Source organism: Stenella coeruleoalba (assembly GCF_951394435.1).
Source record: "Stenella coeruleoalba genome assembly, chromosome: 2".
In the NCBI taxonomy this organism is placed as follows: Eukaryota; Metazoa; Chordata; class Mammalia; order Artiodactyla; family Delphinidae; genus Stenella; species Stenella coeruleoalba.
Window position 1 is genome coordinate 47053446 of NC_137147.1, and position 130068 is coordinate 47183513.

A 130068-nucleotide genomic window follows, 5' to 3' on the forward strand; every position below is an offset into this window, starting at 1 on the left:
TTCTGTCCTGGCAAGGGCTGCTCCTATTCCCCCTGAATCTTTGGCATGATCCCAGATAATCCTGGAGGGAATCCCGGTTTCAGTGTTAAGCAACAATTTCCCCCTTATATCTTCCATAGTCTTTACGAATGCTTAGGTCTCCTTTGTTTCAAAAAAGCGTCTTTGCTCCTGTGGCACCTCCAAATCACCATCCTATTTCTTGCTTTCCTTTCATTGATAAACTTCCCTTTTCTTTAGCTCTTTGAACTCTGTCTTTTGTCGGTCAGCTATAAAGTGCTCTCTGCAAGGTGAACAATGATTTTCACCAGCCTCGTGTTCTTAAGCACTTCTATTCTCCTGGACTTCTCGGCATCGTTTGATACTACTGACCACCTTTCCTTCTTGAAATGGTTTTTCTTTGTTTTGGCTTGTCTGACACTGTACTTACCTGATTGTTTTCCCACCTCTGATCCTTTCTTTTCTGTTGCCTTAGATGCCTCTTCTTCCAGCTTCTGCCTTTGGGGAGCAGTTCCCCAAGGGTCAGTCTCATTTGGGGGGTTGAGCCATCCATGAAGGCTCACCTCTTTGTTAATGATTTTTCTCTGTGTGATCTGATCCTCTCACAAGATTGCCAGGCTTATTTATCTAAATGTTTCCACTGCGATATACAGCTTTCACCCCAAGTTCAATATTTCTTTTTTTAAAAGCCTCATCTTTCCCTTGGTCCCTGAAATCAGCTCCTCCCAATTTCCCTTTCCCAGTTCAGTAACTCCACTGTTTTTCCTGGTCACCCAAACGTGAAAACTTTGAAGGATTTATGACCTTCTGTTTTCAGACCTCGGTTTTAATTCCACTTCTTCCACGTACCAACTGTGTGGTTTAGAACAAGTTATACAACCAGATAATCACTCTGCCTATCAGTTAACTCACACTAAATAAAGATAATAATAAAAACTCAAGGTTGTTGTGAGGAACAAGTAAAGTGCCCTGCATAGTACTTAGAACGTCAAAAATGCACAAAAGCTTTTGATAATAGTAATTTTTTTGAAATTTCCTCCATCTCCCACCCCCTATTACTTACCTCATCAGCCAAAGGCTTTTTCTTACATCTAAGTTATGAACACATTCCAAGCCTACCTTCTGAATTCTAGTCCCTTGCTCTTCCAATCCATCATGCATATTTTCTTGGATTAATCTTATTTGAACATTGCTTTCGTGATGCTATTACTATATGCCAACTTTTTAATGGCTCCCCATTTTCTATCTCAGACTCTAAATTTCTGTCCTCCCTCGTCAGCTTCACTCCATGCTCACTCTTCCTCAGAGCATCTCCTTGACGTTTCTTCCTTTCTTCTCCCTGGCTGGTGATCATGCCATGCTCACTTCTGCCTCCTGATTTCACATATCACTCCCCTGGAAAGGCCAAACTCCATCTACTTCATATCTGCTTAGATTTATCTTCTTCATAAAACGTTCCATGACTGCACTGATGACTTTCTTTCAGAGGCTAGGTTATCACAGTCTTCAAAGTGGGTCTGTACTTCACAATTTAGTCCTTAGAGTAACAGAGTTTTTCTCCCTTCTGATTTTTTAATGAATCGCTAAAAAAATACCTCTATATGAATATTAATAATAGTCAAAAGATGGAAATAACCCAAATGTCTTTCATTCATCTCTTGAAATACACTTGGGTGTTTCCACCTTTTGGCTATTATTAATATTTGCATATAAGTATTTGTGTGGACATATGTTTCCAATTCTCCTGGGTGTATACCGAGGAGTAGGATTGCTAGGTTACATGGTAACTCTATGTTTAGTGTTCTAAGGAGCTGCCAAATTGTTTCTTGAAGACAGCTGACCATTTTGCATTCCCATCAGCAATGTATGAGGGTTGTAATTTCTCTACATCCCAGCCAATATTTGTTACTGTCATCTTTTTTTTTATCATATCATTTTAGTGGGTGTGAAGTGTTAGTTCATTGCAGTTTTGATTTGCATTTCCCTGACGCCTAATGACGTTGAGCATCTTATTATGTGCTTATTGGCCTCTTGCACATCTTCTTTGGAGAACTGCCTATTCAGATCATTTGCCCATTTTTAATCAGCTTGTTTTTCTTCTTGTTGTTGAGTTGTAATAGCTCTTTATATAGTCTAGATATAAGTCCCTTAAAAGATAAATGAATTGCAAATATTTTTTCCTATTCTGTGGGTCTTTTCACATTTTTTTTTTTTTTCCACACTACTTGACTTATGGGATCTTAGTTCCCCGACCAGGGAATCAAACCTGGGGCCCCCTGAAGTGGAAGTGTGGAGTCCTAATCACTGGACTGCTAGGGAATTCCCTCCTTCTTTTCACATTTTTGATGCTGTCCTTTGAAATACAGGCATTTTTGACTTTGATAAAATCCAACTTAGTTTTTCTTTCATCATTTTGGCTTTGATGTCCTATCTAAGAAGCCATTGTTTAATCCAAGGTCACAAAGATTTACTTCTATGTTTTCTTCTAAGAATTTTATAGTTTAGATCTTACATTTAGGTCTACAATCCGTTTTGAGTTGATTTTTGTATATGGTGTAAGGCAGCGGTGTAATTTAACTCTTTTTGCATATGGACATCGTTTCTGGTGTTTTAAATATGTCTCCTGTATTAGATAGATGTTCCTTAAGCACTTGTGGCGTGTGCTATATACATCGACACGTGTGTCTCAGCGCCCTGCACTGTGCTACACAACACAGTGAGCTGCCTTGTTTGTGTGAATCGTTCATATTTTTGTCAGAGGCAGAACATTTCACAAGATGACGTGGTGCTCAAAAATTGTTTTCTAAGTATCACCCAGCATGGTTTTCTATGAAAAGCTTTCTATAATCTAGACCAGTAAATGCAAGCAGTGCGTTTCTTTCCCCTTGAAGCAGAGATTTCATTGTTATCTGAGAGGCTTTCTTTAGATCTGTGTCAAAACAGCCCCACTCCGAAGCAAGTCTTCCTTGCTGCTCAGTTTGCCAGGCCTTTTCTTGTTGTTTACCGTGAGTATCCACTTCTATCAGAAAAGTGGCTCCTGCAACCTTCCTTCCCATTCTTAGTTCACACTCCATGCTCCTTGATTTCTACCCCCTTAGTAGCCTTACCAGTGGGCTCCATTTTTGGTAATCCCTGAGACAAACAGGAATCCTGCTCACCTGGTATTTGACAGGAATAATTCATTACATTTCATCTTGCTGGCCTCATATGGCATTTTTACGTGCATTTTAAACTACCCTTACACATTCACACTCACACAAACCTTCCCTTATGTTCTCCTCTCCCCCAACCTCTCTTTCTTTCAAACTCAGTGGTTATATTTTGTATTAACCTTTTAAGAATATAAAGCACAGTTTAAGTAGGCTGAGAGAAAAAGCTGAAGTCAACCTGTGGATAACCAAGCCAGAGGGAGGGCTGCATTAGACGGCCGATCTGTGAGGTATCATTTGGTCTAAACCTAAGCCCAGTGCTTGGTACCTTATTTGGATATTGCTGCTTTCAACGCTTGAGCTGTTCTTCCAAACACTGGAGTTCTCGGCTACTTTTCAGTATGATGTAAGTACCAGAAGTATTGCATTGTCTTAGAGGTTCTAGTGGGGGATTTCAGATAAGATTCCACATCTGAACATACTGGGAAACGTTAGGTGGAAGTAAACATCTAAGAAATGCACTTGAAGGTCTCACTCGATAATCTAGAAAAAAATCCCCAATTTCAGAGATTCAAGTCTGACTCTTCTTTAATCTTCAAAGCAATCAATAGGTTGAAATACTCAAAAAAGAAGGCCTAAAGGGACCAGCTGCACCCATCTCAGCCTAACTATTCCTCCAGTGGTTCCTTCAGAGGGTCACTGCCTTCCTGTGCTTTATACTGCTCAAACACAAACTGCTGACTTTCTAAAGCTAGTAAAGTCTCTTATAAAGATATAATCAAGCTGTTTCCAATGCTAAGAAATGGGGCTGGTAATTTGCAATATTAACATCTCCCCTTCCAGCTCCCCGTCCCTTATATAGGGATCATTCACAGAAGTGGGCAGCAGTCAGAGTAGTGGGCACTGTGGTGGGAGGTTGTTCAGAAAGTAACTCACTGGAGAGTGAGAAAACAAGAACTAGAATGTGGGTTTCTGAGACACGACAGTTGGCTTCGACAAAAGGGAATACTCAGACAGGACATGGATATTTTTGGTTCTATAAAGGCATGTTTGAGAAGCCATAGTCATTCAGAGCTTACTGGAGTACTTGCGAAGGTTGTTAAGGTACAGTTCTTAGCTCATTCCTGGCTCTATTTGAAATTTCTAACCCTCCACTTCCCACCTGTTTTCCTGTTGTTTTGTGCCTTTTATAATGTATGCTATCTCACAGTTTATGCATCTTATACGTTGCCATAAGTCTTTAGAGGATAAGGTGTGGAAATAAACCACATAGATTTAAAAGCCAGGATTTCCCCCAAAATGAAATCTCTCCCTGGGGCAGACCTAGTGTTTCCTTGACATTTGTGTTGATTTGGTACCAGCACGTTTTCCGTTTTCTTTGTGCCAAGCTATTTGTGAATCTGTGGGCAACGCAAAGAATTTGAAGTCCCTGCTCTCAAAGTACTCGTTTTATTTGGGAATATTAAAAAACACAAAAGGAAACCTCTGAAAGTCCTGTCCAGGTGTCCAGCAGCTGCTCTATCAGTTGTGTCTATCATTGTGAAGGTAATGGCATGCCCAGAGAAATCGAGATGCTGGATGCAATTAAAGCCGGCAACAGACAAGTCCTGAATGCAAAGCTTTGGAGCTTTTGGAAAATAAAGAATAGAGGGGAAAAAAAAAAAAAATCTCCTGATCTCAACACCCAGAGAGCTTCTTAACATTTTGGTGTATTTCCTTTCAGTATTTTTTCTCTAAATATTTAGGACTAGATACGCTTGTTATTTTACAGCTGCATGTACAGTTCTGTACAGTTTTTTTTTTTACCATAACAAGCTATTCTCTATTTTATTAAAAACATTTTCCTATATATTTCCAACACCATAATTTACAAAAACATTCCCTCCTCTCAGGAAGTTCATACTGCTTCCAAGTGCACTATTTAGACCCTTCATGAGTAGAAATGATTGGAGAGTGGAGAGACTGCAGACTCGAGGCATCAATTTCTCCATGATGACTAGCTGAAAATACTGTAGTGGTTTTCCCTATTTTTGGTGCCAAACCTCTGGCATCTGACTAAATTTCGCTGCTTTTCTTTCACTCCTTTATGGGTCCCACCCCTTACATGAGGCCTCTAACCTCGTTTCCCAATTGTGTTGCTGAACACAGGGTTATTTGCGGGGTGGGGGGTGGTGGTGGTGAGGTTCGTCTTTTTGACACAGTTCAAGAAGACTTTGAGACTTTTAAAACTGGGGTCTTTTGTGGGATCTGGGATATCTTATCTGCATCTTCCTGACCTAAATTCGTCGAGCCATGCATTTGCCAGCGAGGCAATTTCCCCGGCTAGCTGTTTCTGACCGGAGCCCTCTCCACAGAGTACGCCAGTAAAAGGGGGAAGTGGAAGTAAAGTGGGAAGCTGGAGGACCGTTCTCCATCACTGGTCAGTCTCCACAGGTAACATTCTTTAGTTCTTCCCGTACCTGCTGGCACCGGTCCAGAGCTATTAAAATTCCTTCAAGGTGTGGCTCAGGGTGCGGTTGAGGATGTATATCCATCTAAATGCCTTAGTAGGCTGTTAGTGCTAAATTGCACATAAAAATACACAAATACGTACAAAGAGTTGAAAAGGCTGGAAAAAACAGTTTCCGAGTAAAACTCACTGCCCTGATTTTTTTTCCCTCTAACAAGCGCATCGTAAGACCTAAATGACTCACTTCTGGTTGGAGCTTCCGAATGGGTTAAGAGCGCAAGCAAACTCTTGGGAGTCCAGTAGGAGTTGCTGATTGTGCCGGACATTGCTTGCAAAGCAATTTTTGTGGTTCACCTCCCTCCGGGTTTTCTCATTCTTTTGTTGGAGGTTCACGGAGCTGGCCTGGGCATTTACTTTTTAAAGTTTTTACGTCCCCAACCTTCTGTCTCCAGCTCCCAGAGTGCGGCCCCTCTCACCGCCCTGAGACTTTTGGGCTCACTCCAGGCACGGGAAGGGGGCGGGGGACTTTGTTCCCTGCAAACGACATTGCCCTGGGAATTTCCTGTGGCCGTTTCTCACGGACGAGCCCCCTCCGCCGGCTGGAGGCGCCGACACCCACCGTCGCGGGCCCTCGCTGAGCCAGAGAAGCGAGCGCGGAACGCAGCGCCGGGCGCCCAGCAGCGCCCCGGTGCGAGGCAGCTGCGCTCCCGTGGCTCCCCCTCCTCAGGTCCCGCCGCCGAGAGCCCGGATGTTGGATTCAATCCCTACGCCGGGTCCTTCATTTCCATAAAAGGGCAGCGGCACGGCGGGGCAGAGATTACTGCAGCCGAGGGCGCCCCCGCCTCCCCCGCACTGCTCGCTCCCCCGCCGCGCGCCGCCCCGCCCCCAGCCCGGGAGTCGGCGCGGCCTCGGCCCCGAGTGCGGCCGCAGGGGACGCGGGGGGAGGGGCGAGGCGGCTAGACCCGCTGCGTGCGCCTTAGCGGGGCGAGGAGGAGGGAGCCGGACTCGGACTGAGGGGGCGGGGAGAGAGGGGTGGAGCGCGGAGGGAGAGGCGAGGGGCCGCGACGACCGGACTCCATTAGTCGCTCCGGCCGGGACGCAGCGTTTCGCCCGCGGAGGAGGGTACCCGCAGCCACAGCCGCCGCCGCCGCCGGGCGAGCCTTCGCCCCGCGCCTGTTGCCGCGGGAGCCCCGGGCCGGGAGCGCGAGAAGCGCGCGGTGAGGGGCCGGGCCCGGAGGGGACCGAGGGGTAGCGTGGGCGGGGAGGAGGACTGTGGAGCCCGCAGGCGGCGTCTCCCGAGCCTGGGTGCGGCCAGCAGGCGGGCAGGTGAAGCCCGCCGCGGTCCGCTAGGCGAGGGCCGCTAGGCTGGGGCCGCGCGGGGCGGGCGGCGCCGTGTCCGCCGAGGGCCGCCGCGGGGCGGGAGCGCGGGGCAGCCGCTGGGAAGGGGCGCAGGACCCTGCCTGCAGCTGGTCTCGCCGCGTCTCTCCCGAACTTGGGTTCATGCGGAAACCCTCGCGTTCTCCACCTTCTCTCACCTCGCGGCCGACTCTGCGAGTTCAGTGGGATTTGCCTGCCTTTGGGGGAGTGACGCTGACGAGAGCCATTTCCTCCGTGCTTGCAGGAAGGAGCCATGGCTCTAGACGGGATAAGGATGCCAGATGGCTGCTATGCGGATGGGACGTGGGAATTGAGCGTTCATGTGACGGACCTGAACCGCGATGTCACCCTAAGAGTGACCGGGGAGGTGCACATTGGAGGGGTGATGCTCAAGTTGGTGGAAAAACTCGGTGAGTAGCATCCCGGCCGCGTCAAAGTAACGACTACCCAGGCTGGGCGCGGGGTTGGGGGGGTGACTTAAGGCGGGAGGACGGGTGGATTTTGGAAATCTTGCTTGGCATCCCGCAAATACTTTTAAAAAATGTAAGCTCTCTCAGTATTTAAGCAAATAGACCTTTTTCCCTTTGAATCTTGTTTTGTATTGTTACTCTGAAATTTTCATAATTTGGTGATTCCAGCCTCCCGATTAATACGCTCAACTGCGTAGTAAACGGAGAAGATTCCTTAATTTTTTACACTTAGCGATTTCACATTAAAAGAAATGAAAGAGTGCGCAAGTGAATGTTGAGAGGGTTATATTACAGGGTTTGTGGTTATCAATTACTTATCTTCAGTGTACCTGGTCGTTGGTGACGTTTGGTATTGAGGATGATGCAAAATCTATTTAAGAATAAATTCTACTGGAAATTGTTCAACTTCTGGCGCTGATGTGAAGGTCTTGTAGCTGTACTACTACGTGATGGAGTATGTCAAAATGTTGCAGTCATCCACTCTTATAAGGGGTAGGGCAGTGTTTGACTACCTATAGTAGTCTGTGCTTTAAGTTATTTCCCGCGTTCGATTTTATACGAATAACAAGCTGGTGAAAGAATTTTGTATTAAAAAGCAGACATTATTGAACTTGAGATTGACATATTTGCTTAGGTACAAATATATTGATTTTAAAATGTTGATTGATTTAAAACTGACTCAGTCTTAAATAATAGGGTATCCAACAATGTGAAGTGTAAGAAAATTTTTCAGTACACATTTGTGATGGATGAAACCATTTTCAGCTGGAAGAATCAACTAAAATGATTCAATAGATGCTTTTATTACAAGAGAAATGCTTGAAGGACTGTTCCTGAGCTTTAATGTGCCATTTGTTTGTAATACAGGTTCTGAAAAGTGGAAATGCATGGCATTATCTTTTTAGGCTTTGTGTGTGTGTGTCTTTAAAACACAGCATTCCTTCTTCTGGCCATTCTGGAAAAGTAGAGAAGTGGTTATTTATCAGGAAATGTATTTCTTACCAAGGGATTAGTGTATACCTACCACATAAACTTACCAAAATAGTGCTCCAGTGTAATTTGCAGTGTAAGACAGCATTCATTTAGATGGATCTTCTTTGGATTCCTGCAGGAAGTTTAATTATTGAAGGACCATAAAGAAGCTCCTTGCAGGGTAGCCTCCTCCTTAGGACTGTGCATTGTTTGGTTCTCTGAGACAAAACGCAGGACAGAGGGCCCCCCCCCCCCCCCCCCCGTGGCCCTTTGAAAATGAGATTTTGCTGTGTGTTTATCCACTTAACTGTTCGTTAGCATTGTTCTTATCTGATTAATCAATCACTGTGCAGAATATTTCTGAACCTTTTTTGTTCAGCACTAGTGAGGGGTTGCGTTTTAGGAAGAAAATTTCAAATATAATTGTTTGTATTTCCTTTGTTTTCAAAGGAAGCAAGCATTTTCTTCAGATATTGCTTTATATATGATAAATGGACCTTATTAATACTCCGGTTTCAATAAGAGATATTCCTTATTGTGAAAAAGGACCTGTTGAAGGTGACTGAGATAACTTGTAGTTCTTGAAAGCCAGGCTTTATCTAATGAATAAATAATGACTTCTATATTTATATTGCATTGATTAGAGCTGTTTATTACAGAATCACAGGCATAAATAGAAATACAGAGAAGAAACTATTTTTAGACAGAACTGATGTTAATTTGCAGTGATTATAATTTAATCTTTTAATGTTGATGCATTTTAAATATTTTATGCAGTGAAAAGAAGCCCAACAAGGTAGGAGATGTTGTGTACGTGAAAGCCTTACATCTTTCTTGAACTGAGCCAATACTGATCCTCTTAGGTTTTGACTTTCAAATAGAAAGTGTTTTTCAGCTTAATTCTGACTCTCCTGTTTGGGAAAAAGTAAGGCTAAATGATTTTTTGCTCCTGGTTTTAGGATTAGATACTTTGGATGGCAAGCTATTTTGTTACCTATTGGCAAATAAATAGAGGAGAAATTCAGGACAGCATTTAAAATTTACAAACCAGTCTAATCAGGTTAGAAAAGAACTTTATAATGCTTCAGAGTTGCCTAAAACTGGAATGGCCTGCCTTCTGAAGCCCTAAGTTGTGTTACTGAAGGTATTAAAGGGCAGACTGGATGGTTACTTGTCAACGAAGTAGATCAGAGCAGCTTGCCGAGTGTAGATAAGAGGTGGAGGTCATGGTAGGGATGAGACAGGGTGTCATGTTGGAGGGGATTGCAGAGCAGGGATGGACAGTTAGCAGACCAGGGTGCTCTGGTCTCAGAACACTTACGGTGCCGCAGAACAGCCTTCACCTACGTTTTCAAACTCCGGATGCGTGTTTGATACCCTTCTTATTCTCATCACAGTGTGTATGAATACCAAAGCATTATGTTTTAAGGCTGTCTTCCATATAATCAGCGATAGCAATTATTTCTCTGGGATGGATAGAGTCCATGATGACTCCTTCCCTCAACATTGTGTTAAAATTTTGTGTGTATGTGCACATGTGAAATTTTCTGGGAAGAGGCTTTTTAGCTTTCATTAGATTCACAAAGAGGTCTGTGATCAAGAAAAGGGTTATGATACAACACTAAGGTTTGGCCCTTGAAGGTCAGCCTTATTTTGAAGGTACAGTGTTCATCCCAGACTTAGGCACTTTAATTAAGCAAGCTGTAAAAGTAAGTAATGGTTCCTTAGAATGTCGACAACATCTTTGTATTTAGTTAGAATTTTATAAAGAACTTGTGTGCTTCTTCAGCTAAGGTCATTCAACCATGATTCTTAGATTTATGACTTTCATTCAAAGATCTGAACGATCCCTTTTAAATTTTAGTACACAACACATTTGTCATTCTGCACTAACCTTTTACAAGAAAATAAAGAGTGTGTACCATGAAAAGGTGGGCTTTAGGGAATTATATCCTGATGTCACAGAAACTTTTTGCATCTATGACTTTAGGTTGCTACTAGACAAATAATTTCGACCTCATTCTGAAAACGAAAAGTTACTTCACTTTATTTTTTTAAAAATCCAGATTAGAAGCTTTAAATAGAATTTTTAAAATTTATTGTACTTCTTGTTAAAAAGTTTTGAAAGCTTATAGTTGTTTTTTTTTGGGGGGGGGGGGCCGCACCAGGCGGGATGTGGGATCTAGTTCCCTGACCAGGGATGGAACCTGAGCCCCCTACAGTGGAAGCACGGCATCTTAACCACTGGATCTCCAGGGAAGTCCCTAGTTTTTTTCTTTTTTAAGAAAAGAGTTAAAATATAAGACATCAGGGTTAAGGATTATAAAAATAAGACATCAGAGGATAAAATTATAAAATAATTGTATTCAAAAACAAATGTTATAAGGAAGAGGCCCAGGTTTATGGGATTCCCTGACGTTCCTCTGGAGATCATTGAGAATTATTAAAACTGTTCTACTCCATAGGATTCAGAGGTTAGTACGTGTTGAGGATTCAAGATGCCAGAGAGATGCTTTGTTTCACTGCATTTTAGTATCACTTTATAAAAATTGTCTTTTTAGAATTGTGTACAATTAGATCTTTAATTTTCTAGAAAAATTTATGGTAGTTAGAGAGTAAGGAATTTATTATAACATGGAACTTAGTGAATGGAAATCTCCAGCCAACAGCTCTATGAGGTTGGAGGGAGGAATAGGCTGTGTGATTTCTAAGTTTCTTCTAACTCTGATTCTATGGGTAGGAAGAATGTAGAAGTTGGGTTAAATCAGATTAAATGATAATCCAGAGGAAAAAATGTAAATTGGCAAACTCAGGAGCACCTAAAAAAATATATGGAGTTGACTTAGAAAATTTGAGGAATATGTTTCTGGATGTAGCCTTTGGAAAGAAGTCATCCTTGCTTTAAAGTGTGTCATGTTCTTGCTATAATAATGAAATAGAGTACATTTGCGTTGGAGTTGCATGTTAGGATTGAGTTAAACTGTGAATTTAGCACACGTGATGACTGCCCCCCCCCCAAAAAAAAAGATTTTGGTTCAGATGACCTTAAAAATCCCTTAAAGTCATCATGAAGTATGGTTTCCATACATTCATTTCACAGGAGTGCAAAATAGCTAGTTTTTCCTTCAGAAACTCCAAAGATAAATTTCTTTAGTTGAGCCCCAGATGAAGCAATTGGCTTGCATTAGGGGCTTTGTTACACAAAAATGCTTTGAATACTAGGATCAGAGCTTGGCAAGATGCACACAGGGAGAGACACATATGTTACTGGACAGCTCCCTTATACTCCTGCTTAGTGCTCCTTGGGGAAGGTATGCTTATTTCGTGGAATGGTGCTGTGCTGTTGAAATCCTCAGTTTTTCCCCCTGAGAGCTTATGGTTGAATTCATGGAAGTAAAATGTCTACATGATGCAGCCTCACTGCATTTGTAGTGAAATATATTAAGATAAAAATAAATTTGAAAATCTTTTGGAGTGGGGTGGGAGAAACACCTAATGGTGAAATCACATATATTAGAGTGAGGAAAATTTTAGTTAAATATGTACTGTCTTATAAGTGTTTAGAGTACTGTTAATGATCCACAGGAGCTGGACATTGAATTTTATGTTTCTCAGCACATCTTAAGCTCCTTAAAATAAAGGGCAGTTTGTAAATTTTACTGAAATTCTCATAGCACCTAATAAAGTATAAGCTATTCCTTGGATACATTATGTGTGGTTTGCTCCCGTGTTTTATACACAGTTTTTAAAAGATCAACAAATACTGTTTGATTCCAACTAGAGTTAACTTATTTAGGAAGGATATATCTTTTTTATTCAGTTTCTTAGAAAAGATCTTGTCGGAAACGTCTGTTAGCTATTGAAGAAAATTGAAAGAAAATTTAAAGTTTTGCTTTTTACCTTCAACTAATTATTTTTTGAAATTTCAAACTTATAAGTTCAAGAATAATAACTGTGAACACTATAATCTTCATCTAGACCATCAGTTAACATTTTGTCATTTGATTTCTCTGTACACGTAAACACATACACATTTTTTGGGAACCATTTGAGGTATTTGCACACATCATAACCCTTCATCCCTAAGTACTTAAAATATGTATCACCTAAGAACAAGGACTTCTCTTAGGTATTACATTACAGTTATCAAATTCAGGAAATGTAACATTGATTCAGTACTAACATGTCTAACGTGTTCAATACTAATTGTCTGACATGTATCCGTATTTCAGATTTGCCAGTTGTTCCAGTATTGGCCTTTGTCTTTTCCATCCAGGATTTCATTCTACATTTAACTATCACTAAATTGACCTCTTTACTTAGTTTCTTTTAATATACACAATGGCTACCAAGTTTGGAACCATAGGAGAATATGTAGTATGTGGCCTATTAATATTACATTAAGATACGTGTAAAGCAATTGTACCTGTTTTCAGACTTCATAGCCACCCTATGGAACAGTTCCTTAGCTTTTTTTTTTTTTCCGGTACGCGGGCCTTTCACTGTTGTGACCTCTCCTGTTGTGGCGCACAGGCTCCAGACGCGCAGGCTCAGCGGCCATGGCTCACGGGCCCAGCCGCTCCGCGGCATGTGGGATCTTCCCGGACCGGGGCACGAACCCGCATCCCCTGCAAAGCCAGGCGGACTCTCAACCACTACGCCACCAGGGAAGCCCTAGAATGATATGTTTATAGGTTCTTTTTCATACACTTTTATCTTTAAAGTTCAGTTTTCTTCTTAGCTTTCTATCGGATAAGGTATAGATAATAGTTTTAGACATCATTGGGTATAGATTTCCCATAGTGTTGGTTGTCTTTAGACTGTAGTAAATGTTAATGCATCCATAGAATAATAAACAATATTCTGGCTCTGCCACGTATTGGTTTGTGTGATCACTGGACAGCTAATCCAGTCTGCTGAGTGGGTTTTGACATCTGTAAAATGCAAATTTAAGAAAACTTTCTTACAGGTCTTGGTGGGAAAAGAGATACTACATGTGAAAATGCATTACATGGACTCTTTGTGCTATACAAATGAGAGTGGCATTGAAAGTCCCTGAATACCCTGAACTGGGAATGGGGATCAGGGAGGGACTCCTTTTGAAAGGAGTTAAGATATAATCTAGACTGTTTAATAGGTTCTAGCTTTAATCGTGGAGAACTGTACTCCTCAGAAGGAGCCTAGTTTGGGACTGCTTTGTGCTCTCACCCCCTAAACAACAAGGAAAATAGCTATCATTCCGCTCTTTCGCTCACTTCCAAACACACCTGCCCCTGTAATGTAGCAAAGAGCTATTTAACTACTGTTTGCATGATATTTCTGAAATGGAATGGACCAACAAGTGGACGATGGTATTCCAGAGATTTGAAAAATTTATAACCACGAAGGCCTCAGTAGTATGTTTTTTATTCACTTATAACAAAGGAATGATACAAAATTGTGTCTTGGCATATGAAAACATTAAGCCCATTTAGAAACTAATGAAAGTGGTTTAAGAAAAAAGCTAACATAGTCAGTTTTTTTTGTTTTTTTTTTTTTTGCGGTACGCGGGCCTCTCACTGTTGTGGCTTCTCCCGTTGCGGAGCACAGGCTGTGGACGCGCAGGCTCAGTGGCCATGGCTCATGGGCCCAGCCGCTCCGCGGCATGTGGTATCTTCCTGGACCGGGGCACAAACCCGTGTCCCCTGCATCAGCAGGCAGACTCTCAACCACTGCGCCACCAGGGAAGCCCCATATTCAGTATTTTTATTTAAATAATTATATTACTGAAATAAAAATTAATAATGCTGATGCCACTGTACATTACAAAATGGTATATGCCCAGTGTGAGGTAAACAAATACTCTAAAAGAATATTATAAAATAATTTTTTAAATGAGATGTGACATTCTACACTTGGGTTTGTGGTTACAAATTCATATCCAGTATAATTCATTTGTAACAAATTTTTGCATAATTATTGCATTTTTTGCTTGTTAATTTTTTCTTAATGTCAAGCTTACGAGGTATAATTTATGTATAGTAAAATTCATACTTTTTAGTATAATGTGCTGAGTTTTGACAAACCCATGCAGTCATGTAAAACAATCACAATCAAGATATAGAACTTTCCCAACACTACAAAAAATGTCTTTGTGTTCCTTTATAATCAGCCCATCCCCTCAACCCCAGCTTCTAAAAACCACTGAATGCCTTTTCTAGAATGTCATATAAATGGAACCACGTAGCTTTGAGGGTGGTTTCTTTTGCTTAGTATAATACATTTTATTTTATTTAAAAAATATTTTTAGCATAATACATTTTAGATTTGTGTGTATCAGTAGTTTTTTGTTGTTGTTGTTGAGTTGTAGTTCATTGTATGGATGTGTGCCACAGTTTATCCATCTACCACTTGTTTCCAGTGTTTCCAGTCTACCAGTGTTGTTTCCAGTTTGGGGAGATTATGAATTGGGCTGTTGTAAACATTTCCATGAATGTGTATTTTCATTTCTCTTGGATAACTACCAAGGAGAGGGATTGGTGGGTAGTATCCTAAGTATATGCTTAAATTTATTTTTTGAATTTTATTTTATTTTATTTTTTATGCAGCAGGTTCTCATTAGTTATCTATTTTATGCATGTTAGCGTATACATGTCAATCCCAATCTCCCAGTTCATCCCACCACCCCCACCCCCACCATCCCCCATGCTTAAATTTTTTAGGAAACTGCCCAGTTTTTCCAAAGTGACCACATCATTTTGCATGCCTATCAGCATGGTATAAGAATTGAAAAAAATTTTTTTGAGAGTTCCAGTTGCTCTCAGTCCTCCCATAGCACTTGGTATTGTCAGGTGTTTTTGTTTTTATTTTTGTTTAGTCAGTCTAATAAAGTATGTAGTGGTATCTCATTATGATTTTAATTCACATTTCCCTAATGACTAACGATGGGAAGCTTTTCACATGCTTATATGTCATCTGTATATCTTAGTGAACAGTCTTCATATCTTTTGCCTATTTTTTTAAATTGTGGTGTTTGTTTTCTTACTGAGTTTTAAGAGTTCTTTATTCTAGATACAAGTACTTTATCAGATATGTGTTTTGCAGTATTTCCTCCCAGTCTATGGCTTGTCTTTTTATTTTCTTAACCGTATCTTTCAAAGAGCAAAATTTAGAGGAAGTCCATTTTATCAAGATTTTTCTTTTCTGGATTGAACTTTTAAAAAATTGTCTCATGCAAGGAAATTGGCCTAGGCAAGGTCTCAAAGATTTTGTCCTGGAAGTTGTATAGCTTCTGCCTATTTGTATGTTAATAAGGAGGAATATGTGAGGTAAAGTAGTGATAATGTATTAGAAAGGAAATAATTGCATCATATCAATTTAAAATAATGTAATTACAACTTTAATTTGGTAGAATCTGAGGTGTAAAATAATAGTCCAATGAAAACTGATTTACCATCGATCTACTAGAAAAGTTAGATTTTTTAGAACTTTAGTCATAAAAATAGATCTCTAGTAAAGCATCATTGAATAATAAACGTTTCAGGGTTTAATGTTATAGAAAGAATTAAGTCTGGATTCCAATCCTGACCATCCCACTTAATAGCTGTGTGATTTAAAAAATTTTTTAAGTCAGGGTTTTCACGTTAAGGATCTCAGTTTCCTTATTTGTACAATATAGATAAACACAGAATACGCCTTCATTTATGTTTGTTCCCTTACCTTTGTAATGTTATTAGAATTCTTTGAAAATTTTTCAAATATGATCTCTCTCTAAACTAGAAGATAAGCTAAAACAGTACTGTTGTGTATAAAGGGTCATTATTCGAATCCTGGTCTACCTTCCTTCATTGAGAATACTACACTATTTATTCATAGTGACTCAGAGTTACGTGGTAAAATGTCTTGAAAATTTATTTTCTGATATTTTCTCTCAGTTTCAATAATTTTGCTTCTAAGTGAATCAGTGTTAAGAGAAGAAGATAAGCAATAAATCATTGAAATGTGGAGTTTACATTTCAGTTTCCTTTCCTTTCACGATTCAGTTTTCAGACTCGATTATCTACTATTTAGTTGTATAAGGACCATCCAGTTTCAGTGTATCCTTGGGCAACCCTTATACAGTTTTCAAGGTTATGGAGCCGATAACCTTCGGCCCAGAGGAGGTGACATTTGCTTTGGAATCGGTAGTGAATCTTTTCTGAGATATTTACCTATCTTATATTATGCTGTAACTAAAAACTACATTAAGTATTTTAAAGATCAATTGTGATGTTAAAGCATCAGTGTGTTGATGGTTTTGATATCTTTTCTTAATGGAACGCTCAAGGTTATGAATAAAACACCAATCAAGTGCCAGCATTATTTATTGTAGATGAAGATGTCTGTTGGATAAGTGCCTCCAGGCTTATTGTTCCTTAATGCAGCTCCTGAATTTCATAACCTTTGAAATTAAAAATAACTTGAAGAAAGCAAACAACTGCTGTATCATTTTAAGGTTTTATGCAAGGTGTTGATGAAATCTGTTGCTGTGATAGAATGCCCTTGTTGTGGACCACAGACTGTGGGAGGGCCTCCTGACTGTGTCACAGTCCTGACTTTACCATATGCTAGCTGTGCAGCTCTGTGACCTACCTGTCTGTGCCTCTGCTTGCTCATCTGTAAAATGGGAATAATAATAGTATCTTTATCCTAGGATTAGTATAAGGATTCAGTTAGTTAATATATATGAAGTGCTTTAGAATAGCCTTTGTCAGTGTAGCTATGTTGATGATGAAATGTAGCTGTGTAAAATGTTCCCTTTTACTGAGCTAGAGAAATAATATTTTATAAAAGATTGAGAAAGTGTCATTTATAAAGGTAAGCCAAATAGTACTGATTTATCCTCTACCATATTAGGAATGCATTTTAACTTTATTATGCTAACTTGCATCACTATGGGTAATATTTTTAAAAAGTATAACATGTTTTAGAAGCAGTAGATTTTATGCTTCAATATGTACAAAATTATAGATAAACTATGCTTAAATGGAGGGTATTTCCAATAAATTTAATGTTCTTGTTTAGGCAAGTGCCTTCTTTAAAAGGTGAACTTCGTTAGTGTTTAAGAACTTAAGTCTAAGACATGCCACTTCGAGTTATATATGACCTTGGCATGTTATTTTAACCTCTCCTGATTATTAGTCTCATTTAACCTTAACCTTAGTTTACTTCCCTGTTTCTTGGAGTTACTCAGTTAACCAACTGAGTATGGTGTTAAAAGTATTAACAGAATCCCTGGTAATAAGTAGACTGCCTATATTAAGAGCTCAAAAAAATGTTATCCTCAGTTGTCCTTCAAATACTATGTAAACCTAAAACATAAATTTGAACTGTGGATTGAAGTAGGCTAATTCATTTTCATTGTATTTATGTAGTACTTAACCAGAAACCTCTTCTTATTTTCTTGCTGTTGGAAGTTTTGTTTAATGGTTCTGAACTCTGAATATATTCCCCGAAGCCACACTGCCTTGGGTTTAAATACTGGCTTCACTCCCTATAAGCTTTGTGACCTTGTGTCAAGTTATTTAGCATTGCTGTGACTTAGTTTCCTTACAAGTAAAATGGAGATAATGGTATACTTACCTCATAGGGTTGTTGTGAGGATTAAATGAATACCTATGTGTAAAGCACACAGTGGCACGTAGTAAGTTCTGTTAGAGTAACTGGTGTTATTTTATTGAGGGTCCTAATGGACCTCTGGGATATCTCACTATTAAATATCTCACCTTATGAGTTGGGGGAATAAATGCCTTAAAGAACTTAGACTAGGAAGGAGGGGCTTTAGAGCAAGAGGAGACATTCGCATATAAATATTCCTACCTAAAGTCTGTACACTCATATTCTGTTTTCAATAGGTTAGAGAGGTTTATAACATGAGACTTTTGTGGGGATTAAAGAGGTACATGAACTTGACCTCATCAGTAGTAGCAGCAAGCAAAACATTTATGGAGGGCCAACCATTATATTAGGTAATGGGACATAGTCCCCACTCAAAACGTGAGCAGCTTTCTAGTACCAAAATGGAAACGGAAGATTGCTTTGAGTTGACAGTCTGGTTGTGAAGTGCCAAATAAGTGGTACAGGAAGGTGGTGGAGATTTAGAAGCATGAACAGAGACTGGCTTTATTTAAAGAGGGCCAGGGTGAAAAGTTAGGAAGAAAGGCATTCTGGATTGAGGATTGCGGTGTTTATGGTGTTCTGGAGACTAGCTTAGAGAAGTAGAAGATAATAATTATAGAGAGGAAAGATATAGTTAAGTAAGTGAGGAAATGATATTCTGTTCTATTATTCCTTCACGCACCCACTTAATGTTTTAAATGAGAACCTGCTGAATGCTAGATGCCATACTATGAATGAGAGAGACAAGAAGTGAACAAAATTAGCTTATTCCTTACACTCATTCAACTTGTAGTCTTAGGGGCAAGACAGTCTTTAAATAAGTAATTGCTATAATGTGATGAGTGTTAGGATAATTGAAATAGTTTTGAGAGTATGTACTGGGGAATCTGACCTAGTCAATGGGGAAGGGTTTCTGGAGGAAATTACTTTTAAAACGAGGGCTGACGGTGGAGTAGGAATTAGCCAGAAGAGTGACAAAGGATCTTAGCATGGGGGCATGGGATAAAAGAACAACAGGTTGGGAGAAGATGAGAAGTCCCAGCATGAGAGCATGGGAACAAGGGAAGGCTGCCATTTGAGGAACTGAAAGAAGTCTAATGATGATGGAGGAATGGTCCTGGGGAACCCGTGACTTGACAGGCTTAAGAAATAAGCAAGTGCTTGAAGTGCGTTGTAAACCAGGTTTAAAACACTTGTACTAAGAGCTGTGAGGTACCAATAATAGATTTTAAATTGGAAGAGACATTAGGTCTTTACAAATTTGGAGTTCATCATGTACATATGTGTCAGTAACATAAGATACAAGCAGTAGTAAGCCTCTTGGATTCCAAGAAATATCTTTTCAGTAGTTTGCACTCCAGTCCTGTATTAGAATTTGTTTCTGAGATAAATTTTAAATGTCAAAGCCAATAAAATATTCTTAAGTTACTTCTTTTTTGAACTATAGAATAGCTAGTGCCTTGGACCAACTTTAAAAGACAAATCCAGTTATATTACCTCTGTGAGTCAAATACTAACTGATACATTCAGCCTTGATGTTAACTCTCTTAGAATTTGTTACATGTTGACATTGCATGGACTCTGAGTCCAGTCTTCTAGGAACTAAGTCAAGTTGAACCAAATTAGTAGTAAGCCGTTGGATTGGATAGAAAGTTACCCACCCTCTGGAAATGAATAATTGACATGACTTCTGTTTGTGCGCACTCTGTAATTGCATGCATGTATGTCATCTGGTAAAGCTCCTCAACTACTTTGAGTTAGTATATTTTATAATAGGAAATAATTGATATTGAAATTGATAAACATTATTTTGGGTTTGTGAGTAACTTCAGAAGGCCATTTGTAAACTTAGTTGATTTTGTTTTGTTTTGATGAGTGAATTCCTAATTTTCAATCAAGTTAGCTATGTCAAAGAAACATCAGTGAGTCACTTTTTAATCAGGAGTTTAGTTTCTAAATGTTTTTGAAAACTGGGTGATGCATCTGCTTTAGCCAGTCATTGAAGTCTTAATGTAAACCAATAGTTTTCTTAAGCTAAAATTGAATGGGGTACTTTAATTGAAATAATTCGGCAACTTGAATGATATGTAAAGTTTGAAGCAGTTTACTGCTTATGCTAACAGATGAAAAACATTTTTTTTAAGAAAAGGACATATCATATTTTTGGAAACCATCAGTATTTTGCACAGTTTCAGTATGCACATGTTTCAGTTATCATGGTTTAGTTAACACCAGTTATCCAACAACATGGTTCACATTTTAGTTACCACCATACTTTGAGTAACTGCATAAAGTACCAACTTTGCTTCTAGCTCTTCAGTCTACAATTCACTGTGTCAGTAACATGTGAATCATGATCGGTGACCAGTCATATCACATATTTCAGTCTGTCCATGATTGGTTACTGTATATTTGTGTTCATGCATAAGCCAGCATATGTAGTTAGTTGTGTTGCTTCTTTTTCTCCCACTGATAAACTCATGAGATTTTTTTTAAATGGATAACTGAAAGAGGGAATTGGCCAACAAAGATAAATGTGCAGCAGAAAAATCCAAAAAGTGGTGATGCCAGAACTGAAATTTGAATCAAGACTAAACGGAGTTATAGAAGAAACAGCTCACCGTGGGAATGCGGGTGCTGTTGCCATCTGAGAGACTCTAGATACACAGCCAGAGGAATTTAGTGAAGGCAGACTTATTGACATAAATGAGATTAAGTGGTATGACAAAAAAGACAAAGATGTCTCAGAGGAAGCGACACCAGCAAAAAACTGCATATTAAAAGAACTCTCGGAGATATAGCATGGCATTGAAAGTACGCAGGATAAAATGTTGGAAATTGATCCAGACCTAGAAAGGAGTATGATAATTTTCCAGGGCATAGACAAGTAGTATTTAAACTATTCTTGGGGACTTCCCTGGTGGTCCAGTGGGTAAGACTCCACGCTCCCAATGCAGGGGGCCCGGGTTCGATCCCTGGTCGGGGAACTAGATCCTACATGCATGCCTCAACTAAGAGTCCACATGCCGCAACTAAGAAGTCTACATGCTGCAACTAAAGATCCCTCATGCAGCAAGACCTGGTGCAGCGAAAATAAATAAATGAATAAAACTACTCTTGGTAAGTTTTTACAAAGAAGTGTAACACTTCTCAATATTTCTAATGTTTTAAATTACAGTACAGTAAATACCAGTTTTATTATTTTTTCATTTGCCTGTATACACTTAAGAGTTTACACATTGCCTGCATATTACAAATATTTATTGGTTTAATTCCATGTGCCAGGCCCTGGGCTCTGCCTTTTAAAAAATTTATTTATTTTACTTATTTATTTTCGGCTATGTTGGGTCTTCATTGCTGCACGCGGGCTTTCTCTAGTTGCGGCGAACGGGGCCTACTCTTCCTTGCGGTGCACGTGTTTCTCATTGCGGTGGCTTCTCTTGTTGTGGAGCATGGGCTCTAGGCACACATGGGCTTCAGTAGTTGTGGCATGAGGGCTCAGTAGTTGTGGCTTGCGAGCTCTAGAGTGCAGGCTCAGTAGTTGTGGCGCACGGGCTTAGTTGCTCTGCGGCATGTGGGATCTTCCTGGACCAGGGATCAAACCCGTGTCTCCTGCATTGGCAGGTGGATTCTTAACCACTGCACCACCAGGAAAGTCCCTGGGCTCTGCCTTTGAGGTACAAGATAAATAAGATCAAAGACCCATAATCTAGTGGAAGAAGGTGGTTACATAAAATCAATTATAATGAAGTGTGGTATATATTCAGAGTGCTAAGATGTACGTAACGGCTTTAACAGGAGGGTCAGTGAAGGCTTGGAGATGGTAATATTTGGTTTTTGCGTAGGATTTTGTCAGCTTGATGAGGGGAGGAAGAGAAAGGTATCCAATCAAGGACGCACAAAACATCAAGTTGTTTCACAAACTGGGCCAGAGCCTGAGCTGTACCTGGGGATAGCCAAGCAGTGTGGGGCACAGATGGTTAAGGTTTGTGTAACCTGCTAAGAGGTGATAAAACACTTCAGCAACAGAAGGACCTGTAAAGTTACGTAGAGAAGTAAAATGATCAAATTTGCATTTTAAAAGATAACTCAGATAGTTTTGTAAAAAATGGGATCATAGTAGTTCAGACAAGAGATGCTGAGGACTTAAGCTAAAGCAGTGTAATAAAAAGAAAGGAAGGGACAAATTTAACAGCTGTTTGAGAGGTAAATTCCATAGTACTTGGATAGAAAGAAAAACCGAGGAAGAAACTAGACCTTGGAGAGAGATATTCAATTTTAAAGATATTCAATTTTAAAGATTAGGTTAATATAATTACTATTTATATGATCTTGGTGTAGTCTCCCTTAATTTGTTGAATGGACGGGGTGAGTGGGGGACAGTTACTGAATTATGGAATATTTACATGCTTCATTGCTAGTGTTTCCTTTTTTCATTTTATTGATTAACAAAAGTATATGTCAGCTGAGTTAGCTCTGGGACTTTTTTTAAAGCAGTCTGTTTCTGCTTTTCATAGCTGTGGAAAATCAGGAATATACTTCTTTCTAGTATACTAATAATCCTATTACAGTAACTTTGATTCAGTCATAGATAGCCTTGTAGTAATGTAGTATAGAATACACTGCTGAGAATCTGTTGGGGATTATTCCTCTAGAATGAAGCGTAGTCTGGAAGGGAGGGTTACTCTTCTACAATAAGATTAAAAATAATTGAGGAATTTACTTCTGGTCTCTGTAGAACAGTCTTAAAGAAGAGAGGAATGACTTGGAAGTTATTACAATTATTTTTAGATGATAGAGTATTCATTTTATAATATAATTCTAGTTTCTAATGTAAAATCAAAAGTGGTTAATTACATTATTTTTCTAAATTGTGTCTTTACAGTTGATACCTGTTTGTGTTCTTCACTTATTTTGAACTCAGTTTAATTTTGCATAGTACTATACTCATTCTTCAAATAGTAAAATAGCTACTAACCATAACCTTTTTGAGTTTTATTGTCTGTAGCTGCCATTGTTAAATCAGTTAAAGACATGCATAATATAAATATTCCTTCACACTTGGTGTTTTTGAGAGTGAACTGATGAGTCACTTTGTAGCGTTGGCCGGTTCTAGGATGGACCTCTTGAAACCAACCCTCACTTGAATCACAGTTTCCATGGTCTAGTCCTTAATTATCTGGTGTAATCCATATCTTTCTTAGGATATATCTTGAATTGACTAGCTTCTTGGTGTATGGAGGGGACTGGGGTCCATTATATATAAATAAATTGACATTCCAAAGTATGGATAGTATTGGAACAGAGAAATGGAGTGGTTTGAGTGACTATTTCCCTGTAGCTCTTTGAGACCCTAATGAACTAGCAGTCTTATAGGAAATAGGTATTTAGGAGTGAGGAAGAGGACAGATTGGACATCTGTAGGGAGGTAAAGAAATTATTAAATAAAGTGGAAATACCAGGTCTCTGTGTGCCTGGGAGACAGAGTTTGTTAACCTTGGGCAGAGCTGAGTGAACATAAATTTAGTCTGTGAGCCCATTTTCTCATGCTGACTCTTCAGTTGAGATATCAGTTAGATACCTATTAGAACTGGATTCTGATCTTTCTGCCACTGTCCGCGTCCCTCACTTGGACTGTAAGTGACTCTTTGATGGGAATTCTTACGAAACTAGTTATGTATTCCCATGGCCTAGTTTAGTGTCTGGCATATGGTAGGTCCTTGGAAAATGTTTATTGATTCATTTATTGGTTGTGTACCTGAAGAGCAACACTTCGTCCATTTTGCCTATTTCCTTTTTTGAAGGTCTGAGTGATTAAAAACAAGAACACGAGGGCACATCCTAAAAACAAGGGAGCAGTATCCTCAGCTGCCTCACCTCTGAAATTAAAAGGAGTTTGGGAGGAGAGAGACCTAAAAGAGTGAGAGTGAGGCATTCTTAAGAACAAAAGATGATGTGATCGAAAAGCGAAATTAATATTTAATGTCCTTTACATTTCAATAAACATTAGGGATAACATTATAGAGATAATTTTTTAAACTTATTTAAGCATTAATTTTACTTGTAGACCTTGTCTTTACACATTATTGGCAATAACATTTCATTAGAAACATCAGAATAGTTCCTATGTTTCAGGAATTAGAGAGGAAAGCAGAAGGTAAAGCTCTTCTGTTTTTAGGAGCTTTAGTAGAGGAAAGAAGCCTTGGCTTAAGACAACAAATTGTAGCTGGGAAAGAGGAAGGAGGCCAGTTAATTCCTGGAGTTTATGGAAGGATGACGAGGGAGTAGCCAAGTGCCCTACTTTAGCAGGAAGCCCTTGTCTCCCTCACAACTTAACAGCAACATTGTCTTTCTTCCTCTCCATCCAATCCACAGTCTTCAGGTGCAACTTAGCAGTTTTCCTTGCATCTCTAGTTGAACATCAGCCATATATTCTGCAAAAGCCTTATGATATCAGTTTAGTGTAATATTGCTAGTAGTATACTTTGGGCTATTTTAGATTTGAGTAACAGTCTGATTTGGAACCTATTTATAATGTTTCTTTGTGGCAAATCTAAATTCTAAGACTTAAAGGAACTTTGGAACATAATCATTTCATATAGGAGGGATTGTCTTGAGCAAAGGAAGATGTGAGAGAGAAGAGGAAAAAAATCACTCCCCTGCTTAAAATCGATTTCTAGACCCACACCCAGAGTGGTTTGGGCTGAGTCCAGGCATTACTCTATTTGAAAAGTTGCTCAGATAATTCTAATGCCAAACAAGCTGGAAAACACTGCTCTAGTGGCTTCTCTCACACACATAATAAAAGCTAAACGACTTTATAATATGCAAGGCTTCTGCCGAGCTCTCTGATGCTTCACCTCCTCAATTCTAGTCAAATTGGCCTTCTTCAAAGATGCTGGCACTTTGTTCTTCTCATCACTGTATCTCTAGCACTAGAATAGTGCCTTCTGGCACACAGTAAATGTTCAGTAGATATTTGTGGAATTAATGAATATTTTATAGATGCTGTTTGTTCTTGTTCTGTAGTAGTGATTATCTTATAATTAATGCTGATTAGGTTGCTGGTATTTTGAGTCTTCAAGAATGCTACCAAAAATTATACTATTTGAACATATGTTACAGGCTCCCATAGTCCAGCCATTCCATCTTCTAACACTGACTACTTCTTTTGCTGTCAGAATGCCTGCTTTTCTCTGTTTTTGTCTCTTGGCATGTGCCCTATCAACACTTCAGATCTTTTCTGGTGTCCTGTTTCTGCTTTTATTTGGGGTAATTTTTCTTTCCTATATTGTTACTTACCTACTATTTTCTGTGGGTAAAAAAGACTGATTTTACCAGTGTTGCCAGTCAGTAAAAGATTTTCTCTCTTTCTGTGGGTAAACAAACTATTCATAGGTTTCTGGTACACAGTCTTTGGATTATATGTCCTTCTTGTCAATGTTTATTCTTATTGGATGCAGGGGTGCCATTCCTTTGGTGTAAAAAACCAAGGTGGAATTGATGGGGAGGGTTAAATTTTTAAAGAGGAAGATCACGGGAAGTACCTGTTTCTGAGGTTAGCGTTTGAAGCCTAAGTGATGCAAAGTTGAGATTTTATTGCATCCGGGCCTACAAAGTCTTTCTGTAAAAAGTCCATGTAGTAAATATTTCAGCCTTGGTGAGTTAACTGCTTGAGTGTAGGGTGGCCAGCCCATGCGTGGCAGCTGGGGAAATGCTGGGAATTGAATGGCCCTAGGAGCAGCCCTCAACCAAGGAATTGGATAGATGCCCCAGCTTTCTCTTTCCTTAGGGGGATAATTCTAAGTCATGTTCTATGTAATTCCTCGGAGGATATCTCACAGGACTGAACTCCAGTTAGCCACAGAAGTTAATGAATCCTTAATAGACTTTTCTCCCTCTGTTTTGCTTTTCCTAATCCCCTCAGGTATGCTTCCTGGGGTCCCCCCACCCCCACCCCAAATAAGCTATTTGTGCCAAAGTTCTTATTTCAGGATTGTCTTTTGATGTAAGTCAAAGGGAACCCAAATGACTTAAGTCAGTATTTACAAAACTATTATTATTATTAGCGGTGTACAGCTTTTTCCTCTCTTCTCCCCGCACTGGGAATATATGTTGTAGCTTCCTTAATGGTTGATATTGGGAGCAGAAGTGAATGGATTGAGATATGGGGAAGAAAGTATTAGATACCTACCTACAATTAATTCAGTTCAGCTCAGCCTTGCTCTGCTTGGTTACTATCATTCTTTACAAATTATCTTTTTCTGCCTTGGGTTCTTTATTCCTGAAGAAAAAAGTAAACCATCTGTAATGTGTGTGACATTTACCTCATAGTATATGAAAAGGTCCCAACCTTGGTTGTGTTCTTATGAGCTAGATCAGATTTGTTGTTTCTAAAAGTTAGTTGATAAATTCTGTGCTGAAAAATAGTTTTAAGATGCAGGGTACTATATACATTGTGTCACAACTAAGTAAGTAGTTGTAAAATATGTATTTCTGCAGCCAAACTTCAAATAACATAATTGGGCTTTCCCAAAACAAATACTGAAATTTCAAAATGGCAATATAATCACAAGTAATTACAGTTCTCCCATTAAAGTACTTACTAATTAAAATATTTTTTTTAAATGGCTGGGGGAATTGAAAGTCTTTTTCCCACCTGTGATGTGTTTCTTCCATAATGAGGAGAAGTTAATTATATCAAGTAAATTTCACCGTTATAGAAAGTGTTTCTAGGCTCATAATCAGTGTGGTGGTTTGATTTTTTACTCTGAAGCTTTCTGGTAGACAGGTGCTAAAAAAGAAATTTCAGGTTAGTGTATACTTTTAAATTTATCTTCTTAAAATTGAACAATTCGTTTTAAAACTGTATTAAGATGAACTTTATATCAGAATCATGATAATGTTTTTCATTTTTATTTTCTTCCCCTGGAAAGCTTTGTTTGGCTAATACTGTTTTTTAAAAAAAATACCCTGTCCCCCTTTTTTGGTTCTTAGTTTATCATATAATTGATACAAAAAGTCTTTACTTTTATTGCTACTTTAAGAACTCGCTAAAGTTGGCTTTTATTTGCAAGTTTATTGTTATGATCGGCTATATCTGGGGGTAGCCAAATCTTGTGTAAATTATACTCTTTATTTGGTATAAATTTATTTTCATTTAATTTAATTGCATAAGGATGTTAAAGAGTATAACAGATATTAATGTTTTCTCTTGTACCGAAATATATTGGGGGAAAAAAGTTGGACAGTGAGACTTATAAGTTACTTTTGTCGGAATGTATTTGGGTGTGTGGTTGGGAGTGTAGTTTTTTTGTTTTTGTTTTCTCTTAATAAGTTATTAAGTGTTGCTCGTGGATGTTTTCTTTTCCAGTCTCTTCTTTACCTAGGAAATTGGGTTTTGTTCACTTTGGTTCATCTTACTTTTCACCACTCATTAACCTCAGCATGCCTCTGCAGCCTCATATATCTCAGCCTTCTCACCTATTTTATCATCAGAATATCGTCCATTCCTCGAGGCTGGGCTCAGAATCCCCCAACTCCACGTCATCATTAATCCTTCTGATTCTAGTCCCCAGGGTTCTCTTTGTTCTCGGAATGCCTACAGAGAGTACTTACTCTCTTCCTCATTGTGTGTCCCCCTTAAGCATTACTAGGTTACCCTGTGTATTCTGCCTCAGCTCCCTTCTATACTAGTTTTCAAGGGCAGAATGTTTTCTCAGCTATTTAGTATTTCTTTTGTACCTATCACAAAACAGGCACTTAGTATTTAATTAGTTGATCATATTAAATACCCAGTTATTTAGTTTTCTGCTTATGATTTCTTTCAAGGTGATCTTGATGATTTTTAGAAGTGTTTTGTTTGTTTGTTTAATAGATGTAAAAAAAGATTGGTCTGACCACGCTCTGTGGTGGGAAAAGAAGAGAACTTGGCTCCTCAAGACACATTGGACCTTGGACAAGTATGGCGTTCAGGCAGATGCTAAGCTTCAGTTCACCCCCCAGCACAAGCTGCTCCGCCTGCAACTTCCCAACATGAAGTATGTGAAGGTGAAAGTGAATTTCTCTGACAGAGTCTTCAAAGCTGTTTCTGACATCTGTAAGACTTTTAGTAAGTATCAGATAAATTCATGAAATTATGAGTTGCATGATATGTATATGACTGATGACTGACATTGAGTTTATCTCAAGGAGTAGGGATTGGGGTGAGCTATCTGTGTTTGTGAAAATATTACTTTATTCTTCAAAGTTTTTATATTACTTTAAGGTAAAGAAATGTTGAGTTAAGGTAGAACAGGAGGTGTCTAGTATTTCCTTATTAGAAATATATATTATTATTTAATACCTCATTCTGATGACTTTATTTTTATGGGAAGGAAAAGAGAACAGGCAATTATTTGCAGAGTGATGTAGCTTTTGTAGTATTTCCTTCAACGTAAGTCAATATTCAATTTTAGTGATTCAGGCAGATTGTGTTCCTTCATTGAAGGCCTGACACAGCTCCTAAGGAAATGACCATGAGTGTTGTCGTCCTTAACCAGTCTACAATTTGAAAACTCTTGTAGCAGTTCTGTTTATGTTTTCTGAAATGAGATGTAGATTACTTTTGGCTGACCCAATTCTGTCATATGACAGGAAATATTCAACCATCAGAGAAAATGTGAACCATTGTCATTACCATTAGTACATAACTCCATTGTACCATAGATTTGGGGGAGATACAGGACGTTACTGTATTGTTCTAATGACTCAAATTACAAGGTTTTTTTTTTTTTATGTTTAATGGAATTCCTAAGACAAAAATTAAAATACAGAAAAATATAAAGAATTACGTAACATTTACCTAAATCCTATTATCTAGAATTAATAGCTGATATTTTATCATTTTGCTAAACTATTTTTTAAGTCAAAATAATATAGGTAAAGTTCTTGATTCATATTCTCCTCTAATCTCCCTTCACAAAGCAACTACTGCATAAGGTTAATATGTATCTTTCCAGTACTTTTGAAAATATGTAAACATACATACATGTATCCACATCTGTGAGTGTGTATATCCCAAAACAAAATGTTCCTGCAGTTGTTGTGCAGGTATCTTCTTAATGCCGTTTTGCACGAGTGTGGAGGAATTTCTCTTTTGTGTTTGTGTAGAAGTAGAAAGTAGAATTGCTGTGTTTTAAGTGTACACATAATTCATTTCAGGTACCGTCAGATTGCTTTCCCAAGTGGTTATACCAGTTTACATTCCAACCGTCAGTGTGTGAAAACCCATTGCCTCAAGTTGTCACTAACACTTGAACGTTGTCAGTTTTTAGTGTTTGCTTCTCTTAGTGAAAAAATACAGTATTTCATTTTAGTTTATAAAGATAACTATGTTTTTATGTCTTTACTGGCCATTTCAGTTTCTTTTTTGAATTGCCTGTTTATATCATTTATCAGTTTTTTTAATAAACTTTTTTTTTTACAGCAGTTTTAGGTTCACAGCAAAATTAAGCAGAAAGTACAGAGTGTTCCCATTTACCCTCATTCCCACACATACAACCTCCCCACTATCAAGACCCACACCAGACTGGGACATTTGTTGTAATGATAAACCTTCATTGATACATTATCATCCAGACTCCATGGTTTACATTAGCGTTTACTCTTGGTGTCGTACAGTCTACAACTTTGGACAAATGTATAATGACATATCCATCATTGTAATATCATACAGAATAGTTTCACTGCCCTGAAAATCTGTACTCTGCCTTTTCATCCCTCCCCTACCAACCCCTGGCAATTGTTAGTCTGTTTACTGTCTCCATAGTTTTGCCTTTTACAGAATGTCATACAATTGGAATCATACAATATGTAGCTTTTCAGATTGGTGTCTTTTGCTTAGTAATGTACATTTAAGTTTCCTTCATGTCTTTTCGTAGCTTGGTGACTCATTTTTTTAAGCGCTGAATAATATCCCATTGTCTGGATGTGCCACAGTTTATTTTCCACACCTAATGACAGATATCTTAGTTATTTCCAAGTTTTGCAATTATAAATAAAGCTGCTGTAAACATTCACCTACAGGTTTTTTTTTGTGAACATGTGTTTTGTACTCCTTTGGGTAAATACTAAGGAGTATGATTGTTGGATCATATGGTAAGAATATGCTTAGTTTTGTAGGAAACCGCTAAATTGTCTTCCAAAGTAGCTATACCATTTTGCATTCACATTCAGCAGTGAATGAGAATTCCTGTTGCTCTTGAATTCTCACCAGCATTTGGTGTTGTCAGTGTTCTGGATTGTGGCCATTTTTATAGATGTATAGTGGTATATCATTGTTTTAATTTTGCATTTCCGTGATGTGGAACATCTTTTCATACGCTCATTTGCCATCTGTACATCTTCTTTGGTGAGGTATCTGTTAAGGTCTGTGGCCTATTTTTCAGTCAAGTTTTTGTTTTTTTACTGTTGAGTTTTAATAGTTCTTTGTATATTTTGGGTAACAGTCCTTTATCAGATATGTCTTGCAAATATTTTATCCCAGTCAGTGGCTTATCTTTTCATTATCTTTGGCAGCTTCTTTCACAGAGCAGAAATTTTTAATTTTTTTTTTTTTTTTTTGCGGTACATGGGCCTCTCACTGTTGTGGCCTCTCCCGTTGCGGAGCACAGGCTCCAGACGCGCAGGCTCAGCGGCCATGGCTCACGGCCCAGCGGCTCCGCGGCATGTGGGATCCTCCCGGACCGGGGCACGAACCCGCGTCCCCTGCATCGGCAGGCGGACTCTCAACCACTGTGCCACCAGGGAAGCCCAGAAATTTTTAATTTTTATAAAGTCTGGCTTATCAGTTATTTCTTTCATGGATCATGCCTTTGTTATCATATCTAAAAAGTCATCACCAAACCCAAGGTCATCTAGAGTTTTTTCTATGTTATCTTTTAAGGCTTTTACAGTTTACATTTAGGTCTGTGATCCATTTTGAGTTCATTTTTGTGAAGGGTGTGGTCTGGGTCTAGATTCATTTTTTTGCATGTGGATGTCCAGTTGTTATAGCACTGTTTATTGAAAAGTTATCTTTTCTCCATTGTGTTGCCTTTGCTGCTTTGTCAAAGACCAGTTGACTATATTTATATAGGTCACTTGCTGGGCTCTATATTCTTTTCCATTGATCTGTTTGCTGTTCTTTTGCCAATACCACCTTGTCTTGATTACTGGAGCTTTTTACAGTAAGGATTGAAGTCAGGTAGCATCAATCCTCCAAATTTGCTCTTCTCCTTCAATATTGTGTTGGGTATCCTGGGTCTCTTGCCTTTCCATATAAACTTTAGAATTAGTTTGTCAGTATCCATAAAATAACTTGCTGAGATTTTGTTTGGGATTGCATTGAATCTATAGATCAAGCTGAGAAGAACTGACATCTTGACAGATCAAGTCTTCCTGACCATGAACATGGAATGTCTCTCCCCTTATTTCTTTCTTTAATTTCTTTCATCACAGTTTTGTAGTTCTCCTTATATAGATCCTGTGCATATTTTGTCATATTTATATGTAAGTATTTTATTTTTTGGTGCTAATGTAAATAGTATTGTGTTTTACATTTCAAATTCCACATGCTCACTGCTGGAAAGCAATTTACTTTTTTTTTTGTGGTACGCGGGCCTCTCACTGTTGTGGCCTCTCCCATTGCGGAGCACAGGCTCCGGACGCGCAGGCTCAGCGGCCATGGCTCACGGGCCCAGCCGCCCCGCGGCATGTGGGATCTTCCCGGACTGGGGCATGAACCCGTGTCCCCTGCATTGACAGGAGGACTCTCAACCACTGTGCCACCAGGGAAGCCCGCAATTTACTTTTGTATATTAACCTTGTGTCCTTTACCTTGCTATAATTGTTTATTTGTTTCTGGAGTTTTTGTCACTTCTTTTAGATTTTCTGTAGAGATGATCATGTTATCTGTGAACAAAGACAGATTTCTTCCTTCCCAATCTGTACACTTTTTATTTCCTTTTCTTGTCTTATTGCATAAGCTAGGGCATCCAGTACAATATTGAAAAGCAGTGATATGAGAGGACATCCTTGCCTTGTTCCTGTTTTAGTGGGAAAGCTTCTAGTTTCTCATCATTACGTATGTTGTTAGCTGAAGGTTTTTTGTAGATACTCTTTATCAAGTTGAGGAAGTGTTCCCCAGCCACGAATTGAACTTGGACCGCAGCAGTGAAAGCGCTGAATCCTAACCACTAGACCACCAGGGAGATCATAACAAGCCACACAGCACAGCCAAAAAAAAAAAAAAAGTTGAGGAAGTGTTCCCCTCTATTTTAGTTTACTGTGTTTTATCATGAATAAGTGTTGGATTTTGTCATGCTTTTTTTTTTTTTAACGCCTATTGATATGGTCATGTGATTTTTCCTCTTCAGCCTTTTGATGTGATGGGTTATATTGATTTTTGGATGTTGAACCAGCCTTGCATACTTGACATAAATCCCACTTGGTCATGGTGTATAATTCTATTTATACATTGTTGGATTCGATTTGCTAATAGTTTATTAAAGATTTTTGCATTTATGTTCATTAGAGATATTGGTCTGTAGTTTTCTTTTCTTGCTATGGCTTTGTTTGATTTTAGTATTAGAGTAATGCTGGCTTCATAGAATGAATTAGGAAATATTTCCTCTGCTTCTATCTTCTGAAAGAGATTATAGAGAATTAGTATAATTTCTTCCTCAGATGTCAAGAAAAAAGCTCCTTGACATGGGTTTTGGCAATGTCTTTCTGGATAGAACACCTAAAGCACAAGCAAAAATAAACAAGTAGAATTACATCAAACAAAAAAATTTTCTGCATGGCCAAAGAAATGACCAACAAAATGAAAAACAACCTGTGGAATGGGAAAAATTATCTGCAATCCATATATCTGATGAGTTAATACCCAAAATATATAAAGAGCTCATATAGCTTAATAGCAAAAAATCCCCAAATAATCCACTTTTAAAAATGGGCAAAGGACCTGAACGGACATTTTTCCAAACAAGTTATACACGTGTTCAAAAGGTACATGGAAATGTGCTTAGCATCACTAATCATTAGGGAAATACAAATTGAAACCACAATGAGATATATCTCACACTTGTTAGAATGGTTATCAAAAAGACAAGTGATAAATGCTGGCAAGGATGTAGAGAAAAGGGGACCCCTGTGCACTGTTGGTGGGATTGTAAATTGATGTAGCCACTATGGAAAACTGTATGGAGGTTCCTCAAAAAACTAAAAGTAGGACTACCATATGATCCAGCAGTTCTACTTCTGGGAATATATCCAAAGGAAATGAAAGCACTGTGTCGGAGAGATAGCTGCACCTCCATGTTTATAGCAGCATTATTTATAATAGCCAAGACATGGAAACAGCCTAAGGGGAGGAATTGGATTAAGGTAGTCAAAAGGTACAAACTTCCAGTTACAAGATAAGTAAGTACTGGGGATGTGGTATATAGCACGATGACTAGAGTTAACACTACTGTATGGTTTATTTGGAAGTTGTTAAGAGAGTAGATCATAAGAGTTCTTACCATAAGGAAAATAAACTTTTTTTGGGTATCTGTATGAGATAATGGATGTTAACTAAATTTACTGTGGTAATATTATGTAAGTCAAGTCATTATGCTGTGCACCTTAAACTTACACAGTGTTGTATGTCAGTTATACCTCAGTAAAACTAGAAAAAATGTTTGGTAGAATTCACCAGTGAACCTGTCTGGCCCTAGTGCTTTCTGTTTTGGAAGATTATTAGTTATTGATTCAATTTCTTTAATAGGTATAGACTTATTCAGATTGTCTATTTCTTGTGTGAGTTTTGGCAGACTTCTAAGTTTTTTATTTGGTAAAAAGTATCTTGATTTTTTTAATAACATAACGCTTAAGAAGATGCTTCTGTGTAATGATTAAATGAGGTTTTTAGTTACATTTTCCTTTCCTTTTTGAAAGAAACACTGCTGGCAAAGCATGCTAAGTTCTTTTATGTAAGGTGGGTTCTAACATGCAGGCTTTACAAATGACGAGCCTTTTTAAGAGTAAATGGAAAGTTCATTTGTATCATTTTTTTAGATTCTGCATATAAATGGTATCATATGATATTTATCTTTCTCTGTCTGACTTCATTTCCTATGATAATCTCTAGGTCCATCTGTTACTGCTAATGGCATTATTTCATTCTTTTTTTATGGCTGAGTAATATTCCATTACATACACACACGTACACTCACACACCCCACATCTTCTTTATCCATTCATCTGTCAATGGACATTTAGGTTGCTTCCATTAGATTATTTATTTTATTTTTTTCCAGTGGTTTAGATGTAGGAATAGAAATTCACTATTTTTATTACCTTTCAAAACAAAATTGAATATGTTGAAGCCATAGGACTTTATAGACATTGCCTTTTAAAGGAAACTTCATCCAGGACAGTTAATTTAGATACTTCAGAGAGGAAATGCTAGGAAGTTGGAAAAAAGATATCAGAGAATTCAGTGATTATGGGAAAACAATTAGGTTTCTAAGTGTAATATTGCTTTACAGTGATAATATCAAATTGGCATGCAACACAGTTGATAGACCATTTACTTTTTTTTTTTTTTTTTTGCGGTACTCGGGCCTCTCACTGTTGTGGCCACTCCCGTTGCAGAGCACAGGCTCCGGATGCGCAGGCTTAGTGGCCATGGCTCACGGGCCCAGCCGCTCCGTGGCATGTGGGATCTTCCCGGACTGGGGCACGAACCCGTGTCCCCTGCGTTGACAGGTGGACTCTCAACCACTGCGCCACCAGGGAAGCCCAGACCATTTACTTTTAATGTGATTATCAGTGTCGTTGAGTTTAAATCTGTCACCTTGGTATTTGCTTTTTATATGGTATTTATTTTAAGGTTTCTATGTGCTCTGTTTTTTTTCTTTCCCCTCTTTTCTTTTAAATTGAGGGGGGTTTGTTTGTTACAGTTACGTTTATTGTTACCTGTGACTTACTAGCTATTACCACTTTTGTCTTTTTAGTGGTTGTTCTGGGGTTACAGTGTATGACGTTAACTTTATTCACGTTCTGTGTTCAAATAGTATACCATTTCACACATAGTATAATAATCTTAAAACAGTATAGTTCCATTTCCCCTTTCCTGTTCTTTGTGCTATTGTCATATGTGTTACTTTCAAATATGCTAAAACTCAACGTTATTTTCCCCTAAAACAATAATTGTCTTTTTAAATATTAAAAAATAAGAAAAATGGTCTTTTATAATTGCCCACGCATTTATCATTTTTCACTGCTATTTGTAAGAAGACTTTCCATGTGATACCCTTTTTCTTCTATCTGAGGAACTTCATATGACCTTTTTATAGTGCAGGTCTGCTAGTGATTTTTTTTTTTTTTTTTTTTTTACCTTTTGTCTACAAAAATCTTGCCTTCATTTTTGAAAGATATTGCAGCTATGTGAAGAATTCTAGATTTTTTCTCTTTTCAGTAATTTTCAGATGTCTTTCTCTTGTCTTCTGGTTTGCATAATTTCAGAAAAGTCCGTTATGGCTCTTCTATTTTTTCCCCTCTGAATGTTTTCTCTGTTAACCTTTTAAGAATTTATCTTTATCCTGGTTTTCAGCATTTAATTCTGGTGTGTCCTGGCATAGTTTTCTTTAGGTCTGTTCTGTTCTAGGGTCATGGTGTTTCTTAGATTTGTGGGTTTACGGTTTTCGTCAGATTTGTGTAATTTTCAACCACTAGTTCTTCAAATAATTTTTGGTGTCCCTTCCCACAGCTATCCTTTGTTGGGCTTGTTTCATATATGTTAGAGCAACAGTTATTCTTCCATAGATCACTGATGCTCTCTTCCTTTTTTCGGTCTTTATTCTCTGTGTTTCATCTTGGATAGTGTCCATTGTTGTCTTGAAGTTCATTGGTCTTCTGCTGATCTGCTGTTAATCCCATCCAATGTTCATTTCAGATGTATTTTTCATCACTAGAAGTTTGATTTTGGACTTTTAAAAAATACATAAATCTTCAACTTTTTCTTCCTTATTTTTATCTTTTTCTCTCCTTTCTTAAACATATGGAGTGTATTTATAATAGATATTTTAATATCTTTGATTACTGATTCTATCATTGTAGTTATTTCTGCTTCTGCTACTTTTTCCCCCCTTTTACTCCTGGTAATGGGTTGCTTCTTTTATGTCTGGTAATTTCTGATTGAATGCTAGAGTCTGTTAATTTTTCATTGTTGGTGGCTGGATTTCTTTTTGTATTCCTTAAAGTAGCGTTGGATGGGACTTGCCTGGTGGCACAGTGGTTAAGAATCCACCTGCCAGTGCAGGGGAGACGGGTTTGAGCCCTGGTCCGGGAAGGACCCACATGCTGCGGAGCAGCTAAGCCTGTGCTCCACAACTACTGAGCCTGTGCTCTAGAGCCTGCGCGCCACAACTACTGAGCCCACTTGTCACAACTACTGAAGGCTGCGTGCCTAGAGCCTGTGCTTCACAACAAGAGAAGCCACCACAGTGAGAAGCCCGCGCATCGCAGCGAAGAGTAGCTCCCACTCGCCACAAATAGAGAAAGCCCGTGCACAGCAACGAAGACCCAACACAGCCAAAAATAAATAAATAAATTTAAAAAGTAGCATTGGCTTTTTTTCTGTCAAATTTTTCAGTCATATTACTTGGAATCAGTTGGATCCTTTTGACACTTGCTTTTAAGCTCTGTTAGGGCAGGTCCAGAGCCACCATTAGTCCAGGGCTAATTTCCTTCTGGGGATTCTTCTCAATATCCTGTGTATTAGGAAGACTTTCCCCTCACAAATGCACAGATCAGTATTCACCCAGATCCCAGCGGATAACTACAGATCTCCAGATCTCTCTGTGGAGCTCTCTTCTCTCTGGTACTCTGACCCACAAATTTTAGCCATCTTGGCCTCCCTGGATTCCACCTCAGATCTCTCAACTCAGCGAGACCTGACTCTGTTTGTCCCCTCCCCACCCCGAACTACTTCTAGGCAGTAAGCTGGTACAGTCAAAGAGCTCATTCTGGTTTTTTTCTCTTCTCTCCTGTGCTCCTTGTCTAATACCTGAAAAAGTTTCTTTTCCTTTCTTATTGTTTAAATAAAGCAGGAGGGTAAATCAAATTCTTGTTACTCCGTCTTAGTTGAGACCATTCTTAACTCATCCTTGATTTTCTTCTAGCCATGTACCTTTTTTAGAAAGCCATCATTTGCTCATTGAAGCATTATTTATAATAACAAAACCATTTCTTTCACAGAAATTTCAAATTGAACATGTTCAAAACTGAGCTCATGGTATTCCTTTCCAAATCTCTGTGTTCTGCCCTTCCCACTCTGCCCCTCAGAAGTCTCCATAGCAGTAAAAGCACCATCCCAGATACATGTCAGAAACTGGGGAGTGGTCCTTAGCACCACTCTCTTCCTTATACACATTTCATCCATCACCCAGAAGTGTTAATTTTGCCTCCAAGATATATCTTGAATCTTTCCACATCTTTCCATCTCTACCATCCTTACTGCTCTCATAGGCCACACCACCACCATCTCTCTTCTGGAATGTTCCAGCAGCCTCCTAAGTGGTCTGCTTTATCCATCCTTGTTCCTTCCAATTCATTCTTTACACAATAAGCAGAAAGATTTTGAAATTATTTTTTTAATCAAAGCCATAGATAACAGAGTTAAAGCTAAAAAAGCATATAACATAAAATGACTTTTCTGTCCTATTTCTCCCCAACCCCAAGCACATTCCCTACCACTTCCTACTTTTTTACTCTTTCTTTTAGTTCCGTAATTTAAATAAAGTGCTTATGCTGTTCTTTTTTTTTTTTTTGCGGTACGGGGGCCTCTCACTGTTGTGGCCTCTCCCGTTGTGGAGCACAGGCTCTGGACGCGCAGGCTCAGCGGCCATGGCTCACGGGCCCAGCCGCTCCGCGGCACGTGGGATCTTCCCGGACCTGAGCACGAACCCGTGTCCCCTGCATCGGCAGGCGGACTCTCAACCACTGTGCCCAGGGAAGCTCTGTTATTTCTTGATTTATCCATTTTAGATACCTGCTCACTTCTTTTTTCTCAACTTTTTCTTTCTCACTTTATTATAACTATTATAATTTTTTATTAAATCAGTATCATTGTTTGCATTATTTTAACAAGGTGAGTATTTTTACTTGCTGAACCAAAGTGTATACTTTCACCTTTTCTATCTTATATGCCTTTTTGTTTATCATTTACTTAGTTTTGAAACTTCTCTGTTGTTGATTCTTCTACATTCTAGATTCTCTATAATTTTCATGATCAAATACATTATCTGATAATAATCTCCTCCCTCCCTCCTTTTTTTTCTTCCTAAACACACTGTGAAGTCCCTCCATCTTCCTGCTCCAATCTGGAGTAGGTGACTTCTAGGTCAAGTTGTACAGTTACAGCCCCAGAACTTCCCTCCACCATTGTCCAGGGAAAGTGTCTTCTCTCTCATACTTGATCCTTGCATTTTCCTCAGTGTTGATTTGCTCTTTTATTTTGATGGACTATATCCTCCATCATCAAAGGTAGGTGGGATGTAAATTTTTGAGATGTCATATTTGAAATGTCTTTATTTTGTCCTTTGATAGGAATTGTTGGGTTGAAAATTAATTTCCCTCAGAATTGGGAATTCATTGTTCAGTTGTTTTAGCTTCCAGTATTGCTATTTATAGTCCTGATAGTGTTCTTAATTTTTATCCTTTCTTTGTAGACTGCTTTTTCTCTCTGGCATGTTTTAGGATTTTTTCCCTGCCATTTTGAAATTTCATAGTAATGTGCCCTAATTCCTCCCCTGTGTTTTTTTTCTTCTTTTTGTTGCTAGTAATTAGTCTGATATTAGTTCTTGGATTGATCCTCTTACCTGACTTTATATTTTGTCTGTTGCTTTTTTATTGTGGCTCTCAAATTTTATTTTTCAGTGTTTTATATTTCTATCTGGATCTTTATTACCCAGATATTCATGAATACACTTAAGAGTTGTAGACTTTATATAAGTTAAACCTTAACAAAATAGTTAAGTGGTGGCGCAGTGGTTGAGAGTCCGCCTGCCGATGCAGGGGACACGGGTTCGTGCCCCGGTCCGGGAAGATCCCACATGCCGCGGAGCGTCTGGGCCTGTGAGCCATGGCTGCTGAGCCTGTGCGTCCGGAGCCTGTGCTCTGCAACGGGAGAGGCCACAACAGTGAGAGGCCCGCATACCACAAAAAAAAAAAAAAAAAAAAAAAAAACTTTTTAAAAATGGAAAGGACCCTTCCTCCCCCTTGTTAATATCCAAGAGCCCCTTCTTATCTTTTTTTTTTAATTAAAAATAATAATTTTTTTTAATTTTTGGCCACGTTGGGTCTTTGTTGCTGTGTGTGCGAGCTTTAGTTGCGGCGAGCAGGGGCTACTCGTCATTGCAGTACGTGGGCTTCTCACTGTGGTGGCTTCTCTCGTTGCGGAGCACGGGCTGTAGGGTGCAAGCTCAGTAGTTGTGGTGCACAGGCTAGTTGCTTCGCGGCATGTGGAATCCTCCCAGACCAGGGCTCGAACCCGTGTCCCCTGATTTGGCAGGTGGATTCTTAATCACTGCACCACCAGGGAAGTCCCTCTGGTTATTTTTTAACATCCTATCCATCTTTCACGGATGCCATTGTCTTATCTTTGAGATTTGTAATTAGGAGGTTTATGTTTTATTCTATTCTGTTCTTTGCATTATTTCTGTTTCCGTAAGTTGTTCTTTTCCATTTCATTTGCTCTCTTTCACATTGGAAGGTCTGTGAGTTTTCCATTGCTGCCATACACTTAGCAGCCTAAAACACACATTTATTATCTCACAGTTTCTGTGTGAAAAGTCTGGGCACAGCATGGCTCAGCTGGATCCTCTGCTTAGAATTTTATAAGGCCAAAATTAAGGTGTCAGCAGGGTTCTGTTCCTTCCTGAAGGCCCTGAGAAAGAATTCTGCATGGTAGAATTGGGTTCCCTGTGGCTCTAGGACTGACGCTCCCGTTGGCTTGTCTGCTAGCTTCCACAGGCCTTCTGAATTCTTTGACTTGTGGTCTCTTCGTTTGTCAAAGCCAGCAGCAGCAAGTCCAGCTCTTCTTACTCCTCAAATCTATATGACCTCTCCTCTGCTTCCCTCTTCCGCCTTTCTCTTCTGTTAGGCAGGCTTCCTGTGATTGCACTGGACCCACTGAGAGAATTCAGGATAATCTCCCTAAAATCAGTTGATCAGTAACCTAAATTCCATTTGCAAAGTCTCTTCACAGCAGTCCCTAGATTAGCGTATGATTGTATAACCAGGGACAGGAATTTTAAGGAGATATCTCTAGAATTCTGCCTACCACAGAGTCCTTTCTATAATGTCTGTCAGTCATTGATTGTCCATTCTAATTGTCCATTCATACATATACCTAATAGGAAACTCTAGTTGAACGGGGTTTAGCTTGTCACCCTTTTGCATGGTATTTAGACATTGAGCACACTTTTTCAAATGTCAGTATCTAAAAGATCTCTTCCCTAGGGCTTTTCAGATTTTCCTGTAAGGAATCCTAAAGGGTGCGTATCTAAGGGGTAGGTGTAATCCGATGTGGGGCAGGATTCATTTTTCTTGTCTCTCTGTTTTCAGTACATGAACATGCTTGATGTTTGGCACAAGTGAGTCAGTGTGTTTCCCATTGGTACTTCCTGCAAACACCTTGATTTTCTATTTGTGCACTTTGCTAAGTCATTTGCTTCTTTCCCATCTGGCTTTTGTCTCAGCATTCTTCTGATGTTGCTTATCTGATGTTTTTCTCCTATTATTTTTGTCCTTGTAGGTTCATGTTTTATTTCTTTACATTTTGGTATGATTTTTGGAAAGGAGTGAAAGTAAATGCACAAACTCAACATACGTGTTTAACTGGAAACGCTCCAGAAAATTTTATTTTTAAACTAAAATGATTATTATTTTACCTGAGAACACTTCTCTGCTCCTTAGTTTCCCACTTCCTCAGCCCCATAGTTTTGGAGATATATATATGTACTATATATAATTACATAATTATATAATTTATTTAGTCTGTCTTCCACTAGATTTGTATTCTACTTGATAACATTATGTTGATTTTGAACGTTAAATTTTATTGCTATGTAGTTTATCCTTTTGTTATAAATAGATCCTGGATCATTGCTTTGTGTAGTGACTCATAATGCTAGTATATCTTTATTATTGAACTATAATTTAGCACAAAGGAAAGATAGCACTGTATTTTGGTGTGCCTATTTTAAAGTTTTTATAACTCATAGTCCTCTAGGTGTGTTTTATTTTAGTATAAACCTTGTTTAATTACTTATGCTCCTCCCCAAGTCCAGTCTTACACATGTGATTCAGATTCCTAAATTCACTAGTTTAGTTTCTCCTTGATATAAGACACAGTAAATAATAAGTCCTAAATTCCTGTATCAATGAAATAGTATTTTATATGGATTTACTTCACTTTTTCTGTTATTGTTGTAATGAAGTGAAAACCACTTATTCACAGACTTCGTGTGTAGCCAATGGCTACGTTGCTTCAATTAGAGAAATAAGATGTAGTCCTTCTCCCTCCTCCCCTTTCCCTAAGCTACTAGTTCTCAAGGAAAAGTTGGAATGAAAATTACCGATAGCGCTTTCTTTAAAATAGAGATGTAATTGACATATAACATTATATTAGTTTCAGGTGTACAAAATAATGATTCAGTATTTGTATATATTGTGACATGATCACCACAGTAAGTTTCGTTAACATCCATCACTAGAACTTTCATAAAACAAGCTGTTGGAACCCCTGAGTCACTAAGAGTATTATCTGGGGGTGTGGCATAAGCATATATTTTTAATATAATTATTTTTACGTCACAGGCAATTCTCATGGGCACATACAAGTTAGGAGCTGCTTCATCTGCCTATGACTGACCAAAAAGCTAGTTAACAATACTGATTTTTCTAATAATAGTTGGCTTGTGAGCTGACAGGAAATGACCTAGGAACAAAAATCTCAAAGGATGAATCATGTAGTGCAGTGTTTCTCAAGCAGAAAGGACATACCAGAAACATTTAGGAGGCTTTTTCCAATTATACATGCTTGCTTTCCCCTCGCCCGCTAAACTTGTTAATGGCAAATTGTGATAGAAGCGTGTCGTATCTCTCAGGCGTGATTAGTTTTATGTCCCTACATACTTTTTAGATTTTTCACCCTGTACCAGTTTATGATTTACTTTGGGGAAATGAATGGGTGGAGAGAGAGATTACCACCCTGCCCACACTTAATACCGAAGCAGAGGGGACAAATGATTATTCAGAAGCTAGGAATTTTCTAAAGCCTTTATTTTCTCCCAACATGGCAGTGATAGCAGAGCTGAGGGTACACTGAGAATTGAAAGTACAACCCGTAAATCATTAGGTCTCTTAGCATGTTAAATCTTGTTTCTTTTAAAAGTAGTCTAGGAAATGATGATTCACTTCTGCTAATTAGATAAATATGGCTCAAAAGACATGCTTGAAATATCTTCTGAGTTTCTGAATCTACATAATGATAGAAATTAGCGCTACTGATTCAAACCCCAAAAGTTACTTTTGAGGGTAAATGGGTTAACTTTGTTACCGACTTGTGCCCTCGGACTCTTTAATCAATAGAAATCAATAAAAGGCCAGACAAGGAATTCAGCAAGGCTTTACTGGGACTTGTGCTGCAGCACAAGAGAGCAGAAACAAGCAACAGTTTCCCTTGCTGGCTCTCTGAGGAGGGCGGGCTGGTCCCTTAAATGGGGTGAGGGTGGGGGCAGGTTGGTGGGCTGTGCTGGAGCAGTGGCTTAGATGGTCTGCCCACCCCTTGGTGCTGTGTGTAGGGATCATGCTCAGTACCCTAGTTTTGCTTCCCAACACCTCCAGAATGGCAGTTCGTTTGTGGCCTTTTTGTATCTTATTGTTCATAATTGCCCTAACTGCACATGCATGCAGCTATTTTTAGTCCCTTATAGTTTCTGTGTATTCTGTTGCTTCAGCAGACATTTGTCCAGGTGCAAGCACTCTGGTAAAGGGTACCAGGTCCCAGCCTATCTCAACTTGAATATTACAAGACTGAAGAAAATCTGTGATTTTTAATTTTGTAACTTTATTTATTTATTTATTCATGCAGGCATGCATGCAGCGCTAGTCTTAGTTGCGGCATGAGGGATCTTTAGTTGCGACATGCAGACTCTTAGTTGTGGCATGCATGCAGGATCTAGTTCCCGGATCAGGGATCAAACCTGGGCCCCCTGCATTGGGAGCGGGGAGTCTTAGCCACTGGACCACCAGGGAAGTCCCATAATTTTGTAACTTTAGCTAAAGAATATGCTGTCCTATTTTTAACTTGGAAAAGACATGCCAGGGAAGCTTTTAAGAAAGTGACAGAATTTAAGAATTAATTTTTATCGTGATTTCTGCTGTTTAGTACCTAAGACGTACTTAGCCCAAATTTATTAATTTATTAATAAGCAAGGAGCAGTTACGTTTACCTATTCTCTGCTAAAGTATTTGTTGAGGACAATTTTACTGCTGATTCCATTTTCATGTTTCAGAATAATATTCCCTCCAAAATTGCATGTAAAATACAGAACAAGGGACTTGCCTGGTGGTCCAGTGAGTAAGAGTCTGTGGTCCCAATGCACGGGGCCCGGGTTCGATCCCTGGTCGGGGAACTAGATCCCACATGCATGCTGCAACTAAAGATCCCTCATGCTGAAACGAAGATCCCGTGTGCCACAACTAAGACCCAGTGCAGCCTAAATAAATAAATTAATATTAAAAAAATAAGACTCAACTTATAAAAAAAAAATATAGAGAACAAAACAAAAACCTAATGTGTACCAGAGTGTTCCTAATAGTAAAAATCAAATAACCAACAGAGAAACAAAAAATCCATATAGTTATTAAAAGACTTATTTGAATTTCTTTTTTAAACATGGTACAAGATATATATAAAATAAAATTAAAAAGAAAGTTCAGTGTGGTTTGCAGTGATTGCTACCATGTTAATCTTTATATGCAATTTAACTTTGATTTGAAGAAATCTAATAGAAAAATGAGTGAAGGAAGGAAATAATATAAATGGCTAAAAACCCATGAGGAAGTGTACAACATCAGTATTAATCAAAGAAATGTAAATTAAAACAAGGAGATAAACATACTGTTTTAAAAATAAAGCTTTAAAAAATAACACAAGTGCCCATCTTCCTCCATTTTTGCCTTAAAATTATTATAACCTTTGATCCAGTAATTCTATTCCAATGAACTTCTAAAGAAATAAAATGTGGAAAAATATGTATATAGATAGATGTTTGTAGAACCATTATTTATAATGGGCACAGTATTAGAAGAATGGTTAAATTATGTTATATTAATAGAATTTTATACATCTATTAAAATGATCACTGATTCACATAGTCATATTCCATTTTTCAAGAACAGATTTTACATGTCTTATACTTTTTCATAATTTCCAAATTTATACCATAATTGTATACTTTTTAAAATTAGGAAAAAACCATTAATACTTAATACTTACAAAGTACTTGTCAGGCCCTGTGCAAGAAACTTTACCCATATTAATCATTGAATTTTCACAAAAAAACCTCCTGCGGTAGTATTAGTCTCATTTTAAACAGCTGAGGAAACTTGGATGCTGGCAGGCTAATAAGTAGCTTGCCCAAGTCATACAGCTCATAAATAGTGGAGCTGAGATCCAGGTAGTTTGGCCATGTGCTTCTGCCTCAAATTGTGCCTCATCAGCGCTGCAGCAGGTGTGGTCCACCCTAGTTTGAGTTCCCCTACTGATAAAAAGTTTCCTGAATTTGTAACGCTGGATTGAATCTAGTGAGTAGTGTGGGTTCCTGAAAGTACAAACTAACCCCCTGTCAAATTCTGATCCAGTGACTTAGCAGTCTGCATCATTACAAGTTATGCAGCGACTTGGATTTTGTTGTCTGTGACATATGGGGTAGTGCCACCAAACACTGTGAGATACGACCTAGTGCTTCTTTTTTTTGCTGCTTTTTTCTTTTATTGTTTTTCTTTGCTCTCCCTCTCCTTACCCTCTTTATTTTTTAATTAACTTTATTTTGGTATAATTGATGTACGGTAAACTGCACCCATTTAAAGTGTACAGTTGGATGAGTTGACAGATGCTTACATCTCTGAAACTACCACAATCAGGATATAGAACATTTCTGTTAGCTCTCAAACTCTAGCCTAACAGTCATTGCTCTGCTCTGTCACTATAGATTTGTTATCATTTTCTGGAATATTGTGAATGGAATCATGCAGTATATACCCTTTTCTAATTGGCTGGTTCCACTTAGATAATGATTTTGAGATGCATTCAGGTTATTGCATGTATTAATAGTTTGTTTCTTTTTACTGATGAGTTGTGTTACATTGTAAGAGTAGTATTCCACTGATATGAAAGGATTACATTTTGTTTATCCAGCTGGGTTATTTCCAGTTTTGGCTTTTGTGAGTAAAGCCTACAAATATGCTTTTCATTGTCTTAAGTAAACAACTAGGAGTGGAGTGTCTGAGTTGTATATGTTTAACTTTATTAAGGAACTGCCTAAGTGTTTTCAAAAATTCTCATTTCACATTCCCAGCAGCTGGTTATGAGAGTTCCAGTTCTTCCACATCCTCACCAACACTGGGTATTATCAGTTTTATTAATGTTGGCCACTCTGATGGGTGTATATGTGTGTTGTGGTTTTAATTTGCACTTCCCTGACCAGTAATGTTGAGCATCTTCGCATATGCTTCTTGTTTATTCTTATGTATTCTTTGGTGAAGTGCTTGTCCAAATCTTTAGCCCATTGGTCTGCTTATTATTGAGTTGTATGGGTTCTTTATGTATTTTGGATACAACTCCTTTGTCAGATATGCATATTTTGTGAATATTTTGTCCCAATATTACAGCTAGCCTTTTGTTTTCTTAACAGTCTTTCAAGGAGCAGGGTGGTGGGGGGTGGTGGTGGTGGTGTTTTCTTGTAGTAAAGGGCAGTTTTTTTATGGGGGGGTGTGGGTGTCCTATCTAAGAAATCTTTGTCTACTTAAATTCTCTTTTAGGTCTATGATACATTTAGAATTAATTTTTGCACATTGTGTTAGGTGAGGGCTAACGTTCTTTTAGAAAAATACATGAATCTCTTGTTTAGCACTGTTTATTGAAGAGATTTCCCTTTTCCCTTGAATTGCTGTGACACCTTTGTCCAAAATAATTGACCGCCTGTATCTGGGTTTGTTTCTGGGTCCTCTCTTCTATTCCGTTCATTTATACGTCTTATCATTTAGCCAGTAATTGCACTGTTTTAATTGCTGTAGTTTTATGATGTCTTAAAATCAGGTGGTATAAGTCTTCCAGCTTTATTTTAAATTGCTTTGACTCATAAAATTTATAAGGAAATGAGAACGATTCTACAATCAACTTGTTCAAAAGAGTAAGCTGGAATTTTGATTAGAATTCCATTGAATCTTTAGCTAAGTTTTGGGGGAACTGACTTCTTAACCATTCTTGCAATTTATGAACATGGTATATAATATATAATATGTAATGTGATGGTTATACTTATTTGGGTCATTTTAATTCTTTTTATTACTTTCCTGTAACCATTTTGCTTCTTATCAGGTTCTTCACATGAAAATGAATAGAATAAACACAAAAATTTGTAGCCATTTGATATCAAGGTAGAAAAGTTTGAGTCGACTAAAATTTTGAGATTTGGTAATGATGGGGAAATATTTTCTTTACATTTACTTCACATATCTTGTGTTAACTTATGGCATACAGAATGAATGAGGGCTACCATATAATATAAACCTTAATTTCTTACAGTTTTGTATTTAAAAATATGTAAATAAGAGTTCCAGTATTTTCTTTCTGTACCCTAGTAGATTATTATCTTTCCACTTTGAGGTAACTACATTTATTGGATAGTTATGAATTAAGAGTGCTTTGGTATATTGTCTTTAAAAGTGTCATACTCCAATCTTTTGCATAGCATTAGTATCTGGCAAAACACAAACACATACATACACAGAAGGAAATTACAAATTCTTTTCTTGAATGGATTAACAGATTTATGAAGTGTAATGTGTTTTAATTTTCTGTTATGCTAGTAAAATAATGTTTTTTTATTTTAACAGATATCAGACACCCTGAAGAGCTTTCTCTATTGAAAAAACCCAGAGATCCAACAAAGAAAAAAAAGAAAAAGCTAGATGACCAGTCTGAAGATGAGGCACTTGAATTAGAGGGGCCTCTTATCACTCCCGGATCTGGTAAGGCTTTGACTAAGCATGGGCTCAGTGTGAGAACCATGGACTGTATGCCTCTGTGTGTGTATGTGTTTAATTGAAGTATAGTTGATTTACAATATAGTGTTAGTTTCAGGTGTACAGCACAGTGATTCATTTATATGCATATACACGTGTGTGTCTGTGTAAATCAGAAAAAGAACATGCATATTCTTTTCCCTTATAGGTTATTAAAAAATATTGAGTATATACTGTGTATAGTATATACTGTGCTATACAGTAGGTTTCCCTCTGTGTTTTTGATATCGGGATAAATGGACTGTGTAGGTCAGGAGAGTGGTCAAGTTAAAGAACACTCTCCCTCAGCATCTTTTCCCTCGATATTGAAATCATCACCAGAGTCTGTTATGTGCAGATCGTCATGTCAGGTGGTAGCAGTTGCGTCAATAAAAAGAAAAGCTGGTTCTCTGCTCAGGAAGAGTCAAAAGGAGACAGTACCTTAACTGGCCTCAGTTCTTTGCTTTGTGGAAATTGGACAGTTTTTTGTTTTTTAGCATTTAGTTCCATTTTTTGGGTATTTTGTGAAAACCACCAGTATTTAGTTAAGACATTATTGTTTTTATCAGGTTACTTAAAACTGTCTCTATGCTTTGCATATGCTGGTCTCTTAGTGCCTCTCTTTTCCCTTTAAGGTGTTGCTCCTTTAAGAAGCTTTCTCAGATTTCCTTCTATTACCTCCCCGACCTGAATTAGGTTATCCTTCTGTCATAAGTCACCAGACTTTTCTGTGTTTGGTGTTATACTACATGTTCTCCCCTAATAATCGTGAGCCCCTGCATGAAGAGACTGTTTCTTACCTTTTGTTACCAGGACCCAACTCAGCATATGGCACGCAATAGGAACGTAGGCAGTGTCTTTTGAGAAGCTAGATGACTAATTAATTAGATTACATGGTTCTTTAGTCCCAGGAAATTAGTTTCCCATGTTTCCATTGGCCACACATTTACAAATCCATTTCTTAGGATAGATCCCAGCAGCAAATAAGTAAACTAATTTTACTATTCAGTTCATTCCTGGTTTTTTAAGTTCTGGGGTGATGATGATGGTAATGAAAGTACACAGTGAACATAGAGGTTATGTATGCCCAGACCTATTTCATACACTTTACTCGTGGAAACTCATTTAATTCTCACTACAACCCATTGAGGTGGATTATGTTATTACTCAAATATAAGGATGAAGATATTATGGCACAGTAAGTTTAGGAATGTCTAAGGTTACATACCTTGTAACTTTTATGTCACTACTCATGTACTGATTACATTTGGGAGATACCAAGAAATAAGACAATTCTTACTCTTAAGTAGTTTATAGGCTCGTTGAAAAGCACAATTACAGGTACTGTATTTAAGGAGGTAATACATCAATGTTAAATGAGTGTTGCAGAAAATAATGTTATAAGAATTCAGAAGACAAAGCAATTCCAAATAGGGTATATTCAGTTTTGGGATTGGGGAGGTAAGTTTGTGAATTAGCTAGGATTCCAGTGGCTAGGATTTTGATGGGAAGAAAAGGCAATCCTGGTAGAAAGAATGATATTAACAAAGAACATCCTGGCAAAAGAAAAGTACAAGACGCGTAAATAAACCATTTGAGCCAATTCATGCGAGAGAGACCTCCAAGGAACTTCTGGATCACACTGGAGGGTATTTAATGTCAGGCTGAGGAGTATATAGGCTAGTGCATTGTAGAGTCATTGGTTTCTGAATATGTTACAAAATGAACAAATCGTTATTTTAGAAAGAATATCAGATTTAATTCCAGTAAAATGTGGAGGAGGGAATGAGGGGAAAGAGTAGTGGTAGAAGCCTACAGATTAGGAGGTGAAAGAGAATAAGAGAATGTGTCTGTCATTAGAATAAGGTAAAAAATCTGATTTAGACTTGACTATATAGATGAAGGTATCTGACAGTAGACACAATCCCTGCTTTAAGTTATTTTTTAGTTTAAATGGAAACTCATTTAATTCTTAAAACAAAGAACTACATAGAAAAGTATATTTATGGGATGATTTTGGAGGGGTTGAAATCAGTCAGGATTGGTCTTAGAATTGCAAGTGAGAGCTTTTATATAGTGCTTTAAGAAAGTACAATTTGAAGACAAAAGATAATGAATTAAGACAAGGGAAAGCTCCAAATCTTTTAAGAGTAAGTAACTATGGGTTTCTTTTCTTTCTTGTTTTAAATTGAGGTGTTACATACAGTAAAATGAACAGATTTTAAATTACAGATGAATATTTGAAGATGTATATACCTTGTAACCACCCAGAACTTGATGTAGCGTATAGCATGATACCGACACCCCAAAAGGCCTCTCGCATGCCTTTTCCCAAATAGCCACTGTTTGCCTCTCTCATCACAGAATAGTGTTACCAGTTCTTAAACCTCATGTGAATGGAATCATACACTATGTGTGCTCTCTTGTGTCTGTGAAGTGACTGTGTTTTCAGTGAAAGAATTAAAAAAAAAAATAGGTTTTATTTGTCTACACCCAAGCAGTTTAATTAAAAACATTTCTACACTCAAGCAGTTTAATTAACATTTGGGCTTCCCTGGTAGCGCAGTGGTTAAGAATCCGCCTGCCAATGCAGGAGACCCGGGTTCAAGCCCTGGTCCAGGAAGATCCCGCATGCCGCGGAGCAACTAAGCTTGTACGCCACAACTACTGAGCCTGTGCTCTAGAGCCTGTGTGCCACACTACTGAAGCTTACGTGCCTAGAGCCCGTGCTCCGCAACAAGAGAAGCCACTGCAATGAGAAGCCCGTGCACGTTAACTAAGAGTAGCCCCCACTTGCTGCAACTAGAGAAAGCCTGCGTGCAGCAGTGAAGACCCAATGCAGCCAAAAAAAAAAAAAGTTAAATAAATTTAAAAAAAATTTGAGTTGATGTGAAATCCTAAGAAAGTACACAAAGATAGTGACATGTAGAGGACTGATTATCTGTAGAGAAGAAGTCCCATATACACATGAAAAGTAACGTGATTAATTTTTTTTTAAATTTATTTATTTAATTTATTTTATTTTTGACTGCGTTGGGTCTTTGTTGCTGCGTGTGAGCTTTCTCTAGTTGTGGCAAGTGCGGGCTACTCTTCGTTGCTGTGCGTAGGCTTTTCATTGTGGTGGCTTCCCTTGTTGCAGGGTACGGGCTCTAGGCGCACGGGCTTCAGTAATTGTGGCACGCGGGCTCAGTAGTTGTGGCTCTCGGGCTCTAGAGCACAGGCTAAGTAGTTGTGGCCCACGGGCTTAGTTGCTCCGCGACATGTGGGATCTTCCCGGACCAGGGCTTGAACCCATGTCCCCTGCATTGGCAGGTGGATTCTTAACCACTGTGCCACCAGGGAAGCCCCAACATGTGATTAATTTTTAAAACAAATATTAAATATCTAGTTTGCATGACTTTATGATTTATCAGTCATGTTAGTCAAGTATTGGAGCAAATACTGAGAAATATGATCACTTGCATGTTGTGCCCATAATAACTAGCAACAGGTCCATATGTCTCAGTTTATGATATCTTCGGGGTGTCAGATACTGTGCTCAGTGCTTCACAGATGTTCCTGTACTGCAGGGTGTGGTAAGGAGTAGGTGTAATTTTCATTTTATTGAGGAGGAAACAGGCTCAGTTTCCCTTAGTGCCCATGTGCTTCTTGAATTGTGAGCCATCTCAGTGTGATCATGGTTAACAATTATATATATGTGTGTATATATTCAATAAGTGATGACTATTATTTATTACATACATTATCTTTCATTTTATCCTCACAGAACACCTATGATTCTGGTGGCATTATCCCCATTTTACTTACAAGGAAAGAACATTACAAGGGTTAAGTAATTTGCCCAAGGTCACAAAGCTAATTAGGGACATAGCTAGGATTCAAATCCAGGTTGCTCTGGCTCTAGCACTCATGTTTCTAACCATTATGTAACATCATCTCTCCAATTATAACATTTAAAGTAAATATTTTATGAATTCTAATACAAACATTTGATAAAATATTGGTGTGTAAATTATACCTCAACAAAGCTTTTTTTAAAAGTAATGTTTCAAGAGGTAAAGCATCATGAGTGAATTAATGATTCTCAGACTTTAGTCAAACTCTTATACAGAATTATGATAAAATTCTCAGTTTTTAAATACCTCGCTTACAGACTGTACTCAAGTGATACACTCTTGAGTCCTTTGCCACTTCATAGCTGTAACTAGGTAAATATCTAATCTCCAAATAACTGTGAGGAGGGAACCATTTAAGTAGCCTGATCCCATGTCTGGGGGAAACAATTTTTCCAAGTAAGAATTAACTTTACTGTATAGTACTGACTTACAGACTACCAATTTCAGGATTTATTATGTAAATAGAAATAGGAAGTTACTTCATTAGAAACTTTCCTAAGAAATCTTAAAAGCAGCTAGACAAAGGAAAAGTCTGGGTCCTAAAGTAATAGAGAAAGTAATCAGTACTCAGTACTTAACTTGCTTGGCACTGTCAAGAAAATCACCATGCAGGATGCCATTTTTCCTAACTGGAATTTGCCATTTTAAACATAAAAAAATTTTTTTAAAAACAATTCTTTAATTGTAAAAGCAATGGGAGTTCCCTGGTGGCCTAGTATTTAGGATTCTGGGCTTTAACTGCTGTGGCTTGGGTTCAATCCCTGGTTGGAGAATTGAGATCTTGCAAGCTGTGCGACGTGGCCAAAAAAAAAATTATAAAAGTAATGCATGCTCATAGTAAAAATTCAAATATTACAGAATTATGTTTTTGTTTTTAATGATGAAAGTGGGACTGTGTTATACATGCATTTATAATTTGTGTTTTTTTTACTCAGTGATACATACTAATGGACTTTATATCATTTTTTTAAATAAATTTATTTATTGTATTATTTATTTATTATTTTTGGCTGTGTTGGGTCTTTGTTGTTGCGCGCGGGGGCTCTCTCTAGTTGCAGCAAACGGGGGCTACTCCTAGTTGCGGTGCACCAGCTTCTCACCGCGGTGGCTTCTCTCGTTGTGCAGCACGTGCTCTAGGCACGTGGGCTTCAGTAGTTGTGGCATGCGGGCTCAGTAGCTGTGGCTCACGGGCTCAGCAGTTGCGGCTCACGGGCTCCAGAGCGCAGGCTCAGTCGTTGTGGCACACGGGCCCAGCCGCTCCATGGCATGTGGGATCTTCCCGGACCAGGGGCCGAACCCATGTCCCCCGCATTGGCAGGCGGACCCTCAACCCCTGCACCACCAGGGAAGCCCCTATATCATTTTTTAATTACAAAAGTTATACATTAGTACAGCCTCATTATAAAAAATGAAAGTACCATAGTATAGGACATGTACTAAACCAAAGCTGAAAATTTGACTTCAGTTTATTCCCTTGGTACTCCCTATCAAAAAGTAGCCATTTCTTAATCACTGTGTATAACTATATTGTAAACAGTTGGAGTACAAGTTGCCAGTACCTTTTCTATATGTTTTATATCTACTTGCATGTCTAGTTTTGTTTTTATAACATTAATGAGAGACATATATATTATATATTTGTTCTTCAGTATGAGTTTTTTCATTGACCAGTATGTTTTGGTGATCTTTTTGTGTGTCAGAGTAGAGGTCTCCCTACTTCTTTGTATATAGTGTCAAATTTTTCCATGTAGAAGAACTACATTTAACTGTTTCTCTAGCTAACTAGTATCTAATTTTTCTGTCAAATATACTCCAGAAAGTTTCTCCAAGATTCAGACATACAGTTGACCCTTGAACAATGTGGGGTTGGGAGGTCAACCTTCTTCGAAATCGAAAATATGTGTATAACCTGTAGTTACCCCTCCATACCCGAAGTTCCACATCCACAGACTCAACCAACCACAGATCGTGTAGTACTGTAGTATTTAGGATTGAAAAAAATCCACATGTAAGTGGACGCACACAGTTCAAATGTGGTTGCACATTCTTCAAGGGTTGACTGTACTCCGAGAAAGAGTTATGAAGGCGACGGCTTTGCACTCCCATCAACAGTATATGAAAGTGCCCCTTTTCCGACATTCTGCCCAATACTGAATGTTGTAAATCTTTACAAAATGTTTGCCAGTGTGACAGGTATCTCAGAATTACTTTTTTATTTCCCTGGTAAACACTGAGTGTGAACAATAGTTGAATAATATTTCATATATTTATTAGCCATTCCTGTTTCTTAATTTTCAGTTATGGACTTTGTCCATTTTCTTTTATGTGTGTTTTTGTTTTAGTGATACTAATCTTTTGATGTGATAAGTATTTTCCCTATACTGGCATTCTGTATTTAAGTTTGTCTGTGCTCTTTTTTACTATACTAAAGTCTTACATTTTTATGTAGTCAAATCTGGCATTTATTTTGTAGTTCTCTGTTTTCACTGTTAATAAAATCTTCACAAATATTACAGAAAATTTTCTATATTTCCTTTTAATACCTTTATAATTATTTCATATTTATATATTTTATCTGTAATATCAATATTCATATTTTTAATTCACCTGTAATGTGTTTTCTAAGTATGGTATGAGCTAGATACCTTGATGGAAAAATTTCTTAAGTGTATTAAATACTTTAGTATTTTTTAGAAAAGGATATATGTGTATATAATCACTAAGTTATGAGGCAGATTCTACTCTATTAAAATATAGGGATACTCTCAGGAGCTATTAGGTTACATTGGGTTTTTAATATTTATAGTAGGCGTCCCAAGACTGTAGTGCTTATTGAAGTCTTTGTTTCTCATCCTTATAGTTTTTAAGTTATCATTGCATGTTGTTCAGCGAACTCATATTTTATTGCTAGTTCATCTTACCCTGTATTAGTTTTCTGCTTCAAATACGGCTTAAATTGGGCAATCACGAATACAGGCTGGTTGGGATTATCACTGAACTGGGACTTAAACACACATACCCTCTGACCCAGCAATGCCGCTAGAACTGGGGAATAGGTACAGAACTGTTTATTGGAAGGCACTGTTTGCAATAGCAGTGGTGACATCAATAATAAAACTCTAAAATGAATAAATGCACACCAACTGGGAATGGCTTAAATAAGTTACGGTACCTGGGAGGCAGTGTATTTAGCTGCAGTCAGACTGCTGATTTACAGTTTGGCTCTGCAACTTAATAGCTCTTGACATTGGACATGTATATTAACTTCTCCTTGCCTCAGTTTGCTCCTCTGAAATGACAATAATAGGTTTGTTGGGAACATTAAATGAGTTATTACTGTAGATTGCCTAACAAAAAAGAACGGGAAAAATGAAGTGATTAGATACGACGTGTAGATTACACAAAGTATAGGTAAATAAGAGGGAAGGGAATTGATTGGGTGGCTGATTCTATTAAATGATGTGTAATGTAGGGGAATATATTTTCTGTTTTAGAAACTTCATAAAGAAGTTTATAAATCAATTCTAACTTTACTCAATTCTGAACAGTAATTATAGTTCATACCAGGAATGAATTTTCAGTCAGTATTCTGACATGTTTAGTAAAAGATTTGTTTGCTAGATCTTTGAAATAAACAATGAGAAGATTCTGCCTAGAAGGTAATGTTATTTTTCCACACCGTATTTACATGTATGCTCCCTATAGCAGAATTATTCTTTGCCCAGATGAGCTGGAGTAATGTTTTCAGCCCTTTTAATAAGTAACTCTTTCAGAAAATGCCCTTGTAGTTTAAGGTTCTTGCTTTTAAAGGTACAACTAAATATCCCAGTGTTCTTCCTTGAAGGCTGAAAAGGAGCATTCACAGCTTTCTTTGTTGCTTATTTAACAATGTTCACATTCTACAAGTTGTTTTAAGCATCCATTGGGAGAATACATTTAGGGGTATCAAATCAGATACTCAGAGGCTAGTAAGAGATTTTTTTTTTTTTTTTCCCACTTTGTGTTCTCTTCCTAGACTCTATCTTGACAACTTCAAAAATCTCTAGCATTACCAGCACTTTTTCATAGGTAATTGTTTCTATCATTGTGTGTTTGGGGGTAGTATGTCATTAGAGATGAAAGGAGAGAAATTCCTAAGCATATTCCTAAATTAGTCAAGGAAAACAGCCATTCCATTAACATCATCCATTAACAGTGTGACACCCATTTACACATTTTCTTTTTAAAATTATGACTACGGGATAAAATATATTAACAGAGTTAGAACTTTGAAGGGGTGCTTTTACTTAATGTCATTCTGAATTTTTTTAAAGTCTTAACTTAATTTAATCTCCTTAACTTTTGTAGTCTAGATGACAGAGGATAGATCATCAGTGGACTAATTCAACAATTTTTTTTAATGTTGCCTCTACTACATACCTAGCCCTTTAACACTGAGAAAGCAGATTAAAAAGACAGTATCTCTACAGCTTCAGGGGTTTAATTGTAAAATGCACCTTGTTAGCCTCTTTCTAGGGCAATATTTATATATCCCTTTGCTCGAATACTTTATTTGTAAATCTGTTGGAGCCAGTTTAGCTATTCACTGAGAAAATTATTCCCTTAATTTATGTGAATTTATTCAGTTACATTGAGCCATCTTAAAACAGGGTACAGTGATTTCAAAGGGTGATAGATGTATACATGTTTGTCACTAACACATGACTAGAGCACAACCTTTTTTTTTTAATGACTTTTTAAAAAAATTATATTTATTTATTTATTTATTGGGCTGCATTGCTGCAAGGGCTCTCTAGCTGCGGTGAGCGGGGGCCACTCCTCATTGTGGTGCACGGGCTTCTCATTGCGGTGGCCTCTTGTTGTGGAGCACAGGCTCCAGGTGCGTGGGCTTCAGTAGTTGCAGCATGCGGGCTCCAGAGCGCAGGCTCAGTAGCTGTGGCACACGAGCCCAGTTGTTCTGCGGCATGTGGGATCTTCCCAAACCAGGACTCAAACCCGTGTCCCCTGCATTGGCAGGTGGACTCTTAACCACTGTGCCACCAGGGAAGCCCAACCTCATTGTTCTGAATTGGACAAAACTTGTTTTACTTAGATTATAGCTTCTAAGGTTCTTTACTCTTAAATACACTTGGAATATTTACTTCAGTTTATGATTCACAATTAGGAAAAAATCTGTATTTTCTTCTTCCCATTTTCTTTTCATTTTCATTCTTTGTTTCTGTCTTCTATTATTGCCTTTCTTTACCTTCTGAATTCCTTTCTTTCCTTTTCTATAGGCACTGATGTTCTTTACATTGGCCCTCTGAAAGGTGAGCCTTGGCACAATTAAAAAACAAAAGTGTTGGTCTATCTGCTTCAGCAATATCCTTAACTTATATTCTAACTCTCTTGAACTGATTTTTTCCCTAGAGTTTCCAACTTAGTTATATTTTTTGACCTTATTGTTATACATGTTCTTAATGTTATACAAGTAAAGTTACTTTCACTTGTTTTTAAGAGAGGTAAAATAATGTACTAAAGCTTTTCCTTCCAGAATGAAGCTTGTGTTTCTCAGTATGCTTTATATCATTATAGCATGTATTACTGAAAACTAAGATAACTATACTTCATAGTTACTACCTGTTTTTCATGTTATTTATTAGGAAGTATATATTCAAGCCCAGGACTTTATAGTAAAACAATGACCCCCACTTACGATGCTCATGATGGAAGCCCCTTGTCACCAACTTCTGCTTGGTTCGGTGACAGTGCTTTGTCAGAAGGCAACCCTGGTATACTTGCTGTCAGTCAGCCAATAACATCACCGGAAATCTTGGCCAAAATGTTCAAGCCTCAAGCCCTTCTTGACAAAGCAAAAATCAACCAAGGGTAAGTTTGTTTTGTTTTTTTTGCTGTTTACCAATTACTTTACAAGTTGTTTTTGTTTTGTTTTACTGAAGTTATAATTTACACTATTGTGTTAGTTTCAATTGTACGGCACAGCGGTTCACTTATATATATGTGTGTGTGTATATATATATACACACACACACATATACAGTGGTTCAGCTATATATACATACAGCATGTGTGTGTGTATAAATACGTGTGTGTGTACGTATATATGTATATATAGTCTTCTTCAGTTTCTCTTCCCTTATAGGTTATTACAAAATATTGAATATAGTTCCCTGTGCTATATAGTAGGTCCTTGCTGGTTATCTATTTTATAAATAGTAGTGTGTATATGTTGATCCCAGCCTCCTAATTTATCCCACCCAACCAAGAGTAAGTTTTAAAGTATAGATACAATTTAAGAATTTCTTTATCCACATAGAGGTAGAATTAATTTTGTCTTGCTCTGTTCCACTATTGTTAATTTGTCCAGGTGGCTTGATTCCTCAAGATCTCTCATGGAACAGGATGTGAAGGAAAATGAGGCCTTGCTGCTCCGATTCAAGTATTACAGCTTTTTTGATTTGAATCCAAAGGTACCGAGGGTTTAGAGGGATATCTTTTCTTCCTTTTTGTTTGCTTTTTGGAAGTTGGTGGGGTAAGGAATTGTTTGGATATATATAGCAAGTCCTGAATAATATTAAAAACTCAAAGCTTTGGACAAAGACACCTGTATTTTAAAGTAGTCTGTTGTTTTAGTAAGTTGGAAGCATAACTAAACCCTTTTCTTTTTGTTAAAGAATTGAGCTTTTGGTTGATTTGTATTTTAAAGGAACTAGTTAGGTACTACGGAATTGGTAAAGTTAATGTGTTTTTTTTTAACATCTCTCTTCAACTGTACATAATTATATATCCCAGAAGATGTTGCTTCAAAAAAAAATTCTTTTTAAGTCTATATTTCTCTCAATTTAATAGCCAAACATTGTAATATGTTTTTACTATCAGATGGTTGGCATCATCTGTGCTACTGAAGTACTTTGCCTTTCTGATAAGATTTAAATTTGCTGTAGAGATCTGGAATGTTTTCCCCCAGAAAACACATGGCACAGAGATTTGAGTGTTTTGCTTTCATGTCATCCTTGCGGGTGAGGGGACCTCTCTTGTCTGCTTCTCATCCTTTTCATGTCTAGATTATAGCCTAGATTTTAATGTATGTATTTATCATTTTAAATTATGTGCTTAAATAATTCTTCATACAACAGTAAAATGTATATAGTAGAATTACAAAAAATCATTTTAATCCCTTTTTAGGCTATATCGTACCTAATTGTGGTAAAGCCAAAGCTGTTCTGGGAACATAGTTATATTTGCATGGGGTGGGAGGGGGCTATGTATTTTGTTACCATTCTAAGATAGTATTGTTACAGTATTACTATTGATTTTTATTAACGTAACTAAATGGATAATTCAGTAACATTTAAGTAAATCTTTTCTACAAATGTGTGTGTGTGCTTATGTGTGTTTGTGTATGCCCTCTATTTTGGATTCTTAAAATAATTACTGTTTCCAAGGACCTGCCACTTTGTCTGGGTATGCTTTTCCACAGTGAGCAAGATGTTCCGCGAAATAATTAACTTACTGTCTGATTATGACATGTTAGTGTGGTAAATTGCAACAACAATACTGAAAAACAGTCAGTTCTACCTTACTTTAATGTCTTCAAGTTAAATTCCTTTTATTAAGGTCTGTAATACCTAATGTTTTATTCCCTGGAAAATAACATACAGAATCTGCTTCTCATACTGAATATGTAAAAATCTTATGGCATATTTTAATGCCATTTTTAATGAAAAATTAGATGTGGATATATTTAGGGATACGTAACCCTATAGGTAGTTTTTTCCCTTATTGTTAATGTAAAAGGTAATATATTACAAAAGAATTGTATCTCTTTTGCTGCAGTATGATGCAATCAGAATTAATCAGCTTTATGAGCAGGCCAAATGGGCTATTCTCTTGGAAGAAATTGAATGCACCGAAGAAGAAATGATGATGTTTGCAGCCTTGCAGGTAGTGGCGAGTATTGGTAAATGGGACTTTTCGGGGGAAAGGGTAGGGGATTATTTAAATGGTAAAGAGGCATAGTAATTCCAGTAGCATTCTGATAGGTAGTGTTTTACTTTTTGCTATGTAGAAAGTGAACAGACACTTAGAAGGCAAAATATGTGTGAATTTAATTTAATTTTTGTCTTATGTAAGAGATTAGTGGTATACTTAATAGTTACTTTTCTGTATCCTGTAGGAGAAAAATATCCTTCCACCCCTAGATGTATATAAGCTTAAAACTGTCCAATTTTCCCCTGGAAATAAAATTTATATTAAGAATCAGATTTCTGAAATGAAGCTTTGCATAACTTGATAAATAACTGGGGATGGTAATATTTGTAAAATGGGCTATGGCAGAAATTAATACCTTTTAAGATGATAAAATTTTAAGAGACTAGTGAAACTAAACATAGATAAGTTTTTAGAATGGTAATCCTTAAGAAGTAGGTAGCTAATGTTAAACTAGTATTTTTCCAAATGTGGTTCTTGCTTACCACCTGTTTCAGAATTACAGTAGGGCTTATTAAAAAAGTAATTGCCCACTTCATTACTGCTGTTCCCACTGGTAAAGTAATATTAAGGTGGCATCCACAAATCATTCTTGGAGACACTGAGGTCTGATTGACCACTAGATGAATTTTTCTAGATTAATAGTTTCAGATATCTGCGTGAGGCTTTGGCGAGTGTTCTCAGATTATGGTGGAATTCTATTTAAGTACTGGAAGCAAGGTTGACATTCAGTTATGAATATCTTTCACTATCACAATGATTTAATTTTTTCCTTAGAACACAAATAAAAATGCCCTCAATCTTCCAAATGTTTTTATGTACCCAGAAGAGTTTCTCAGTTAAGACTCAAAAAAGTTGTCCTTTAGAGAGGAAGAGCAGCTCATTTCTCCTTAGTTTTACACACTGAAAGAAGGGAATCAAAATGAAGCCCAGACAGGGAAAATTGGTAATGACAGATGAATGAATTAGTTTAGTTATTTTCTAGAGACATGCTTTATCAGTTAAGACTCTCATATTGTGTTTGTGGGTGATTCAGACTACCTGAAGAATTCCTTTAATTAAATTCTGGAGCAATTTTGTTCAGAGTTATCTCACTTGGTTTTATATAGTGTTCTCTCTACATCTTTCTCACTTAGAGTATGGGCTCATAATTTTCTAGTGAAAGTTTTGCTAATGACAGAATAATAATACATGTAAAATGTATGTGGGGAAAACCACAGGTTTTCTTATATAGTATTTCTTATCTTTTTATTATAAAAATAATGCATTTTTTTAAAAAGCCAACAGATATATCCCAGCACATAGGTGTTCAAAACTATTTGTTGAATGAGTATACACACAGTCATACTGTCATAGAAATGGGATTATTCTTCAGCTTTGCCCAACTCCCACCCCAACCCAATAAACATTAGATATTCCATTTCGATTCAGTGAAAAACACCTCAGAACCATGGATTTTAATTCATGGAGACTGAATGCCCCAAAGCATAGCTTTCCTGGACCATTTTAGAATATAGATTCATTGAGACAATTTTGGACTACAAATCCCCTGAGTTGTTGGAAGCCTTCCAAGAGACTGACCCAAAGCCTCTTGGAAACCATCCAGTACAAGAAGGGGGAAACTCTGAAAGTATGGCAAGGAGATGCCTAGGGTTTTTTATTTTAGACATAGGTTACAATCTGAACTATTCTCTCCTTAGAGCTTCTGGTTCCTTGTGTAAAATAAGTCTGCAATAGTAAAAAGAAACAAAATAATGCAAAGTAAGAAGCTGTGGATAAAAAAAATTAAATTAGGTAAGTTAGTAACACTGTTTTTCAAGTATTTAGGTCCAATCATGTATTGTAACATTTAACAGATACTCCATGCCCCTTTGAAATCAAAACTGGATTTTACGACCAGTCCCATTCACATCCAGGATTTCTCCAGTATAACTCAGAAGGACCTTTTGCATCAGAATCATCTAAGGTACTTAGTAAAAAATGCAGATTCCAGGCTGGACCCCATATTTGCTGAATCAGAATCTCTGGGGGTGAACAAACCTGAGCATCTATATTTTTAACCAGCTCTCCATATGCTTCTTAATATGCTCTGATATTTGCGGCCACTGCCTGGGGGCCTCACCCTGCCTTTTTCTTCATGATTTGTGAATATGAAAATTTCTACCACTGTAAGGATCTCATTTCAGCACAACTGAAGATATAGCCAGAGAGTAGTCATTACTAATTCACTACATCTTAAAATACAGAGGAATGTTGATATTTGGCCTCAGGATTAGTTCACTAAATGTTCCCATGAATAGATTGTATTCAGTGAATGAGTCCTTCAGAAATATGGATTGCTACTTAGTGCTTTGAAAGGTAACTGATTAAGTGATTTAAAAGTTCTGCTTAACTTTGTATAAAACCTCTCTAAAGTTTAGCATCAAAATCTAATCATTAATATTTGTTCTAAACCACTTACCTAAGTGTATTTAAAATCATGACTACTTCTATACCCAAAGATCTTTCTATCTACATATAGGAGGAGTTATCACTACTCATTATATATACACAAATATATATATATATATATATATATATACACACATATATATATATGGGAGTATTCACGTGTGTCGGTGGTATATGTATTCCCATATAAACATATTCTACCTTATTCTAATGTATGAATGAGAAGGTAAATGTCATCTCTCTCTGATCAGGTTTTCAGCATTGAATTGAGGATGGGGGAAAGTGGAACTTTAGTTTTCAACATAATAGTGATAACTAAATTTCCTCTGCTGGATAATAGTAGTAATATAAGGTAACCAATGTTAATCCATTTCTACAGAAGACTTTATGCATATTCTGTTCATTCATCCAATACTTGTTGGTTCTAGCCTGCGCTTTAGACGTGGAATACTGCAGTGGGGGAAAAAAGACACTTAAAAGTCTCTGCTCGTGGACTTCCCTGGTGGCACAGTGGTTATGAATCCACCTGCCGGTGCAGGGGACACAGGTTTGAGCCCTAGTCCGGGAAGATCCCACATGCCACAGAGCAACGAAGCCTGTGCGCCACAACTACTGAGCCTGCGCTCTAGAGCCCGCGAGCCACAACTACTTAAGCCCGCGTGCCTAGAGCCCGTGCTCTGCAACAAGAAAAGCCACTGCAATGAGCAGCCTGTGCACCACAACGAAGAGTAGCCCCCGCTTGCCACAACTAGAGAAAGCCCGTGCACAGCAACGAAGACCCAGTGCGGCCAAAAATAAATAAATTTTTTTTTTTTAATAAATTTATTCTTTTTTTAAAAAAGTCTCTGCTCATGTAGAGTTCAGTGGGAGAGGTGTTAACCCTCTAAATCCTAGGGACACCCAAACTGAATTCATTTGTATTTGTCCAGGGACCCTACTTTTTTGAGTAAACATTTATTAGCAGGTTTAGGACACTGATTTCAGGTGCCATGCCCATTATTTTCCTATCCTTCTAATTCTTAGAGACGTTTAGCTTTTCAGATTAGGTGATGAAAGACATTCAGTATAGATACAGATAATATCTCATTTTAAAATTTATAGTTAGAACAATCATTTAAATAAAATATCACTTCTGGTTTCAGTATCATATCAATAAGCTGTCGATCATGACATCAGAGAATCATTTGAACAACAGTGACAAAGAAGTGGATGAAGTTGATGCTGCCCTTTCAGACCTGGAGATTACTTTGGAAGGGGGTAAAACATCAACAATTTTGGTAGGGTGAATCTTTTACCTACTGATTTAGTTTGAACTGATGTTTATACCTTTCTGTGGAATTAGGTTTTCATGAAGTGTTTGGGGGATACAGAGAAATATTTAGTGCTTTAGAAAATACAGACATCAATTTTCCAGAAACTTTCAGGGAAATTTTTAACATTAATATTGTTCTAGTGTCTAGTGCTTCCAACACAGTAAAGATAGATCTTGACAGTCTGCACATTCTCTTACAAGTAGTGGGAGAATATTTCTTCAGAGGAAAAATTAATCTCAAGTCATGGTAAAATCCATTTAGTGATCTCCAAATTTGCAATATGACAAAAAGAAGAGAAAAATAGATCCCAGGAAAATTTTTAAATGCTTAGGTGTTAGTTATTACAGAAGAAACACTATTTTATGGACTGTTACAGTTACTGCTTATGCAGCTATAAGCAGTTTTAGCTATATTAAAATCAACAGTATACTCTTGTGGGTTGTATAAATTTCTGTTTTGATCAAATTTTTAATAGCTTTTTATGCCATTTGAAAATACCATTGTATTGTACTATGTGACCATATAATGTGATTGTACCTTTAAAATCTTTATAATCTGTATTTTATGTAACTTTCCTTGTTTACTGAATAAGCTGGTTCTTGATATCAGATACTAAACAGTAGAGTTTCAGATTTTGTTTTCATGAGAAAAAAATGATTTAATTCTTTTCCTAGGGGGACATCACTTCCATTCCTGAACTTGCTGACTATATTAAAGTTTTCAAGTAAGTACAAAAGGGGAGGAATTCCAAATATTAATGAATAAATGTCAGTTTTATAGCCACGTTCACATTTTTGAAATTTACTCTGGCAAATGAGGGAAAATAACCATCTTTACCAAATTAAAATTGCAGTACTTATTAAGTTGTTTTATCTGATAAACATTTTCCTTAAGGTGGGGGAGGAGATTGTGTAAACCTAGATGGATTGCATCATACAGATTCTGAAACATACAGTGGCATATCAGTATAAAGCGTCCCGTCTGGGTGAAAGCAGTACATGATGAACTGCTGTTGTCAGTGGCTGTTTCTTTGTTTAGAGCCCCAGAATCTATTGAATTCTATTCATTTGGTGATGGGACATTTTATAACAAGGTTCCAGTGTATCTTATCTAGACTTTTAAACTGTCGATCTAGTCATACTCCACAGAATCAAGAGCGCTAGGCATTAAGGCAGAAAGAGGAAAGGAGGTGATGTGGAATATAAGATATAAAGCCATTTTGGAATAAACCATTTACTGTAGGTGAACATATAGCAGCTCCACATATGTAACATTTCTGAGCTAATGGCACAATTTCAAATGCTGCTCCCTACCCTACTTTGTTCTCCCTTTACACACCTTTTTTACCTACCTGCACTTTTTTACCTACCTGCACTTTTCCTCATGCTTCCTGTTTGACATTGGAGTGACAAGTTAAAGTCACCACTGAATACATGCCTGAGAGATAAGTCACCACTGAATACATGCCTGAGAGATAAGCACTTCCCTCACTTTAGTCTTGCCAGGTAAACTTGCTTGTTTAGAGAGGCTCCAAAGGCAGCCCTATGGACATCATGAACTTGCAGGTAATTACAGGACCTAGGAACCTTCCAATCATTGACATTTACTTCACCTTTATTTTCCTATGCTTCCCATGTGACCTGCTAGTGATAGGGACAGCTACAACTGACAGAAATACTGGAATGTTTGCCTTACTGTCTTCCTCTGCCCACTCACTGTAAGATCTTCCTGAGTAGATTGAGAAAGGAGGGGCAAATCCAGTAAGAGCAACATTGAATATAACACACTGGCCAAAAGGGAACTGAATTCAGCATATGTAAAACTTGGTCTCAGACTTTTAACATTGTGAAACTTTGCTGCTAAAACATAGCATTGATAAAGTTATTTCAAAAGTGTTTTTTTTTTCCTTCTAATTCTGTTTGACACATAGGCCAAAAAAGCTGACTCTAAAAGGTTACAAGCAGTACTGGTGCACCTTTAAAGACACATCTATTTCTTGCTATAAGAGCAAAGAAGAATCCAGTGGCACACCAGCTCATCAGATGAACCTAAGAGGTAAGGAAAGCCTTGGAATGACCAATATTGATGGTGGAATATCTGTTAGCTAATATTCAATAAACTTTGTTTTGCTGGGGGATAAAGTTGTTTAGTTTTTTAGTTTCTTAGCTGCTTTAGGTACTTTTTTGTTTAGTATTCAATTTCACATGAATGTTTTGTTGTAATCTCTGTGCAGTCCTCACTTGAAGTGTGTGATTGTACTTTTATCCCAAGTAAATGTATGATGTCTCTTTTCTGTTCTTCAGTATTAGGACGTTTAGGTTTTCCTCATTCTGCAGGAGCTGCCCACTTAATTTTCAGGGTCTGCCTCATTCTCATCTGTGCTGTAGTCACATCTCCCCCCAGTTTTTGCTGGGGTCTCCCTTCCTCATCAGCATCCTCCTGACCTTCACTGCTAACAAGCTGGTCCAGCTCAGGCCCCCAGTCTCTTGGTTTTCTGGCTCACCAGTGGGTTAGCCACCTACAGGGTTTAGCTGAGTTCTTCCCCTTTCCCAACACCTCTTCCCTGCACATTTTCGTCGTCATCAACACTGCTCTCGTCCTGGCCCCTGGGGCAGCCCCAGGATACCCCTCTGAGGCTCCTCCTAGCTGACAACCTGAATCTCATTGGTTTCCTCTTATTTCTTCAGATCCAAAGCTGTCTCAGAACAGGGGCTGGTACTTGAGGCACACATTGCTGGACCTGTTTCTGCGGTCCTGTGGCAGCTGTGGTGGGCTTGCTTCCTGTGGCCCAGACTGAGCCTGGCCAAGGGTCAGAGCTGCTGGTTTTGGTCTTTTTTTTTTTCTGTTCAGGTCTGTGGAGTTACAGCTTCATTTGGTTTTAGTGAGTTCTGTTGGTCCTTCACACTGCTCCTTCACCACTCTCATCTGTTGGATGCAGTGGTTCAGGTGGTAGGAGAGTTCCCTCTCCAGGTTGGTCTCGTTCTTCTGTGGCTGGAGGACATCCTGCTGCCTCTTTCTGTGATTCTCTGCAGCCTTCATCTGGTCTTGCAGATTGTTCATGAGCCTCTCACTCGCGGTGACGTTACTTAAAACTGCCAGCTCACTTCCAGTGTAGATACCACTTCCTCCAGGAAGCCTGCTCTCCACAGGCTCCCCAGCACTCGCTGCCCCGGGCACCCAGCATGCTTGGTGGGGGACGCGGCAGGTTGGCTCCTCGCTGCTCCACACTCCTTCTACTGTGCCTTCCCTTACAGCAAAGCTGCAAGACTAAAATACATCTTCCAGACTCATTTCCAGTGGGATTTAGATTCCAGCCAGATGCATTCTTGTGAGACTTGAATTCCTGAGTTAAGGGGTTGGAGAGGCAGTTAAGAAAGGCGTTAGGTGCTTCCGGGCTCTGGAGTTACATCTGTAGATCTGTATTCTTAATTTTTCTTAGTAAATTGTGCATTAGTATATTTTTAGTATATTTCAACACGATGTCCAAATCTCTCCCCTATCTCTATTCTGCCCAGTAGTCATCCGAACTATTGCTGTGTAGTTACACACATTTTAATAAATAGAAGGACCTCTGCCCTGGGTAGATGATCGCTGTGCCCATGTGTTGAAATTCTGTAATTTTCCTAAAACTTTTAGTTAGACTCACTGTCTTTTTCTCTAAGTCACGAGTTTAACTTTTGAGTCTTTACCATTATTTTTTACTCTCAAAATCTATTGCAGCTGTCCTCTTGCTTCCCTTTGTAGCTGCTCAGGACCAGCTGCAATTGTCCACTCTTGATTTAGAGACTTAATCTGTTTTCTGGCCCCTGTCTTCTCTGTCCCTATTACATCCTTAGTCTTCTCCTTCTATAACTGAGAAGTTAAGTCCCGGTATGGAGAACAGCCTATAGGGTGTCCTAATCCCACTTCTCCCAAGTCCTCCCAAGGAGCACTTTTCTAGCACATCACACTGGTGAAGGTAACACTAGACTAAGAATCAAATGGCCTAGGTTCTGCTCTGCCAGTAAACTAAATCAAATGGCCTAGATTCTGTTCTGCTCTGCGATTTTGGAAAAGTAGCCTATCTGGACCTTAGTATCTTCCTCTGAGTAATAAGAGTGTTGAACTGGATGCTCTCTAAGGCCCCTAAGATATCTAAAATGCACAGTTCTAAAAAGTGCAGTTCAGCAGATGCTGATTGATCTCCTGCCATGAACTGTGCCAGGTACTAGAGACAGGAGCAAGAACAGATTACAGTCGCATCCTTCAAGATGTTTTAGAGCATGTCAGGAGATAAACAGCTACAATTCGGGCAGTAAATAGTACTTTAAAAAGTAAGAGATTAGAGGAGCAAAGAGGTAAGGGTGCTGTACCAGTTAGTCTTCAGTGACATTGGAGAGAATTAGGAGAGACTTCATGGGGGAAATAATGTCACAGTTACGATCCAAAAGAGAAAATTGTGATCTGTGGAAGGAAGGAGGAGAGTTGGTAAAAGAGACTGGTGTGCAGATGCGGGGAGAGAAGCATCCGCTGTCACAGGGCGGGTTGTGCTTCCGGAATATGGAGTTTAAGCGGGGAGGATGAACCCTTCCTTATTAGCTGTCGAGTCCATTCCTGCTAACTATGAGAGGTAATAGCAGAAGAAATTGGCAGGAATTGGAGGATAAAATTGTTAAGTTTTTTAAACTGGCAGCAATGAAGTGACACTGAAAGATTATTATGAAAATGATGGGATCTATCATACTTATGTTGGCTACAGTGTAGAGGAGTAATTTTAGAGCAGTGATAGTGATCCAAATTACGTTTATCAATATGGGTGGAGAAAAGGGCGCAACTTCATCAGATTCTGAGGAAGTTCGATCAACAGACTGGGTGATTGACCTGGGAGAGGCTCGGGGAGGGACTTGATTCTGGCTTGTGTAGCTGGGTGGATAGGGTGGTATTGAGATTGAGAATATAGAAGAGATGAGTTTGGGGAGGAAGATGAGCTTAATTTAATTGGGTTATTTTAAATTTGAGGTGCCGGTGGGATATCTGTTTGGAGCACGGGCGAGATCCATGCTGCAGATAGCAATGTGGTAGCAGTTAGTATTAATGGTAGATGTAGCCATTGGAATAGTTGTCTACAATATGAAAAGGCTAAGAGCAGAACCTTGCAGGACACCCATGTTTAAGGGACAGGGCAGATTAGAGGAGGAGGAACTTGCAAGGGAAATAAACCACAAAAAATAATATATAGGAAGACCATGGAAATGAGGCATGATGGAAGTTAAGGTAAAAGGTGTTTCGAAAAGGACAGTGTAGTGAATAGTGTCAGATGCTACAGAAAAGTAAGATTAAGCCTCCATAGGATTTAGCTACATGGAGGTGGTTAGTAACCTTGATTAAGAACAGATTCAGCAGATTTCAATGGGCTTTTAAGTATGGGAGCCAAAGTACAGTCATTGAGAGGTAAATAGGAAACAAAGATAGCTTTTTGATGAACCTTATCTGTGACAGAGAAGGAGGAAAGAGGGCAGTAATAGAAGAGAGAGGTATAAGGTAGAGGAGAGAGGCGTTTTATGGTTTAAGATGAGAGACTCAAGGAAGTTAAATGCTGATGGAAATGTCACAGTAGAAGGAAAGGAAGGGAGGTGGGAGGAGAAGATCTCTGTGATGGAGCAAGGCTCCTGACGGGTGGTAGAAAATTCAGCCCACTCGGACGTAAGAGCCTTGGGAGGAGAGACACCTCTTCCACTGTGTGGAAGCAAGGGCAGCCAGGTTTATCTGCTTTGGTGGCAGGAAGTTGGGGCACCTCACTTTTGATGGCTTTCGTCTTCTTGGGAAAGTAACATGTGAGGTTGTCCCCTGAGAGTGAGTGGCATAGGAGGCCTGAGAAGATGTGAAATAAACATTGTTGAGAATGTCTGCTAACACAGAAGGCTTGCCAGTGTCAAGGGGCAGGCTAAGGTTGGGAATTTACGAATTTCTGGTGAAACTTATCTGCTCAGTTTTGTGATTTTTTTTCTTCTCCCCCTTTTCCCTCATAGAGTGCTCAGCAGCCAGAGCAGAGGCAAGTAAGTGGTAGATGGCTGGGTTGAGCTAGGGTTAAGGGTTTGCTGAGTGTGTGTAATGGAAAGACAGTGAGTCTGGGGAGTTGGAGGTGACAGCTGGTGCAGCGGGGTCCAGGCTGGACTGCAGAGAAGGAAGAGGTGGAAACATGATGGGGAGAAAGTGATGGGGTCACAGGATTGGGTCTCTCAATGGAAGATTGTGATCAGAGTGGGCTGTTTGCATTTACTGCTTCAGAGAACTAGTAATTGGGTTACAGTGAGGTCCAGCATGTTACCGTGGAAGCAGGTAGCCTGTGCTTGGAGGAGGCGTGGGGTGAATACTGTCTGAAATGTGGCTACTGAGTGCCTCTGTGCTTACACTAGTGCCTGAGTTACCACTCGCTTGGTCTCTCCTTTTTTAGTTTTTTTTGGCATTTTACTTTAAAAAGAGGTCTAATTATTATGGGCTTGCGTACTTTAAATCTACTTGCATGATTAATGAAATTTGTGGCAAAGATTGTGTATCTTCAGACATCTCTTTGTTTTAACTTTGCAGGTTAAACATATTGCCACACAACTTCCTAATTGTTTCTAATGACTGTATAGGAGTTAATGTGGTAGCTGTTTATGTGGAGTAAATATTCTAAAAAGAAAGCAAAGAGGGGAGAAGTCCATCAAATTAATGATTGAAGTTAATTCTGGAGAGGAGAGGATCTCTCCTTTATCTGACATGTTGTGTTTCTTTTATATGATACTTAAAACATTTATGTGATGGGGAAAAAAAATGACAATTTAAACATATGTTCTTTTTGTGTGATAGATACATAGAGGTTTATTATCTTGTTCCTTGTACTCTCTGTGCCGGGAGAAGTTGCTCCAGTACAAGGAGAAAGGCAACAGCAGGCCCTGCTAACAGTTTACATTCTTCCTCATAGAGCCTACTGGATGGTCTTAACACGTTTTGAGGGTGACATGACCTAAGTACTAACACTTGGAATACTCTTTAGGGAGCTTTGACATCTTCATTATCTTATTGATCCTACAGCATCCCTGTGAGGTCGAGTTTAAGGTCAGGATATTTGGCATAAATAAATTGGACATGATTATGAAGTGGTTGAGAAGCGTCTGGAACCCAAATCTGTCTGCTTGCAGAGCTCTTCTTCACTATATTATACTGGTTACTAATTTATGCTGACCATTGTCCCGTTATCTAACTGGGTATATACATTCAATAAATCTGTGTTCTCTTCTGTAAAGCCACCAGCTCATGGTTAACAGAGTTGATTACATGGATTTTTATAATCCATAAATGTATGTATTCCTGAAAACTTGCCAGTAGAGTGAAATTCTGCATGCCACTTATTTTCATACTGACTTCCCATGTATATAAGTTTATGTTACCTTCTATACCAGATGGACTTCTAATATATTGTGCTTACAGTTAATTTCTCATATGTACAAAGAAATGCTTAAGAAACTATTTTTGTTCAAATGATCACCCTCTGAATCGAACTACTTGTTAAGTATTCCAACACCCTGAAGTTTTGGAAGGAGGCCTGTGCCCAGGAGCATTCAGTTGAATCAGGAGATCCTGTGCCTCCCCTCCCCTGTGCCATTAAGCTTCTTGCTTCCACACAGGAATAGGAGAGGAGAGCAGTTGAGTTAGGGAGCAGTGGGGTCCTAAGGAGGCCCTTATGATAGGACTCTAGCTCAAACTGGGTAATCCACCCGAAACATGCCTTTTTTTAAAAGCATCATAAAAGTCATTTATTCTGACCCAAACACAATTAAGTTAGGATTTAATTATAGAAAGATATTTAAAAATCCCTGTACATTTAGAAACCTAGGGAAAAAATCCCAAATAACTTAAGATTCAAAGAACTGAATGATACTAAAACAATACATATAAAACTTGTGGGATGGAGTGCAAGTGTTTTTGGTAAAATATCCTTTTAATAGGACTCTTTGCTTCTCTTCTCAATCAAGGGCCACAAACTCTGTGCAGTTAAATCTCTTGTATATTATATAGATCTGATTCTTTGCTCCACCCCCGGACAAAATTACTGAGCATAAAGAATTTATTCCCTGATTTATAGATTCCACGACAGCAAATTCAACATGTTAAGATGGCATAAAATGAGGGCTACCTATATTGGCTTGGGATTTCTTAAGAGTAAATTTGATCATTTTAATAATTTTTTTACTACAGGGTGTGAAGTTACCCCAGATGTGAACATTTCAGGCCAAAAATTTAACATTAAACTCCTCATTCCAGTTGCAGAGGGCATGAATGAAATCTGGCTTCGTTGTGACAATGTAAGTTTTCTGATTAAAAGTAAAACTCAGTGTTCTTTGCTTCCTTACGTAGTGAGTTGACCATTCATTCTTATATTTTATACTCAAAGGACCCCATCATGGGATAGATTTCAAACCTCAGTATTTCTTTTCAACAGGAAAAACAGTATGCACACTGGATGGCAGCCTGCAGGTTGGCCTCCAAAGGCAAGACCATGGCGGACAGTTCCTATAACTTAGAAGTTCAAAATATTCTTTCCTTTCTGAAGATGCAGCATTTAAATCCAGATCCTCAGTTAATACCAGAGCAGATCACAACCGATATAAATCCTGAATGTTTGGTGTCCCCTCGCTATCTAAAAAAGTACAAGAACAAGCAGGTACTTGATTCATTTTACTTCATCTGCTATTTTCTGCTGATTTGTTTTATTAACTTTCTACATATACTTTAGCTTCCCCCTCTTAAACCCAACTTTTTCATTTTAATTGGTAGTCTTAATTTCGTATCAGGTGGTTAAAACATAAAATAAGAAATAAATAGCTTTCAGTCAGTTTAAATTGGTCGTTTAAGAAAAGCCTTATTATTTTAATATGAAAGATAATGAGGTGGAATATTGGGAGCATATTTATTCTAAACAGCCTGAGGAAATCACTCTGCTAACAGGATGTTCTTTCAGGAAATTGAATATGGTCTTACTGCATTGTGTTCCTTAATTCATGCAGCTTTATTCCTTATATAAAGTAAGTCTGATATAAAGCACAGCCAGCATTTCCCAACCAAATCTGTGATGACTCTTCTTGCTGTCAAAATTGACTTTTTCAGCTTTGGAAATAAACTTTACGAGGGTAGATAGAGTCCACGTTGAACATCGTCTTTTCTTAACATTAACAGGCAAAACCTAGGCAACATTTGCGTAATGTGACAAAGTTTGGTAAATTTTCATTGAAACTTACTGCTTTTGTTCCGTCTGTCTAGAATTCCTTTACTGGAAATCAATACCATAAGAGGATTGCTATTTAGGAAAAAGGTTCTTTGGTACAACGTAAAAGGTTCTTTGCCAGGGGAGTTTCACTTGGGATAGCCCCCAGTATTCTCTACACCCAGCATCATGCCATAAAAGGAAAAGGTTCCAGTTTAGGAGGGGAGTGAAGAAGAACTTTGAAATAAATACTTCATTTTTATCTAGTTTCATTTTTATTTTTGTTAAGGAGTAATTTTAAAACATTACTGGAAAGGCCCAGTGATGTATCCAGAACACTTACTAATTCTTAACTTTAAATACAGTCTTTATCATATGGATATGAAATCACTTAGCTAGAAATGTTCAGAAGTTTTAATCACCAAGTATTCATCTTTAAGTTGCAGAGGTTGTGTAAACTGCATGGAAATGGTCTGTCCCACGGTCATATGAAGTGGGAGTAGTGAGGAATGGAGGAAATGCAGCCCTGGGGAGCTTTGTGGAATGTAGATTGTAAGTTAAAAAGGGAAAGTGAATCGAGTTCTAATTTCATTTTTTATTCTTAGTTAATTCATTTAAAAATTATTTATAAAGAGACTTGTTTCTAAAAGTGGATTCATTTGCCTTCAAAGTCAATGAATAGTTTCAGATCTTTAGCAATCTCATTTCACTATCAGGTATTAGGAAAAAAAGATCTTAAAGTATAATTGTGAAGACTGCCAAATGTTGGTTTAGTTGTCAGACAGGTATTGTTTTCTCAGAAGCCTTTAAAATGATAGTTTTTGCTTTAAAAGGTACTTTTCTGTTGGTGAGTTCTTGAATAGATGTCAGCTGAAAATTCTCTTGAGAACAGAGAATGTGTGACTGTCTTTAACTGGCAGGATGGCAGTATGTGTGTGGTCTGAGATTAAGGATCTTTCTAGCCCTGTCTTCCACATTGGCATCTTATCAAATGCACATTCTTTTTGAGTTCTCCTTGGAGGTTGAGTCATATTATTGCCCTGACACCTAGTAAGTGCTGATAAGCAGGAGTTTAGTTTAGTTTAGTTGTGTCAGGTGTGTACTAGTCGTTGGACATATTGCTCAGTAATTGTTTGTTAAACTGTATGATCCAGTGGCACTCCGGGCTCAGGTAGGTCTAAGACGTGCAGGCCATGGGGTCATTCAGCCCTACCAGGGCATAAAGTCTTTGGGTCCATCAATATAGCCTTTGTTATAGTTAATCTACTTTAATTCCTAAAAACTATATATTAATTAAATTTGCTATGGATATTTTTTACATAGATGTCTCCCAAACTGGATTTTAACATTTTAAAGGAAAGAATTGTTCTACGTCTTATCCATGTTAATCCAAATTGAAATGGACCAATATGTTTATAGCCACCACTCCTACTGTAGTGTATGGCATATTTTTATTTTCCCTTCCAGGAAAAAGGATGCAAAAAACAGATGGTAATTGAGGGATTTGCTTTTCTTGTGTAAATAAGAAAACAGTATGGTCACTGCACTTATTTTATGCCTTCAACTTATTTCTGAAAAGCGGTGCATGGACATATTATCTGACTCAATATGAGACAACATTAAAGGCTTTTGAATATTAATTTTTATTTTGCTACTAAAATCATTAGCTTTTACCCTAACCAGTAAGAACTGGTACATGAAGGGGGAAAGGTTATTTGCTCTTAATTTTCTCCCTACAAATTTCTACCCTTAATTTTAGTAACACTTAACAATCTAAAATAATGGGAAGTGTTTCTCAGTATTCTAAATGGAAAGTAATCGCTGCTTTCTCATTTTCATTTTCATGCTTGCATTTACTTTGCTTGGTTTCCATCTAAAGTAATTTTTTGCATGGTTTTTGGCTGGAATTTTGGTTTGCAGGTTACCGCAACTTTTTCTTTGCTTCATTGCCATTTTTTCTGATTGCCTTTTTTTCTTTCTGCTTCCTTTTTCTTTTCCTCGCATTGCCATCTACAGCCAGGCTATATAAGAGATTTGGTAAGTTCTCCATATTTACAAAAAAAAGAAAGAAAAAGAAAAGAAATAACTAAAAATATTTAAAGCCCTAGCTACAATCTCCCCTCATGGATTAATTTCCTTCTACTCTTTGAGGGAATAGTCATCCCAAAGTGAGTATAATTTAAATTAAAAAATTAACCTTTCTAATGATTCCTTTAGAAAAATTTTAAAGTTATTACAGTGATTTCAAGTACTTTAAAGCTGCTAAAAATATATATTATTCCTGCTAGAAACTTGTATGCCAGGTACTCATTCTGATCATATTATCTTGGTGCTGAATTTAAAACCCCTCGTGTATATGAGGATTAGAAAATATAGTTTTATAATGCAGTATCATATGTATGTGTACTTGAATATGTCTCAAGAATGGCAGTTACGCAGTCCTAATAGTTCACTGTTTCTTGACATATGGAAACTAAAATTAAGAAAAAATATATATTGAGGTTTATTTTGGAAAGTCATTATTTTACTAAAATTCCCAAATGTAGCTTCAGATATTTTCTAATTCCAACTCTTGCAATACATAATTTTGGGTGGGGCACATAATTCAATGTTTTAATCTTTTTTGCCTTGATTCTACCATGAAAGAATAATATCTAATGGTAAAGATGATGTTTAATCATGTTTAGATAACAGCAAGAATCTTGGAGGCCCATCAGAATGTAGCTCAGATGAGTCTAATTGAAGCCAAGATGAGATTTATTCAAGCTTGGCAGTCATTACCAGAATTCGGCATCACACACTTTATTGCAAGGTCAGTGGTTCTACTAAGCACCTATGTGTAAACCATAATCTGTGCCTTTTTACTTAATCTACTTCATATAATTAGAAATTGAACATTTAAAGCTACCTCCTGAGACCCATTAACCTGTTACACAGTAAAATTTAAAGAATGTTGGAATGTATTTTCTATACTTATAATTGTTTCATCAAAAATTCAAAATGATTGCATTTCTGTTTTGTGCAAGAATAGCACTTTTTTTAGAATTAAAACACACGTGTCTTGAAGAAAAACAGACCAACATGTCCCCCTCCCACCCCCAACATGTTTTAAAACATTTATTTATGTTTTTAATGCTGTAGATTCCAAGGGGGCAAAAAAGAAGAACTTATTGGAATTGCATACAACAGACTGATTAGGATGGACGCCAGCACAGGAGATGCAATTAAAACCTGGCGTTTCAGCAACATGAAACAGTGGAATGTAAACTGGGAAATAAAAATGGTAAGCTGTAACTATGCTACTTGAATGCATATGTAGTCCGTCTGCTAAAAATGAATGAATTAAGAAGAAAAAGGCCGATAAATTCTATTCATTTCCTACTTAAACTTGCCTATTTCATAACTAGCCTAGATATTAAATTCTAAGAACATAATTATATGTTACACTAGTGCCTCATCTTTAAGGTTATCTTTCTATAACGGATAAATAGGTAAATATTTCTCTTTAGATAAGTAGCAGCTACTCTTTATTGAATGCCTGTGCCAGGCATGATACTAGACCTCACCTCAGCCCTGAAAGGTTGATGGATTATCCCCACTTGACAAATGAGGACGCTAGAATTTAGAGGACTGAGGGCCGTCACTGTCCATGACCACACACTTAGTAACAGAATCAGGATTCAAACTGGGATACTTAGGGCTCTAAAGCCTGGCACATCATGCTGCCCCTAGCCTTGGAGTACATGATTATCATTTAAAATAAACAGGATGTTTTTACTAGTAAGTCATCTGTTTTAGGGTCGCTGGGTTTGTTGTATCGATTTCAGTTACTTCATAGAACCTTGTATTTCTGAAATATTCAAACATGAAACCTAAAGGTTAAATATCTAAAGCAGATATTAAACACAGGAAGTAGGTTTTCTCCCAGGACTTCAAGAGAGACATTCTCATTAATTGAATCACCAGAGACCATTTGGGAACCTAATGACCTAAGCCCCCTTGCATTCAGTCTTCCTTTTCAGAACAAGAAAACTAAAAAGGAGGAGGGGAGAGGCTAGTAAACTTTAGTTATGCTTTTGGACTTAAAGGCATTATTAGTTTAGGATTAAAAAGATATTTGAGGACCAGCAAGTATTTTGTGATAAGGACAGACCTTAAGCGCAGTAGCTTCACTTGGACCCAACCATCTGGAGTTTTGCAGGGACTGATCGTTCTCTGTCTTTGTTCTAGGTCACTGTAGAGTTTGCAGATGAAGTACGATTGTCCTTCATTTGTACTGAAGTAGATTGCAAAGTGGTTCATGAATTCATTGGTGGCTACATATTTCTCTCAACACGTGCAAAAGACCAAAATGAGAGTTTAGATGAAGAGATGTTCTACAAACTTACCAGTGGTTGGGTGTGAACAGAAACGCTGTGTAATGAAGCTCCATGGCCATAACAGTTATTTAAGTTTAAAAGCTGTTTGTTATATGCTGCTTAATAAAGTAAGCTTGAAATTTATTATTTTATCATGAAAACATCTTTGCCTTACCAGACCAGTTAATCTGTGCACTAACAAGCACGACTATTAATCGCTGTCATGATACAATGTATGGACTTGAATATGGCACACGTTCCTTAGGGCCATGAATTGAAAACAAGTAGTGGGCAAGTCAGAAACAAAACATCACTGATTCAAGCTAGCCAAACTGTATGTAAGAAACTCAAGCCATCTACTTTAAAGCTATCCAGGGCTTAAACTATATGAAGTCTATTTATCATGTTTAATGCATGTGTTTTAATGTATGTTTAATTTGACCTCGTATTTTTCAAACAGCCTATACTTCTGGTCGCCATTTGTCGTCTGTCTGCTCCCAACCCCCCCCCCCCCAAATAAATCAGGCCTGCAGAAGGTGCCTGATATTTAATACTGTCGTTGTTTGATCTTGAAGGAAATAGCTGTTAGTCGTCATGCCTGGTTTGTTTTTGTCCTTGAATAAGCATGTATGTATATTGTCTTGTGTTTTTATTTTTACACCATATTGTATTACAACACTTTTAGTATTCACCAGCATATTCACTGTCTGCCTAAAATATGCAACCTTTGCATTACAATATGAAGTAAAGGTCTATGAAGTATGCATTTTGTGTAACTAATGTACAAACACAAATTTTATAAGATTGTACAGTTTTTTAAAAAACTACTCACAACTAGCAAATGGCTTGGATGTTGCATCTTTGCAATTAATTAAATGCTCTTTAAAATATAATTAATGTGCAGTTTTAATATCTGCTAAATTAAGGATGACTTCATTATAGTCATGATTTGCCACAGTGTCCTTAACTCGAATGCCTGGACTGGCTGTGTTCTAGTCTGTTGCGCTGTTACAATCCGCATTGGTGCTAGTCAGAAAATTCCTAGCTCACGTAGCCCAAAAGGGTGCCAGGGAGGGGGTAGATTACCAGTATTGTTCAATAATCCATGGTTTAAAGACTGTATAAATGCATTTTATTTTAAATAAAAGCAAAATCTTTTATTTAATGTTTCTTTTGTACTTCTTGTTTTTACTGTTTACATGGCATTAACTTTGTAGAAGTGATCTTTTGCCTTTTGGAAGTGCTCTACCTGCATCTTGTGAGAACAGCTTGCTTAGTATTCTGTAGTGTCACCAGACAGACATACTTAATCTCTAAGATGGAGTCTTCCACTTAAATAGAAACCCCTCATTTTTCCTACTACTTAGGAATGAACTGTAAAATATTTATATGTTAGACATGTAGCTATAAACAGAAATATGACAGATGAACTGCACTGTTGACTTGGGCAGAACTGGTTTTAAACAACAAAATGACTCAGTTTCAAAAACTACAATTTTTATGAATTTACTCCGTATTGTTACTGCTATCGCATCATCATTCAGACTCAGAACTTCAGTTCTGGACTTTTCTCCTTTACCCCGTGCAGTTAATCAGGCCAAGCCCTGTTGATATTTCCCTCATGCGGCCCAGTGTCTTTCATTTGTCATTGCTCTCACCATCCCCTGAATTCAGGTCTTTGGTCTGTGTCACATTCTCCATGGCTTTTCTTTGTACTCTAAGGCCAGGTCATAACATAAATTTAAGAGCTCCTTCCCATTAAAAAAAAAAAAAAAAGTAATAATATGTTCCCTTAAGTACAGATCACCAACTTGTACAGTCTCTTGCTAAAAGCCCTAAAATACATTTAGTCTATGGCGTGCCCGAGTCGTTGATGGTCCCACGGCCTCCCCACAAGGGAGCGAGGAGCCTCTGTGCTGACTTCCCTGCCTCTGGTTGCCCCACTGCCCTCCCAGTGATATCAAGATTAATTTAGCCCCAGCAGAGCAACAGGTTATGCTCTAATAACTCTTGGTTGCTTACAGCATAAAAGCTAAAAGTCCCCAGTTAAGTGCTCAAAGGTTTTTCACCCTTATCTCCCAACAGTCTTCTGCATACTTCACTCAAACTGGGCGGCTGTAGACACACTTTGCACTTGCCCATCTCCATGTCATTCCCCAAACCTGGGATGTCTTCATCCCCAAACCTTCTAGTCTCCACCTGTCCAAATCTCAGCATTCTGTAGCATTTTAGAAAGAGCTCAAGTGTTCTTTCTTCCATGAATACTTCCAAGTTTCCTTGTAGCCAAAAATTTTCTGTTAACTCTGAACTGCCGTTGAATTTGGTCCTTTTTGGAACTTAAGAGCAATCATCTTTATTGAGTATATCCTATTGCCCCTAATAAATGATTACTTCCTTGAGGACTGGATCTGAGCCTCATGGTTTTTACCTAGGATCAGTTAACATACATTTGTTTATTGAATATAGTGATGGCCATCTTGGAAATCAAGGAATTACTACATCTTAGAATTTTGCAGCCTCAGCATAGTTTAGTACGGAGGAAACAAACATTTTTGGCACACCAACTGTGCACTAAGAGGCATGCTAAGTGCTTTCACATACGTTATCTAAAGATTCGTGCAATTCAACCTCATTTTATAGGTGAAGCTCAGAGAGACCAAGTGACCTGTTTGAAGTCACACAGCTATAACTGACAAGTGCCAAGGCAGAGCTAGAAGTGGAACCCTGGTTTCCATCTCCCTGTCCAGTGGTATTAAAAACAAAGCCTTCATGAATCCTGGGGAACCCTATTGGTGGTGATCTCTCTACAGAGATGATACCAGTCCATGAAAAGAACACTGGCAGGGCCTGTAGCAACATAGTTTCTGGTTTCTGCTCAGTGACTCAGCTTTAAGTGGACGTGAAGGCTCCGGAGATGGGAGACTAAGCTCCCTTCTGACTCTTCAGTCAGGAGGTTAGAGACCAGCTGGAAGCCCCTGATGTAGTTAAGTCAGTAATCTTCACTTTGTACAAATTATTTTTTACAAAACCTTGAACTTCAAGTCAGGTACCTAGAGACGTGAACTTATTTTTCCACGGTATTACTGAGGTATAATTGACAAAACTGTAAGATATTTAAAGTGTACATTGTGATTTGCTGTAGGTACACACTATGAAAGGATTCCCACCACCTAGCTAATTAACACATCTATAACCCCAGAGACATGAACTTTATAGAAGGAAAGCCACTTGGCAGTTCTTGACTTGCTCTTACACAGGACAAAAGGCAACACTGTAGCAGATAGTGCATATTTCATTTTGTATTCCATAGTTGTTTTTTAATGTTAAAAGTCTTAAGGTGCTTTAGTTATCAGTGATGTAGTGGGATCAGACCAACCTAGATTCCTGACCCTTAATTTATGTAGGAAAAACCACACAGAGTTAACTCTACCTACACTGAATGTAGTAGTTTCTTAGTAAAATGTTAGGTTGTTTTAAACTCAAAACTTTTTTGATTCTCTGGAATGCGTCCTTATCCTATACCTTTCATAATTCTTTCTACCCCCTATAATTAAGTTTGACAAGGGCTGCTGCTGTTCTTAGACCATCAATCAAAACATGGTAATGTCTTCACCACTTTGATAATTCAGAAAATAAGAACAGGGCTTTCTGAAATCCATCCCTTTGTGACAGAGTATCATCACTGATACTTCCTGAATGCCTCTCCTCCACACATGACCCTGCACAGCTGCCGTCTATGCTCTGCTTTACTCTAAAAATGCAGACACTGATTCCAAAAAATCCTGCCACCCCCTCCCAAAACATTTTTGTGGCTACTGTAGCCACTCCCTCTTTTTGCAGCTATACAGTTGCAAAGAAAGGCAGAGGTGAGCTGACTTGCTATCTGGGTGTAGACCTAATAGACATGTACAGTACGAAGTTGATCCAGTTCTCATTCTGCTGATAAAGCTCCTGTCATCTCTACACAGTACTATGCAGGAAGAAGGTGTTTACTGAAAGCTCTTCAACAAATTAACTGTGTCTTCATCTGTGTGAACTGCTTTGGTTTGGCAGCTCAAGAATGGGGGAGGTGACAGAGAGAGTGACAGGAAATGGGAAATTGTCAATCTGGGTAAGAGGAATGAAACTCCGAGTGGACGGCGGAGCCATCCAGAACAGGAAACAGGGTAGCAAAGAAGCCTTATCTGGTGACCTTATTTCCCGCTGTGCTGACTCCTCTCTTGCTTTCTCTGCTTTATTTAATAAACAATACAAAGTTTCCCAGGCTGAATGTGTACATTAAAATTCTCTATTTATTCCCTTACTGAACAGTTACCAGAGTGTGCACACACACGCGTGCACGCTCGCACACACACACACACACACCCCTAGTTGAGTTTCCCTTTTGATATCTGGGCCTGGGCCTGCATATTACTAAAAATTATAAGCACTTAAAATAATTTGAGACCACTATTTCCTGAGCTCTAGTTATAGTCTCATGTGGCTTCATTGGCCAAGCACTATCTATATTACTGCTCAGGGAAGTAGTCCAAGTTCAATGTTAATTAAATTTGTGATAAAAACAGCACGACCAACCAGACAGGTTTAACATATCTGTATTAATATGGTTTGTAGATATTGGACAATTTTTTAAAAAACACCTTCTGAGCATAAATTCTCATCTCAAATCTAAATTTCATGAACTTCATTTTTATGACCAAGTAACATTCAAGTAAACACATTTACTCTGATATTTACTGTTCAGAACATCTAAACCTTGTTTCTGTCTTCCTTGTCTAACTGCAAATTCAGTTAGCTCTTAGAAGGAAGATTTAGAAAACAGCATTTCTTCTATTCCAGGAGCACAAGGGGCCAAGAATAGCTAAGATGCTCCTAGAGAACAACAGGTGAGGCCTTACCAGACAGCAAGAAGTCGTTTAACACTAGACGGAAAGTGTGGTGTTGGCACAGAGATAACTAGGATAATGGAAGATCCCAAACACACCCCAGAAGCAAACACGCCCACGTAAGGAAACTTGATTTCCAAAAGCCAGCCTTGCAGATCAGCATGAAACACAAGGACTGCCCACCAAACGGTGCTGGTGTTTATCTTTATGGAAGGAATTTAGACCACTAACCTCATCTGTGAATGTAGTAGTCCAAGTCAACTCCAGATGGATTAAATACTTAAATAGGGAAAGAAGAAAACTTTTAAAAGATAACGTAAGAGAGCATTTATGACAGTGGGGAAAGAGCCTGTGTATTAATAAGACAAAAAGTACAAACCAGTTCTGTCCAAATGAGAACTATAAAGATATTATAAAGTGTAAAAAGGCAAATCAAACTGGGGGAGAGATTTGCAACACATAATTGACAGAGCATTACCATCTGGTACACATGCTCACTGATGAAGCCAAAAGAAAAATGGACAGAAGACTGGAACGGGTACTTCACAAAAGAGGAAGGCTGAATGGCCAGTGAATCTACAAAAAACTGTACAACTCTGCCAGGATTCTAGAAAATGGAGGAAGAAACAAATTTTAAATACAACTAAAATACAGCTTCACACATGCCACATTGGAAAAATGTTTAAAGTCTGACAATATCAAGTATTGGCCAGGATGTGTAATCACTGGAATACTTGGTGGTGGGAATATAAACTGGAACAGAGCCCTGCACGAACACTTTGATATCAAATGGTAAAATTAAAGATGTATCCTATAGGCCAGCAGTTCCACTCCTGGGTATGTATAGAACCTGGAGAAACTCTTGCACGTGCAATCCAGAAGACACAAACGTGAATATGCACAGCAGAACTACTTATAATAGCAAAAAAACGGAAATCAAATGTCCATCACGGTAGAACGGACCAAATATAATACAGTCATAAAATGCAATCAAAATAGTGAATAAATTCCAATACAAAACAACATAGATGAATCTCAACCTAATGATGAATCAACAATCTAGCTTGCAGAACACATAGTATGATTCAAGTTTTAAAATGTACAAGATTTTTTTTAACATTAAAAACGGAAGTAAGCGAGTCTTGCTTTTGACAGCTGCCACTCTATTCTTCTGATAGACTTTCCTGGATCTGGACTGGATCAGCACATGGGTCTGGCCCATCCTGCCAAGTGAATCACTAATTGGCTGACTGTTGGGCTGCCCTGGTTTACGAATGGAGCTAATGAGCCCAGGGTCAGGGGTTCATTCCCCTTGCGGTCCAGTTGGTTTTGCTCTGTTTCATGCTCACGGGCGGCACCACTATTCTGTGAACAGGCAGGCTTAGTCACATGAAGGACTGGATAAGAAAAGATCTATCAGCTCAATCAGAAAATCAACTTAAAGCTCAAGGCTCAGGGCTTCCCTGGTGGCACAGTTGGTAAGAATCCGCCTGCCAGTGCACAGGACATGGGTTTGAGCCCTGGTCCGGGAAGATCCCACATGCCGCGGGACAACTAAGCCTGTGCGCCACAACTACTGAGCCCGCACACCTAGAGTCTGTGCTCCGCAACAAGAGAAACCACCGCAACAAAGAGTAGCCCCTGCTCAGCACAACTAGAGAAAGTCCGCGTGCAGCAACGAAGACCCAACGCAGACAAAAATAAATTAATTAAATAAATAAAATTTTTAAAAAAAAGCTCAAGGCTCTGGTCAATATACAAATCACAGCATTGTTACTTATAAGCCTTCGTGAGGATGTCAACTCAGATCTTATTAAACCATCCAGGTCATAGCAGAGGAGTCAGGGAACTTATTTGACACCTTCCCTTGCTGCCCACCTTAGTATTAAAGTGTGTCCTTCAGATCCAGTCTTCTACAGACGCTGACTTTATAAGAGAGGAATTCTGAACAAAATGTTGACTCTCAAGAAATTAGGCTTTCATGATTTGAAAGTGCTTTATAAATATATGAACAGAAAGTCAACAGGATAGGAACGATAGATAAAAGCCACTGCTTACAGGGCAGGGCAATCTTGAAAATAGCTGGAATCTATTTTGATTTGTTTGTTTTAAAAATGTCCCCGTTCATACAGAAAGTACCAGAATAAGGAGTGATGCAAGTAAGTAAAACTGTCAGAAGGTTAAAAATAATGGATTAGTAAGACTAGCTCAGCATGGCTTCAGTGAGAATGGAAAAAGACACATAGAATCATGGACTAAACAAGATACACATCAAGTGTTCTTACAAGGGTATATTTTGAAAAGCCATCATTTGTACCAGGGGGTGATGATACCAGTTGTTCTGTACAGAAGATGGGCAAAAAGAAGCTTCAAAAGTAGCTTTAACAGGGAAGAAACTTACTTAACAAGAACAAAGAACAGACAGCAAATAGACTGTTTTGAGGTCATCTTTGTCACTCAGGTTTGACTTTTATTTCTAAATGTTATACTCAAGAAATAACTTTGTATAATCAGCCTATATGTCTTTACAGAAGGTCTGGAAATGCTTCAGTTTCATAAGAGGCCTGGATGTCTTGTCCTAAATAGGTTATACTTCTTTCTGATTGGGTTTTAGTCTCATTTCAGTGCTCCAAGTACTTGCCATATGGCAGTAGTTTAGAAACTTCCTTTTGCTTTTCTCATAAATTTTGTTGAAAGCAGCCACATAATGAAGAGTAAATGCCTTCTACTTATCCTTAGCAGGAAGCCAGAACTGAGTTCCTTGCAACGCCCTAGCCAGACCTGGCTGTACTGTAGATGGAAGCCTATACTGTGACCTTGACTCCTCTCACATGCCCAGAATTCCTCCTATGAAGATCTTTAAAGAGGGGAACTGAACAGATGTTTCCTTTCATCTTCACTGGTTAAGACAAATCTGTGGAATGTAGAAATTCTAGAGGGTTTCTGTCTTTTGATTTTTGTTTTTTAGGCAGACAAAATGAATTTAAAATATTTCCTCTAGTCCCAAGAACTGTTTGAGATCAAATTATGTTGATTTCTAAGCAAAAATGATTCTTAAACCTATGAGATTTGATTATAAACCTTGCCCTTGATTTATATTCTGAGAAACTGCACTAAGAAGCTGTGCTCCATAAAAGCCCGGGGCACAGTCTTTTGCAATCTGTTAGGCAACTATTTAAAGGGGGGTTGCTGGTGGTGTAATACCTAATTGAGTTCTGTCTCTAAGTAAGAGGTCACAAATCACTGGAGGCCAGTCAGCTCATTTTGTTCCAACACATCTATAAATTCAGATGAGTTCCTCGGTGACGCAGGTAAAGCTGCCTGGTTGACTATTCTTTGGAGAAAGGGAGAAACTTTTCTTGGTCATCTGAAAACCAAAGTAGGTGCCGGAAGCTAAAGTTGGAGAAGGAGAAGGCAAGGAGCTGTTCATCTTTTTAAAAAAATCGAAAATTTTGAACACTCAGGAGGAAGAGAGGACTATATTAAGTGATGTAGGACCCAGAGATGAAAAGACTCTAGTAATCGTGGAAGACAGTACAGGAGAAGTTTGGTACATGTCACATGGCTGTTTATGACTAACTGCTAAGCCAGTGATGGAGGTGATAAGCGCTCACGAGGCAGAGAAGGCCGCGGGCCAGAGCAGCCCAGGAGCACTGCCTGACCGCGGGAACACCGGAGCGGCGAGGCCCGGAAGGACACGGAGAGAGGTGTGTGTGTGTGTGTGTGTGTGTGTGTGTGTGTGTGTGTGTGTGTGTGTGTGTGTGTGTGTGTGTGTGTGTGTGTGTGTGTGTGTGTGTGTGTGTGTGTGTGTGTGTGTGTGTGTGTGAGAGAGAGAGAGAGTGTTGGGGGGTGTCTGAAGGCAGGAGAGTGAGAAGCAAGGGTCCAGGTTACTGAGAAAATCCCAATCCTGACATGAGGAAATGGTAGGTGCTCAATAAATATTTGTGAAAACCTAAAAGAGGGATTTAAAAAAACAATAACTGATTAAAATACTCAGAGAAATCGTGTGGAGTAATGTGATATGTGTTTGAGTTATTCAAACGAAGCTAAATTTAGCCAATTATTTCAGAAGTACAGCTGGGGAAACCAGAATGTGAGGGAGACAAGCCCTTCAAAATCATCCTGAAGAAACGTGGCAAATAATACACACACGTAAAGCCACAGCTATAACCTTAATTAGTATAAATGCCTCTATTTTTAAAAAGCGGAGGAAAAAAGATGAAAAAGCAACAACAAAAGAGGTTTTATGAAAATGCAAGATAAAGGGGGATAGCACACTGAAGCTTCCAAAACAAGATGTCCTGGAGAAGACTCCTGGGAAGGCCAAATTCCATTTGAAAAGACGCTCCTTCCATTTCAGGATAAGGAGGGAGATGGCGGAAACAGATCAGAGCGTGTGAGCATCCTCAGGGGCCGAGGGAAGGAGGGAATCACAGGCCGGCGCCCAGAGCCCAAGCGTGGGAACCTCTCTGCTACACGTGAGGGTGTGTGGAGAACTTTGACCCTGAGCAGATGGGCTGAAATCTGCTTTTCTACAACGAAATATGTAAGGTACTCAGAGAAACTAATGTGACGTGGAAAGAGTGTCACCACAAATCAGTCTTCAAAGCCAGCTCTGTCTGGCAAATTCCATTTAGGTCCTTTAAAGAAAAATGACACCAAAACCCAACAGTATGTAAAGCAAGAAAAAGAGACCAACAGAGCCCTTCTCATCCGACAGGACGCGCACCCATGAGTCTCGGAGACACCTTCCCTGACAACCCTTCCTGTGTCCCTGTGAGATCATCCTTATTTACTGAGTGTGTCCCAGCCTTAGAGCCAAGGGCCGTGCTCAGCCTCGCCTCCCCAGCGCCTGACGGCCGGGATGAACAAGGTGCTCAAAATGTTTTCCCTGAATGAATGAGGTTACGAATTCCAGCTATAAAGGAAAAGATTTCCTATAACAATGTGAAGGCTTGGAGTTAGAAGCTGCTAACAAAAGACGCTGAATCAAGTGCTCTCCAGGTCTGAGAGTGAATACGGTTATATGCTTGGTTTTTTATCAGCCAGCTGGGGATTATTTATTTTGCTATTTTTAGGTCCCAACATCTTAGCCTTCTCTCCCTACCACTAGCTGTTCTGAAGTTACAAAACGGCCAATTTAAATACTGGCCCAAGCAAAACATCCCAGAGACAGGTGCTACCAAAAGAAAAGAAAAAAAAAGTTCAAATTCGAACAAATAAGAAAAAAAGATTTTGGGATTGTCTACGTCATCGTTTCATGTTAGGAATTTGAAGACAACCTCATGGAGATAAAGTTTAGGTGTTAATTTCCAAGTTCACTGCAAGGGCAGGAGCGCTTTTCTAATTTCTTCTCAGCCAAACCTTCCCCAGTGGGATCCCATCATATCAATTCCTCAAATATCAGAAACAGTCACACTCAAATTACACAGAAAAGGATTTTTTCAAAGCCAGGTAAAAATAAATTTTTAAAGTGATCTCTGCCACATCTTCCCTCCGCTAATCGTAATAGCTAACATTTATTGAGCAAGGACTTAGCAAAGCACTTTACACATATTTCGTCTCATTTAAACCTCACAAAGCCCTATGACAGACCTGAACTATGGAGAAATCAAGTTTTCTCAAAGCCATGGAGCTAGTAAATGGTTCCAAAGCTTGTAATCTTCAACCACTGTCCTCCCCCCATTAATATGGATAATTGAACATTGCCCAGAAAAGTATGGCAACCAGAGCAACCCAAGATCCATCCATCAATTCACTTTTTAATTTCATACACACTTTCAGAACTTTTTATTATGGAAAATTTCAAACACATATAAAGAGAACCGTATAATGAACCTCCACGTATCCATCACACACATTTAACAATTACCAATATCCTGACATTCTTTTTTTTTTTTTGCGGTACGCGGGCCTCTCACTGTTGTGGCCTCTCCCGTTGCGGAGCACAGGCTCCGGACGCGCAGGCTCAGCGGCCATGGCTCACGGGCCCAGCCGCTCCGCGGCATGTGGGATCTTCCCAGACCGGGGCACGAACCCGTGTCCCCTGCATCGGCAGGCGGACTCTCAACCACTGCACCACCAGGGAAGCCCTATCCTGACATTCTTGCATCACCTTTATGTCTTCCTACTCCTCACTCAGTTATTATGTTTTTGCAGCTTTTTTGAGGTAAAAATTACATCCACTGACATGCACAAATCTCAGCTGTACAACTTGACAAATGGATACACACCTGTAATCCACACTCCTCATTCGATTCAGAACATTCCGTCTCCCCAGAAAGTGCCTCTATGTCTTCCCAGTTCCTCCCCACCCTCAGAGGCAACCACTGCTTTGTTGCTGTTGTTTTTCCCACCTTAGTTTGCCTCTTCTAGAATTTCCATAAATGGAATCACACAGCACGTCCTCTTGTGTCTGGCTTCCTTTGCTCCGTGTGTTTCTGAGATTTATCCAATGTTGTTGGATGCATCAGTACTTCATTCTTTGTATGAATACACCACAATTTGTCTATCCGTTCTCCTACTGAGGCACATGTGGGATGTTTCCATTCTCGAGCTATTATGAATAAAGCTCCTATGAACATTCTTGTACAAGCCTTTTTGTGAACATGTGTTTCATTTCTCTCTGGGAGTGGAATTTCCAAGTCAAAGTGTAGTGTATGTTTGATTTTTATCTGAAACTGCTAAACCTTTTCCCAAAGTGGATATACTCTTTTATGTTTCTACTAGCATTGCACAGGAGTTGCTTACAGCCTCACCAACATTTGATGTTGTCAGTCTTCTTAGTTTTAGCCATTTTAATGGGTGTGTAGTCCTAGTTCATTGTGGTTTGAATTTGCATTTCTCTGATGACTAATTATGTTGAGCATCTTTCCATGTGTTTGCTGACCATTCATGTATCTTCCTTTGTGAAGTGTGGGTTTAAGATTTCTGTCCATCTTTTAAAAGGTGGGCTTTCGCTTCATGACAGGAAGGACTGAAATGTCTCATAGATGCCTGATCCTTCCCTGATGTCCTCACGGCCACCGGGTGGGGCGTAGAAGGACAACCCTGGTCTTTGCGTGTGTGTGTGTGTGTGTGTGTGTGTGTGTGTGTCCCAGGAGGCTAACCATGCAGGCTGGTCCTGCTCCTTCCTTCCTCTTCCCCCTATGTCCCATCTCCCTGCATTCCCCCATGTCTCCCTTCTACCCTCTGGTGTTTGGGGTGCCTTCTCTAGGCTTCCTTTTCAAGCGGAAACTGAGAGAGGGATTGGAGTGAGTGAGTCTGAGATTTCAGCAGTATTTGCAACGGTTCACAATTCAATAAATGTTGATGAGGTTAAAAGAAGAAGTGGGTTGTCTTTATTATTGAATTGTGGAGTTCCTTATATCTTCTGGATACAACTCCTTTATTAGATATACATTTGCCACTGTCTTCTTCCAGGCCATGGATTGCTTATTTTCTTAATAGTGTTTCTAATAAACAAATACTTAATTTGGAAGAAATCTGATTTATAAATTTTTTCTTTCATGGTTATTGCTTTCTGAGTCCTGTCTGAATAGTTGCCTACCCCCACTTCATGAATGCTTTCTCTTATGTTCTCTTTCTAGCGCTTTATAGTTTTAGCTTTTATATTTATGTCTAGGATCCATCTTAAGTTTTGTATATGCTGTGAGGTACTGGTTGAGGTTCATTTTTATACATGCGGTTGTCCAGTTATTCCTGCACCATTTGTTGAAAACACTATTGTTTCCTGGATTGAATTACCTTGACCCTTTGACAAAAATCAGCTGACCACATAAGTGAGGATCTATTTCTGGGCTTTCTGTTATGTCCTTACTCCATACTTTCCTCTTTATTTCCTAGCTTTATTCTTCTTAAAGACTGTTTTGACAAGTCTAGGTCCTTTGCATTTCCATATAGGTTTTACAATTATCTTGTTAATTTCTAACACATTAAAAAGCCTACTGAGATTACATTGAATCTTTACACTACTTTGGAGAGAACTGACATTTTAACAATATTGAGTCTTCCAATCAATTAATATAGTATCTCTTTCCATTTATTGGAATCTTTTTTTTTTTTTTTGGCAAGACTGAGTATTTACCTGACAGAAACAAAGCTATTTTTTTTTAAAGCAGCTTAATTGAGACATAAATGATACACAAAAAACCCTGTACATATTTAATGTTGCAATTTGATGAGTTTGGACATATGCATACACCCATGATACCACACTGGAATCTTTATTTTTTTATTTTTAAAAATATTTATTTATCTATCTATCTATCTATTTATTTATTTTTGGCTGCACTGGGTCTTTGTTGTTGTGTGTGGGCTTTGTCTAGTTGTAACAAGCGAGGGCTACTCTTCAATGCAGTGCGTGGGCTTCTCATTGCAGTGGCTTCTCTTGTTGCGGAGCACGGGCTCCAGGCACGCGGGCTTCAGTAGTTGTGGCACATGGGCTCAGTAGTTGTGGCTCGTGGGCTCTAGAGCACAGGCTCAGTAGTTGTGGCACACGGGCTTAGTTGCTCCGCGGCATGTGGGATCTTCCCAGACCAGGGCTCGAACCCGTGTCCTCTGCATTGGCAGGCGGGTTCTTAACCACTGTGCCACCAGGGAAGTCCCCACACTGGAATCGTTAAAAGAAAAAATTGTTATCAGAAAAATCTTATTCCAAGGTTAAAGGTGCTTTCTATTCTATTCTACCCTATTCAAAAGCTTTCTAGGGGCTTCCCTGGTGGCGCAGTGGTTAAGAGTCCGCCTGCCGATGCAGGGGACACAGGTTCGTGCCCCGGTCCTGGAAGATCCCACATGCCGCGGAGCAGCTGGGCCCGTGAGCCATGGCCACTGAGCCTGCACGTCTGGAGCCTGTGCTCCGCAACGGGAGAGGCCACAACAGTGAGAGGCTCGCGTACTGCAAACAAAACAAAACAAAACAAAACAACTTTCTAGCTATTTTAGTCAGAGATTACCTCAAATAATAGTAATAATTCCAAATAGGAAAAAAATGTGTTCCCCAAAATGTAAATAAAGGAAATATATAAGAGCTAATCAAGCAAGATATCTACTACTGTGTTAAAATGTATTTTTGTTTGTTTGGCATATATATATATATTTGCAGCTAAGGGGATGGTCACATAGTCTACCTGAAAGTAGGAGAAATTAGTCACACAATTTGAGGGCCTGAACTGTCGGACAACATAAGTGGAAAAAAAAAAAAGAAAGTAGATGCTGATGGAAAGATAATGGAAAGTGGAAGCCCCAGCTTCCTAATGATAGCATAAGATAGCCTCTCTTGTTAACTTAACGGTCAAGTGTGATTTGTTAAAGAGAAAAAGCATTGGCTGGAGTGCTTTGTGATATCCTGCACTCTAGTGTCACAAGTCAACTCTCTTGTAACAGTACAAAGATCAAGAAGTGAGAGATAAGTAGTTCTGTAATAGAAAAGGGAAAACCCTTAGCTCCCTGCTAAGGGTGTGACCTTTGTGATACCTTTCTATGGGACTAACTCCCAGCAATGGTCAAGTCTTATGTGGCCAAATTAATTAGGTCCATGAGGCATTAGTGAAATTTTGAATGTGATCTAGATACATCTTTCCCTTTGTGAACAAAAGATGCTTTAAAGATAACAGAACCAAAGTGTAAAACTACTTTTCTCTACTGTGTAGCAGGGATGATTTTGGCTAGAAACAGGAGCTTACAGGACAAACTGTGGACCTTTAATAATTTACAAATCATCCTAATTCTCGAAACGTACGAATGGAACTTTTAAAATACCCAGTGGGCTTCCCTGGTGGCGCAGTGGTTGAGAATCTGCCTGCCAATGCAGGGGACACGGGTTCGAGCCCTGGTCTGGGAAGATCCCACACGCTGCGGAGCAACTAGGCCCGTGAGCCACAACTACTGAGTCTGCGTGTCTGAAGCCTGTGCTCTGCAACAAGAGAGGCCGCAACAGTGAGAGGCCTGCGCACTGCGATGAAGAGTGGCCCCCCGCTCGCTGCAACTGGAAAAGCTCTCGCACAGAAACGAAGACCCAACACAGCCAAAAATAAATAAATAAATAAATCTATTTTTAAAAATAAATAAATTAATTCATTAAATAAAATACCCAGTACTCACCAGAGGTACACCAGCATCAACAATATTGTCTACATTTTAAATATCTGTTATGTAAATATGTGCAATCAACTCAAATTAGAATCATTACAAAATGAGGACAGATTCCCGAGAGAGGGGTGTGTGTGTGTGTGTGTGTGTGTGTGTGTGTGTGTGTGTGTGTGTGTGTTTTGGAGGTGGAGGCGAGGGTCACAGACACATTAGCTGTCTGAGAGCTCCCACTCCCCCAGTAAGATGTTCTTCAGCACTGCGCTCTTTTCATTTTTCCCTTAAAAGTAGGATTAGACAGACAATACCTAAAAGAAATGTCTCCAGGCCTAGAGAAATATGGGCTGCTGCCTTAAAATAACGATGAAGGAGCCGGGCCTTGGCTCTGCACATCTCTGGGTTACTCATGCTCACTCCCACAGCCCCTCCCTGGCACAGCTGTGGAGTATGCAGAATTTATCTTTAGATTCTCCCACTTGCCTGTCTGGGCCATGGTCCTCTCTGCGGGTCCATCCACAGTGCTCGATGCCTCATTTGTCTGGGGTAGCACCACACCTGGGCCTGCCCTTCTTGAAATGTTGCCTCGTCCTTAAAATAGTGTTTCTCCCTCTCCTACTTCTCCCCAACCCTCTAATCAAGTTAAAGTGAAAATTGCCTTCTTCTCAGTAATCAACTGGGAGGCAAGTAATGTAAATGAATTCACACTTGCATGTGAGTGACTAAGACTCTTTATTCCTCCCATGTGCACTGGCATTCCAGAAGTTTGTTAATACGTTCCTTAGGAGGAGAGCTCAATCTGTAGGATACCCAACAGAGAAAATGTGGAGCAGTCCGGATTCCCCAAACCATCCAAGTACCATCAGACTGGCAGACTTTTGTCATCCCTAATTGAGGTAAAGTCACTACCCGCATTAACTCTCGAGCAAAGGGCTGGTAAAAAAAAATGTGGCAGATGGATAGATTTTGAAAACCTATCAAAAAGTGAAATGTAAATCTAAAAGATGAAATGTAATTCTAACAGTTTCCTCTTCTCAATGTAAAATAAAAGTGAATGATCAACGAGGGTGCCAAGACCATTCAATGGGGAAAGGACAGTCTTTTCAATAAATGGTGCTTGCAAACTGAATAACCACATGCAAAAGAATGAAACTGGACCCACGCCTCACACCATACATAAAAATTAATTCTAAATGGGTCAAAGACCTAAATGTGAGAGCTAAAAACTATAAAACTCTTAGAAGAAAACATAGGAGAAAAGCTTCATGACACTGGATTTGGCAATGAATTCTTAGGTATGACACCAAAACACAGACCACAAAAGACAAATAAATAAATTGGACCTTGTCAAAATTCAAAACTTGTCTGTATCAAAGGACGCTATTAACAGAGTGAAAAGGTAGTCTACAGAATGGGAGAAAATATTTACAAATCATATATCTGATAAGCCATTAATATCCAGAAAATATAAGGAACTCTTAACAATTCAACAACAAAAAAACAAATGACCCAATTTAAAAATAGGCAAAGGATTTGAATACACATTTCTCCAAAGAAGATACACAAATGGCCACAGTCACATGAAAAGATGCCTTATATCATCAATTATGAGGGAAATGCAAATCAAAACCACAATGAAATACCACTTCATACCCGTTAGGAAGGCTACTATAAAAGAAAACAGAAGATAAATGTTGGCGAGGATATGGAGAATTTGGAATTCTTGTGCATTGCTGGTGGGAATGTAAATGGTATAGCCGCTGTGGAAAACAGTATGATGGTTCCTCAAAAAATTAAAAATGGAATTACCAAATGATCTAGTATACACCCCAAAGAATTGAAAGCAGGGACTCAAACAGATATTTGTACACCCATGCTCATAACAGCATTATTCACAGTAGCCAAAAGTTGGAAGCAACCCAAGTGTCCATTGACAGATAAATGGATAAACAAAATGTGGTATATACATACAATGGAATATTATTCAGCCTTAAAAAGGAAGGAAATTCTGACGTATGCTACAACATGGAGGAAACTTGAAGACATTATGCTAAGTGAAATAAGAAATAAGCTAGTCACAAAAGGACAAATATTGTATGATTTCACTTACATGAGGTACCTAGAGGCACTCACAGAGGACAGAAACTCACAGACACAAAAAGTAGAACAATGTTTGCCCAGGACTAAGGGGAGGGAGGGGACGGGGAATTAGTGTTTAATGGGGATAGAGTTTCAGTTTGGGATAATGGAAAACTTCTGGAAATGGATAGCGATGAATATGAACATACTTTAATGCCACTGACTTGTACACTCAAAAAGGGTTAAAATGGTAAATTTTATTCTATGTCTATTTTACCCCAACTTTAAAAAACTGAATAAACTGTACTTGACAAGGTCAAGTTTATAATCTAAAATTGTGTTTCCAGGGCTTCCCTTGTGGCGCAGTAGCTAAGAATCCGCCTGCCAATGCAGGGGACATGGGTTCGAGCCCTGGTCTGGGAAGATCCCACATGCTGTGGAGCAGCTAAGCCCGCGAGCCACAACTACTGAGACCATGTATCACAATTACTGAAGCCCACGTGCCTAGAGCCCATGCTCCGCAACAAGAGAAGCCACTGCAATGAGAAGCCCATGCACCTCCACAAAGAGTAGCCCCGCTCGCCACAACTAGAGAAAGCCTGTGCGCAGCAACGAAGACCCAACACAGCCAAAAATAAATAAATAAAAATAAATAAATAAATAAATAAATAAAAGTGTGTTTCCAATATTTTTAATACATAAAACTAATAAAAGGTGATCTGATTCTTCCATTTTGACTCTGGAACATATCACAATAAAAACTTCCAAGTCTCCCTGGACCCAGTTTAACAGTAGATTGCTTAGCTGGACTGGGTGGGGATGGGGCATACGGGGCAGCGGCCTGGAAGCTCTGTCTGGCCCTGAGAACCATCGGCCCAACTGGTGACCCTGCTGGCCCAGAAGGGAAGTCCTGGGCAGAGCAACCCTGTGTGTATTACCTGCCAAGCACAAGTCTGAGAAGGGCCTTTCCCCTCTCAGGTCAACTGCACCAGAGCCCCTCCTCCCCTCTCTGCAGTAGAAACCCTGATTCAGTACACATCACAAACATACTCTCCTTGACCAAACTTGGGTCAGACCCCGGTCTACCAGGCCTCGACCTCAGCCTTCATCCTTGCTGGGATCAAGTTCCTCATCCCTCACATTTGACGTAGGCATCCTTGACCTGCCTTCAGCAAGAATCCTGTTAAGTAGGTTTAGCAAATCTCCCTACCCTTGATCCTCTTAGTAGTTTTCCATCCACTGACCCCGCTCCCTCTGCTGTTTGGCTGTAATCCCCGGCTGTCTATTGTGTTTGGAGTTGAGCCTCTTCTCTCTCCCCTACTGCAATGCTCTGACTTACAAGAGTCCTGGAAAAGTTTTCCTTACTGATTTAACAAGTATCAGAATAATTTTTTCTTTAACACATATCAGCAGGAATCTTGGAAGTTTAAAAACATTTTAGCATTTCAAAAGCAATAATCCCATGGGGGTCACAGTTACTGGCAAAGTAACCAATAATTTATTCAATCATCTAATTGTGTTCTGGTAAATAAAACACAACAGTGGTTGAGCCCAGAGGTTCATAATCTTCTAAAAGCGAGGAAAATTTAATGCTCACATCTGAGCTCTCTTGGGAGAATGGAAAAAAATTATGGTGATTTAAAAAGCAGTGCCTAGGGCTTGAAATACTGTTGCAGGCACTCCAAAGTCTGGACCCATTTACTATGTCCACCAGTCCACCTCAGCCCTTGCTGCTCCTGTGAAATGGGCATCAGTTACCCCCTTTCCCTCCCACTCCGTAGGATCCTTAGACCCAGGCCTTGGTTTCTCAGGGCGGTGGCATTAGGCAGAGTCGGCAGTGTCGTCTGGGAAACAGCTGACGCTGTAGGCAACACGGGATGCTGGTGCGACGCAAGCCAGTCTGCTTAGAGAGAAAACGCCCAGGACGCTGGAGCGTGTCTGTCTGCATGACTCACTGGAGGGGCTGTCTCTCTGGGAGGGAGTAGGGAGCAGCCTCCCTGTATTCCATTTAGGTACATTAAGGGGTGGAAAACCACTTGAAGAAGCTGGAAGGCAAAGGCCAGAACTCATCCCTGGGCACAGGACTGCTTCTGCATTGAGCCAAATGGGTACAGACCCATTCAGAGCAAAACAATTTATTCCCTTTACATGATGAGAAAGCAGTGTCTTTGTCCTTTGTCAAGGTGTCCCAGGGAAGTGTGGGTGGCTCTCACAAACAGAAAATAACTACCTTTCATTTGCATCACACCTAACCTCCTGTGTGGTAAATAATGGAAAATGTAGAAATGCGTCTGGAAACCTTTGCTTCATCAGAGATGCTTTATACTTAGTATGGGAAGATCTTCCTTAGGCCCAAGGCCGTTCTGGTTTCCAGAGCAAGGGGTGTTGACTAAATTAGGTAACTGAGCCATCTGTCTTAAACTTTATTACTAACTTCCTGACCTTGGTTATAGGTCTCACAATTAGTTGGTCTCTAAATGAGAATGGTATTTGGTTTTTTTTAATGGTCATCATCTTATTTATCAAGTTCTATAAATAAAACAAACAAAAAAGCTTTCTTCACAAAAGTAATATCTACTCTGGGGGGGGATTTCTGACTGATAGTCAGCTAGCTGTTAACCACCTAAAACATGCACGACCCTCTCCACTCTGCCCCACTCCCCCCCATCAAATTCTAATTTAATAGTTTTCCTGTTTAAAAACAATAGTTTTCACTTGTCATAATATATCTTTAAATTCTCTATTTTAAAATATCTAACAATTCAGAAGTTTACTCACTTGTGCTTCTACTCTACTAAACAATGACATTTCTCTAAAGTATGACAAGGACCGTCTCTATACTCATCTGCAGCAAAAACCATGCCAAGACAGCGAGTCAGCCAGAATGAGGATGTTACATGATGTACTGTATGGCTTCCAGTTTTGGAGCAGAAGGTAGCATGACAGTGATTTTAACTATAGGACATTGCATAAAAATGTATTTCAAAACCAAGAACTCTTTTTTCTCAGTCATCTCACAATTAACTGTTTAATGTTATCTGTCTTTATACATCTAATGGGTTTTTCCCATCGAATAATATTTTCAGATGAATAGTAATTTAATCAAATGTTCCCCTCTGTTTAAAAAGAAAGAAAGAAAGAAGCCAGAGCTTGTTATGGGCTAAATCTAGCTTAATTATATTAGTTTGTTTATAAAATATATTAAATAAAGCTGAAGGGAGCAGATTTTGGAAAAGCCTATTCCCGGTGACTTCAATGTTTTCTCATTAATTTTTTTTTTTAATCTCAAGCCCTTAGTTTTCTCTTATGAATTAATTAACTGAAAACCAGATCTGGTTCTAATTTCCAAACCCAGATCTAATTGAGAATAAGCTTTTAGTCATAGGACTTCAGGCACAAAGTCTGCCTTACCCACTGACTGCGCCCAGGGCAGAGGAAAACCTAGGTTAGGAAAGCGTAATAGAGAGCAATGGGACATCAAGTGATTTAGTCAGGCATTACTAGGGTATGTGTTTCATATCCAGAATTCTGTGTGATCCTTATGAACTCCTAAGAGGAAAATTACATCTTAAATTCATTTATCTCTGACTCTGAGTTTTGCTAAAACTAGCATTAGCTAAACAATCAATTTCCCTGGAAATTTTGCATCAAAATTGATGGCTCCTATGTCATACGAGACAAAGAAAGGCTGTGGAAATGTTCCAGATTAGAGACTTGATCCTATAGTAAAGGAAAAAAATGCTTTAAGCTTTTGCACAGCAAAGGAAACCATAAACAAAACAAAAAGACAACCCACAGAATGGGAGAAAATATTTGCAAACAATGCAACTGGCAAGGGCTTAATTTCCAAAACATACAAACAGCTCATACAACTCAATATCAAACAAACAAAAAAACAACCCAATCAAAAATGGGCAGAAGAACTAAATAGACATTCTCCAAAGAAGACACACAGATGGCCAACAGGCACATGAAAAGATGCTCAACTTTGCTAATTATTAGAGAAATGCAAGTCAAAACTACAATGAGGTACCACCTCACACCAGTTAGAATGGCCATCATTAAAAAGTCTACAAATAATAAATGCTGCAGAGGGTGTGGAGAAAAGGGAACCCTCCTACACTGTTAGTGGGAATGTAAATTGGTGCAGCCACTATGGAAAACAGTATGGAGGTTCCTTAAAAAACTAGAGTTACGATATGATCTAGCAATCCCACCCCTGGGCATATATCTGGACGAAACTCTTATTTGAAAAGATACATGCACCTCAATGTTCACAGCAGTGCTATTTACAATAGCCAAGACATGGAAGCAACCTAAGTGTCTTTTGACGGATGAATGGATAAAGAAGATGCTGTGTGTGTGTGTGTGTGTGTGTGTGTGTGTGTGTGTGTGTGTAATGGAATATTACTCAGCCATAAAAAAGAATGAAATAATGCCATTTGCAGCAACATGGACGGACCTAGAGATTATCATACTACATGAAGTTAAGTCAGATAGAGGAAGACAACTATCATACGATATCACTTATATGTGGAGTCTAAAATATGATACAAATGAACTTATTTACAACATGAAAACAGACTCATGGACATAGAAAGCAAACTTACGGATACCAAAGCAGAACGTTGGGGGAGAGGAGGGATAAATGAGGAGTTTGGGATTGGCAGATGCAAGCTACTCTATATAAAATAGATAAACAACAAGATCCTACTGTATAGCACAGGGAATTATATTCAATATCTTGAATTACTCTATAATGGGAAAGAATTTTAAAATGCTTTAAAGGACAATGTCAGACCAATGGATACAACGGGAATACAGATAATGGAATAGATATAAGTATTATATCAGTAATAAATTTCTCTTAGCTGATAACTGTACTGAGTTAGTAAGAGTGTCCTTCTTCTTAGGAAACACACACTGAAGCATTTAGAAGTAAAGAGTTATGTTATATATAACTTACACTCAAATGTGTGTGCACGCACGCGCATACGGGGAAAGACAGTGTATGCACAGTGATAAAGTAAATGGGTCAACTAGATGAAGTCAGGGAGAGTGTATGTGAGTTTTCTTTGCACTATTCCTACTCTTGCAACACTTCTGTAAATTTGAAATTATTTCCAAATAAAAAGTTAAAAAACATCAATGAGGCATGAGGGTAGCATGATTTGGGGACAGGGACAATGTTGAGTGGCTACGTTTTTAAGGCTCCTTCAAGACGTATCACTTTTGTAAACTGAGAGCCAGAAGGTACTTTCTTCAGAGAATTGCTATAAAAATGATACAGCCCACTGAAATCTCTTATAATTGTATCTATTGTTTAATGTAGGTTTTTAATTCTTCTGTCAGTCAGGGCTCTCCAGAGAAGCGGAACCACTAGGAGAGAATGAGATTTTAAGGAACTGGCTCACGTGACTGCAGGGGCTGGCAAGTCTGAAGTCGAAATTCAGGGGAGAGTGGATATTGCATCTGGAGTGTGATCCATAGGGCAGTGGGCTGGAAATTCAGGCAGGGTTTCTACGCTGCAGTCTTGAGGAGAATGCGCTCTATTTCAGGGAGCTTCAGTCTTTGCCCTTAAGGCCTTCAACTAATTAGATGAGGCCCATTCACACTGTGGAGAGCAATCTGCTTTACTCAATGTCCACTGATGTAAGAGTTAATCACGTCTAAAAAAAATTTCTTCACAGAAACATCTTGACCAGTGTTTGACCAAACAACTGGCCACCACAGCCTAGCCAAGTTGACATGAAATTAACCATCACAGTTCTGGAAACAGAGAGTTCAGTGATCAGCATAGGTTAAACTCCTGTGGGAAAATGGAGACAAAGCATAGAGTGGACCCTGTCTTCAAGAAGAGTAAACTGTAGGGACAAATCTGTACTAAGTACCCCAGAAATCACTGTAGAATAATTAAAAAATGATAGAATGAAAGGCTCCATGTCAAGGTACAGAGCACAGGGATTCAAAGCAGGTGAGAAGGGCCTGGAAAGGGGCAGGGCTCAGAGTCAAAGGAGGCTGGATTTAAGGGTGAGAAGTTTTTGATTGGGGATGGGAAGGGAGGTTCTTTCGGATGAACTCAATTAACTCTTTTCTCTTCCCAGTCTTTTTACTTTGGGGAAGTGTTTCAACAAAGGAACAAAACAAGCCTTCAGTAGGTAGCATTCTGTGATATGGCTTATGCCCTACTCAATGAGCATCCCCAGTTAATAAATCCAGCAGATTTACAACTGAGCTTTCATACTCTGAAGGGCTACAGAATTCAAAGTTTGGTTTACAGTTTTCTAATTGTCTTAATTATCTAAAGATGTGGGAAACTTCTGCTTGCCTTTAATATGAAAGCCACAGAATTCAATTTTGAAAATTCAGTGTTTTTAAGCCCATAAAAGTTTTCAGACCTTTGAAACTTTATTATGGATCTATGATTTTATGACTTTGCCATGGTTTTCCTAATAGAAAATCCAAGCATAATTTTAAAAGAGAATCTAATCACTATATCTAATTACTAAAAGAGTTTTATTTCAGTTACCTTAAATATGACTTTTAAAAATAATGACTCTTGGACAGGAAGCTGCCATTTAGAACAGCTGGAGTTGAAAGAAGCTTATGTCATTAAAGAAACCCTTTTTAAAATTTCAGCTTAATAAGCCATGTTAACTTTCCAGATACCTTCGTAAACGCAGTCGTTAAATATCAGGAAAAATTTCAGAGTGGCCTTTGACTCCTTTTTCTGTTGTTATTAACACAAATAGCTCTTCCACAACAGAAACAAAATTTTTTGACTCTATAGGAGACATCAAACCCTCATTAAAATTCTTAGAAATGGAGAACCTGCCAACACTGAATCAGGAAAAAATAGAAAATATGAACAGACCAATCACAAGCACTGAATTTGAAACTGTGATTAAAAATCTTCCAACAAACAAAAGCCCAGGACCAGATGGCTTCACAGGCGAATTCTATCAAACATTTAGAGAAGAGCTAACACCTAGCCTTCTCAAACTCTTCCAAAATATAGCAGAGGGAGGAACACTCCCAAACTCATTCTACAAGGCCACCATCACCCTGATACCAAAACCAGACAAGGATGTCACAAAGAAAGAAAACTACAGGCCAATATGACTGATGAACATAGATGCAAAAATCCTCAACAAAATACTAGCAAACAGAATCCAACAGCACATTAAAAGGATCAAACACCATGATCAAGTGGGGTTTATTCCAGGAATGCAAGGATTCTTCAATATACGCAAATCAATCAATGTGATACACCATATTAACAAACTGAAGGAGAAAAACCATATGATCATCTCAATAGATGCAGAGAAAGCTTTTGACAAAATTCAACATCCATTTATGATAAAAACCCTGCAGAACGTAGGCATAGAGGGAACTTTCCTCAACATAATAAAGGCCATATATGACAAACCCACAGCCAACATCATCCTCAATGGTGAAAAACTGAAAGCATTTCCACTAAGATCAGGAACAAGACAAGGTTGCCCACTCTCACCACTCTTATTCAACATAGTTTTGGAAGTTTTAGCCACAGCAATCAGAGAAGAAAAGGAAATAAAAGGAATACAAATTGGAAAAGAAGAAGTAAAGCTGTCACTCTTTGCAGATGACATGATACTATACATAGAGAATCCTAAAGATGCTACCAGAAAACTACTAGAGCTAATCAATGAATTTGGTAAAGTAGCAGGATACAAAATTAATGCACAGAAATCTCTGGCATTCCTATACACTAATGATGAAAAATCTGAAAGTGAAATCAAGAAAACACTCCCATTTACCATTGCAACAAAAAGAATAAAATATCTAGGAATAAACCTACCCAAGGAGACAAAAGACCTGTATGCAGAAAATTATAAGACAGTGATGAAAGAAATTAAAGATGGTACAAATAGATGGAGAGATATACCATGTTCTCGGATTGGAAGAATCAACATTGTGAAAATGACTCTACTACCCAAAGCAATCTACAGATTCAATGCAATCCCTATCAAACTACCACTGGCATTTTTCACAGAACTAGAACAAAAAACTTCACAATTTGTATGGAAACACAAAAGACCCCGAATAGCCAAAGCAATCTTGAGAACGAAAAACGGAGCTGGAGGAATCAGGCTCCCTGACTTCAGACTCTACTACAAAGCTACAGTAATCAAGACAGTATGGTACTGGCACAAAACCAGAAAGATAGATCAATGGAAAAGGATAGAAAGCCCAGAGATAAACCCACGCACATATGGTCACCTTACCTTTGATAAAGGAGGCAGGAATGTACAGTGGAGAAAGGACAGCCTCTTCAATAAGTGGTGCTGGGAAAACTGGACAGCTACATGTAAAAGTATGAGATTAGATCACTCCCTAACACCATACACAAAAATAAGCTCAAAATGGATTAAAGACCTAAATGTAAGGCCAGAAACTATGAAACTCTTAGAGGAAAACATAGGCAGAACACTCTATGACATAAATCACAGCAAGATCCTTTTTGACCCACCTCCTAGAGAAATGGAAATAAAAACAAAAATAAACAAATGGGACCTAATGAAACGTAAAAGCTTTTGCGCAGCAAAGGAAACCATAAACAAGACCAAAAGACAACCCTCAGAATGGGAGAAAATAGTTGCAAATGAAGCAACTGACAAAGGATTAATCTCCAAAATTTATAAGCAGCTCATGCAGCTCAGTAACAAAAAAAGCAAACAACCCAATCCAAAAATGGGCAGAAGACCTAAATAGACATTTCTCCAAAGAAGATATACAGACTGCCAACAAACACATGAAAGAATGCTCAACATCATTAATCAGTAGAGAAATGCAAATCAAAACTACAATGAGATATCATCTCACACCAGTCAGAATGGCCAACATCAAAAAATCTAGAAACAATAAATGCTGGAGAGGGTGTGAAGAAAAGGGAACACTCTTGCACTGCTGGTGGGAATGTGAATTGGTACAGCCACTATGGAGAACAGTATGGAGGTTCCTTAAAAAACTACAAATAGAACTACCATATGACCCAGCAATCCCACTACTGGGCATATACCCTGAGAAAACCATAATTCAAAAAGACTCATGTACCAAAATGTTCATTGCAGCTCTATTTACAATAGCCCAGAGATGGAAACAACCTAAGTGTCCATCATTGGATGAATGGATAAAGAAGATGTGGCACATATATACCATGGAATATTGAATATTTTACTCAGCCATAAAAAGAAACGAAATTGAGCTATTTGTAATGAGGTGGATGGACCTAGAGTCTGTCATACAGAGTGAAGTAAGTCAGAAAGAGAAAGACAAATACCGTATGCTAACACATATATATGGAACTTAAGAAAAAAAAATGTCATGAAGAACCTAGGGGTAAGACAGGAATAAAGCACAGACCTACTAGACAATGGACTTGAGGATATGGGGAGGGGGAAGGGTAAGCTGTGACAAAGCGAGAGAGTGGCATGGACATATATACACTACCAAATGTAAAATAGATAGCTAGTGGGAAGCAGCCGCATAGCACAGGGAGATCAGCTCGGTGTTTTGTCACCACCTAGAGGGGTGGGATAGGGAGGGTGGGAGGGAGGGAGAGGCAAGAGGGAAGAGATATGGGAACATATGTATATGTATAACTGATTCACTTTGTTATTAAGCAGAAACTAAGACACCATTGTAAAGCAATTATACTCCAATAAAGATGTAAAAAAAAAAAAACCCGCATTAAAATCTGCAGCTACTTAATAAGTCAATGGACTCATGGAGGAGTCTTCTTATATTACTTTGCATGTGCAAAGAAAGTCAAGCCTTGCCCTACCCAGTGCCTTGCACATATTATTAATAAGTATTTAGTCATCTAATAATCATTTATCACGTGCCTACTAGGTGCTAAAGTTTACATAAACGTTTGTTGAACTGAAATGAGGTAAGCAGATCCGCTGAGACCAGGTGAGCATACGAAGGTCCGCGGGAACCTTCAGGGATGCCTCAGAGGGTGGAGTGGAAAGATCCCCAAGACGGGGTGCTCTTCCAAGGGGTCGGCCTAGAAGTCACAGTGGCCAGGTTTCACAGACGCAGAAAGTGGCACCTGTCAGATACTGAGGCTGCATTTGCCACTGTAAAATACTCTCTTTTCCAAAATTCTCTCTCCCTACGTTTTCTGATGCCATTTTCCCTGGTTCTCTTTTCTCTGGCTCCTGTCTCTGCCCACTCCCTGTCGAGGTTAGGCCAGGCCTCCCTGTAGAGACTCTCCTCCTCTCATTCCACACATTCTCCCATGGTGCAGTCACCCTGCCATCACTGCAGCATCCTCTCGAGGCGGGCTGATGACTTCCAGGTCCCCATCTCAGCTCAGACCTCTCCTCAGCAACTCCAGTCCAGTGGTGCTGGGACCCCACCTCTCAGGTATCTCTCTCTCTCTCTCTTTTTATTTTATTGAAGTATGGTTGATTTACATAGCCACGGTTTTTTAAATTTATTTAGTTTTGGGCCACACCGTGCAGCAGGCAGAGATTTTAGCTCCCCAACCAGGGATTGTACCTGTGCCCCCTGCACTGGGAGTGCAGAGTCTTAAACACTGGACCACCAGGGAAGTCCCTCAGGTATCTCTTAAGTGTCTCAAATGCACCATGGCCAAGGCAGAGCTCATCACGACCCTCCCCTACTCTTCTACCAGCTGCCAACATCCCCTTCCCACCCACCCACCCACCTACCATGGCACCAGATCTACCCAGTGACTCTTCTCGCCCTCTCACAGCCCAGCACTCCAAATACCTAGTCAGCCATGTAAGGGTCCTTCAAGTCTACCCACTAAATACTTCTTGAACCTGTCTAATCCTTTCTATCCCATGCCTTAGTTCAGGACCTCACATTCCCTGTCTGGATTACTTCCATTACCTGACACTGTTCTTCCTAATTCTGGTTCGAGCCCCTTACAATCAAGCCTCTAAGCCAAAGGATCTTTCCAACATGCAACTGCTTTCAGTGGTTCCCTTAACTATCAAGATTAAGTCCTAAAAAAATAGAGAGAGAGAGCGTATGTGTATGTCTGTGTGTGTGTAAGTGTAATATAAGCACTGGCTCTCCAGAGACAGACCCCACCTACTTTTCAAGGCAGAATAGTACAGCTGAGGTGAATAGAGTCTGGAGTTTGAATGCCTGAGTTCAAATTTCAAATTCATAATTTATGAGTTATGTGACCTTGGAAAAGTTACTTAATATGTGATGCCTCAGTGTCTGTATTAGTTAGCTAGTGCTGCGTAACAAATGACCTCAAGACTTAGTAGCTTAAAACAACAAACACTTATTATCCCAGAGGCTTTGCGGCGGCGGGGGGGGGGGGCGGGGGGAGGGGGGCGGGGTCAGGAGTTTGGGAGCAGCTGAGCTAGGCAGTTCTGGCTCAGGCTTTCTCATAAGGTTGTGGTCAAGGCTGGGGCTGCAGTCATTTGAAGACTTGACTGAGGCTAGATCTTCTTTTCAAAACAGCTCCCTCACATGGCAGACGGCAGGAGGCTCTTGGCCGGAGGGCTCTGTTTCTTGCCATGTGGGCCTCTCTGTAAGGCTGCTTAAGTGGCCTCATCATATGGCAGCTGGCTTCCTCCAGAGTGAATGAGAAAGCAAGAAGGAGGCCATAATGCCTTTTATGACCTAGTTTCAGAAGCCACCAATCATCACTTCTGCTATATTTTATTAGTTGGAAGCAGGTCATTAGCCAGCCCATACCCAAGGGGAGAGGAATTAGGGTATACTTACAGGGAAGCCTATCAAAGAATTTGTGGACATGTTTTAATACCATCACAATGTCCTCTTCTGCAAAATGGAGATAATAACAGTAACTTCATCGAGTTACATGAGGATTAAATGAGCTAAGACATGTCAGGGTTTAGAATGGTGCACGGCACATGGTAAGAACTCAGTAAGTACTAACTACCGCTATCTTTCCCAGGTCTATATGCCACCACCCACTCCCTCATCAACTCCCCTCACAAATCCTGTCTCCCAGCCTTTCTGAGCTGTTTGAATAAGTTAGCAAACACCTTCATGCCCTGGCCCTCCGCTCTGCCTTACTGGAAGACTCCCCTATTCCATATTTTTCCTCCAACCCTTAGTGGGTCCTTCTCCAAGCACCTCCCCAGAATCTCGCAGGCAGGGCAAGGTGCACGCGGCAAGCCCCCCAGGGCTCCCTCGGCCAAGCGCACACCCCATACACCTGCCTCCTCCTGCTCTAGCTCGTGATGGCGGGTGTGTGTTCCTCAGGTAGCTGTTCCCTCAGTAGGTGTTCCCTGACATTCCCAGCGGGATCAGGAGCTCCTTCCCAGGAGACCTCTTGGAACTTCAAACCTATTTCTGTTTGTGTATCGTCACATTGTCATTGTCTTTGTCACCCACTCACACTGACAGGGACACTGTCTTATCTTTGTAGCTTCAGGCACAAGCATAGTGCCCAGAACACAGTGGGTGAATAAGAGATAATTTGTTGAACCAATGGATAGGTGTCTAAAGCTTCAGAGAATATTTTTAATGTACAGGAGGAAGAAGAATCACAGAAAAATCAACAAAATGGGTCAAGCGCATCGTAAATCTCACAGGCAAGCTCTGGCCAAACAAGGTCACACTATACTGTTCACCTGGGATGCTCACAATTCTGTTTTCTCAGAATCTACTTTTGTCTTCATCACTAATTAACATAAGCTAAGTTTAAAAGTACAAATTTATGTTATAAGCTTATATAACATCACTATGTTTATAAACTATAAATAACTCTAAGAACTCTGACAGAAAATAAAGCTGTTCATTGTTTACAATTTACAACGCCAAGGCATAAAAATTTCCCCTATGTTCAATACATTTTCGCAATCTCTTGTTTAAACGTTTTATTTCATTATCAATGCCTTTAAAGGTAGTTAAAACAAAGCATCCAGAAGTAAGTGTAAGAAGTTTGCCTATAAACACATTGATGGCCAAAAACGGAATATGACTCAGATCAAATAAATACTTCTAAAAACAGGCACAAAGTAAGTCTTAACCTGAAATCTGTTTTTCAACAGCAACTCACACACAAACAGGCAACCTGAGAGAAGACTTTGTGACTTAGCATTAAAGCATGGTACACTTGATAACGGAGGGACGAAGAGCGAGAAATGTGAAATGTGAAGATGCTGAGGTACTTGTTTGTGGGGTTAAAAGTAGATGCCCTTGGCCTCCTGTCAAAGGATATATACACTGAAATATCTTTCTTAACGTCTCACGGAAGCCTCACCAAAGTTTTAGTCTGAACTTGACCTACTGTATTCTATGAATGTTCCTGTTCTTCTAAGATTAGATTTCTTTCCATTTTTTGAAAGCTGTGTTTTTAAAGCATTTGTGGTAGCTTTCAAGAGCCAAAGTTAAGCTATTTAATAATGTTGGACTAACAGGCAGTAGAGTATTTCTGAATGAAGCACCCTGTCTGGTGTCCCCTCAAATCATGCCAGCTATGTATTCTGTCCACTTTAAGGCAGGCCCTGGATAGAGAGAATTAGGGAATCGTTACACGTGAAGAGTTTCTGCTAACACATCCCTGTAAAAATAAAGGAACATTCGTGCATATGCTGCTGTACCCTTCCAGATGTATTCATGGCTGCAGCTTTTACATGATTTTAGGAGTTCAGTAGCAGCTCCTACGCCACCAGCCCCAATGCTGAAGTACTTCCTTCTCTGGATAACTAAGAAAACAGAAGCAGTGGCCTCTAAACTATGGGATCTGGAAGCAAACTTGAAAGACAAGGACCCAGGAGGCTCCTGCTGTAGATACTGTTATGAAGGTGAAACAGAAGGGGAGAGGGCAGGGCACAACCTTTAAAAGAATGAATAGCTGTTGAGAATACAACATAAACTGGTTAGAACCAATTAGGTCCAAGACAGCGGAAGATTCGACTTGCAGTAGACCCTGAGCCTCATTATACGCACATTGTAATACATTAGCATATGCTAAATGACACATCCACAGGTGCCAGGATAGTTCCAAGAGGCTGACCATAAAAGGCCAAAAAGTGGGCAGTGGCCCAATTCCTGGAAATCCCCCTCCCTTCCCCCGAAATAGCTGGAATAATCTTCCCACTCATTAGCCTATGAAATTATCCAGCCCATAAAAACTAACCACCCCGTATTTCAGGGCCTTTTGCCTTCTGAGATGGCCCACACTTTGTCTATGGAGTGTGTCTCTCCCTCAAAAAACTTACTTCTTACCTATCACCATGCCTCTCGCTGAATGCCTTCTGCGCTGAGACTTCAGCAAGTCCTGAGGCCAGGTGTGCAATCAATGAAAAGACAGTGGGTTCAAGTCTGTCTGAGTTTTGGCTGGGTTTGAGTCCCAACCAGTGGGTTCAAGTCCCAATCTGAGCTGTGTGGGTGGTTTCAAAGGGACACTGTGACCAGAAAAGCATTTCAGAATCAGAAGGAATCTTAAACCTATGGGAGACTTGTGACCCAGATTTTTCACTGCAAGCACAATTTCAAATCTTCTGCTCCTCTGTCAGATCATGAGTCATAGGTCATCTGGGCCACCACCTTAATTTTATAGGCAAAGAAACTGAGGATAAATAATTTGCCAAAGAGCACACAAGTAATTAGTGCCAGATGGAAATGCTCGACTGTTCATTCCTCACTGTCCTTCTAAGCAATCCCCAGGACGAAACTCAAGGCCTCTTGCAATTTAGTTCTAGCCTTTCTTCACTATATAACACTGAATATGTTTTTTATGAGTTGCATCATTACGAGACAATCTGAATTTAAAAAGGAAAGTTCAGATGAGCCAACCTTTCCTCCTATGACAAGAATGAAGGGTTTTAAGTTGGGGATTGGGAATTTACCAAGCTTAAGTTTCAATTAAACTGAGAACCTTTCAGTAATCGGTTCAAGTATGAACTAAGGAACAGCTAGCAAAATATCTAAACGTGTGAACTTTATATTAGTTAGAAAACTTAACATGCATTTTAAGGCACAAAAATAGATCCCCAAAATTGAGTCAGTAAAAACCACAGAATAAAATGAAGAAGGGAGAAGGCAAATCTTGAAGAAGAAACGTGGACACCATATATTGAGGGAGGTTTGTTTAGACGTGGTGATTGTTTACCACTGTCCAAAATGAACTTCAGACTTTGGGGTTTAGAATTCTGTCACTCTTAATCAAAGAGATAAAAGGGAAAGCGAGTCAGACGCAGTAATTCTGGCTCTGGGAAATAATGCAGTAGGGTTTCCTCCCTCTGACAATAAGTACAAGGGGACAAAATAGGAAGGCAGAAAAGCTGCCGGCCTCAGACGATCCACAGAGTGACCGGTTTCAAAATCATTTTAAATGCTACTTCTTTCTTTGAAAAAATAACATTTTTTCTGTCTATAAGCATACTTCTTATACTTCTGTAGAAAGTATACTTTGTAGAAAACTTGAAAAACAGAGAGAAAAGAAAAAGAAGCAAAGCACTCATTCTTCTCCAGGCACATCCAGGTAACCTCTATTAATGCTTGCCTATGTTTTTCATTATTTTTCTCCAAATGCAGTAATATTTTATATGAGATAACCCATGTTGATAGATTTTTAGCCTCTTTAATTCAGTAAAGTACTATGAACATTTTCTTTTGTCATTTAAAATTATTTTGCAAGTAGTTTGTAAATGGCTGCCTTATATCATAAGCCAACCCTAACTTACATAATGATTTTCTTATTTATATATACTACAGATAATGCTGTTATCAATATCTTTGTATGTAAATCCTTGTCCACATTCCTGATTATTCCTACAGAGAGGAGCCTAGAATCTGAACTACTAGGTCAGTTTGAACAATTTAAGTTTCTTTTTAACATTTGTCAAATTAACTTCCAGAAAAGTTGTACCGATTTACACTCCCTCTGCCAGCGATGAGGTGCCTGTCTTACCACTGCCTTCGTATCTCTGAGGATGAGCGTTACAAACTTTTGAGGCACTACACTGCTCTTCAGTTTTGATTTGATGGTTAGTGGGTTGTAATATATTTTCACATAATTACTAGCAATCTATATTCCTCTTTGGGTCCTTCAACCATTGAGAGTTCTTCTTTGGTAAAGTAATTTAGACATATATATATATAAAATGATATCTCATTATCTTTCCTTACAATCTATTTTCACATTAATTGGGCAACTTATTTTCTTTTAGAACTTCCTAAAGAAAACTTCATGAATCACTAAAGTGAAATAAACTCTTAAACCTGTCACAACAGTATACATAATACTGTATGAAATAATTATGGAATGACTAATTTTTCCTCAAATAAATCATATGTTAAACATTTTGCAAAAAAAGAGGCTTTAGTCCTGGCTCTGCCTCAAACCAGAATTTTTATCTTCAACAGGCCAAATTTCAAGGAGTCTCATGTGTTCATCTGTAAAACAAGATGCATAATCTTTGAGAATCTTTCCATTTCAAAAGTAGGCAGTCTTGTGCCTAACATAAAACAATACACAGCACCACCTAGAGGTAAAAATAAATACTTTTATACATTTTCCCTAGGTTAACAAGCAATCTCTAGTCTTCAGCAAAATATCAAGTTGATAAATTTTATATTAGCAAAAGTTGCCTGAGTAAATGTATTAGAATTTTAATAGTCTCTATAATACAGGATCAAACTTTTAAAATGAATCTGTCACAGAATCTGCAAGAGTTCTTAGCTCCTGTGTAAACCTAGCTCATTTTTCCCTACCATCACTTATTTTATTTTATTTTATTTTATTTTTGGCCGTGTTCGGTCTTTGTGGCTGTGCGCGGGCCTTCTCTAGTTGTGGCGAGTGGGGGCTACTCTTCGTTGCGGTGCGTCAGCGTCTCATTGTGGTGCGTCGGCTTCTCATTGTGGTGGCTTCTCTTGTTGAGGAGCACGGGCAGGCACGCAGGCTTCAGTAGTTGTGGCAGGCGAGCTCAGTAGTTGTGGCTCGTGGGCTCTAGAGCACAGGTTCAGTAGTTGTGGTGCACGGGCTTAGCTGCTTCGTGGCATGTAGGATCTTCCCACCAGAGCTCGAACCTGTGTCCCCTGCATTGGCAGGCGGATGCTTAACCACTGCACCACCAGGGAAGCCCTCCTACCATCACTTTTTAAGGGGATCAACCTTGAGAAAATTGGCATTGCTTGAGAAAATCCATGACGCTATCTGAAGTCTGACTCTAAGGACCATAGATGTCACAATAACTTAATGCGATGTATTGTAGTGTACAATAGATATTTGGTATACTGAAGGTATTCTTTACCCTTTGAAGCTTTGTGGACTTGATGAAAACCATGGTCAAAAAACAATTTCTCAGGACTTCCTTGGTGGTCCAGTGGTTAAGAATCTGCCTTCCAATGCAGGCGACGCAGGTTCCATCCCTGGTAGGGGAACTAAGATCCCACGTGCCATGGGCCAACTAAGCCCGTGCGCCACAACTACTGAGCCCGCGTGCCACAACTAGAGAGCCTGCGTGCCGCAACTACTGAGCCTACATACTCTGGAGCCTGCACACCACAACTACAGAGAAGCCCGCATACCACAACAAGAGCCCGTGTGCCGCAACAAAAGATCCCACATGCTGCAACAAAGATCCTGCATGCCACAACTAAGACCTGATGCAGCCAAATGAATGAATGAATGAATGAATAAAAACACAATTTCTCCATGATTAAAACACAATGTCACTCCCTGGCTTCAACTTCAGAGAAAATAATGCCTGGGTTGAAAACGCAGGTAGCATCAAAAAATTCCAGTGGTGGTGCCCTGAATCTACTTGGACTTGAGGAAAATTTTAATCTATGGAAAGATAAGTCTATGGATGTCCAATCGCTGTTAACATCTAGAATATTACAACACTTTGCTTCCACGCGGATATTAAGAGCAGCTTCTGTAACCCCCTCTGGAACTGCACTGTTTTCATTTATACTTTCTAAATTGTTCTGAGCGTGTTCTTCAGCTTCATCATGCTTAACCTTCCAACTAAGCTGTAAGCTCGCCATGTGAAGTTGCGTCTTCTGATGGCCTTGGGGCCAAGCCCCCCACCTCCCAGGCCTATCATAATGGGAACGTTTCTGTGGAATAAGTGACAAGTACATTGCTAGTGGCTATGCAGACACAATTCCTCTGGCAAACGTGAATGTACAAGGTAAAAAGGGAGCTTGGGCAAATAAAGGTTAAGTAACTGTTGTGACAACGTTCAGAAAGAGTGTTGCCTAAGACCTGAGTTTACCCTTGGCTGATGTAACTTAGACTTAAAAGAAAAACAACAAAATCCTTTCTGAAATTGCCTTAAACTTGTATGATCTCCAATTTCTAACTCATATTTCGGGGAATAGATTCCCTTTGGGGAAATGCATAATCATGCATTGTTCTTAACAGGGAAGAGAAAAAGGGACTCAACGCTTTTCCCAACTTTTTATTCTGAAAGTTTTCACACATCCAGAAAAGTTGCAAGAATAGTATGATAAGCACCCATACACCTACCTCCTACCTTTAACCATTGTTAACGTTCTTCTTTATGCAACTATATTTATTTCTGAAACTTTGAAACTGAGTTACGGATATCATGACACTTCACCCCCAAATACTTCAAGCATCATTTAACAACAAGGATATTCTCCTTCATAACCCCAGTGTCACTGTCACACTCAAGAAAATCGACAAGAGTGCCCTAATATCTAATATCCAGTTGAAATCCAAATGTCCGTTAATTGTCCCAAGGACGTCCTTTATAGCTGTTTAAAAAAACAATCAAGGACTACAAATTACATGTAGTTTATGTTGTTTTTGAAGCATTCATTTATCGGGTGCTTACTCTGTCCCAGGTTACACAGATCTTCCTATTTAATTTTCACAAGAAATTTTTTTTTTTTTCCTGCGGTCCGCGGGCCTCTTACTGTTGTGGCCTCTCCCGTTGCGGAGCACAGGCTCTGGACGCGCAGGCTCAGTGGCCATGGCTCACGGGCCCAGCCGCTCCGCAGCACGTGGGATCTTCCCAGACCGGGGCACGAACCCGTGTCCCCTGCATCGTCAGGCGGACTCTCAACCACTGCGCCACCAGGCAAGCCCTCACAAGAAAATTTGAGATAGTTTTTTGTTATGTCAAATGGCGATAAAGTCCTTACCTCTGAATATTCTGATGTATTTTAGTTATTCACCATTATATTCAGAGAATTTCGCACAGAGCCTCGAACATACCAGGTACTAATATACAGCTGTGGAATAAATGAAACATGGTGTACTTGTCCATTCTGATGGAAAAACTATAAAGAAAACGTGATGGTAAAGTACCTAATCTGTTGTGACAATACACCTAGGTAGAGGCAGCCCTTCATCCACACTCCCCTGCGTTTCCAGGCACTTTGGTGGAAATATTTGAGCAGTCCACCATTAGCTGCCTCAAGCGACCTGCTACAGGATAACAATTACAGTTCATGCCAATCTTGCATCTATTCAATAGATCCGTATCTTCTGTTTTAATATTAAAAATGGTTTTTAATTTAGCATCAAGGAGGAGAAGAGTTTCCCATTTGTTTTGTCAGGCTATAGGGTATATCAAATTTGGACACTAATTAAAAGGAAGCCAATAGCAAATATAAGTTTAGCATTCAGGCAATTTCTTTTTTTTTGAGTCACAGGATTTTGAGAACTTAGATTCACATAAACATAGAGATATAAATAGCAAACAATTTTTAATCTTTGTGAGTTATGGCAGGCTAATCCCTGACAAGATATACACAGACCATCGCAAAAGGTGATAGAATGCAACACTGCAGCCTAATTTTGGTAACATTTTGATAAGTATTACCTGGCAAGAAGGTAAGACATTTATGTCATTTATTGGGCTAAAATATTCTCTGATACTTTGTCAGCCTCTTTTAGAATCTAAGAGATGTATCTGTCAGAGAACTGTTTAGAAAAGAAAGATGACTAAAGATGATGATTTTTACCATGAATACTATAATTTCTATGACATGAGTGAAGAATCTGAAATAACTCATAGTTTCCATGATAAATGTTAATTACAGCAATCTTGTACAGAAATGTATAATTCTGCCTTCCAGTTGTTAGCTGAATCTACTAAATAAAGCCAACTTTGTAAGATGAACAATGGAGTCATTCATCTTATTTGTTTACTTTAAATTTATTTATTTATTTATTTTTGGCTGCATTGGGTCTTCGTTGCTGCACACGGGCTTCCTCTGGTTGCGGCGAATGGGGGCTACTCTTCATTGAGGTGCGCGGGCTTCCCATTGCGGTGGCTTCTCTTGTGGAGCACGGGCTCTAGGCGCACAGGCTTTAGTAGTTGTGGCATGTGGGACCAGGAGTTGTGGCTCACAGGCTTAGCTGCTCTGTGCCATGTCGGATCTTCCTGGATCAGGGCTCGAACCCATGTGTCCTGCACTGGCAGGCAGATTCTTAACTACTGAGCCACCAGGGAAGTCCCCATTCATCTTATTTAGATTTTAACAGTTTGATGTGATATCTTTTTGGTTCTCTATGAAGGGAAATAACTTAAACCTGTTCAAAGAAATTCCTGCCAGTACTTTCCCCTGAGCCAGCATATATCTATCCAAAAGAGCAATTTTTCAGTTATTTCTTTGTGTGACTGACTAGTTTGCATTAAAAGGCTAGTATTAGTAAAAGTGTATGTGAAATTTACTTTTGTTTTTAAACCACCCCACTTCACAGACTGAGAAAGTAAAAAGGCACATTCTCTGGGGTGAGGTATCTTCAGGAAGGATGCAGGCGGGTAGGTGTGTTCAGAGTGTGCAGAGGTTTTGGTGGCAGCCTTGCCCACTCCTGCAGGGTTTGTTTTTTTTTTTTGCTGTCATAAATTTCGCCTCAATTATGCAAATGTATGTAAGTTTTTGCCCAGTGAATGCTATGCTCTTTAAAACACTGATCTTTGTTGAAGATTTCGTCACCAGCAATCAAGCAGTTTTCAAATCAACATGTCTTCATATCCTCAGAAATATGTGAAATATAGAGAACAAAGACCAGTAGGCCCAAATTTCATTAATAATCATGTAGAAGACCCTTAGCAACTTTTAGTAAAGCACTGAACCCAACAAAAAAATAACTACTTCCCTTTTAATAAACTAGAATAGTTTACATAAATGTCATGAGAACAGAGACTTCATTTGCTTGGATTGTTACTACACCCACAGTGCTAGCATATGGTAGGCATTCAATAAATATTTACTCAATGGATATGTTGAATGTTTAACCCTTCAGGCAGCTATTAGGCTCTGAAAAGACAGTGGGCCCTGGCAGACCACTGAGTCTAAGCAGTGCCACGAGGTGGGTGTTTTCTGCTCCACTTAGCTATAACCTGAGCCATTTCTAGAAGTCAGGTCGAAGCAATATATCGGAACTGAACCCAACAGGACCTTAATGCACAAGGAGAGTGACAATGCAGATGGTTTACACTCGGCCCACACACAGAACCACTTTCCTGCTCTTCTCTCAACCCTCAACTATAGGCCTGTGGGCAGCTCCCTATGAGCTGAGCTGAGGCTTGGTAACCCCAGACCTACTAGATGGAGGGATGTGCCTTACCATATATTAAGAATTATTTTCAAGCCTTAGTAACTTATACTGTCTTCTGGTATAAGAATAAATAGACCAACTGAGCAAAACATATATCTCAGAAATAGGCTCATATTTATATGAATATTTGATATATGACAGAAGTGACATTACAAATCAATGTGAAAAGGATGCAATCATCAACGAATGGTATTGAGACAACAGGATATCAATATTGGAATAAATTTAGATCTGCACCTCACAGCTCAACAAAAATTAATCCTAGGTTAATTAAGGACCTAACTATGAAAGAAATCATTTTAAGACTCTTAGAAAGATAACTGCTACAACACAGATGAAATTTGAAAATATCTGAAATAAGCCAATCCCAAAGGAAAAATGCCATATTATTCCACTCATATGAGGTACCTAGAGTAGTCAAATTCACAGAGACAGGAAGTAGACGTAATAGTCAGGGGCTGGTGGAGAGGAAAGGGCAGTTACTTCAATGGGTACAGAGCTGCAATTCTGCAAGATGATAAAAATTCTGGAGATAGATGGTGGTGATGGTTGCACACCAATGTGAAGGTACGTAAAGCCACTGAACCATGCATGTAAAAATGGTGAAAATGGTAAAATTTATGTTATGTATATTTTACCACAATTTTAAAAACTCAGAAGAAAATGTAGACAATGTCTTCCATTTCAATATGGCATACTCATTTATACAGACAGTCCCTCCCACAGATAAATAAAAATGCTTAATAAACATTTAAAATACTCTTTAAAACACCACCTGATGATTCCTGACACCTCAAGCTACAGTTTTAAAGTGGTCCTGGATTGGGAGAACTCTAAGAACCTGGTAGAAGTGGGTACAACACTCTTTGAGGGAATTCACCCTCATCCAAGGCCTCACAGAATCACCACAAATAATTCTCAGGGAAATGAGCAGCTTACAGTAAGAAAAATAACCAAGCACACAAGAAACGAAGACTCATGAGTAAGAAACAACAGATAGCAGAAGAGAACTCATAAAGATTGTTATTAACCAAAGGAGTTGTCTATATGGTCTGGGATGCAAAAGGAAGTGGCAAATTTCTTGGTAAATACTGTACAGATATAAAATAATAATAATGGCTTATGGAGTAAAGAAAAGAGAGAATTAAAATACCCGATCACAATAACATAAATAAGGAGGACAATAAATGAAGTTAAAAGTGTTCTAAAGTTCTTATGTTATACCAAAGGCAGAAGTATTGCTTTTTAGGACTTTGGTAAGTTAATAATGCATGTTGAAATTTCTAGTCACCACTGAAGAAAAGAAACAGTATAGTATACCTTCCAAATAAAGGGAAAAACATGGAGGGATTCAATCAACCCAAAAGAATTCAATAAAGAAGAGAAAAATAAATAAATTGTACAAATAGAAATCACAAAATGAAATGACAGATTTAAACCTAAATATATGAGAAATGATACTTAATGATAATGGACTAAATGCTCCAGTGAAAAGGTTAGATAATCAGACTAAGTAAAATAAAAAACCCAATGATACACTCTGTAAGTCATCCAAAACATAAGGCAGATAGAAAAGTTTAAAGTAAAAAGATGTTAAAATATATACCTTGTGCAAATACCAACCAAAAGATAGCTAGTATGGCATATTAATATGAGACAAAATAAACTTTAAAGCAAGAAGCCTTAATAGAGATAAAGAGGTTAAAATTTTCACAAAACTCCAGTCTGAGATGACTTACTATTAAATATTAAAGAAATAAGTAACTACAAAATGTTTCAGGGCTAGTGTAACATATAAGTGAGAACCTATAGAAACAGTAAGAGACAGGACAATTATAGGACAATCTCATTCATAAACACAAATGTAAAAATCTTTAGCAAAATAATAGCAAAGCAAATCAAGCAAAGTATAAAAAGGAAAATCTAACATGACCAAGTTGGTTTTATTTCAGAAGTACAAAGTTGGTTTCACATTAGAATAAAAACCAAACAATGAAACAAACAAACAATGTAATTTACTACGTTAACAGATTAAAGTGAAAAATCATACAAATATCTCAATAGATGAAGAAAAAAGCATTTAATAAATTCAACATTTGTGACTTTTAAAAATCTTAGCTAAGGGCTTCCCTGGTGGCGCAGTGGTTGAGAGTCCGCCTGCCAATGCAGGGGACGTGGGTTCGAGCCCTGGTCCGGGAGGATCCCACATGCCGCGGAGCAACTGAGCCCGTGCGCCGCAACTACTGAGCCTGCGCTCTAGAGCCCACGAGCCACAACTACTGAGCCCGAGTGCCACAGCTACTGAGGCCCACGTGCCTAGAGCCTGTGCTCGGCAACAAGAGAAGCCCGCATACCGCAGCAAAGACCCAACACAGCCTAAAATAAAAATAAATAAATTAAAAAAAAAATCTTAGCTAAGTAGAAATCGAAAGGAACAACTATTTGACACTGCATTGTAGCTCTTAAACAGTGAAGTAGAGCAAGAAAAAAATATATATAAGGATTAGAATTAAAAAACCAAAACTATCATTATTCATTATTTGAAAATGATATCTAAGTAATTCAAAATAATACTTCAATTAATTATTGTATAGGAAAATCAATATACAAAGTTACTGGGTAGAAAAATCAATATGCAAAATTTATTTTTTTCCTTTATACTTCCAACTCGTAGGTTAAAAAACAAAATACTATTTGCAATAGCATAAAAGTATGAAGGCTAGAGAATAAATCAAACTCTAAATATTAGATTCTATGCAGAGAATTTATGGAGAAAATTTAAAGTTTATTTAAAATCTCAAGAAGACCTGAATAAATATACAGGAATCGGAAGATTTAGCATCATAAAGATGCTAAGCTCCACTACTGATCACAAAGTAAGTGGCACAGAACTTGCTCTTCCACAGTAAACAACCAGAAACCTGGACAAAAGATATGAGACAACTGTTTGCAAATGACAGGGAAAGACTGATATCTGACAGAAGGAAAATAAAATGCTCCAGCTTCCTACCTACAGCACAGCAAAGAAAAACTCAAACAAAGCACAGTGGTCTCACTAAACTGTGAAGGTAGAGACTGGATTTTTGGGAGGGGAGGGAGCTGGAATCTGTGGGACAAAGTATCAGAGAGGAGGGAGCTATACAGAGAAAGAGCTTCCAAAATCTGCACAGGGGTCTTCTTGAGTCTTTGGCTGAATACCAATCTGCACAAGCACAGAATGAAACTCCACAAGGCTGGGCAAAGAACTACTACCAGAGGCTGTAAACTGAACATTTCTCAGCACACAGAAGATTAGATGATGTTCACATTCTAGCCAACCAGAGTAGAGAGACCTCACTGAGCCATAGGGCAATCAACAGAAACCCTGGAGGGGGTCACGGCTTAGTATTAAAGCTAAACTAGCCCTTGAATAACGGCTATTCTAGGCACACTCCAACAAAGCTTAAAATATTATCAGGTTGATCAGGCTGATCCACAACTAACCTAAAGATTAGCCTGTGCGCCAGAACAAACTTCAAAACTCTTTGAAAAAAGACAACAAAAGGCAAACATTCAACAGCATTACATTTATAATCTATGACATCAAACAGAAAATCACTAGACATAGCAAAAAGCAACAAGTTCTGAACCAGAAAAAGACCTGAAAATAATATATATAAAATATTATATATGTAATTTTCATATACACATAATATATACATGCATGTATTGTATACACACACAAACACATTTTTTTGTTCCAGCCCTTTTCACTTTGACTTAACTTCAGTGCTAATACCATCAGATTTCCTGATAATGCGAAAGTGATCATTTCATGTACATAAAATTTAGTTCCCTCCATGTTTACAATCAAACAAAAACAACATAAATAGTAGTGAGTATGGAAAAGGACAATCAACTAATTTTGCTTATTTATGTGTGTTAAGTAAGCCCTTTAAGACTAGTTAAAAAAAAAAACAACTTTTTTCTCCCTATGTTTTCTTTGGCTTTACCTATTCCCAGTACATTGTCCTTATCCCAGGGGTATGCAACTAGTGGTGTGCTGGAACTGGCTCTCACCAGCTCCTGAGAGCCAACTGTTAAATATTCAGGAATTTCGCAATCCAATTGCTAAACTGTTGGAAGCTTGAAATCAGCTATTTCATTGGCAGCGTTAAACTCCCCAAATTGACAAACCGTACAAATCAGGGCTTTATTTCATCATGCTGATCTGCTGGTACACTACTGTGTGTTTTTCAGTTTAAGAAGTATCCCCTAGGGAGTTCCATGGTGGCATAGTGGTTGGATTCCAGGCTTTCACTGCTGTGGCCGCAAGCCGTGCGGCGCTGCCAAAAAAAAAGTACTGTATCCCCTAGAGAGTGAGCAAACTATGGCCTCCAGGTCAAATCTGGCCAATGGCCTGGTTTTGTAAATAAAGTTTTATTGGAACCCAGCCATATCCATTTGCTTACATACTGTCAATGGCTACTTTTGTGCTACAACAGCGGAGTTGAGTAGTCACGACAGAGACCACAAAGCCTAAAATATTTACTATCTGGCTCTTTACCAGAAAAGAGAGGGTAAACAAAAGCTATAAGGAGCAGAGGTAATAGTCGGATATGGCAAATAATAATAAATTATAGTTTGAACAGAATTCATCAAAAGCTGCCATCTTGGGGCTTCCCTGAGTGGCGCAGTGGTTGAGAGTCCGCCTGCTGATGCAGGGGACACGGGTTCGTGCCCCGGTCCGGGAAGATCCCACATGCCGTGGAGCGGCTGGGCCCGTGAGCCATGGCCGCTGAGCCTGCGCTCCGCAACGGGAGAGGCCACAACAGTGAGAGGCCCGCGTACCGCAAAAACAAACAAACAAACAAAAAAACCCAAAAAAACCCTGCCATCTTGGAAAAGTTCTTTTTACACATTCTGATATACAAAATACCTAAAATCTATAGCCATTCTTTTTAATAGTCTCAGATGTCTAACAGTAGTATACATTTGGTAGACTAATCCCAGGAAATACCATCATCAAATATAACTCTTTCATTTTTGGTTTACCTAAGCAGCTTTGTACAGATACGTAATATTCTCTAATAATGTATATCCAACGATGGTGCCATTCTCTGGTTTTCTTATCTCAAAGATCCTACCAAGCACGGTCATACACAGTTTTTGTTGTCTTTATAATTTGAATCAACATTTGTATAAGAAGAGACTTGGCATAAAAATCGAAACTCCCGCTGTCTTTTGAAAAATCAAAATATCTGAAAACGTCAGGGCTACTTTCCTGTGACAAGGCGCAGCTACCCACTTTGGAGGAGACATAATTTCCAAAGTGCCCATCACTCCCTATTAATTTCTGACACCTAAAACCTTCCAGTTCACTCATTTATATTTCTTGTCTCTGCACCACCCTCTCCCATCCCCAAGGCAGCTGATTTCACCTGTTCTTCCTCTCTACTTCCCAGTTTCTTCTGCAAGTTCTTTTCCTTCATCCATCTCTTAAACATTAGTGTTTCCTAGGGTCTCGTTTTTGGCTCTCTTCTCACCTTTTGTAACTCTCACTGGACAACCTCATCTATACCCGTCATCTGGACTTGAACTACCAGGCCCAGTGATAAGGTTAAAAGCGCATGGACAGCAACCTTACACTGGTAGGGATCACCAAGAATTTTCAGTCTTTTTTCTCTAGTCCTGACCTCCTCTCTGAACCCTTGTTCCACCTATCTATCTACAGACATCTCGCAGCAACTAAGACAACATGCCCAACACTAAACTATTAGCTCATTTCCCAAACCAGTTCCTCATTATTTCCTCGTATTGTTTAATCACACCGTAAACCACTCAGTTATCCAAGCCAGACTCTTGGGATTCACCTATGACTCTTTGCTCATGTTCATACCCATATCCAACTTTTACTAAGTCCTAGCAATTCTATTCCATTAATATGTCTAAATATTGTTCAATATGTCTTGTTCATTCCTCTTTGAATTATTTAGTTCAGATACTCCTTACCTTCATATAGAGCTATAACAATAACTTCTTAATTTGTCTCCAGGCTTCTTGTTTTGACCCCCTCCAATTCATTCTCCACATTGCTGGCAATGTACACTTTCTAACAGTGCAAATCTGATCATGGTGCCTCTGCTTAAGCTCCTCCAGTGGTTCCCCAACACTTACGGCATCGAGTCTAAGCTCCTCTGGATGAAATATCTAACTTCTAACAATCTTTACAGCTTCATTGCCCACCACTCCCCCACATGTGTCTTGCCCTTCAAATATCCTGCACAATTTGCAGTTACGAAATGAGTCATGGTCTTTTTCACCCCCATCTTTGCATCTAATGGGTTTTTTGGTTTGTTTTTTTTGCTGCCTGGGATGGATTTTTTTCATTCTTCCATCTGCTTTTCAAAGTCTTGCATAAACTCCAAACTCAGTTCAAATGTCACATCCTCCAGGAAGATTTCTGTCATCTTCAGAGTTAAGTGTCTCCTATTCCCACCTCTTCTAGTGAACTTTCCACATTGTTCTAATGATTATTTATTTTAGTCGAGGAGACAAGCCTATGGAACTGTTCTTTCATCCGTGATGAGGAGTAACTATGCCAGCTTCACTCTCTCAACTGGTACATAGTTCAAGATTTCTTAAACTGGGGTCCCCAAATTCCCGATTGTTTTTAAAACAGTCGTTTACCACTTATAAATTATATTTCATCAGAATTCACAATTCAAAGGTATTTTTATACAAAAAGCCTTTTTAGCTTATTAAGTCAATATTTCTCTGCTGACATATTCTTAGAGATTTACAAGGAGTATTTATGGGAGGGCTGTTCTTTTCTCAAGTTTGAAAAACACTGTTCTGAATAATTGGCTGAGGTATTCATAACCACGTCTGTTTTTCTCTACAAAAATCTAAGTGATCAGTGCAGAATAAAACCCACACTAACCTCATCGTCACTACCTTATTTACGGTGTACTACTCACAACCACCTTTGGAGTACATTCGAAGTTGACACGTGAATGAAGTATGTCTTATAGGTTAATACTTAATTTAGAAATTCGAGATGTTTAGGAACAGAAGGAAGTAGATATGTTTAAGAAATCTGATTATCAGCATTCTAATCTAAATTAACCCTATCAACCACAAAATAGGATGCAGTAGTGCAAATGAGAATTATATATCACTGTATTAAAAGAAAATCTGGGCGAGTGGGGAAAGACTGGAGATATCCTTTGGAGAGAGAGCGAAGCATTAGTTACAAATATACTTTTAACCATTTGAGTGCAAGCTCCACACAGGGTGGGAGTCTTAGCACCCCTGTTACCTGCACTGAGGGCTTCTTAGGTGGCCACTGTTGAAGCGGAAGCATATTTCCCTCCTTCTCTATCCTTGGTAGCCAACGATTTCAAATTCAAACCACTGAAATCAAACCATTCAGCTGACAAGGGGCTGGGAGTAGGTGGTGAGTGCAGCACAAGCCAGGTGTTGCACCAAACGAAGGAGCTAGCTAACTCACTCACCAACCCGGCCCCGCTACCACACAGGAGAAGTGGGCGCAGCTGTCCCTTTGGAGTGTCCCCATGCGGATAATGCCTCAACCAACAAAAATTTTCCCTTTGCCTCCCTCCACCTTGTTTTTTGTTATTTTTTTCTCGAACTCCCCGCTTCCTTCCTTTACCTCAAAATATACAGGCCCTATCTCCTCTGTGACCTTTAAAATCCTAGATTATTCCCCTCCTCCAATCCAATTTTCCCTTGCTCAGTAAAGACACAAGGGGTCATTCCTTCAGTAGATATTTCCTGAGTGCATACTGGGTACCCGACACTGTGACCAAGAGAGGCTTACTCCCTTTATAAGGGTGGTGTTTGACCCACAGGGTCGACAGACAAATTAAACAATTATAAATTAGTACCATGAAGGAAATAAATAATAATGGGAAGTGGGGTACCAATTGGATGGCCAAGGTAAATTTCTCTGAGGGGGCTGGGAGCTGAAAGATGAGAAGGAGCTAGATTTTGCAATGGATGCTGGAGGAGAATGTTCCGGGCAGATGGAACGACTCGTTTGAAGGCAAGAAAAATCTTCACCTGTGAGACAAACTGAGAAGTAAGGTTTGGCTGGAGCACAGTGAGAGAAAGGAACAACACGCAGGACGAGGGTGAATTAGAGAGGAAGGGACCAGCTCACCTCAGGCCTTATAGGCCAAGATACCGAGTCTGACTTTCAAGAGCCATGGGACCCCATCAGAGGGGTTTTGTTGGAGGGGAACTGCCGGATCTAATTTGTTTTGAGAGGATCACTCTTGCAGCTGTGGAGAACAGATTTGAAGGGGAGAAAAATGATATCTGATAGAACAGCTAGGCACATTTATTGCCTTTTAACATTAATGTGCATACAAATCACCTGGAGATCTTGTTAAAGTGCTATTTCTGGCATGGGGGGAGGGGGAGGGCATCTGAGATCCTGCATTTCCATAAAGCTCCTAGCTCCGAGGCTGTTGCTGTTGGTCTATGAGCCACACTTTAAGTAGTAAGTTAAGTAACTGGGAGACCCTGCAGTATCCAGGTGAGAGATGACAGTGATTAGGGACTGGATCACGGCAATAAAAATGGAGAAAAGTAGGTGTTCCCAAAACAAAAGTAGGTGACGTTTCTGGATTGAAAAAAAGAAACATCAAGATGGGTTGTAAACTTCTCCTTCCACCTTTTCTTTTAAAATGAGAATTCTCACATTGGGAGGATGGACTTTAGGTCAAAAGCTCTCACTAGGACTATGTAGAAGACTCATCCAAATGCTAGAGAAACTTCTGGATTTTACTATGCCAAAAGAGCATTTCTTCTTCATAAACGTGCATTATAACATCTTCTCCTATTCACATTTATTGGGATTGCCATTCCCAATCACTCTTCCTACTTCCTAGGATTCCCTACCCCTCTACAGCAGAAAGAATGAAATTAATAATACCCAGAACACTAGTTCTCACAGTGTGATCCCCAAACAGCAGCAGCATCACATAGGAATTTGGTGGCAATGAAGATTTTTGGACTCCACCTTACACGTACTGAATCAGAAAATCAGAGAATGGATTCCAGAAGTCTGTGCTTTAACAAACCCTCCAGGTGATTCTGATGCTAATTCAAGTTTAAGAACCACTGAATTAGAAAATTAGAAAACATTAGTGTATATGTTAGTGGACATTAACATCATGGATTCAGGATGTTTCTGAGTGAATCTTTTGGAAAGATAAGACAAAGAAGAAAGAACAACTTTAACCAAACAAATTAGATAACCTGGAAAAAACAAAAACAGGCCATCCGAGCCTCTTAGATTATGTGTATGGGCAGCTTTCACTATTACCGTTTGCCCTTTCTGTGTGTTACCATGACGACAAGAAGAAGATTAGGAGAGAAAAAGAAAGCCCTGTCTTCTTCCCTTTAAAATAAATTGTTTAATAATTTTCAGCTTAAGCAGGTATTTGGTATTTGCTCTTCGTGCCTCTCCTTTCTTTTAGCCACAATTATGAATTAGGGGTATGAGGAAGGAGGAATATGAGAATCATCTAAGAAGCCTTCTCAAAATATGTATCCCCCTTCCCTCTCCCTTCCCCAACTGAGATGCTGATGTAGGAGTGTGGTTGGACTAACACATATATCCTGAGGAATCTTCCTTGTGATTCCAATCTACTTCCATCCTCGACTCTCTCCACAACCCCCACCAGCTCTCTTAGCCTCTTCTCAATGCAGGAGGAAGTATCAGGACCACCAAATCTGTCTTCTACCTTCCTGTACTTACTAATATGCACCAACTACAGCTTCCACCATGCTGTGAGGTATGGTCTCAGCCCTGAAGGCTGTGATAGTCTAGGTAAAAGAAACAACCAGTGAAAAGCATGAGACTAAATGCAATCAAGTGCTATATTGTGTGATGGAGACTTCAGGACTATGAAATTTGGAGAACAAGAGCTAGGCTGCCCGTTCACTTTCACAACGTTATCTTCTCATCTTGGAACACTGGGGGCCAGATGGTCTGAGCTGCCAAAAGGACAAACATAGAGCCACATTCCACTCATACATATAAACAACAGAAGGGAAGAGTACTTTATGAAACACACCTGAAAATTACAGATGCATTAGGGCCAAGGCAACCTGAGAGAAGACAAGAAAGTCTTTTAAGAGCCGTTGAGCTTATGTGTATTTCATGTTTCTCCTTTCCTTTCTTGTTGCCCGATCCTTAAGCATTTTGCTTCTTGTTTATTTTTTCAGTGGTGGATAAGTAGGACAGGGGAAATAGGAAATAAACCTTACTATACTGTATCTTGTACTCTTTAATAATAAAAGGTATAGTGACGAGAACATTTCAAAGTGTTAGCTAAGCTTTGCGTACGGATATAGATATGAATTCCAAGACATACTGTTAAGTAAAAACCAAAAAACAAAACCCAAGGTGAGAATAGTGTGTATTTATGTCATTTCTGTTAAAAGGGTGAAAAAGACTATTTATATTTAGGTATAAATGCTTTGGTAAAGATACACAAGAAACTGGTAACATCAGTTGCTCCTGAAAAGCGGAATTGAGTGACGGGTGGACAGGGTTAAAAGGAGAGTCTTCACTGGATACCCTTTTGTTATTTCTTGAATTTTGAACCATGTGTTTGTATGACCTATTTTTAAAAAACAAATAACCTTTTTTAAGAAAATTGGCAAAGAGGAGATTTAGGAATCTCAATCCTTTCTTCTAAGAGGTTTCATGGCATAATAGAAAGAGCGTTGTTTTGGGAGTTTAAAAAAAAAAACAAACAGATCTGGTTCCCAAACCTGGTCTGCTACTTACTAGTTTTGTGACCTTGGCCAAGTTCCTTAAGTTAGCTGAATCTCAGTTTGTGCATTAATAAAATCAGTATAACAAAAGTTACTTTGTGAGGATCAGACATTATATAAAACTGCCTTGTGCTTACTAAATGGTAGCTATTATTCTGTGGATTTCAATTATCCCTGCTATTCATTTCTACCAATTATGTGTTGGATGTGGATTAAAGGGAACCTGAGGTATGAAGGAGGTCTAAGAGAGTCTTAGTTTACAGATCTCAATTAACTACCTTTGGGAGAAAACTGATCGTTCTTTTAAAAATTGTATTCAGGTGCTTTTTGGGTCTTTGGATATAAAGTCCAAGGGCTTTTTAAGGCTTCTTAAGGACTATTCCAAGAGATCAAGCAAGCAGTGGCATTGAATAATGGCCAACTCCATAAGGCAATTTCACATTGGTTCTCCCTCCTTCCTTGCTTCACTCTTTTTCTTGGACCGGCTTGCCCTAATAAAGTGATAGCACATAAGCCTTTTGCCTCAGGCTAGGTATACTTGCTGGGGAAACCCAAGCTAAGACTGGAGCCTGCCCAATACTACTGAAGAGAGTCTGGGACTGTGCAGCAGGTACTGTTGGTGCCTTGCCCATATGCCTTCAGGCCTCAACATTAATAGGGCTTGCTTTCCTGACTGCCAGTATTTGCATCTCCTGCACTGCTAGAGGGCTTTCTTTGCCACCCTCAACAAATATTTTCTGCCATTCTGTGAGGTGTCTTTAAATTTCTTGATGGTATAGTTTGCCCTATAAAGGTTTAGATTTTTGATGAAGTCCAATGTATCTTTTTTTTTTTTTTTTTTTTTGGCTGCACGGCACGGCATGGGGGATCTTAGTTCCCCACCCAGCTATCAAACCTGCGCTCCTTCCACTGGAAGCATGGAGTCTTAACCACTGGACAGCCAGGGAAGTCCCTCAAATTTATTTTTTTATCACTTGTCCTTTTGGTGTTTTGGGTATCTCAGAAATCATTGCCTAACTCAAGGTCACTAAAATTTACTCAGTGTTTCTTCTAGTAGTTTTGTAGTTTCTTTACGCTTAGATCTAGATCATTTTTAGTTAATTTTGTGTATAGTTGAGGTAGGGGATCCAGTTTTATTCTTTCATGTGGATATCCAATTGTCCCAGCCCCATTTGTTGAAAAGACTATTTTTTCCCCACTGAATTGTCTGGGCAGCCTTGCAGAAAATCAGCTGACCACAAATGTAAGGGTTTATTTCTGGATTCTCCATTTTCTTCCATTAATCTATATGTCTATCCTATGCCAATACCACACTGCCTTGATTACTGTAGTTTTGTAGTAAAGTTTGAGGTTGGGAAGTGTAAGTTCTCCAATTTTGGTCTTCTTTTTCAAGATTGTCTTGGCTGTCGTCTTTACCTTTTGATTTATACTTTTTGGCTCTTCTTTAAGAAATCCTTTTGGACTCCAAAGCCATAAAATATTTTTCTATGTGTTTTTCTAAAAGTTTTATTATTTGCCCTTTTCAGTTAGACCTTCTATCTATTCGGAATTTATTTTAGCACATGGTGGGAGGTAGGGGTCTAGCGTCATGAATTTAAATTGTATTAACACTTTGTTTTTAAAGTCCATTCTTTCTTCAACTGATCTGCAAAGCAAGCCTGTTACAAATCAATTTTCCATTTAGGCAGGGTTCTGGTTGGGTGTTCTATTCTGTTCCATTGGTCATTTTTTCTACCCCTGAACCAGCATCACCTTTCCGTAATTACTACATATTTTAATAAGGTAACCTGTAGGGCAATTCTCCCCATCTTGTTCTTCTTCACAAGTGTATTTTTGGCTCTTACATATCAATTATGGATACAGCTTGACAAGTTACACACATACAAACACACACACAAACTTCATTTGGATTTTGACTGAAATTGCATTGAATCTATAGATCAATTTGGGAAGAAATTATTTTAAAAATAATATTGAGTCTTATACTCAATAAACATGATACATCTCCTTACTTCCTTACATTGGGCCACAGCGTGGCAAAGTTCCAGGGGTATCTCTCATCCTGAGATCCATTTAGATCTTCTCTCCTTTATGCTACCGGCCTTGTTCCTGAGCTTAAAGAGAATGCTTTCAACATGACCAATTAAGAATAATGTTAGCTGCAGTATTTGGTAGGTAACTTTTATCTGGTTAGAAAGGTCCTTTTTATTCCTTGTTTGTTAAGAAGCATTTTTAAAAAATCGTGTGTTGAATTTTATCATACATGCTTTGCTTCTAATATTAAACTAGTCCTGGATTTGTGAAATATACCCGTCCTGGTAATGATGTGTTATCACTTTTACATACGTCAGATTCCATTTCCTAACTGAACTTATTTAAGACTTCCACTATTAAGGTTTTCACTCTGGTCAGAACAGGTCCTTTACTGTCTTAGGTTACACTGACATATTGATATCAAAGTTATACCAATTTTATAAACAGAATTGGGGAGTTCATCTCTTTTTCTATTCTCCGATATAGTTTATATAATATTGGAACTGTTTGTTACTTGACTGGTAGAACTCTGGGTCTGAAGTTTGCTCTGCAGGAAGATTTTAATTGACTGACAATGTATTTCATGGCTATAGAACTACTTTTCAGAGATTCACTTTCTTCTTGAGATAGCTGGAGGAAGTTATATTTTCTAAGACTATCAATTTTCATCTAATTTTCGAAGTTGCTAGCATAAACTTGTTAATATCTTATCTTTTTAATGTTGGAAGCATTTCTAAGCCTCCTTTTTCATTCCTATTATTGTTTACTTATGCATTCTCTTTTTTTCTTGATGAATCTTGCTAGAAGTCTGCTGTTATGACTCTTACATTGGCCTTGTATAAATTTGTTTACTATGTTATTACTTTCCTCTCTTATTATATTACTGTCTCCTTCCATACATTTTGTTTCTTCTGCTGTTTCTTTTCTAATTTCCTAAGTTTTATGCTTTGAGCGTTAATTTCCAGCCTTTCTTCAATTCGAACAGAAGGAGTTAAGACAATAAATTTCCCCTGAAGCTCTGTTTAGCTGTCATTTTTCACTTATAGAATTTCCACTTAGTTCTGTTTTTCTAGTTTCCATTTCTCTACTGAGATTCCCCATCTGTTCACTCACACTTTTCAAGGAAAACTTCATCTTTTGCTTTTAACCCTTGAACATATTTATAACAGCCGCTTTAAAATCCATGTCTACTTATTCCATCATCCAGAGTCACTTATGTTTCTATTGACTATCTTGTCTCTTGATTAAGGGTCACATTCCCCTGCTTCTTGAGTTACTTTTCTAAGAGCTTCTTCCTGTATGTGGAACAATTTTGGCTGCCACACTGTGAGGAACTGTATGATACTGTCTTTCTTTAAAGTGTGTTGAGTTTTTTTTCTGGCAGGTTGTTGATTACACTGATTCACCTTGATCCTACGCCGGTTTGGTCCTTAATATAGGGCATGGACCTTACTGGAGTTTCAGTTGAATGTTCAAGGTATTCAGTAAGATCCCTCCAGTCTGAATGGATTGGATTCCACACTCTTTCAGCAGTGGTATTTCTGTTAACGTTCTTAGTCCCCTAACAGTCACTACTGGCAGGCCTCTCATGGTCTTGACTTGCATATGGGCAGCCCACCACGTAGCCATAGTCCTGAAGATGACCTCCTGTGAGATTACCCTCTTCACAGCTCTGTCATTTTGGGTATACTGATCCACAAATTACAGCCACCTCAGCAGCCCAAATCTGACCTCTGCCTCTTCTATTCAGCAAGGCTGCTGCTCTGCACTTGTACCACACATCAAAGAGCGCTCCCAGGGCTTCCCTGGTGGCGCAGTGGTTGAGAGTCCGCCTGCCGATGCAGGGGACACAGGTTCGTGTCCCGGTCTGGGAAGATCCCACATGCCGCGGAGCGGCTGGGCCCGTGAGCCATGGCCGCTGAGCCTGCGCGTCCGGAGCCTGTGCTCCGCAGCGGGAGAGGCCGCAACAGCGAGAGGCCAGCGTACAGC

At 38.9% G+C, this 130068-nt stretch overlaps 1 protein-coding gene across 2 annotated transcripts; it reads left to right on the forward strand.

Annotated features, from left to right (window-relative positions):
• The first annotated feature begins 6616 nt into the window (after positions 1-6616).
• On the forward strand, positions 6617-77885 carry FERMT2 (FERM domain containing kindlin 2). Of its 2 annotated transcripts, XM_079909259.1 has the most exons (16): positions 6617-6812; positions 7217-7382; positions 27928-28161; positions 47247-47381; positions 56953-57178; positions 57678-57780; positions 59147-59254; positions 62893-63027; positions 63738-63787; positions 64994-65118; positions 71284-71390; positions 71528-71749; positions 74306-74326; positions 74977-75101; positions 75431-75572; positions 76520-77885. In XM_079909259.1, the coding sequence occupies exons 2-16, from the start codon at positions 7226-7228 to the stop codon at positions 76691-76693; spliced, it is 2064 nt and encodes a 687-aa protein (XP_079765385.1). In that variant the 5' UTR covers positions 6617-6812; positions 7217-7225; the 3' UTR covers positions 76694-77885. The 2 variants fall into 2 exon arrangements, with proteins under 2 accessions (XP_079765385.1, XP_079765386.1); XM_079909260.1 differs by lacking the exon at positions 74306-74326 and having other exon boundaries at positions 6619-6812; positions 76520-77883.
• The last annotated feature ends 52183 nt before the right edge of the window (positions 77886-130068 follow it).

Bases quoted from the DNA above. Each gene is read 5' to 3' on its own strand.
- FERMT2 (XM_079909259.1), top strand. From the start codon at position 7,226: ATGGCTCTAGACGGGATAAGGATGCCAGATGGCTGCTATGCGGATGGG. The intron at 57,781-59,146 runs GTACCGAGGGTT...CTTTTGCTGCAG, and splicing joins TTTTTGATTTGAATCCAAAG to TATGATGCAATCAGAATTAA. The intron at 75,102-75,430 runs GTCAGTGGTTCT...TTAATGCTGTAG, and splicing joins ATCACACACTTTATTGCAAG to ATTCCAAGGGGGCAAAAAAG.